The sequence below is a fragment of the Pollicipes pollicipes genome, unplaced genomic scaffold (assembly GCF_011947565.3).
Source record: "Pollicipes pollicipes isolate AB1234 unplaced genomic scaffold, Ppol_2.1 Scaffold_5724;HRSCAF=6776_pilon_pilon_pilon, whole genome shotgun sequence".
Taxonomy (NCBI): domain Eukaryota; kingdom Metazoa; phylum Arthropoda; class Thecostraca; order Pollicipedomorpha; family Pollicipedidae; genus Pollicipes; species Pollicipes pollicipes.
Window position 1 is genome coordinate 45180246 of NW_023596746.1, and position 142969 is coordinate 45323214.

Below are 142969 nucleotides of genomic sequence, written 5' to 3' on the forward strand. Positions count from 1 at the left end.
ATAAAACAGGATGTAGCAGCTACATATGACGTGATTCAGTGACGCATTGTTCAAGCTTCCACCAATGCGCTTCTTGCTAAACGGCGTACGCCGCCTGCTGTGCCAAACACTATCGTTCATTTCTACTGACGTCATTCACACCCATAAAGGATGCATACATTTTGACCATCACACTCCAGGTGTATCGAGGCCCTGATTATTGGTGCTTGCAGGTAGCTCTTCTCTTTATTATGCCGACTTCCATGTCAGTTTTGAAAGAGATGGATGTGAAGTCCCCGCATGCAGTAGCTGAGCTGCGTTGAGTGTCTCGATGAAATAATTTGTGTGCGCCAAGGAGACCCATCCCAGAACTGAGATATTGGGCTACAACAAGTAAAAAGCCCAGTGCTGTGCCGCAACGTCGGCTGCGTAATTAGCACTAAAAATTAATCAAAGTTCATTTGCATATTGCAGCTTGCTGGTGCAACACTGGTACTTACTCCCCGGTGTCGTCTTTGGACATAGCTTCTGCTGGGGATTCAGTTGAGTGTGTTTTTCAGATACGTCCCAGGGTAACGCGCTGCCTTTAATGGAGAAGACAAAGCGCAATAACTGCAATATTTCAGACGTTTGGACTCGTTTGGGTAAAAATTACTGCATGGACAAAATTTTTTGTCCCCTCTAAGACAAAACGAGGACAAGAATTTTCCCTTGGTATTAGTCCCACCCCTCTACATCCGAGTTCACTGATCCATGACGAAGAACTGACTGACATTTGAGGCCCCAGCCCTGCGAGCTAGAGTCCCTTAGTTTGACCTTCGCCCAGCCTTCCGACACTCCGATCGGGCCCATCATCGTCGGTTCCGAGGAACCCTGTCCTTCGGGATCTAAGGGGGCACGTGCCCCTTAGTGCCCCCTGCCTCTTTCCTGCCTGCGCCCCTGGCGGCGGTAGCCTTGAAATTTCGCTCCTCGTGAAAGCAAAGATGTTCAGGCTCAGTTCAGGCTGATGGGCGAAAGCCTCGGAATTTGGCGCCTTATATATAGATAGATATTCCGGGATCCGTCATGAAGATTTTGGCGCCATTCGCCGAAGGGGCAGATCCATGATTTCGTCAAGAGAGAAACAATAAACAGCGTGGTGCCCCTAGAATTTCAAGACTCCTAAAAATGAAGTTGTGGGCCCCTTGGTGGTGCCGGTGGAATTTGGCCTTTTTTGAAATCAGGGTAATAGTGGACGAAATGAAGGTTTTGGTGCACCTTTGCCAAGCGGGCGAGCCAGGATGTCGTCAAAGGAGGGGGAGGGAGGGGGGGGGGGGCACGGACGTGACGGTTCGCATGAGATTTGGCTCCTCTCGAAAATAAAGATTTTGGGTCCCTTTGTGGTTACTCTGGAATTTGCTCCCCATGGAAATCATGGCTGTGGTCTTTGAAATGACGTTTAAGTGCTCATTAGCCGTTACATCTCAGTGCCTCTTCGGAGCTCCAAAACCTCATGGCTGCTCTTGATTTGGCACGCATGAAAAAAATGAAGTCCGACCCGAAAGTAGGGGAGGAAAGTTTCCAATGAGACTCGCCGACGGGCGCCGAATTCTTTATTTTGATCTGCACAAATAAGCAACGCAAATGATTCCCGCGTCACATGAGGGGGAAAGGATTCGCATTTTCGCGGCCACTCCGGCTGTGTCTGTTTTCGTCCCGTGCATTGATCCCAATATTGGTACCCGTGGATCTAACCGATGACGCAGTTGGTGTTCTGGGTCTGCCTCGGCTGCATTACAATGTGCTGGCAACGGCACGCATTTTTTGGTTGTGGAAGAAGGGGAAGGAGTTAGCCATATAAGAGCCAGGTCAGCCGCAGTTCCCAAGCTTTTGTGTGCCTTGTTACACAAGGCATGTCAAGTTTATTGCTCTCTTTATTCGATTATGTGTTTTTTTAGCTGGCAGTGCGAAAGAACACAGTCTTTTATTACATGGGGAAGGAGGGATGTCGGTGGGTGCACTGCGACGAAATGCGACGAAAATACCTTCCTGTGCATCGCCGCGTCGGCAAGCGTCCGGCTGCGCGAACGCATCCAGCCATGGGTGCCAAGTGATTCTTCCATAAAATCCTTCCCAATTTTATATTTTTTATCATTCGGCCTTTGGCTTCATAGAATCAGCCCAGTTACAGGGCGACCGAAAGTCGTACAGTTACACTGCGCGATGAAGGCACTTTCGCTACAGTTGTATAAGGACCCAAAGCACCATGGGTCCATTGAACAGCCATTATAATGCTGGGGTGATGGGTTCAAAGCGCTAACAACCCCTTTCTCAGTATGTAATCGGGTTCAAAATCCGTTCTAGAAAATTTAGTTTTCTACATTATTTCTCCTCATTTTGCAGCCGAACTGGACCCATGATCTTAACTAACGATGCCGCGCCAAAAAAAACGGCAGTTTTTGCCAGATTATTTAATGAGACCTTACAGAGAAATTCGAGTCTCAAACAAAACAATGATAGGTTTGCAATTAATCATGGGTAGCAGATAGAATGTCACTAGGCGTGTCACCAGTGTCACTTGCGAGATCAGTGGTCTACCAAATGGGCCAAACAGGAAGGACTTGATGACATTAGGGCGAGAAGGATCCAAATGTCTCAACTCAGTCCTTCCGTGAAACTATAGTGATTTCACCTCAATTGATTGCGTTGGTATTGAATGTGCGGTGAACAAGGGGGAGGCGAGCCCATGCTATCGTCCCGGGCTCGATCTCACAAAAAAGCCTAGTTTGAACCCCGGTAATCCCAAAGAGAGAATTCTGTTTGTGACACGTACATGGCTGAAAGCCATGAAAGCCATGATCGTTGAGCACATGCTAACGCACTAGACAAGGACGATTGTCAGATAAGTTACTCCAGCGGTGATACCAATGTCTAGTCTCAGTCTTCCGTGAAGCTAAAAGTTGCCGTTCTCTGAGACCAAACTTGAAAATCTAGCCTGCGCCCACCACATCTGGGCGCAATAGCCTGCGCCCACCCACCACATCTGACAGCTCTCGTACGGGACCGGGCTCGCCGGCGGCGGTATGCCATCCACCACATCTGACAGCTCTCGTACGGGACCGGGCTCGCCGGCGGCGGTATGCCATCCACCACATCTGACAGCCCTCGTACGGGACCGGGCTCGCCGGCGGCGGTATGCTGACTGTAGCACCAGTCAGCAGCCTGACACGCTACCCCGTATCGCGGTCAGACCCCTCCCCCTTCCCTCCCCTGCCCAGCTCAGACCGGGCCGGGTCACATACCGAGCTGTTGGCGGAGCGCCACCGCCGCGCCGGCGCCGACCGCGAGACAGGTGCGGTGGGGAGGGGAGGGGGATGCGGCGTATCATCTGTTGTGACGGCCAAGTGTTCTGCCAGGGTTAGTTTGCGCCGTGAGAATGCGATTAGCAGGCGGATAACTAACCCGGAATTTTGGTAGTGTCGGTGGCCTTGGTGCGACGTGCAGACGAAAAGGGTCTATAGGGAACGGTCAGTGAAAGTTGCTACCACGGCTGGCTTGGTGGCGGACGTAAATTGTTTTCCGAACCACTGGGAGTTATCACCGTTTAACTTATGAGCTTTCTGTGCACAGCGCTCGTAAGTCTCATGCTATTATCCAGGAGTGCTGGAGAAGGGCTTGAGCCATTCAAATGTTTGGAAATTCCCATGGATGCCCGATCGTTAGACGAATACGTGGAGCCATCATCACCAGGCACGGCTCATAAACGTGCTCAAACGCTAAGCACCTGTCCTGATAAAGGGATGTTATGGTGAGGCATGCAACTGTCAGCTGTATGAAAGCAAATCGCCAGAGACGGCATCGGCTTGACTTTGCCATTTTTAACCATTTGCAACGCGAAGAAGTGCTGTCAGACGGCACGCCTGTGAATGAGAACATAGCATGCCAAGAGCCTGGCGGTAACCGCCTTTGCAAAATAAGGTGTTCAAGACGTTCACATATGCTGCATGGGCTTTCAATTCCTTAATGTGCCTCACCAGCATGACTACCACACGAAACCTCGGTAAAGTCTCACCAGCATGACTACCACACGAAGCCTCGGTAAAGAAAAAAACTGAGCTTGTCTCGTGCTTTTTTTGTTCGTCTGCCAACCCGACGTCCTTGTCGATCCACGTCAGCCGGATCTGATGTCCCTGCCGACCCAAGCCAGCCGAACCCGACGTCCCTGCCGACCCACGCCAGCCGGACCTGATGTCCCTGCCGATCCTTTCTAGCTGGGCTTGACGTCCCTGCCGACCCACGCCAGTCAGACCCGACGTTCCTGCCGACTTACGTCAGCCAGACCCGATGTATTGACTTTTACCCTTCCGACACACGCCAACCGGACCCGACGTATTGACTTTCCGTTGCGCCATTGCTCCAAAGCATGGAAGCGTGCCAAACGGGGATCGGTGCAGGGGCGCACCCAGCATGGGGCCCGTAGACCAGACAGCTTGTCAAAATATATTTATGAAAGACAGTGCGTATCATGGGTAAGGACATCAACCAGGCATTTTTTTCAGACATGATTGTCATTTACAAAAGAGTAATAAATCGACGTAACACCAAAATGGTTTGAAGGGATCGCGGAAAGTTAACCAGGCCAGGCACCAGGTGCCAAGCTCCAAACCACAGCTGAAGCCTTTCGTGGTGCAAGCGAGGCTCTTGTGGCGACTTGGAGTCGGCACCCTGCACGCCACGTCCACTTGAACAGCCTCTGGTCGCGAGGCGCAAGTAACACCGGGCACAGGGCTGAGCACACCGGTCCGGGCCCCGTCCAGCAGTACGGGACACAAGGCCGAGCCCGCCGGGCATAGGGCTAAGCCCTCCGGTCCGGGCCCCTTCCAGCAGCACCGGGCACAGGGCCGAGCCCTCCGGTCCGGGCCCCTTCCAGCAGCACCAGGCACAGGGCTGAGCCCTCCGGTCCGGGCCCCTTCCAGCAGCACCGGGCACAAGGCCGAGCCCTCCGGTCCGGGCCCCTTCCAGCAGCACCGGGCACAAGGCCGAGCCCTCCGGTCCGGGCCCCTTCCAGCAGCACCAGGCACAGGGCTGAGCCCTCCGGTCCGGGCCCCTTCCAGCAGCACCGGGCATAGGGCTGAGCCCTCCGGTCCGAGCCCCTTCCAGCAGCACCGGGCACAAGGCCGAGCCCTCCGGTCCGGGCCCCTTCCAGCAGCACCGGGCACAAGGCCGAGCCCTCCGGTCCGGGCCCCTTCCAGCAGCACCAAGGAAACGCGCGACGCTTGAGAAGCACGCCATGTGACGCGGCATTAATCACCGAGGCTAAAATGGGGCGTACTAAAAAGACACAGATTGCTTAACCCTGCAACGCCCGGAATATTTCGTCAGTTGTGGCCACTCTGGGGGTGCACTTGTGCCCCCCCCCCCCCAACTGCCCCCCCTCGTCCTGGTATCTCAGGATGTGACCGTTGGTCCGAGATCACGGAAGCTGTGATCAATGGTTTTGGTCATTCCATTAGAAAATGCACTGATTTGCACCCATGACCTGACCGATGACTGCAGATCACAAGGCGCCCCTCACCAATCTTGAAGTAATCGTATGGTTCATGGCACTTTTATGCCCTTGACAACAGCTGGGGAACCTGTTTCCGTTCTGAATACATGCCATAATGGAAACAAAAGGCAATGCCAGACCTTTCTTTGGAAAGGAACGCGACGTGCGGGGTCACGCTCCTGCTATGGAAGGCCCAGCAACTTCGCTCGCCATATTAGTGCTGAGATGCCTTGCGCACCGGGATTTGAGCTGGGCTCCCACGTGGGAGTCCAAAGTGCCAACCACTCGGCCATTACGCTCCACAACACGTGGGAGTCCAAAGTGCCAACCACTCGGCCATTACGCTCCACAACGCCAGATCAAAGACAGGTGAGATCATGGTTCAATTAAGCCACGGGCGCGTCAGCTCAGACCAAGGCCCCAAGGAGGCACCAGGGAAACACTCGGCACTTCTGCTAACTATTGGCTGCTGTCTACTTCAAATTTGTCTCATCCGGTCTAACCGCTGGCAAAACGCTACACTCAAATGTCTATCTTTGGAATGAATTGAGCACGCCAGGAGATAAATGTGCCATAATAGGGTATGCACTATGGGCACCGAAAGTTTTCCCAAGTCGGGGTGGGGGGGGGGGGGGTCCTTATCCAAGTTTTGGTTTTCCTTTCAGTCACCACCCATAGGGCTAATGGTAGTATTTCAGGCCTAGCCCCACTCCCCCTGGCTCATGGGTCCCGAGCCTCTTTCGTCGGTGTGTCTGTTTAAAGCGCAGTATGGCGGCAGTCGGCAGGTTACTTGAGCGGTCTGTTCGAAGCGCAGTGTTTCCGACACAACTCTTACAATGTCGTTAAAAAGGCGAGTCGAGCACACTATGTGCGAATCGCCTCAGCAGAAAGGCAAACCCGTACCGCAAACCCAGAGTACGCGGGCGCCACTCCGGTTATTCAGCACCTTTCTCATTCAAATTACGCCATTCCATAAGCAGTGCGGCGCATAAGGCAAAGAAAAACAAACTTGTCGAGGCGTTCATATCTGACGTTTGTGAACGCGATCTCCGTATATAACGGCCGTCAATGGGCTCTCATTCAGTGTGGCGCAAGGCACGATGATGCGATCATACCATGACGAATTGAGGAGCATATTTAGTAAACAGGGAATTTTGCTCTCTAGAGCAGTCTTTTCCACTTAAAAATCATATTAATAGTTAAACGTGAGCTCGTTTCATCATCTCTGATGCTTGCCTCAGTATCTTCAAATGTGAAGCTATCCCTTTAACGCGTGCGACAATCTTGGTGTCAGATCCTTCTTCAGTTCTGACTTCAGCGGGCTCTTCCCCCGACAGGCTTCTTCTCAGGCGATGGCAGCCACTGGCGAGCGATAGGATTAACGCTGCGCCAACCAGTAACCGTTGGTGGGGTCGCTGGCATGGGCTACCTAAGCAAAGCCATCGGTCCGGTGGCCGACGCGGAGGGCGCAGCCTCGTACGGGGTCGTCGGAGCAGTCCTCTGACATTGGGACCCGAAAAGTCGACATGTGCCTCTGTGTGTCTGTGTGCTTCGGCGAACATCCCAACAGCAAGCGTGCGGTCGAGGCCGTCTCGCACGGGTGCTGAAAATCGAACCTCAGCCTTCTGCAGTGTACAGTGTACTCAGTCGGGGCTGATCATGGTTGATCTGAGCTGTAACCTGGTGCACGAAGAGCCAGGCCGGGGGGTGGGGGGGGGGGGGGGAGGGGGCACAGCAAGGGACAGAGTACCTTTTTTTCCCTCCTTCAAATTTTTGGGACGCCTCTTTTTCCTAACTAAAGGTTTTGAAGCTACATATCAAGTACCAAATTCAGAGGCACCATTCGGAGGCATCATAACTGAGCTAGAGGGTAAATAACTTGGCTCAGAAGACCCTCTGCGACATCAAAGGACCTGTTCCCTGGCTTCTTGGTTCACCTGTAGTAATAAAGGAGCCAATGGTCTAGATCAGGGACACAATGTCGTGTTAAGGAGACCCCCGTTACAAACTAGGAGGCCTCTGTCCCGGCATTGGAAACACCCCTTACAGTCAGGAGGCCCCATTTCTGCACCCGAGGGCCACTTCCATGCTTCAGATGGCTGCGGCTCCGGATCAGCATAGGCTTTCTGAGATAGCGAGGCCACTTGGTTAGATCTAGAGGCCCCCTTGGTAAATCTCTCACGTCCCGTTCTGGATTAGGAGGTCTCTCTTTGTATCAGGGACCTCCTTTCTGGAATCAGGAGACCCTGTTAAAGGTTAGTGAGACGCTATTGATAATGAGAAGTTTTATTTTAGATGTCTTGACTGCTGACATTCATTGACTTGGATATGATACATGCAAGAGCTTGATTAAGTGTGTGTGTGTGGGGGGGGGGGGGGGCATGCCCTCAGTGTCACTCCTGTCTGAATGCGAAGCTGCGTTGGAGACACCCCTGCGAGGAGGCCCGTTTTTGTTCAGGAGGACCCCTAGAAAATCTTGCCTCTCAGTTAAAAACCTGTGGCGCCGCCCCTGAACCCGGGTATCACACGCATCTACTTCATCAGACTTTGAACATTTTTCGCCCACCCAGACTGTATCTGCGCGCACGTTCCACTTACCCATATTTCCACTTTGTCCCCACGTCAGGTTGGAGCCTCAGGAACTAGATTGTTTATGCCTTGCGTATAGTAATGGTCTTTTTAGTTTTCCTTTTCTGCGCGACGCACATAAGCACAGCCGCTGATATGTGTGGAAAATAGACAATAAAATCCGCGAGCGCGTACATGTTCGGGCAAACGTTTTCCCCATTTGTGGTAGCTTGTAGTTGACGTGTTTACGTTCAAGTTTTTGATCGTGTATTACGCGCATCAGCTTTAATCACATTTTGTCGCACTTAAACACACATAATTTGTTAGAGAATGTTGGAGTTATGTGGCCAAATTTCCGTGGGTGGAACCCAACCAGGCCCGTCACTTTTGTTAGCAGCATTTCCTGCCATATGTAGTGACATTCGCGCATACCAACTGAATCGTGCTTTTTGCCTATTGCCTCGTCGCGAGCCACAACCATCGAGCACGAGTGCGAAAGGTTTAAACATTGCTCTGCCACTACCACAACTTGACACTTTCCAGGCTTCATCCTTGTCTACGCAATCCCGCGTGGAAAGGTGAAGACAGCCTTGGATCAGCCGAACAGCTTGCTGAGCGCCCACGGATCGGCCCCGCGTCGGTGGCACACCCTCCGTACAGCGCTCCGCTGCCGGCTCTACGCCCTCCGTACAGCGCTCCGCTGCCGGCTCTACACCCTCCGTACAGCGCTCCGCTGCCGGCTCTACACCCTCCGTACAGCGCTCCGCTGCCGGCTCTACACCCTCCGTACAGCGCTCCGCTGCCGGCTCTACACCCTCCGTACAGCGCTACGCTGCCGGCTCTACGCCCTCCGTACAGCGCTCCGCTGCCGGCTCTACGTCCTCCGTACAGCGCTCCGCTGCCGGCTCTACGCCCTCCGTACAGCGCTCCGCTGCCGGATCTACACCCTCCGTACAGTGTTCCGCTGCCGGCTCGGCGTTACGCGGCCAACGCGGGAGCACTGCGGACCAAACGGCCGGTGGGAATGCTACGGGTGGCGTGACGTGGGCTCCCGACCCCCGCCCTCAGGTTCCGACGTCGCCAGACTCGGCCAGATCTGGCGCTGTCGCCGCCGGTGGCGTCGTTTTTGCGCCTGCGGATGGCGCAGGCACGAGAAAGCGTCGTGGACGCCCGACTTACGCTGCGTGACAGGCAGCGCCACTGCTCCGTCCGTTGTTGAACGGATAGTTCGTCCGGTGGCCGTCCTTGTCAGTCGGCTGCTGTTGCCGGGAGGCGCCGCCAGTGTAACAATGGTTGTGGTAACGAGGGCGCCAGGGGCCGAACCCTCACTTTTTGGAAAAGAGCACTGGTCCTAGCAACGTTGACTGGAAAGAAATAACCAAAAGTGGTTATCAGCTCCCCCCCCCCTAACTTGGGAAAACTTCCGTTGCCTCTGGCTATTACCGTGCTGTCGTGCTGGTTCAATGGTGTGTGAGAGACCACAGGCACCAACTGGCCGATCCTCTGACTCTCAGATGCCACAGGCCAGTCGGATGTGGCAGGTGGAGGTACCTGGGCACCGACTGGCTGGTGATGTGACCCCCAGCCGTCACTAGCTGGTCTGGTGTAGCAGGTGGAGGTACCTGGGCACCGACTGCCTGGTGATGTGACCTCGAGCCGGGTCTGGTGTGGTGGGTGGAGGTACTCGGACACCGACTGGCTGGTGATATGACCCCTAGCCGTCACTAGCTGGTCTGGTGTAGCAGGTGGACGCACCTGGGCACCGACTGGCTGGTGATGTGGCCCCCAGCCGTCACTTGCTGGTCTGGTGTAGTGGGTGGAGGTACCTGGGCACCAACTGGCTGGTTATGTGACCACCATCCGTCACTAGCTGGTCTGGTGTGGTGGGTGGAGGTACTCGGACACCAAATGGTTGGTGAGGCATAACCTGCGAGGCTTTTACCGGATTGCAATGTGTTTCTGTTGAACCATTTCGACGAACTGAACAGCTTTAAAACGGGCCCCATCAACTTTACCATGTAGAGAGCAAAAGAACATGCTGCCACTGAGCTACGGAAGGAGCGCAATGGCTTGATAGCTGCCGCCTTCGGCCTGGGCGTGAGGACGCGGATCCGAACCCGGGTTGCACCAAAGCCCTTGGTGATGGATGTGTTCAATTATCTCTCTGGCTCTCCATGAAGTGGAGTGCTGCGGCTCAAATTACCTTCCTCTTATAAATAAAAAACGAGCTGCTGACAGCTGGTCATTTTGGTCATTTGCCGATTGTTCCCTGAATTATTCCGTAGCCAGGTATTTGGGAACAATTGCTCGTTTCATTACGAGCAAGTCATATTTTAACCGAATCGCCGCCACTTGGGCCCCAGCGCCACACGCCTGCGCCGAATGGTCGGCTGGCTGGGGCGCCGGGGCTGAGCTGGCTGCTGTGCCCCATGTTTGGCATGTGGTGTGTTCGTGTTCCCCGGCCCCGCCACCCCACCTGGGCCACGCCGCTAACATCTGCCTCCGGCCTCCATCCCCTACCTTTGAAAGGCCAGCCACCACTAATCTAAAGCAAACCGGTGACAAACAGCTCGCTCATTAGCCTACCAACTTTGCGCGGCTTGCAGCGGCCCGGGCCCGTTGTGGAAAGCGATGCCTACAGAATCGTCCAACTGCGCCCCTGTTCATCACATGTAACGCATTTCACCGTTTCAAAGCGGTAGCATAAAAGTTTCAAAGTCCGGCAGCAGAAATGCAGCCCCACTCGCTTGCAGCCAACATGTTTCACACATGTTGGCTGCAAGCGAGTGGGGCTGCAAGCACGCAACCGTGTTTACAAAAGTGCTAGCATGGACTATCGACCGAGCTGCTACCGACGAAACTATGGATTTGAACCCCAACCCAGCACACCTGCACCGAACGGGCGTCCGGCTGGGACACCGTTGCCAAGGCGGCTGCTGTCCGCCACGTTTGGCGCGTGGTGTGATCGTGTCCCTGGCCTCCCCAGTCCAGCAGACCGTCTACGCTCAGTGCTGAGCCATCGACCGACAACGCTCCTGCGGTTTCAGCGGCGCGTCCAACTTCAGTTCGTGGCGCTGAACACCCCGCCAGGTCTGCCAGACGAGGCGGCCGGGCCAGCGGCGCATCGTCCATGAACACCAGCCGCGCCGTTTCTCATACGTTCGTCATGAATACAATGTCTCGGCTACCACGGGAAATGTATTATCTAACAAAACGCTGTCAGTACCACTCGAGCACTTGTTACGCATGGTGTCAATGGTCATTAGCCGTTGGCGAGTGGGCTGGACTACGCATAAGACTGGAATACGCCTATACAAAAACACATCAGTCGGACAGAAGGGCGACACGACCCCGCCCACAAAAACAACTATAGAAAGACTGACACTGCGAGAGCCAGACGGACGTCATCGCAGTACAAGGCCGGCCTGGGCTAGCGGCACTGAGCAGAGGCAGAGACCGCTCTTGACCTCCGCACAGGGTCAGACGACCCACCGCGCAGCTAACGACCCTGACCTCAGCGCAGGCGATGGGCGGAGAACGGTCCCGCCTGGCGGTCGGGTGCGCCCGCGCCCCGACCGACCGCAGAGGGGGCAGAAAAATGCCAGAGAGGTGTGCACCTGGCCTGACCCCGCCGCGGGAGGAGGGCGCTCAGCGCGAGGGCAGGCCGCGCCGGTCGGTCTCGGCGGCCAGCTGGTGCAGCAGCGGCGCCAGCTGACTGCCGTACAGCGGGTGGTCGGAGCCGTGTGTGACGCGCAGCACGTCAGCCGCCAGGCCCAGGTAGCGCGCCGCCAGCTCGTGCCTGAACCGATAGAGCGCAATCTTGCCCAGCTTCAGGTAGAACACGCCCGTCAGCGCCCCGTATGGTCCGTAGTACTTCCTGCGGGGGTCGGAAGTATGTCAGCTGAAGCTGGAGCTGGAGCTGCAGCTGGAGCGGGGCACGCTATAGGAGTCACGCCGACAGGCGTCACACTGCCGCGACGCAAAACGGGAGCCTGTCACGTCATGCATTCCAACGGTTCGTGTACACAAACTCCCGGCAAGTGGGATCGACCGCCTCCCTTGGCTGTTCGTAAAAGTGACCGTCTCAGGTCAGCCGTGGTCTAGCAGTCCCGGCCTTCATACCTTGTCACAGGTAACGGCTAGCACGGCCACGTGACCACTGTCCCGCCTTTGGACCTCGTCATAGGCGCCGCCACATGTCACTGACCGGTAGCCCTCCTCCAGCTGCTGGCCCAGCTCCAGGCAGCGCTCCCACATGTCGGTGCTGATGGCCGCCTCCAGCGCCAGGTCCAGCATCTTGACGCGGTACACGTTAAGTGGGTGCAGCAGCGGCTCCTGCCGCCGCAGCACACGCAGGCACAGGTCGTAATCTGCCGTGCAGAAAGGCGATATGATTATGCCCGCCAACACCGCCGCAACACACGCAGCATAACGCAAGAAACGCGGCTTGCGTCAAAACGAGAAGGCGAATTGGACTCAGTGGTTTTGAAAATAATTACTTTAGCGGGTGAGAAGACAGGTTTCACGGTCAAAAATACGAAAAACGAATAATGTTTGAGCCTCAATGTCCGGCAGTTTAGTTTCCTGGCCGTAATCTTGTCGCGCGCGGTTCCCGTTTCAGACTCGGCGCCGCATTCTCTGGCTCTTCGGCGTCCCGCCACCAGCCGCGGTCCACAGCGGGAGCGACGGAAGGGGCACACTCACAGACTGTGTTGTCCTGGGCAGCGGCGCGCGTCGCCTGCCGCAGCTCGTCAAACTCGGCGCGCACGTCCGTCGGGTAGTTGTCGAAGCGGCAGCGCTCACAGCGGGGGAGCTCGTCCGAGTCGTCGGCCGGCAGGATCACCTGCCGCGTGCAGTTGGGCGTGCCTGCCGGCGCAGAGCCGGTGTCACGAGCCGCGCGCGTCGCTGGGTCGCCGGGGCACGGGACTGCACACGGGAGCCGACGGCCGGCCGCACGCACCATCCCGGTACGCTCGGACGGACCCCGCGGTCAGGCCGCGGTCACGCCGGGTCAGGCAGATGTGGCGTTGGCAAATCTTTCTTAGTTATCACACATGAAGATAGATAAAACGGCACATGATTCGGCACCACTAACAAAAGAAAATATAACTAACTAATTAAACTACAATCACGAAAGTGCCAGCTGGTGCCAGGCCGTTGGCACCAGCTGCTCTTATCCCGTGCAATAGCAAATAAGAGAGCGCTGCTTCAACACGCCGCCAATGCGTCCAAAGCCCTGGGACAATGGCCGACGCGGAGCGGAGTCGGTGTCACGGGCCGGCGGCTCACCGCAGCAAAGCGCCCGCTCCAGGTCAGCGAACTCGCCGGCCGAACAGCGCGGGCAGTCGCAGTCGAAGAAGTAGCCGTTGCGCAGCTCACGCAGCCGCGTCTCCGTGTCAGCCATGGTGTCGATGTAGCTGATCCGCACCTGTCGACACGTCCCCGTCGGTCACGGCCGGCCCGCCACAGGTTACTGTCGGCACGCCGCTGTCGGTCACGGCCGGTCCGATACGGGCTACTGTCGGTCACGACCGGTCCGATACAGGCTGCTGTTGGCACGCCACTGTCGGTCACGGCCGGTCCGATACGGGCTACTGTTGGTCACGACCGGTCCGATACAGGCTGCTGTTGGCACGCCACTGTCAGTCACGGCCGGTCCGATACGGGCTACTGTCGGTCACGACAGGTCCGATACAGGCTGCTGTTGGCACGCCACTGTCGGTCACGGCCGGTCCGATACGGGCTAATGTCGGTCACGACCGGTCCGATACAGGCTGCTGTTGGCACGCCACTGTCGGTCACGGCCGGTCCGATACGGGCTACTGTCGGTCACTACCGGTCCGATACAGGCTGCTGTTGGCACGCCACTGTCGGTCACGGCCGGTCCGATACAGGCTACTGTCGGTCACGACCGGTCCGATACAGGCTGCTGTTGGCACGCCACTGTCGGTCACGGCCGGTCCGATACGGGCTACTGTCGGTCACGACCGGTCCGATACAGGCTGCTGTTGGCACGCCACTGTCGGTCACAGCCGGTCCGATACGGGCTACTGTCGGCACGCCGCTGTTGGCCACGCACCGCCACCCACATCACTGCCGGTCACATTATCGTCAGTCGCGTCAATGTTCATGCCACTGTCGGTCGAGCCACAGTCCCTCATACCACTGTTGATGATGTGAGCGTCCATGCCACTGTCGTTCATCCGCGGTGTTAATTATGTTACTATCGGTCATGACACTGCCAGTCAAGCCACTGTCGCTTCCGTTCGATCGGGCAGGCCATTTGATGGCGCCATAGCAACACCAACCCAAACGGGGTCAAGCCACCAGGTGCAACTTTCAGGTGGCCGAACACACGAACCGATGTTGGCGGACTACCTGGCTGGCGTTGCGATCCAAAATGCCATGGCGTCGGTCATGATTTCTGCTGAGCTATTCTGCTTGTAGTTTAATGGATGCAGCATCGGCAGAATGTGAATTTGTTGGCCAAAAGTCCTGTTGGCAGCAGCAGATCTGAACGATAGCGTTGAATTACAGTTAAAGAAAGTCCTCCACATATTTGCGGGGTTTTGAACTGAAACAGCCATTTTGAAGATCGCTCGGTGCAGTTCAAAGTCCTGCTCACCATAAGCCCTAAATAACCCTCTAGTTTCTGAGCTACACGCTGACCAAGAGGTACAGACAATTTCGTGCAGACTGCTTCAATATCACTCAGGCATCCACGACGCCGTAAACAACGTCATTGAAATCCTACCATTCTATTAGCCATGCAGCGATAAAGGCCAATAAAACATGATTGCTGAGTCGTTTATATCTGGCGTTCGTGAGTACGATTTCTACATGTAACGGTCGCCAACTGCTTTCCAATATATGTTGTGCAAAGCACGATGATGCAATGAAACAATAACGTATCAAGGAGCATATTTATCACAACGAGAAATTGTGTGGTCCAGAGCACTTTTTCCACTTGACGTTTTACCACTAACCATAAAAGAGCTTAGTTCATCATATCCGATGTTTGCTTTAATATCTTCACATGTGGAACATTCCCTTCAAGGGACATAAACATAGCACTGACAGGGATGCGACAACACCACCCGTGTTCAGCCGGCGGCCCCGCCTCTTGCATTTATGATAGGGGTAGCTGGCAATTGCACTCCACGCGGTCAGTGAAATGAATTACTGATGATTCCACACAGGCGAATCCCACCCATCAGCCTACAACGGTCCGAGTTCAACCAAAGCCCGGGTAGGTTTCTACAACACGTTTTTATATGTATAAATGTTGATGATTATCGGGGCTTTAGAGGAGTGTTCCATGTTTGTATGGGGTTGTGAGCTGAAATACACAGCTTAAGTATCACTCGGTGCCGCGCACAGCCCTGCCCTTCTTAAGACCTAAATTGCTTGGGTTTCTGAACTACTATATATATATATATATATATATATATATATATATATATATATATATATATATATATATATATATATATATATATGTGCGTGCGTGCGTGCGTGCGTGCGTGCGTGCGTGCGTGCGTGCGTGCGTGCGTGCGTGCGTGCGTGCGTGCGTGCGTGCGTGCGTGCGTGCGTGCGTGCGTGCGTGCGTGCGTGCGTGCGTGCGTGCGTGCGTGCGTGCGTGCGTGTGTGTGTGTGTGTGTGTGTGTGTGTGTGTGTGTGTGTGTGTGTGTGTGTGTGTGTGTGTGTGTGTGTGTGTGTGTGTGTGTGCATATGACTAGACTGTTAGATTTCGCTCCGCCAATCATTGCTTTGCGATAGCACTGTATACAAGTATATCGGGGCTGAAAAGCTGTTTGCATGCAAAACGGAACGGTACACAACATCGCAAGGGTGTGACACATTCCTGGAATGTGAGCAAAACAGCTGAGTTTATCACGCCCTTAGGTGTGTTATTGACCCATGTGTTTGCTAAGAAGGGATGTAAATAACTAAAAAGCAACAAAAAAACGGAATGCGTATCTAGGCTGTGTGTCAATTACTTGATGATATTGACGTCTACACGCGGTACGTAAACGGCGCTGACTGACATCTGTCAGCTGCACAGCCAGTCCACTGCGCCTGCTAGGTCCTGCCGCCATCTGTCACCTCAACAGCCAGTCCTACTGCGCCTGCTAGGTCCTGCCACCATCTGTCACCTCAACAGCCAGTCCACTGCGCCTGCTAGGTCCTGCCGCCATCTGTCACCTCAACAGCCAGTCCACTGCGCCTGCTAGGTCCTGCCGCCATCTGTCACCTCAACAGCCAGTCCACTGCGCCTGCTAGGTCCTGCCGCCATCTGTCTCCTTAACAGCCAGTCCACTGCGCCTGCTAGGTCCTGCCGCCATCTGTCACCTCAACAGCCAGTCCACTGCGCCTGCTAGGTCCTCCCACCAAGCGATCCGACGGTGCCCCGTTCCTCGAGCACACCGCATCGCTTTGCTTGGGGCATGCAACCTCCGTACCTTCTGAGAAATCTGCGCGAAGGGCCTACACGCAGTGCCCATAATCCGTGCGTTACTTGCATGCGTCTTCAGGAGCCCGCTCACCGCCCTTTGGCTAGACGGGATGAAGCACGCCGCTACGTTTTTTTAAGTATCCTCGAGTCGCTTGACGGACCATAAGGCACCCGGACTATTTGAGCAGGAAAAAGCCTGAAGATGAGTTGAGGGCCACATTTTCTAGTCCTTGAGATCATCTAGACACGACCTTGTTTTGAAGGGTCTAACTGGCAAAAACGCGGGAGACTGGTGCGCCGTGACCCATTCTCTGCACTGCATCCACCATCACGTCTAATGGCTATACCAGCAGTTTCTCGCACAGCGTTCTCCGTTGCTTCCGCTCCATTGGTCCCGAAGGAGTGCAGGAGACATGCAACGTGCAACGTTGGTGCAACGGCAGAAAATGTTGCATGCAGCGTGCATGCAAAATTTTCTCCCCCGCCACCAACCTTATCCCAGGAGAAGCTGGGGATGTCTTCGATAGCACGGATGGAGATTGTGCGGCCAGCGAACGTGGCGGCAGCGTTGGGCTGGCACGAGTGGTCAATCACGGACGGAGCGAGATACACGCCCACTGCCACTGGAGACATCTCGCCGTCCAGGATGTTGAAGCCGTTGACGCATACCTGCCGGGAATGGGAGGTCACAAGAGGTCGCAAGAGAGGACGCCCTCGCGAAGAACGGTCGCAGCACAGCTATTCGTCACTCTGGCCAGACATGGCAATACCATGACTAACAGCAGACGCACGATACGGGACTAACGACGGTGGCAGTAACTTTCAACAGTGTGAACGTCAGAATCCGACCAATCAGATACCCCGAAACAAGTCAGTGTCCTTCATCAAACAGAGGTAAAAAATAAATTACATATAGGTAAAATTGCATCAAGGTAAAACGGCACATGTCAGGACAGAGGGTGAGAGGGGCCCATGTGGAGGAGTTCTGCCCCGCTCGTGGTACATACCCGGCCGTACATGCCAGTCAACTCCGACAGATTGGGGAACTCTTCATCGCCCAGGAAACTCTTGAGCACCACGTTCAGCGACATGACGTGCTCCATCCGCTTGGCGGACGCCTTTATGTCCTTGTAGTGCGACATGAGGTCTTTGAAGGAGCGGTGTCGGGTGTCGGTGACGCGCTCCGAGAGGCGGTCTCCACCGCGCTGTCCGGCGGACGGAGATCAGTGATGCCGGCTGCATCCCGGCTGCGCCCCCCCCCCCCCCTCGTCGCTCTCCAGCACCGGGCGCCGAAACGCCACCCAGCATCATGGTGCCCAGGAATCCTCGGATTACGAGACGTGTGCGAGACTGACCGAGGGTCAATAGTTGGAATGCGCTCAATGGGCCGAGGGTACCTTACAACTGTCAACCTGAACGATACAACTGCTGGCTTGGAGTGCTCCAAGTGGGCATTTATAGAACTATTAAGAGAAGACGATTCCGAAGGTTTGAAGTGAGCAAGATCCCACGGGTTTCACGTGATGCTCGATTGTCGCCAAACAGCCCTCCGAGATCAGCAGGCTGCGGACGCGCCCCGCCACCGGGCGCCGGTCGCAGCCGCCCCGTCGCCCCGCTCACACGCAGCTTGCAGATGAGCCGCGCCAGCAGCAGGGCTGTGTCGGGTACGGCGCGCGGCGAGGCCAGCTTCAGGCGGCGACACTCCAGTCTGCCGACAGGGGGCGCGCCGTCTCAACGTCCGGTCCGATCGGCTGGAGCCGGGCCGCGGCGCCCTGCAGGGAGCGGCACGGCGCGCTCGCGCGGCCGCGAGAGGACGTCAGCTCGGCGGCGGCCCGGTCCGGCCTGCAGGGGCCAGGTGATCCAGAACCACACGGCCGGCGATACATGCCATGTGGTAGGGACGGGTCACCGTTCACCAGGTGTTGCTTTGACGAAACTTTGGCTTTGGCTTTGCTCAAGTGGGTGGGGGAACTGGATAAGCATGTTACCATTCATCGATTTAGAGTTTTTTGATCAAATGTAAATTGCGCTTTGATCTAATACTACAGGGGTCATCAGACATCTTGGTAAATGCAGCTTGTCGCAAAAGGCCTGACCATGACACGGCGCGACACACCACACCACACCACACCACACCACCACGTCTCTCTTAGTCTCGCACAACATGACACACCATATGACACCAAAGTGAAAACGCCACACGGCAATTTTGATTCCGTTATTCTGGTACCAAGGGAGTAATACCGCGCGATGTAAGTCCTATATAGCTGCCTAATGCCCCCAGGCGCTCGTTAAGTCCCATTTTCATGTTATAATACTGGTAAGGCGGTTTCTGGGATGGGGTAACAGGGCCATGCCACCTCCCTCCCGCTCCCCCGCCGCCCACCAGATTGCAATCTCAAGCAGAACTAAAATATTTATAGACTATCTGAAACCAGCCGGCCTTTGTTAGCCAACTCCATCTATGTCCCTCAGCCCCTCCCCCATCCCGTACCCCCACCCTACTCCACCCTCGTTAAGCGGGCAGGCCAGGACAGACCCACATGGCTTCCCTCGGATCTACCACGGCATCGGCCGGCTGTAAACCTAAGGCGAATGATGTGCCCAAGATTCGGAATCCGTCCCATAACACCTCCTCGGGCAGAATGTGTTTGGGAATGCAGAATGCCTGGTGACTTTCTCCCAGCATTGCAATATGGACGAAGCATGGTTTACCGCATTCAAGCAACGCTGGAAATGCGGCCGACACCACGTGACGAGGAGTGCACGGACAATCTCAGTGATGAGTGTGGGTCGACACGTGCCGCCGATCACGCACCAGCGGCCGCCAGCCTGTGCAAGCCGTGCATCCGACCGCCCTTGGGTATCAAGATCTTGACAATCAAAGCTGATAAAGATGTGCAACTAGATGCACGGTGCAGGCGAATGCAAACGTGAGTCTTATAAATCACCTCATGATCAATTTACCCACCAGTGTCAGTGACCGCTTGGGGAGATCAATGATCTTTCGAAAACGGTATTTAACACAACACTAAAGCTTAGCTCAAGAGGATGGTGCTGCGAATTGCACAGCTACATGGTCACAATGAATCCAGCTGATTATCCAAATACGCGCATTTTTTAATGCTTCAGCCTCAGTCATAAAAAGTGAACTAAAACAAATTGATTGATTTCTAGAACAAAGCCGTCCGGCCTGGCCAGATTTATAGTGGTTAAGTCAAGTAATATGATTCGTGAATTGATGGGCAATAATAACATCAGCAAGCTGATTTGTTTTACAAACAACAAACGTTTTGTTGTTGCTTTACAATGATGTTTTACAAACAACAAAATGATTTGTCGCTACACTATCGTAAAAAAGCACTCCTCATTGCATTCGCTGACCACTTGCAGGCGTTCTCCAATGCGTCTGGATCCAATGGTCACGGTTTCGGCACTACCTCGGCCGTCTCACGCTACACGACGCACATCATCTCGGCCGTCTCACGCTACGCGACGGACTGCACCTTGGCCGTCTCACGATACACGACGGACTGCACCTGGGCCATCTCACGATACACAACGCACATCGCCTCCGCCGTCTCACGATACATGACGCACTTCACCTCGGCCGTCTCACGATACACGACGCACATCACCTCGGCCGTCCCACGCTACACGACGCACAGCACCTCAGCCGTCTCACGATACACGACGGACATCACCTCGGCCGTCTCACGCTACACGACGCGTATCACCTCGGCCATCTCACGCTACACGACGGACCGCACCTCGGCCGTCTCACGATACACGACGCAATTTAACTCGGACGTCTCACGATACACGACGCACTTCACCTCGGCCGTCTCACGATACTCGACGCACTTCACCTCGGCCGTCTCACGATACACGACGCGCGTTGTTGGCCGACATGTCGCCGGTGGCAATAGCCTGGCCATGGAGTGACGGACGACTGCACGGCACTCTGACCCGTCCGGCCGCTGGGGCGTCAAGAGCCGGGGGTTGTCTTGACCGGGGGGGGGGGGGGGGGGGGGGGGGGAGGGAGGGCGGCGAAGGCCGCGGTCGGCGCCAGATCGCCGGGCGCATCCCGGCCGCCGACGCCTTAAGCACCGCACACGCTCAAACACAGGTAAACAGAATATGGATACAAAATGTGGATACTCGGACAGAAAATAAGAATACGGTATCCACGGGGCGGGGACGTGACTGCACACTGCGCGTCCTTACGCGACTGCACACTGATTCATTTGATGAGTCCAGCCTTTAACGCGAAGGCCCGGGTCTAGCCGTTCAAATTTTTTGTGCTTCAGTGATGGCGTTTCAATAAGCCAAAACACAATTGTAAATGGAATTCGCTGACGGCTTCATGCTTTTGGCGAGCCGGAAACGACACCTAGGCGGTTGCCTTTTGCACAGTGCAACCTTGAACCAGTGCACTGTCGACCACGATCAATATCGGGTGGAGTCGACTGGCACTACGAACACTGGTCACCAGTCCCGGCAGGTGACCGGCCGGGCTTGGGCCGTGCTCACCTGTGAAATTCGCTCCAGGCGTTCTTCTGACAGTGGCGGTTGCAGAAGTACATCACCTGGCAGCCGGAACACCGCTGCAGCTTCTCCGACCTGACGGCGGCGGCTCGTGCTAAGGGTCTGACAACGCTAGGCGGTAAGCATTCCGTCACCGGTCTGTCGGGTAAGCGGCTGGCTCGGTGAGGCGCTCGGGGGCGAGCATTCCGTCACCGGCCAGCCGGGTAAGCGGCTAGCTCGGTGGGGGCGCTCGGGGTACGCATTCCGTCACCGGTCTGCTGGGTAAGCGGCTAGCTCGGTGGGGGCGCTCGGGGGGAGCATTCCGTCACCGGTCTGCTGGGTAAGCGGCTAGCTCGGTGGGGGCGCTCGGGGTAAGCATTCCGTCACCGGTCTGCTGGGTAAGCGGCTAGCTCGGTGGGGGCGCTCGGGGTAAGCATTCCGTCACCGGTCTGCTGGGTAAGCGGCTAGCTCGGTGGGGGCGCTCGGGGTAAGCATTCCGTCACCGGTCTGCTGGGTAAGCGGCTAGCTCGGTGGGGGCGCTCGGGGGGAGCATTCCGTCACCGGTCTGCTGGGTAAGCGGCTAGCTCGGTGGGGGCGCTCGGGGGGAGCATTCCGTCACCGGTCTGCTGGGTAAGCGGCTAGCTCGGTGGGGGCGCTCGGGGGGAGCATTCCGTCACCGGTCTGCTGGGTAAGCGGCTAGCTCGGTGGGGCATCGCTCGTGAGGCGAATGTGGGACATGTTTTGCCGCTCTTCCCGACCATCTTGGCAGGAAGGGCTGGCACCACATAAAACAGCACCCCATGCCTCTGGTTTGCCAGACGCGCTGCTTAAACACTCACTTCTGGAACGCCAAGGGAGTGTAATTAATGACTTCTCTGGCCTATTCAAGACCAGAGGTGCGTTAACAGAAAATTAAATTCAGTTCAGTATCTTCCTTCCAGGTATTATATGCAATGAATCATTATCTTTATGTATAATACATCCATAAGTACTATATATCAATGTATGACAAGTACCATCAACGTATATCACAAAGCCAGTTCTTCAGTGTCTAATTTTCACCCAGTCAGCCTGTTCAAAAAGCGGAATTAGCTGAACTGTATCGTGTGCCGTTCAATCATCGCAGTGCAAGCCCTACAAGCTTTGAGTTTGCGTGCATTTTGCAATGGTGAAGCTGTTTAGAAAGGCTGTAAACTAGAGCTGAGGATTGGCTGCGACTCAGGTTTCGAGTCTAACGGTGGGTGGATTAGGATTCGCATTCGGATTCGAGATTCGAGCTGACTTCGAAGCTCTCCACTGAAGCTTTGAAACATTAATGTTTTAAAATGCCCACTTTAAAACAATTTGATTGGCTTCTGGTTAACTGCGTTAGACGCTTCTGCCAATGGTATGCAGCGTTGCAACGGGTTGCGCACTGCACAACAGTTTGCGCAGGATTTGCTCCTTTTCACTAATTTGCTTTTTAGGGGCTCTCGGGCTTTACGAGAGGAGTGGAGGTGGTCCTGAGGCTCTATGGTACTTCGTTTTACTGTAAACCACTTTTGCAGCATTCTGAAAAGGACCTTTGTAACATTTTCCAAAATCTTATAGGGGCGCTTGCATCTTGAGAGTTCACTGAAGGTAGTTTGCGGGCGCTACCTTCCTTCGTTATCTTCATTCACTCCCTCAGTAATGTGCCACAGCACGTGATCCTTTCATAACTATATACAAATATAAGGCTGGACAATTCCTTGTGAGACACATAGGCACTTCACTGCTCATGATGGAGAATGAGGTTGAGGCTAGAAGCACAATCATATTTGGGAGGAACCGTGGTATGGTTCTTCCCCTGCTACACCCGCCTGACACGACTTGGGTTACAACACGCCCCGCCGGCCATCTCGTCTACTCCCCCCTCCCTCCTGTCCGTCTTCAGCTTCAACATTCCTAACTTTGTTGTAATTATGACTTGACTAAACCTTCCTCGTCCCGCATGCCCCATGCCGAGCTGCCGTTGCTTCTCCTGGTCCTTCAAATTGACTGATCTTCATTCCACTCCACGCATCTGTATCACTGTCATCATACGCTGCATTCATTCGTCGTATCACTAATCAACTCCGGTCCGACAAATTTTCTCCTCTAGTCCCCTCTAGTGGCACAAAAGGGTCGGAGCGAAGTACTTCTGCCTAATCCACTGCCAAAATTGGGGTTCAGGGATCTAGAGCAAACGTTTGCAATGTTAATTCTTCCTCATCCCTACGCGTCAGGCCCGTTCACGAGGCGTTAATAGTTCATTCGGGTGAGGGGTAAAAGCGTCTAACCAAACGTACTTTCCGCCAATACAGGATGGTTCTCTCGTTAGTGTCCACTTCTTTCTGCAGTTGTCACGTAATCCACTTCTTTCTGCAGTTGTAACGTAATCATTGTTTAGCAGCAATGGCCCCATCGCTCAATTATCACGGATGTACGAAGCGAACGGTTGCATGCATGCTGTGACAAGGTGCAAGGAGGCCTGGTCTGCCATCGCTTTCAAAAGCAAAAGGGGTTTGAAAACTGTTCATTTCGTCCGTCTGCTATTGCTGCCTAGAAAATCCTTTTCGACTTCAAGTTAACCGATATTTTTTTCAATTTTATTGCGCCGTACGGGCAGTTCTGGGCACTGAATCTTGAACGGTCGCTGAATGTCACGCGTAATTTATCCTTCGTTCATTATCTGAACTGAAACGCCCTTGAACATAACCCCTTTGCTCAGATGCACTATCGTAATTAACCAACCACGAAGCCTTGGAAACAGTAGAATTCACAAATAAGAGCTTCCTAAAGCAGCTCTCTGGTTCTGACTGATTGATGCGTTTAAACCAATTCCAAAACTTACGCAAAACCGAACCATTGACTCGGAAGGTCATGCTGCATCAGCCACACGCTAAGAATCCGTAAAATTCATGTCGTTGCATTCTTCAGCGTCTGAAGTCCTATCATACGATAGTTCACTGCGTTGCTAAAATAATGCAAAATATTTCCAGGCAAATAATACAGTTTCTACAACGTAGAGCGAAAATATGGCAGGTAACTCTTTCCCGTGAAAGGCGGTCAGAAACAATCAACACGCGCCCGTGCACCCGGTTGGATACCCTTCGCTCGGGTGGGTGCCCATTTGACTCCCTCAGACCTCAGGAACTAAGAGGGCTACAGACACTGAATTCACGGGGCGCGTTGGCCTGTGCGTGAGCTCACTCGGATCAAAGTTTCAGGTTCCTTGGTCATGACCTTCAATTCAAATAAGGTCAAACAAGGTCAAGGTCAAACCCCAAGTTGGCCTCCAAAGTGTCCACAATACCCTGATACCTGTTCTTAGAGAAAGTTCACGTGCTCATTTAACGTCAGTGACCTTGTTTGACCTTTCGAATGTCATGGTGACCATCATCATAGAAGACTGCTTTGAGTTTTGCATCTGAATGGGCGAAAAAATTACGCTAGGCGGTGTGTTCCTAAAAACAAAATCTTGACCCGGATTATCTTAGGTCAGTGACCTATTCTGACGTTTAAAAAGTCAGTGGAAGATGTCTAATGCGGTTTTTGTTTTCAATCAATTCGAAATGAACACCAAAAACTGCCCCATACAGCAAGCCCCAGAGTAATAAAATAGGTTGGTTCTGACCTTGGTCTGATCTTCATACCTGACGCTATGGTCAGGTATGAAGGTCGGACCGAAGTCAAAATCCAAAATTCATTCCCAGCTCAATGGAATTTGGTCATTCAATTGTTGTGTTGCCTAAGAAAGTATCTCCGAGATGTATGGCTTTGTCTAACACTCAGTTGTTGCATGAGACTGAACGACTCCCTAGAAATTGTCGTCACTGAATCCAGGGCCTGACTTTGACGCGCCGTAGGTCAGCGACCTTACAAGACGCATGCAATTGCTTTGACACCATACGATCCGATCCGTTATTCAATCGTCTACAGCTATGCAAAATTTGGCACAGCTACTCCCCGCCGTTCGGAAAACATGGCGGAAAATCCCTTGCGGACCAATCTGACCAAAGCTGTATGCTGGTTATGAGTACTGAATCAGTGATGCTCTAGACCGGTAATCAGAAAACCAATTTGATCGCTGACAATTGCTGCAGAATATTACAGCAATCGTGTTGCGAGTGATTTATTGTTGGCTTACCCAGTTTGAAAGGAAATAACACGATCAATTGCACCGTCCTACTCATGTACTCACCGGACTTTCGAGCAGACTTTCTGACCTCAATGCGGTGCATTAAGTAAAGCCACCAAAATAGAATGAGCCTCAATGCACGCTACTATGCGCGCCACAAGCAAACAGCTACGCATCGAATCCCAATAACAGCCATCCTGATTCAAGTTTTTCGTGAAGACTCGGGCGAGTTCCTAAATTAACTGACCGGTGAAAAAGAATTCGTGGCAACGTTCGTTACCTTCTATCAAATATATACCAAAACAGTGTGCATTGCAAGTGCGCAGCTACGTGTCCAAGCAAAAGTCCATCATTCACAGCTATAACTATATGTAAAGACTCGCGCTACTGCCGAAATCACTAACTAATGATAGAAGCACAATTTTCTTGGACTAGGGCTAGTCACGCAATTGTTTATTAATTGGCAGAGTTACATAAGGAACTGTGCACGTTGCAAATAAATTGTTACGCTTCCAGCTCGCAAGACATTGTTGGGCCACAATTTCACGTAAGATTCGTGCAAAATACAAATTAAACCAACACATGCCATCAGGACATGGATGATTGGATATATTGGATGACAGGATACATGACTTGATAACGGTTCGTTTGAACCACGCCATTCCACAGCCGCCATAATCTATAACATGGATCTAATTGTCTGACTCTCTTCTCAGAAAACCATCTCTAGCATTTGTTGTCCACGGCCACTGCCAAAGCGTTGCCAAACGTTTCACGGTCCCGAACCATATCATTCATTGTTGAGGAGACGCCGGTATCAATGCCTCTTTGCTACTGCTTGTAACTGACTCTTCAGCAACGCCTTCAGATTAGCCTTGCATTTTCCTGGTCCTCTACTCTGATCTGCTCAACAACCTCTCCCGCTTTTTCTTTAAGTTTCAAGTTAGCAGACCTAAACTTTCATTCGTTGTTGCAGCTTGCGAACTCGGGCGCCTCCTCACAGCACAAACATGCACTCACTCAGCGTTTGCTGACCGTCGTAAATATTCGGCGTTCCGACCATTCCAATTGCTCCATGTTCAGTCCGCGATGAGCTGCGATGCTGGCCAATAAAATGCCTATGATATGATGTGATATGATGTGATATGATGTTTGCTTCTGCATCTTTTTTACGTACTTTGGTGTCCTCTGTTTTTGAGTTCGGAGCTATGCGCCAGTCTGGCGATGTCATGTTCACTGGAATAGCCTTTGCCCGATGTTGGGCGCCATGACGTGTGTGTCACGCAAATTACACAGGACATTAAGGCCTGGGCTCCACTAAGCCCGACATATTTATGCAACGACTTGCAACAATGCAACAACCTAATGACAACAATTCGAGATGTGATGGCTCGATGGGGAGCACGTTCAGCAAACGTCACGAATTATGAACGAAAATGTCAAGGTGCATTGGCCATTCCGGCTTTTGAAGAGGTGATGTGGAGGGAAATACTCATTCTATCGATGTTGTCGGGCTATCGGAGATATAGGCCAAGGACACCATTTGAACACATTTATAACAACCTAGCGGGCGCGTAAAATCAAAGACGACTATGTATGCAGGGCTTCCATGCCCAGGTCAGCCGAATCGGTACCTTTGCGGATAAAGGACGTGGGACTTGGACCGTCAGAGCAGAAGTGATCACGTACAAAAGATGCAAAACGTTTGCAAAAGATGTTGATGCAAAGATGCAAAACGTTTGCAAAAGATGTTGTACTCGGCGAAGCCAGCATGAAATCCCAGCCAGGAGGTCTCTGGGTAGTTGACATTGGGAAATGCAGGCTCTCGTTACGGGCAAGGACGCTACCCGAGCGATATTGAGGACGAAGAGCTACTCTGGGTCACAGGGCAATAACGCGTCACCTGTGCGCTGTATTCATGGTCTTCGCCAGCCAGTTGAAGTTGGTATGAACGGTCTGGGTAGCTCTAATCAAAAGGAACGGTGCTTACGCTGTAGAAGGTGCGACTCGACGCGGTCGTCACATGCTCCTCATGAGGATGTTCACCGAACGTGTTGTGCTCGGCGGAGACGGCCTAAGATCCCAGCCAGGAAATCCTTGTGTCAAGGGCAGACCCTGCTTAGCGGCAAGGACGCTGCCTGGGCGACACTGGCGAGAGAGTCATCCTGTTTTGGCGGAAAAGACGTTTGGTTGCATGCTTTTGCCCCTCACCCGAATGAACCCAACCGCCTCGTGTGAAAGAGCCTGACGTGTCGAGATGAGCAGGAATGAACATTGCAAACGTGTGTTCAAGGTTCCTAAAACCCCAATGTTGTCAGTATATTAGGCAGAAGTACTTCGCTCCGACCGTTCGTGCCACTGGAGGGGACTAGCACGACGAAATTTTAAAGCCACTGTTGAGAACGTATGAATACATGTGGAAAGGTGACTGCACCGTGAATGACCGTGAGAAAAGGAAGTAGTGTGATAAACATGATGAAAGAGCTTAGATCGTTAAGACCAGTGAGAGGAATGACACTTCTGTGTGGGGGACGGACGGACGAAGAACAATTTGTCAAATCATAATTACAGCAGTCACCTAATGTTGAAACCAAAAACGGACTGCGAGTAAAGTCTAAGGCAGTAAAGCGAAGCACCAAGAGCTCCAGGACCACCTCCATTCTTCTCCCAAGGCCCGAAAGACCCTAAAAAGTAAATGAATGAAAATTTGCAAACATTGCACAAAACATGGTTGCGCAGCGCGCACCGCGTTGTAAGGCTATAAGCATATTTCTAAATCATCTCAAAGAATAGACGGAGGTAATGGCGTCGGCATGTGTAGGTGCTGAACTTTCGGCTTGTGGTGAGACATCAACCACTCGATAGACTTTGTCATGTCATGCATATCATACCATGCGTGGATAAATTTATGACAAAGTAGTATAGCAAGGTACGAATGGTGCCACATCATTTTCGCCAATATTAGTCTGTACATCTCTGGCCTACCAATACCCTAATGGCTGTGCTGGGCATGCAACCCTTGCAGAGGAAAGCTTTGATACACGAGCACATGCTAAATTCGGCAGTGACTGGTCCCATTGGCCATCTTACACTCGCTAGCACCGAGCTTAAAAGCGCTCGCACTGGAGAGCCTCGGTAAATGGCACGTGCTAAAGAGAGGACGGGCGCGTCAAATCAGCCCCCTTCACTACCTGAGAGACCGCTAGCGCTAGTGACACTGGATAAATTAAAAACCGATTTGTGAATAAGCTTATCATAGACTTGGTTCAGTTAGTGAAAGGAAGATTTTCGTAGCAAAGATATGCATACAAAACCTTGGACATATACCAAAGGCTACATGTACCGAACCAGAAAAATGCCGTCCCCATGATGAGGTGCTGGGTGACGCACAAACATCTGGGCAGCTGGCTCACACCGCAGGCACGGTCGTCTCCCCGCGACTACTGACATCCGACCCTGAATCCCGGCCGGCGGCGGTCCCGGGGCGCAGCCAGCGGGCGCTCACTTGTCCAGGCAGAACGCGCAACGGACGCGCGCGGCTTCCGCCTTCAGCACGTAGACGAACGGGTCGGCAGAGACCAGCAGCTGACCACGGCGCACGTGCGGCTTGTTGGCCACGCGCAGTACGCCCTTGACGGCCAGCGGCGGCGGCGGCGCGGTGGCGTGCCAAGGATCCGCCATGGCCCGGTCACGGTGGTGGCATGGGCCGGGCTGCGGGGCGGCGCGGGCGGCGTGTCTGAGGCGCGCGGGGGCAGGCGACGACAGGTACTGAACGGCCGACAACACGAGCCCTTGGCACTGAGCGACACCAAGCCTTCTCCATTTAATGTCGCTTGGTCGATAACCTATCTTTTTCAGACGATAGTGCCCTGGAGTCAGGTCAAAGGTCGCCAAAAATGCCAAAAACCGGAGTACATTTGGCACACAACCCCATGCTCCCAGCCTGCAACACAGACCGCCACAAGCCTTCACCAGTGGATGCACGATGGTCGATAAATATGCTTTCCAAAACGTGGTGATCCTGGGTCACGTCAAAGATCACAAAAAACGCCAAAACCCATCAAAATTTGGTGCAGACGATCCGATGTTGCGAGGCTACGGGACGGATGGGTACAAAATATTTACCAATCGATGCGCTATGGCCGATAACCTATTATTACGAGACCACGGTGACTCCGGGTCAAGTCAAAGGTTTCCACAAAGCACCCGAAGCCAGAAATTTATGTGCAAACAACCCATGCTCCGAGCTTATGGGACTGATCGGCACAGACTTTCACCAATCGAGACATCATGGTTGATAACCTAACCTCTGCAGAACATGGTGACCTGATGTTGGGTCAAAGGCCACAAAAACGCCTGAAACCGGCAAAAATCATAGGCTCGGTGACAGGCTGGTTTGCGTCTTGTGGTACGCAAAAGAAGAAAAGGAACGTGTTGCTGTCATTCATGTCCCTAAACCGTCTCCCACACCCCCGCCTGCAAAATATCCTTACATCACCGGGTGGCTTGTCAAATCCAGTTCTTGCGAGATCCCAGATTTTGACCCTTGGGATGAGAGTATTGCACAAGTTATCAGTAACGAGACGCCGTTCCGCGGATGCCATAAGCAATCCATTGTGGAAATACAGCAGCACGGCAGCATGCTGTTCATGTTTAAAGACAAAAACGTGCAAAAACAGCCATGTGAGCCCGAGTGCTGTTATAGAAATGTCTCGAGGGCGGATGAAGGGCATTCGGACGACAACTATCAATTCGGCACAAAGCTCGTTTGCTTCGAAGGGGAGCACATGCTCAGAGTAAAGGAAGAGTTCATTCATATCAGATGTTTTTGTACCCACAATAATGCTACAGTTCATGGAGATTTTCGTGCATTCATCATTCCAAAAAAAGTGTCAGGGAGTTCAATACCTTCCAACAAAACCAGACAAAACGAAAATGATGAGGTGCTCAACGTCTATCTCATCGGCCTTGACTCCGTTTCGAGGCTTAACTTTCGACGTTTCTTGCCCAACATTGAAAAGCCTTTGATCGACAAATTTCACGGAATTCCGATGATGGGTCTTAACAAAATAGGCGTCAACACTTTCCCAAACATGCTGGCCTTCCTTAGTGGCCACGTGGGACCGCTGACCTATGTCAGCGGTCCCACGTGACTGAGAGCACTGCTGAATAACAGCGCAAACTGAGGAGTGGTGGCCTCGTTCATGAAGTCTTGTAGCAACTGCAGTTGGAAATCGATTTGCGGTCTTTTGTTGATGCATAAAGTTTTCCGGCTTTTCACGTACGAAGAATGTTCGATGGCTTGGTAGAGAGATCTCAAGTAATAGTCTGTGGGGGTTCTGTAGAAGCCTTGCTTCTTGTAGTTGAATGTTGCGATCTCAGGGGTGTCTTCATTGAACATGGTGATGTAGCCCAATCTGGAGAATTCTTTCCAAATGAATGGAAGGTCATCGAATGGCTCTTTTCTCGGGGATTGGTTCAACTGATCCATCTGTAGGCCACTAAGGAAGGCCAGCATGTTTGGGAAAGTGTTGACGCCTATTTTGTTAAGACCCATCATCGGAATTCCGTGAAATTTGTCGATCAAAAGCTTTTCAATGTTGGGCAAGAAACGTCGAAAGTTAAGCCTCGAAACGGAGTCAAGGCCGATGAGAGAGACGTTGAGCACATCATTTTCGTTTTGTCTGGTTTTGTTGGAAGGTATTGAACTCCCTGACACTTTTTTTGGAATGATGAATGCACGAAAATCTTCATGAACAGTAGCATTATTGTGGGTACAAAAACATCTGATATGAATGAACTCTTCCTTTACTCTGAGCATGTGCTCCCCTTCGAAGCAAACGAGCTTTGTGCCGAATTGATAGTTGTCGTCCGAATGCCCTTCATCCGCCCTCGAGACATTTCTATAACAGCACTCGGGCTCACATGGCTGTTTTTGCACGTTTTTGTCTTTAAACATGAACAGCATGCTGCCGTGCTGCTGTATTTCCACAATGGATTGCTTATGGCATCCGCGGAACGGCGTCTCGTTACCGATAACTTGTGCAATACTCTCATCCCAAGGGTCATAATCTGGGATCTCGCAAGAACTGGATTTGACAAGCCACCCGGTGATGTAAGGATATTTTGCAGGCGGGGGTGTGGGAGACGGTTTAGGGACATGAATGACAGCAACACGTTCCTTTTCTTCTTTTGCGTACCACAAGACGCAAACCAGCATGAAACACACCAAACCGATCGTGATTTTCAACATCTGGGTTTGCCTGTTCACATGATGAGTCCTTGAACATGCCATCCTCTTCCCCATGACACATAGTTTTAAAGCCTTGTGAGCCATGGATTTTCTATTCCAGAATCCTTAGCCTGAGAGGTGTAAAAGACTGGCTCGTTGAATCCCCGCGCGTTTGTTTTGCGCACCGGCAGACGCTCCGCCAATGTTGACACCGTCGGTGTTATCGCTGGGAGTTCGTGTTGATCGATGGGCCAACCGATCACCGCCGTATCTTGCCGAAATTTGGCTACTGCTTCGCAGGGGTTTGGCGCTAATCTTTCTTCACTCCGATCATTCGACTCACGAGGAAAGCGACCTGAAATAAGAACGGCACCGTGAAAGAAAAAGAAGCGAATGCAGTACGCAGTTTTCATTCAACCTTGAACGCAACTAATAGCTCGTGCACCACTTGCGGGCACCTCCGCTTCTAAGTTCTTGTAAATGATTTCTAATTTGTGAGCAGAGAGCTCTTATTCTTATTCTGCTACTAACTCACATTCAGTATACTACACGAGTTGCTGGGTGAACGACGTTATGAACAAAGTATTGGCTATATTGGCAAAACTAGACGTCGCGAGCTGTGCTCGGAGTCACGACTACCTGCCAATGCCGGGAACCTCGTGACCATGAACGGGTTGCGGACAAAGACACGTATAGAACAACGTCGCTGGACACTTTTTTCTTGGGATAAAATCGGAATGCTGAAGGTTCGTTTGGATAAGGCCGTATTGGGTGAAGTAAGTGAGGTCAAAAGGTCAGATACAATTAGGCTCGCATTGCATAAGGTTCGTCGGGGAAAAAGTTCGCGACGAAATCTTCGTGCTCGCCAAAGTCCACGCGGAAAAAAATTAAAAGGGTCATACCCAACAGTTCGCAAATGCAGGTCAAAGGTAAAATTCCTTTGGAAAAAGTGCGTTGGCAGCAGTTCGTATGCAGATGCCCAATGTAAGTTCGAATGCAGATCCCATTCTTGGGCCGGGCCTCGGATGAAATGTGACCGCGGAGCCACCACCACATCACGCCGACGACGCAGGGCGGGCAGCGGGGAAGGGAGGGGGGGGGGGGGGGCAGGAGATGACATTAGACAGCGGCAGTTGCACAGGCCAGGTCAGACTAGCCTAGCTCGTCGTGACATGAAGTTAAATGCCACCGGCGGCGAGGACATGAATCTGAATCAATGAATGTGAGCAGCTTAAACTTGTCCCGGGTTGGATGCGACAGTAGGTTGAAAAAAGCACGTCAACTGCAGATTAACCGCCGTGTTTGCTGTGTTTAGCCTTTATCTTCCACCCTGATGCCGCTTCTGTTGGCGCCATCAGCCTGGCCATGGGCGTAGTTTCGCGAAATGAGTTTGGGCCGAACAGTGAAAAATGACTGAACATACCCAAAATACGTCAGCAAACGGGTTTCACCCGGTTTTGGTCTTCGCAAAGCGTGGTTGGAAGAAGGGTGGAGCTGGAGTCCATGACAGGGGAGAGGAGGGGAGGGGAGAGCTGAAGCTCGAAATTGAATTGGAAACTACACGCCTGCACCTGACGCCCTTTGAGCGCGCCACTGACTCAAGCCGACGGTCGCACGGGAAGTCAGCTGCACTATTGGAGGATGGTGGGCAGACGCGCGCTTGATGTTTGGTCTTTGTCAAGTAGCTTTGATTGCGTAAAAAAGTAACCCGTTACATGGAGAGAAAGACGTACCTGCTGTACCCTCTTGGCTGCATCTTGGCTCGTAAGGGTGCCGATAACGTAGTGGTTAACGCGCCTGCGCTGACGTGTGACGCCGCGAATATCGCATATTAGCGACACCTGCGCGCTGCCGGTGCATGGTTTGGTACCCGGGGATCGAACTGTCCTGGAACGCTGGCCATTCAAACACTCCGTGCAAACTTAGTTCTAAGTAAGCGATGATTACGAACGTTTGCGTGCGTATTTTTGTCACACGAACTTTATATGTTACGGGCGGTCGCGTAGACATGATTTCCTACAGCGATTTTGTATGCACTTAATACATACGAATTTTTCCTGCCGATTTTTTTGTCAAGACGAATATTTTTACACGCGTACTTGACACCATTTGAACATTCGCCTGTGGACTGGTGCCGACGAACTTTTACGTACGCACTTTCCCATATGATCTATACCTTGCGCACATTTCCTACGAACTTTATGTATCTGACCTTTTTTCGCAATAAGCTTTTGTCCTAAACCCACCAAGAGGTATTGGTTAAACTTTGTTATCAAACAGTGTTTTCATTTTCAGTCGTGTAGGGATTTCAGCTCCACCAGCTCGGGAAGAAGGTGGGCCAAGTTTGGTGAGAGATACGTTTGTCACTACTTTGGGCAGACTTAGCCACTTTTCCCGCTCAGCCCTCCTTCTATTCTTTGTCAACTTACTTTGCGAAATTGCGCCCCTTGGTATCCATTAAGCATTTGGCGATATGACAAAATTCGAGGTGCTGCGCCTTCGAAAAATCAAGAGCGTATGGCGTTATTTGATTATGTCAAACAAGCCTGCTTGAGGCTAAACAACACTGCTGCTGCTGAGCGCTCTCAACATTGGGCTCAGGGCTCCCATGTGCTCATCTTTTCACTGTTTATTCTATCTATCGTAAATCACGACAGATTTTGATGGCTCACAGGTAAATATGGCGTTCAGAAGAGGCACTTGGCAACTGTAGCTGATACACAGATCTTCCTGCCAGGCACATCAGCCAACCGTTCTTTAAAGCCACGAGACAACATTTAACTTGTGATTCATTATGTCGCAGTCGCAAATGAAGGTTGATAGGCATGCTATTTCAAGCAGAAAGGTCTTTTGATTGAGAAATTCCGCGTTGCAAGTGACTCACATGCAATGCTGTGTTGATGGGAGAGCACTGGTTTGATTCATTCTTGACTTCTGGATGCAAATTGCTACATTCTGGACCTTTAATTTCAAATGAAGATAGTCGCGTGATACTAGGTGTGACGCACTGATATCCTTATTAGAAAAAATCCGACGCGACGCACACCGTGACGCCAGAAGCTGGACTTCCAGGGAGACAAGGTCAGAGACGTTCATAGTGCAAAACACAGAAGAGGTTAATGCACAAGTTCGAGCTTCTGAAAGTGGTAAGATTGAGACTCAGAAGGCTAATGTTTTTAGCGACGAGCTCAAAAGGTCAAAATTTCTAAGGCTCAAGGCTTGGAAAGCTTTAGTATAGGAAGTCAGATACACGTTTCAGAGGTTCAAAGCTTAGAAGGTCAAGGTTCTTAAGGTCAAGATCGCATTCTGCTGACGGATAACTGGACATCATTGATGAAGGTCACTCGATGTTGGATACCGGCCAGCCCAGACTGCGATCAACCGATGGCTAATGACTAATGCGCGCCCGTGGAAATGGTCTAAAGGTACGCAGCTAAAATCTTTCTTCGAGAAGGATGAGGGGAGGGAGTAATGAGCCAAACATTTCCAGGTTCTTGCGAATCGGACAGAACTTGTTGGAAATCGCTCAGTATGAGAGCAAACATTTCATTCATGGTGGAGGGGGGCGGGGGGGGGGGCACTTCCATGGCTCCACAAGACCTCCGTGACTCCCCCTGGTTATATCCCTGCGAGTGTGGAGTAAAACATGTTCCTCATTTTCTTGGGTGTCATCAAATTAAATTAGATTAATCCCAAGACCTTAAGCAACAAGTGCATTCCCGTACTTTTTTGTAAATGATCCAAACAAGCGTGAATTCCACGTCGTCGACATTTTCGTCGCAGCAAAGATGACGTCAAGGCGCATATCGTCTGATGCCAGCGCTGCACGAGCGCCTCCTCCGTTGGCCGCCATGATGGGGTAACGTCACGATCGCCGAACGGACGGACCGATAGCGTCTTCGGCCCTGTCATCGTCAGCAGACGTCCCTGGTAATTCTGTGGATGATCATGTCACACAACGCGATACATCAGGAATCGAACAGTTAATCGTGGGGTGCTGATCCCATCACAGACAGGTGCCAAATGTGTCAGGATTCCAAGTGGCCTTAATATGGAGCGTGCTGGTTGGACTTCAGGTAAACGGCATCAGATACAGCAGAAATTCTGAATCAGCGCCCTGAACTACCCTGAACAGGACATGAACTCAAAAAGGCAGCCGAGATCCACGAGGATCAACAGTGGTCTGCGGCTTCAGTGGATTTGAAGAGGCCTCGTCATTGTAGAAGAATAATGCTTTTAGCCCGTTATCGTTATTTTTATCATCATTCTAAGTGGCATTATCTGTCGTGGATCGAGGGTCATTGATGCTTGCCTATGCATACATGCACGTCAGAAATTGGAGAAAAAGAAGTATTTCGTGTGCGACACCTTTTATGCCTTAAGTTATCTTGAGCCCTACCACGGTGAAATTGTTGGTGAATGCACGAATCAGCCTTGTGTGAAATCTTAAAGGGCCAGCACGCATGATGGGCTATGTTTTCGTGAGAGGTTCACAAGTTGCAAACAATTCACTTATACCTCGATTTTAAAGACGTGAACTCGGAATAATTAATTCTCTGCAAATCCGCATGCATTTCGAAAGCCTCCCTCGTTCATCGCATCGACCAACGCCTAATGTCTTTTTTACGATGATGGAAGGCTCACTCGTCGGTGCCACAGATCGAAGGTGGCTCACAAACCCTCACTTAGCTCGGTCGATCGTCCACTTAGCATAACAGGGCTGCGCGCGGGTGGGCAGAGCGGGTGCCGGGTGGTCGGGCCGGGGTGGCGGTGAGGCCAGCGGGCGGGTGGGGGGTGGGCAGAGCGGGTGCCGGGTGGTCGGGCCGGGGTGGCGGTGAGGCCAGCGGGCGGGTGGGGGGTGGGCAGAGCGGGTGCCGGGTGGTCGGGCCGGGGTGGCGGTGAGGCCAGCGGGCGGGGTGAGGGGGGGGGGGGGGCAGAGCGGGTGCCGGGTGGTCGGGCCGGGGTGGCGGTGAGGCCACAGCGGGCGGGTGAGGGGGGGGGGCAGAGCGGGTGCCGGGTGGTCGGGCCGGGGTGGCGGTGAGGCCAGCGGGCGGGTGGGCAGAGCGGGTGCTGGCTGCTCTTTACATCTCTTGTCTTTTACGGAGCCAAACAAGCTTAACCCGCGCCCGGCCGGGGTCTGGAACAAACGCTCGCAACCGGGGGGGGGGGGGGGGGGGGGGAGTTAACTGCCACCTGGGATCTAAAACTTCCAGATGTGGCACTAGAAAAACTAAGACACCGTTATGAAAACCTCATCAAATTGTGGACAATGCACACTAAATTTCTGACCTTAGGTCAAACGGAGGTTCACAAGGGGTCACGGAAGAAAAAAGTCGTTCTGATTGTCACCAGAACGACAGTGATACAAACGACAGTGATACGAACGACAGTGATCTATCAGTGATAGATGCTGTCAAATTATGTGTTAATACGTCAAGACGGATATTAAGGGCACAGAAGTAAGCAGTAAGACCGTGGGGAGTCTATTCCAAACACTTTTCTTCCCATACAAGGATAAGGTCACCGTTCAAAACTGGTCTACCAGAAGCCTACAAGAATACTTTTTTGTTTTCTTTCACCAGGTGCTTTTGACTTAGGTCATTTTATCATGTGCAGCTGTGGGAAAAGTGTCCAGACACAAAAATATAATTCGGGCTGACCTAGAGGTCAGCTGAGGTCAGCTTAGGTTAAATTCATAAGCCACTCAAATGATAAATATATTTAAGTGCTTGCCGAGTCTAAGTGAGCAGTGCTATGCTTTCATGGCCAGAAATAGTGCGTTGAGCATGTACAGGCATTCAGGATCGCATAGCTCTCGTGCACATTATACACAGTCCGTCCGACGCGCTTGGCCATGCACTTGTAACAAACTGAAAACAGGTACGTCGGTACATGAAATTATGCGGCATCACCTTTACAAACACGGTGTAGAGGTGGTTACTCGCGCCACACTCGTTCATCTAACCTCTCCGCTACTGATAGCACAGGTTATTGATCTTGGATGAACGTATATGATCTTGTATGTCCTTACGTGACCTATTGTTACCTCACTGGGTTATCTAAGGTCACTGACCTTGGGTGAACTTATATGATCTTGTAGGCAGGCCCTCACGTGACCTTTTGTTACCACATCATACACTAGAACGATATCACAACAAGTTGTCAGTGGAAAAGTGAATTCCGCGTCTATAAGCACCTGCAAAAACTACCCATTTTGAACTAATCATGTGTTTTACGGAAGGCACCCATAGACTACAATTTATTACGAGTTAGGCCACGACCTAGGTCAATGTCAGGTACTCTGTGGCCATATCATGGTTGTGCATGTGAGTTAGTACTTTTTTCCCATATACTTACACCAAAACTGTACAAAAATCCGTGCAACTATGCATTTTTACGAAAAATCAGCAAAAAGTGACCGCACCTCCGGTCGCTGACCTCGCCTGTTTCCAAAAATCTGAAAAATACAAACGGTAGGTACTATCATGTTCTATCACTATAGCAAGTTTTGGGGAATAGCAATTGACGCACAAAAATGTTATGCGTGGTCAAACTTTTTTAGAACTCAGTCTTTTAGAACCCTAGAACCTTAAAACCCTTCTAGAAGAAGTTTTTTAGAACCCTTACCTAGGTCACTGGTCTTGACGGATGAAAACGTTAAATAGGCACTAAAGATTCCAAACTATTAGGTGAACGGGAACTGCAAATTTGGTGTTGCTGCGAGCGTTGTCATTTTTGAGCTGTGCTTAAAAAGTAGTGGTGAGAGTCGTCTTCCCTCCGACGGGGCGCGGGTTAAAGGCGCAGCGGCGTTACTGCATTGGAGTTTGGGCATCTAGGTTTGGAGCTTTCATCTACATGGGAAGTTCTTTTTTTACCAACTTGCCCATTTACTCCTCATCTCTAAGCTTCTCCACTACCCTGCTCTATCCTAAGGTACCCATCTGTGGTACTCCCGATTACTCTACCTTCTTTAGCATCGTGACATTTAGCATTTACCTTGTTACGGGGGAACTCTCCAGATACCGTGTATTTGTTAGCGATGCTCCACTGCAAGGGTCTGTTCGATTTACATTTGTTAATACAGTTGTGGAAATCCCCAGCAAAGAACAATGCAAGTTCTCACGGTTTAGAGTGTCATTCAATTAGGCCTTGGCTTGTAGCTACTTCCTCTGGTCGCCTGTGTGCCTTTCCGCGGGGGCCGCCTTCTATCATGACCCGGGGCTTCGTCTCCCTAAGTCTCGAAGCGCCCCTTTCCGTCCAGCGGTCGAGTCTGGCCTTGACTTAAACCGCCACTGCGAAGCGTCGCTGTGTTTGCGTTGGGTGAGGCCCTGTGCATGGTCTTGGATTACCTTCTATATAAGGGCCAGGTACGCCGAGGTAGCTGGGTAAGCCTAGTGGTGTGCCCGTCCGCCTGGCCTTTTAAGCACCTCTCTACCTAGGGTGGGAACTCCCTACCACGTGCGCCTGGGGTGTCTCTCTTCACACACTTTTCAGTGTTTGTTCACTTGGTTGGGGTACATTTTTGTGCCAATGCTTGAGGCGCTTCTCTGCCTACCGTTATGGGTGTCACTCCACCCGAGCCCAGTTCTTCAGCGACTTACGACCCGAGCTCCGCCCACTAAGGTGACGTCAGAGATTCACGTCAGTGGGCCACGCCTTTATTTCAAATAGGAGCACAGGGAGAATGAGCTGATGTAGGCCCGTATGGAGATATATAGTGCAGTCTCTATTACGGGCCCGAGTGGGCCCTTAATAGAGACGTATGGCGTGTAGGAATAAAGCACTCAGATGGTATTCGAAAAAAAACATTGGCAAGTAATCTGTAGCTAACTACATCATTATCGATCCTACTTTCCATACCAGATCAAGACCTGCCTGTGTGCCGGACATAGAAGGCAGTCAACAGCGCATCGACCTTTGTTAAGCGTTGCAGAGTCAGCACTGACATGGGTATGGAGTGGGCTTACCCCGATGTAAGGAACGGGCTTGCATGGTCTCATGAGGAACGAGGCTCTGGGTTTAGAGGCGGTCCTTTGTCGAGGCTTGGGGCCATCTGCGATCGAGCTTGACGTTTCTATCTGCCCGTGGACCTGATGCACTACTCCACTTCGGCACAGGACGCCCCATGCACTTGCGTTCATGTACGCAGTGGACGTACGCTCTGTGCCTAGATTTGGGAGCTCCGTCAAGGCTTTGGGCACATATTTTCTTAGGATTGAGGACGCCATCGTACGTGGACCCCAGACACCTTTCATCTCAGTTAACGGCGACCCCGTCTCTACACTGCATTACACAGGCCTTGTGGATCCCGCCGTGGTAGTTTTGCTACGCTTATCCTATTTCTGCCTGTAACAGAAGCCCATTAATGGTACGCAAAGCTGGACAACTTTCCCAGGTGCTTAGGGGGGTGGGGGGGGGGGGAAGGGTGTGCCCTAGCCCCTCCTCGGGTGCTCGACAGCGGCTGTGCCCTCCCCCCCCCCCCCCTTCCACTTCGGCTTGGGGTTCTCGTCTACCTGTGTTTTTTTGAAACGCCTCTTTATTACGGAAGCGCTTCGTTACTGAGGCTCATGGAGCACCTTCACTTGGGCTCGGGCACTTTCACTAGGGAGTCCCGTCCACCTGTCCAGGATGCCTAACAGGTCGCAGGGGGGATGGGCGCTCCTCGATTTCGGTCGTGGGCGCACTTCTGATAAGATATTGGGACAAGTCTCTACGAAAGCTAATGACACTTTCAGGGCACTAAAGCACTTGTGTTTGTGTCGCGACCCCCTCTGCCGGATTGGAGCCTCTCTTTGTGACCTCTCGTTCTGCCTAGACGCCGTGTGACGCCTCTTTTGGCTTCCTGTAGCAGGGTCGGTTTAATCGGGCTAAAGAGTGCCGCAATTTTCGGGTGCTTAGCTGGGTATCGTAGCCTATTCCTTCGCGTGTATCGCGTGTGGATATCGGGCCCCCTTCGCGTGCTCCACTTATGATGATGCCGGTCATAAATGACATTGCGCCAGTATTGTTATTATTATTAGTATCATTGTTATTATCATTATTGTTGTTGTTATCGTGTTGCGGCACTGCTGATATTCATCTAATCATCACGAGTAATGGCCCATGGCCTAACGAGAATTTGCAGCGTAGGCGGGCGGGGGCCACCGTTATTTGCGACGGGTGGGGGAAGGGTGCTAATTTTTACGAGCGAGTCCCATCCCCGCTGACAGTACCTATGCCATGCGGACAGGCTCACATGCCTCAAAACGCTAACAGGTACAGCGCGTACCCTATCACTGGCGATCGTTCATTTGCCCGGGTGGCTTAAAGCATTGTTTCAGTGCAAACAATACATATTCTCTCGGCTTTTCGCTGGTCTTGTTACTAAATTACGGTTGTTGAGATCTATGTGTTGCTGCGCATGGTAGTGTCTGTGATCACTAGATTCCAGAATTGCATTTAGTAGTGTCGTAGCGCAAAACCGCGCTCGAACTTGACGGGATAAGAGGGCGGCTAAAGCCTATGAGCCCCCACCCCCACCGGGTCCCCAGGCTACGCCACTGAATTTGGTCCTTATTCAGTTTTCGCTTACACCATATCTTGCCCGACTTTGATAGACTTACCTACATGGCTTGGACAAGAATGGACATCAATATGCCAACTAGAAAAGATCTCGCCAATGTAAAGATACGGGCATTTGTAGCCAAACGCACAATGCATATATGCACGGACAAACATCCCAGCTGAAAACCTTATTTTAGCTTAGGAGAACGTCTCGACAAGTGCTTGAACAAACTGTTTCAATATAATACAATTTGATAATTATGCGTAATTATTAATTTTTGAACTGGTTTTCGTGCAGCCCCGTAGAGTTAAAGAAGGACGAAAGGTATGGATTCGTGCCTATTTCCCGTCGCGCGCGCCTACATCTGGGCTGTTAATACATTTTCTTCGTTTCAACGGGTCATTTGTGTAGCTGTTTTTAGTTCCGTCCTACGCGACATTGTCTGATGCTGGATCGACGAGGAGCTCACCAGTCGTGTCATACCCTGTGTGACGGGCCGTATGGCGGTGACAGTGCGGGAAGTGCTGCGGCCGGTACTGCGCCGCGCCGCGCCGCGCCTCGCTCGCCGGGCAGAGACTCAACGGTCGACAAAACCTGTTGACGACTCCATGCTCCGAGCCCATGGGACCCATCCGATTGGTCGGTCCGGTCGGTCCTATGGGAGAGATCGACACTAATCCCTCAGCATTTGGTGCTGCCTGGTCGATAACCGATCTTTGCCGAAAATGGTGGCCTGTGGTCAGGTCAAGGGTCCCGAGTGGTTCAGTTGGTTAGATCAGCTGCCTTTCGACTCACCTATCCGTGGTGGGGTGAGCTCTAGTCACTTTAGGCGGTCGCTATTTGCCCTTGATAGGTATGGCCCGTGACAGGTGGTAGCGGCCGCGATGAAGGCCAGATGACGCCAGAGGGCAAGGAGGAACGTGCTGAGCACAGCGGCCGGTTAAGCTTTCGCCACCTTATTCTGCCATGAACCAGGAGTTCCACGATCTCATGGCAGGGTTCAGTACGCACACAACAAGCTTTGCTTAGCGTGAGGCCTGATTCCAGAAATTCATCCATTCAAAAGGCTTGGATTAAATCTTAAAAATATCACCAAAAATGCAAAGCAAAAAAAAACAGTTGGAAATTCCATGCTCTCAGCCTATTGGAGTGACCAATATAAAGGTGAACCTGGCCTTTATAAATTTAAAGGTAACTCCTGCCTCTCACCCTGGTAGGAAGGGCGGTGCCCGCCGCTTCTGCCAGGGTGAGAGGCTGGCGACGCCCTATAGCCTCAGCAGCTGAGCGTGTCGTAAAGCCCCAGTGACGTGACATGATGCGCTATGGCCGACGATCTATCCTTTTCAGAGCATGATGGCCTTTGATCCGGTCAAAGGTCATTAGAAAAGCCCAAACCACCGGAAATAAGTTTGACAGCCATGTCTCCAGCCTCCGGGACCAATCGGCACGAAATCTTCACCAGTCGGCACACCAAAGCCGAGTGATTTTTGCCGGTTTCAGGCGTTTTTGTGGCCTTTGACCCAACATCAGGTCACCATGTTCTGCAGAGGTTAGGTTATCAACCATGATGTCTCGATTGGTGAAAGTCCGTGCCGATCAGTCCCATAAGCTCGGAGCATGGGTTGTTTGCACATTAATTTCTGGCTTCGGGTGCTTTGTGGAAACCTTTGACTTGACCCGGAGTCACCGTGGTCTCGTATTAATAGGTTATCGGCCATAGCGCATCGATTGGTAAATATTTTGTACCCATCCGTCCCGTAGCCTCGCAACATCGGATCGTCTGCACCCAATTTTGATGGGTTTTGGCGTTTTTTGTGATCTTTGACGTGACCCAGGATCACCACGTTTTGGAAAGCATATTTATCGACCATCGTGCATCCACTGGTGAAGGCTTGTGGCGGTCTGTGTTGCAGGCTGGGAGCATGGGGTTGTGTGCCAAATGTACTCCGGTTTTTGGCATTTTTGGCGACCTTTGACCTGGCTCCAGGGCACTATCGTCTGAAAAAGATAGGTTATCGACCAAGCGACATTAAATGGAGAAGGCTTGGTGTCGCTCGGTGCCAAGGGCTCGTGTTGTCGGCCGTTCAGTGCCTGTCGTCGCCTGCCCCCGCGCGCCTCTGACACGCCGCCCGCGCCGCCCCGCAACCCGGCCCATGCCACCACCGTGACCAGGCCATGGCGGATCCTTGGCACGCCACCGCGCCGCCGCCGCCGCTGGCCGTCAAGGGCGTACTGCGCGCGGCCAACAAGCCGCACGTGCGCCGTGATCAGCTGCTGGTCTCTGCCGGCCCGTTCGTCTACGTGCTGAAGGCGGAAGCCGCGCGCGTCCGTTGCGCGTTCTGCCTGGACAAGTGAGCGCCCGCTGGCTGCGCCCCGGGACCGCCGCCGGCCGGGATTCAGGGTCGGATGTCAGTAGTCGCGGGGAGACGACCGTGCCTGCGGTGTGAGCCAGCTGCACAGATGTTTGTGCGTCACCCAGCACCTCATCATGGGGACGGCATTTGTCTGGTTCGGTACATGTAGCCTTTGGTATATATCCAAGGTTTTGTATGCAAATCTTTGCTACGAAAATCTTCCTTTCACTAACTGAACCAAGTCTATGATAAGCTTATTCACAAATCGGTTTTTAATTTATCCAGTGTCACTAGCGCTAGCGGTCTCTCAGGTGGTGAAGGGGGCTGGTTTGACGCGCCCGTCCTCTCTTCAGCACGTGCCATGTACCGAGGCTCTCCAGTGCGAGCGCTTTTAAGCTCGGTGCTAGCGAGTGTAAGATGGCCAATGGGACCAGTCACTGCCGAATTTAGCATGTGCTCGTGTCTCAAAGCTTTCCTCTGCAAGGGTTGCATGCCCAGCACAGCCATTAGGGTATTGATAGGCCAGAGATGTACAGACTAATATTGGCGAAAATGATGTGGCACCATTCGTACCTTGCTATACTACTTTGTCATAAATTTATCCACGCATGGTATGATATGCATGACATGACAAAGTCTATCGAGTGGTTGATGTCTCACCACAAGCCGAAAGTTCAGCACCTACACAGGCCGACGCCATTACCTCCGTCTATTCTTTGAGATGATTTAGAAATATACTTATAGCTTTACAACGCGGTGCGCGCTGCGCAGCCATGCTTTGTGCAATGTTTGCAAATTTTCAGTCATTTACTTTTTAGGGTCTTTCGGGCCTTGGGAGAAGAATGGAGGTGGTCCGGGAGCTCTTGGTGCTTCGCTTTACTGCCTTAGACTTTACTCGTAGTCCGTCTTTGGTTTCAACATTAGGTGACTGCTGTAATTATGATTTGACAAATTGTTCTTCGTCCGTCAGTCCCCCACACAGAAGTGTCATTCCTCTCACTGGTCTTAACGATCTAAGCTCTTTCATCATGTTTATCACACTACTTCCTTTTCTCACGGTCATTCACGGTGCAGTCACCTTTCCACATATATTCATACGTTCTCAACAGCGGCTTTAAAATTTCGTCGTGCTAGTCCCCTCCACTGGCACGGGCGTCATTCGTCATTCGCGGCGTCACACGTCAGCGCAGGCGCGTTAACCACTACGTTATCGGCACCCTTACGAGCCAAGATGCAGCCAAGAGGGTACAGCAGGTACGTCTTTCTCTCCACGTAACGGGTTACTTTTTTACGCAATCAAAGCTACTTGACAAAGACCAAACATCAAGCGCGCGTCTGCCCACCATCCTCCAATAGTGCAGCTGACTTCCCGTGCGACCGTCGGCTTGAGTCAGTGGCGCGCTCAAAGGGCGTCAGGTGCAGGCGTGTAGTTTCCAATTCAATTTCGAGCTTCAGCTCTCCCCTCCCCTCCTCTCCCCTGTCATGGACTCCAGCTCCACCCTTCTTCCAACCACGCTTTGAGAAGACCAAAACCGGGTGAAACCCGTTTGCTGACGTATTTTGGGGTATGTTCAGTCATTTTTCACTGTTCGGCCCAAACTCATTTCGCGAAACTACGCCCATGGCCAGGCTGATGGCGCCACAGAGGCGGCATCAGGGTGGAAGATAAAGGCTAAACACAGCAAACACGGCGGTTAATCTGCAGTTGACGTGCTTTTTTCAACCTACAGTCGCATCCAACCCGGGACAAGTTTAAGCTGCTCACATGCATTGATTCATATTAATGTCCTCGCCGCCGGTGGCATTTAACTTCATGTCACGACGAGCTAGGCTAGTCTGACCTGACCTGTGCAACTGCCTCTGTCTAATGCCATCTCCTGCCCCCCCCCCCCCCCCTCCCTCCCCCGCTGCCCGCCCTGCGTCGTCGGTGTGATGTGGTGGTGGCTCCGCGGCCACATTTCATCCGAGGCCCGGCCCAAGAATGGGATCTGCATTCGAACTTACATTGGGCATCTGCATACGAACTGCTGCCAACGCACTTTTTCCAAAGGAATTTTACCTTTGACCTGCATTTGCGAACTGTTGGGTATGACCCTTTTAATTTTTTCCGCGTGGACTTTGGCGAGCACGAAGATTTCGTCGCGAACTTTTTCCCGACGAACCTTATGCAATGCGAGCCTAATTGTATCTGACCTTTTGACCTCACTTACTTCACCCAATACGTCCTTATCCAAACGAACCTTCAGCATTCCGATTTTATCCCAAGAAAAAAGTGTCCAGCGACGTTGTTCTATACGTGTCTTTGTCCGCAACCCGTTCTTGGTCACGAGGTTCCCGGCATTGGCAGGTAGTCGTGACTCCGAGCACAGCTCGCGACGTCTAGTTTTGCCAATATAGCCAATACTTTGTTCATAACGTCGTTCACCCAGCAACTCGTGTAGTATACTGAATGTGAGTTAGTAGCAGAATAAGAATAAGAGCTCTCGCTCACAAATTAGAAATCATTTACAAGAACTTAGAAGCGGAGGTGCCCGCAAGTGGTGCACGAGCTATTAGTTGCGTTCAAGGTTGAATGAAAACTGCGTACTGCATTCGCTTCTTTTTCTTTCACGGTGCCGTTCTTATTTCAGGTCGCTTTCCTCGTGAGTCGAATGATCGGAGTGAAGAAAGATTAGCGCCAAACCCCTGCGAAGCAGTAGCCAAATTTCGGCAAGATACGGCGGTGATCGGTCGGCCCATCGATCAACACGGACTCCCAGTGATAACACCGACGGTGTCAACATTGGCGGAGCGTCTGCCGGTGCGCAAAACAAACGCGCGGGGATTCAACGAGCCAGTCTTTTACACCTCTCAGGCTAAGGATTCTGGTATAGAAAATCCATGGCTCACAAGGCTTTAAAACTATGTGTCATGGGGAAGAGGATGGCATGTTCAAGGACTCATCATGTGAACAGGCAAACCCAGATGTTGAAAATCACGATCGGTTTGGTGTGTTTCATGCTGATTTGCGTCTTGTGGTACGCAAAAGAAGAAAAGGAACGTGTTGCTGTCATTCATGTCCCTAAACCGTCTCCCACACCCCCGCCTGCAAAATATCCTTACATCACCGGGTGGCTTGTCAAATCCAGTTCTTGCGAGATCCCAGATTTTGACCCTTGGGATGAGAGTATTGCACAAGTTATCAGTAACGAGACGCCGTTCCGCGGATGCCATAAGCAATCCATTGTGGAAATACAGCAGCACGGCAGCATGCTGTTCATGTTTAAAGACAAAAACGTGCAAAAACAGCCATGTGAGCCCGAGTGCTGTTATAGAAATGTCTCGAGGGCGGATGAAGGGCATTCGGACGACAACTATCAATTCGGCACAAAGCTCGTTTGCTTCGAAGGGGAGCACATGCTCAGAGTAAAGGAAGAGTTCATTCATATCAGATGTTTTTGTACCCACAATAATGCTACTGTTCATGAAGATTTTCGTGCATTCATCATCCCAAAAAAAGTGTCAGGGAGTTCAATACCTTCCAACAAAACCAGACAAAACGAAAATGATGAGGTGCTCAACGTCTATCTCATCGGCCTTGACTCCGTTTCAAGGCTTAACTTTCGACGTTTCTTGCCCAACATTGAAAAGCTTTTGATCGACAAATTTCACGGAATTCCGATGATGGGTCTTAACAAAATAGGCGTCAACACTTTCCCAAACATGCTGGCCTTCCTTAGTGGCCTACAGATGGATCAGTTGAACCAATCCCTGAGAAAAGAGCCATTCGATGACCTTCCATTCATTTGGAAAGAATTCTCCCGATTGGGCTACATCACCATGTTCAATGAAGACACCCCTGAGATCGCAACATTCAACTACAAGAAGCAAGGCTTCTACAGAACCCCCACAGACTATTACTTGAGACCTCTCTACCAAGCCATCGAACATTCTTCGTACGTGAAAAGCCGGAAAACTTTATGCATCAACAAAAGACCGCAAATCGATTTCCAACTGCAGTTGCTACAAGACTTCATGAACGAGGCCACCACTCCTCAGTTTGCGCTGTTATTCAGCAGTGCTCTCAGTCACGAAGGACCGCTGACCTATGTCAAGGACATGCAGGACCGCCTCCACCAGTTTCTGATTTGGTACAAGGACACAGAACGATACAACTCGTCCATCATGCTCTTCTTCAGCGACCATGGCATGCGCTTCGGACCGGTGATGCGCACCGAGCTGGGCGGCTACGAGTCACGCATGCCGTTCTTCTACGTGCTGCTGCCGCCGTGGTACGCGGTGCGGTACCCGCAGCGCGTGCGGCACCTGCGCGCCAACGCCCGCCGTCTGACCACCTTCTTCGACGCGCACGCGACGCTGCGCCACCTGCTGGCCGACATGGGCGCCGCGCCGCGGCCGGCCGCCAACAGCGGCGTCAGCCTGCTGCGGGCCGTGCCGAGCGAGCGGTCGTGCGAGGCGGCCGGCATCAGCACGCACTGGTGCGTGTGCCGCAGCCGGCGGCCTCTGCCGGTGCACGCGGCTGTGGTGCAGCGGGCCGCCACCGCCGCCGTCCAACACATCAACACGGTGAAGCTGGAGGCGGTGCGTTCTCAGTGCGCCCAGCTCAGCCTGCTGAGCGTCACCAGCGCCTTCCACCGGCTGTCGCAGCCGCAGGGCGTCGTCAAGGACACGGCCTACCAGGTGCAGGCGTTCGAGGAGTACGTGGTGCAGTTTGTCACCACGCCCGGCCTGGGAGAGTTCGAGGCCACCGTGCGCAGCCGGGGCGGGTCTGCACCACCCGAGGAGTTGCTCTCGGTGGTGGACGTGTCCCGGCTGGACGTCTACCGCGGCCAGAGCGACTGCCTGAAGCAGCGCTTTGACGAGATGAGATTTTGCTATTGTCAGAGCTTGGTGCAGTGAAATGTGGTCCTTTGGTCTCAGACTGAGTGTCGAAGCGTAGTAAAGATAGAGTATTCACTCGTGATGCAGCACGGACTGCCGCCTTTCCATGTCTATGCAGCTTTGTGCCATCATTGTTCGTTCACTCTCCCTCACTTCATTGTTTGACGGCCATCGCTAATGATACATTTGTTTGATCGAAGCAAGTTTTTTTCGCTACATATGTTAAGTGTACGTGCACTGATGTACAATGCCATACTGCAATTCAAATACACTCATGTATTTATGACCGTCCCTTTCGACACAAACAACCACGCCAACTCGCCGCTCGTATCATGTCATGTAAACATGTGTATCATGTAAATAATTTCATGTATTCAAAAAGAAAACGAATGTGGCTTCCAAGCGACAAGCGGAGTGGAAAATAAATGGAAAGGTCAACGAACAAAAATAGCACAGCCAACAAAAATGAAGAGGCTTAAGGTACGTCAGAATAGACAGAAAGTGGACAAAAGCTTTCAAGGGGTACCGGGGGATTTGTGGGGTGCCCCATTCAAGCCCTGTTTGAACTTAGCAGCGGGATGGGGAGAGGGAGGGGGGAGGGGCGTTGCCATAGCAGGCCAGACGTCGAGCTTTGTCTCAGAATGTAATGCTGTTTGCCAGAACTGTGTACTGGACAGAGTTCCTTCCTGAAATTGTAGACGGAAACTCGCACAGTTTACGAAAACATTAAGTTTCAATTTGCAATCGTGCGTCACGATTAAAAAGAAGCGCATACGAACGGGAAGCCACTGAGTGATCTAGGCGTGTGGTTTAGTCATGGGATCAGTACGGTGAAAGTGCAACTTTGGGACACCGAAACGAAGGCTCGCCGTTATTGGGGACATGATGACCCTTAATATTGAGCTATGAGCTGTAAAGGGCTCTCCGATATGACGACAACGTGGGCCGTCTGATGTCTGTCTAGTGAAAATGCTTGCATTTGAGGCGGGAATCTAAAACTTTGCACCTCAAACATACCTCATTCGGAATGAGATTTGTCATCACCAGAGCTTCGCAGCTTGCGTACGTCCCAGCAATGACACGTACGTCCAGTCAATGACACGAGATGTGCCCAAACCCGTGCTTGGGGCCAGGGCAACCCTATAACTTGGCTCGAGGCGCATCCTGCGGTTTCGTTTTGCTGCTTCCTTTGTCGGTTCCCTTCACCCAGGGCTGTTCATGCCTCTATCAGGGGGACGGCTAGTGCAGTGATGAACGACTGTTTGCGTGTCTACAAACAGATAGTAAATAAGGCAGCGATTAACCATGCGGACCACGATCGCGGCCCGCCCGGGTTTAGTGTCCGGCTAAAGCTTTCTGGCCTCTAGCCGCCAAAATGACAACTCCAGCTCCTGGCATTCAACAAAAGAGTGTGCCACCTCATGCATTGCATGCACAGTGCCTCGATTTCTTCACATGGGCTGGATCGCAAGAGCTAGGGGTCTCGGGAAGCTGAGTCACAAATTCTGACAATTTAACAGCAGCCCTCACGGCAATGACCACACGGATTGCACCCCCCCCCCCCCCCGCCCCACCCAACTTGGGAGGACTGACATTGTCACATACGTGGGGAACTGTTATCACAGTCAATGCATTCCTTGCCATGCACGAAAATCATTAGTGTCCTGTCATTTTGTCCATTTTAAAATGCAATGCTTAAACCCTCAGCAAGGGTGTCATAATTTGTGACCATATTTTACCCTTCTGAAACAGTACTCATCCCATAGTAGATAAGCAGTCTTTTTAGATTTAGATAGCAGCAGATTAGCAGTCAGTCAGTCAGAATCAGTCTTTTCAGGCATAAATCATAACTGGATACATATTTCTATGTAAAGGCAGACACTCCATGCTTACCATGACTTCTATCTTGCTGCTGAAGTTGTTTGTTCTGCTGGGGTTTTTACTGAGGCCACATTTAACAGAGAATTTTCACTTTTCCATTTTGAGCAGCTGACAAATCTGAAAAGAAAAATCAGCTTGTGTGTGGTGGGTTTTGATTGGATATGCATGCTGATACAAAATGTATTATCATGTTTTAGTTACAACATTACCATTTGTTTAGGATGGACAGAATAGAATCTGTCACATCACACATTAATCATAACATGCTATCTCTGACCTTTTGAGTATATTTGGTTGTCTCATACAAACTTGCCACAATTTTTTCAAAGCCTTATGGGTGAACAAAATGTGACATTGCTGTTCTGATGCAAACTTGACACAAAACTTTGAATCCTTATAGGCAAAACCTAATGTCACATTGTAAAAAAGGACAGATGATATCATCTTGCTAGTTTTGTATCTTTCATGCCTTGCTAGTCTCCATCCCATCTGCCAGAAAAATTGGACCAGCCTGGCAGCCCTAAATCAACTTTATTCCAAAGAATAAAAACCTTGACTTTAAATGGCAAACAGTACAATAAATGGTGACCACATTATGTGAGGCAGTAATGCAGAAAAATGCATGCTAGATAAAATAACCATTTCAGATCATGCACACCAAAAATATGAGCTCTCAGGAGCTTGGATCATAGCCATCACTAGTTTCAGTGCATGGTGAGCCAATGCTTCCAAGAATCATGATTTTGCATGGGTAATGTCTGGGAAAAACATCTACTCCAAAATATTAGCTCAAACAAAATGAAAACTGAAAATTAATTGTGTTTTGGCCTGGCTTCACATCATCAAACTCATGCCCTGGGTTCAGTGGACTGATTTTGATTAGGAGCCTGGCACAATGGATGAATTTTGCAGAGTGGCCAGTAATTAAATGTTTATCAGCCACATTATGACATAGGACTTATTTCAGTGCCATTGTGCCAGCAAGCTATCATTTGCAGATGCAGCAGCAGCTTTCAGCACATATGCCGCCAATCAGAACACTTAAGTTCACACAGAGTGAGTGCCAATCTCCATACAGAGTGTGGTCAGTGCTAATTTCAGAACACAGAGTCAATATTTCCCAAACTGGTATGATGCAAAGGTAATCTAAGTCAAAAATACTGAAAACATCTTATCCACAAAGTAATGCTGTGAGTGTGCATATGTATCACTGGAGCTTTATGACACATTCAGCTACTGGGGCTATATGGTGTTGCCGGTTTCTTACCCTGGCAGTAAGGGCTGGCAACAAAGGGAATCAAACCCTGTACCTCTGGTTTCCCGCATGTGTAGTGGTTAATGCAGGTGCATTAACCACTGCACTACTCACACCCCAAATCACGTGAAAATTCAGCTCGCTTTGATCCAGCCCAAGTTTGGCACATAAGAGTGGTACCTTCAGCACACTGACATCACATAGGCATCTGGCAGTGTATTAGTTTTTTCCAGACTGGTGTCTAGGTATGTACTAAAGGAAGGCACTAACTCATGTCAGCTCAATCCTATTCTTGCTCCTGAACAAGAGCTGAGTGCTGGGAGATGAATGATGAAGTGGGATAAATATTATATTTTATGTTCCAGGTTTAAACATATTAAAGCAAGTACCAGATCACAACATGGGCTGAGAGCCCAGCCAATTGATGGCTGCTATGTTTGCAAATTGTCTAACAAATGCCAGATGAATATCTGAACAATTACACTGCTCTTGGCCTTGATGACCACATGGCTACTGGAATGACAGGATTTGAATGGAAATGTTATGGTGTCATGGATGTCTGAGTGACCTAGAAGTAGTCACCTTGAAAAAGACTGCACATCATTGTGGGCATGTAGCTGAGAAACTTAGAAGGTTTCAGTCTAATGATGGGGAGGGCTGTGAACTGCACCAAATGATCTTCACGATGGTTGCTTTAGTTTAAAACTCCCTACAAATATGGAGTATTTCCGTGAAGCGATGTCACAGGATCTGGACAGTTGCCATTTTATATTTACCCGTTGATAGGATCGAAGCAATGTCACACAACGTACACAATTTGATGCCAACCACTGTCCACAGCTGAACACTTAAATAAAGGCGAAAAATAGGGCCAACAGGACAAGAGATCACCACCACCAGATTCGTAAAGATATTTGTGGAATATCCCAGGCCCTAGGACTGCAAAATGTGTTTGCGAGGCACCCCCTCAATGGAACAGAATTTTCACTCGAATGTCTCACACCCGTGATAAATGTATTCACAAATTATTTTCAAGGGTATTATTTCTTGGTAAAAACAACTTAAGAAAGACGACATTGTTGTCATTGTTATTACATAAATTTATTTTTGTAGAGTCAATGAGGCTCTAATTAACTGTTTTTTAAGCTGTAGTGTCATATTACAGTGACTTACGGGATGTATTTTATAGAGTGCTAGATAAATGGATGGAATGTTGTTTCCATGGCTACAGTCAGCAGACAACAAAACCCGCTTCGCCTGCTGTATTTGTGTCCAAGAGCGTACGGATTTTGGTGAGTAGGGCCGGTGGGAGCTTGCACGAGTTTTGCAGTTTAGATGGATTTGCTTGTGGTACGTTGCGCGATAAAATATGTGTCGTAGCCTTTCCTCAGGGCTGTAACTTGAAGCAGGCAGGGTGCCAGGTGGGTGCCACTGGTGTTTTGAATCCGAAGCGTGATCGGGCATCCCGGAAGTCGAGTCAACCGACAGTCAAGCTAACATTTGGTAAGTTTGCCGTAGAGGATTGGTGGGGGAGGATAGCCGTGGTGAGGTAGGGACGGGGAACTCCCGTAACTTTCAGCTAGGCTCCAATTTGCACATTGCACAACTCCAGGTCTCGCATAGCGAACAAGGTTTGCTATGTCAGTGCAGGATCGTAGTGCAGGCGTTCTCGTGCAAGGCAGCTGAAGCAATATAGTTTGAAACAGCATTAAAATGAGTTAGTTGTCAATAATCATTTCATGCTGCCCGCGTACCCTCTGGCACATACCTTAATCCCAGCCTTCAAATAGAAATTGTACTTGAGACAAGTAAGCTGAATGTCATGATGTTTGCATTATGTGATTTAAAGTTTTTATTTCAGTCCGGCTCAGGCCTGTGAAGCGTAGCACTTCGGGTAATTTTTTACTTTGGGTACCTGTATGGCCGACGGAGGGAAGAGCTACGCTAGCTGCAGGGTTTCGAGTATTGTCGTGCGGGGAAAAGCTGTGAGGCATCGGCTGACATTTTGACGTCACTGAAAATGGTTTTGCATCGATCGGGATGGGGGTTCTTCCGGGCCGACTGAAGGCCATAAGGCTTTTGATTGTGATATGATGTCACTGGTATTCGGCTGGGTATGTGACGTCACGGGTCGTGAGTTTGTAAGGCTCTTTTGGGTCCACTGAATGCCGTAATGCATCAGCTGGCCATGTGTCCTCACTGGTATTCGATTAATCATCACTTCATACGGGTGCACTTAGGTCCCACGACCACGGTGTGTCATGGTCTGCGAAGTATCACCGGATAGCGTGACGTCACTGGTATTCGAATAATACTGAGCGCAACAGGCCGTGCTTTATTTTTACCTTTGTATCTGTCTACTGCAAGCGTTGGCGTGCTGGATGAAGCTGCCGAACCACCTGAGTGTGTGGCGTCACTGGTCACGAGTTCCACCGGTGCTTTTCGGCCAACTGAAGACCACAAGGTGTCAGCTAACGACGTCACTGCTATACGACCGATTGTAAGACGTCAATGGTCGTGGGTTTCCACGTGTCCTCTAGGACCGACGAAATGCCGTAAGGCATCAGCTGGCGATATGACGTCACTGGTATTTGGCTGAACATCAGCCAACAGGTCATGCTCCATTTATACCTTTCGTACATGTCTGCTGCAAGTATTGGCGGATTTTTTTGCGGCCAACTGAAGGCCATAAAGCATCAGCTAGCGATGTGACGTCACTGGCATTCGACCATGCGTGTCGCTGGTCATGAGATTTTACGGCCTCTTTTGGGCCGACGAAAGGTCATACGGCACTGACTGACGATGTGACGTCACTGGTATTCGAATGAACTTCGGGCGCGACAGGCCATGTTCCACCTTTATCTTTGGTACCTGTCCATTGCAAGCATTGCCGTGGAAGGCTCTGCCAAATTACCTGAGTGTATACGTCACTGACCATAAATTTGTATACTCTTTTGAACCTAGTATAGGCCACAAGGCATCAGCTGACGATATGATGTCACTGGGTTTCGACTAGGCATCATGCGCAACAGGCCATGCTCTATCTAAGCCATGTTTCGTCTGCACCTTTCGCACCTATCTACTGCAAGTATTCACGCGACACATAGGGGCTCTGCCGAATTACCTGAGCGTGTGGTGTAACTAGTTATGAGTTTACGCGGGTTTACTCGGGCTGACCGAAGGACATCGAGCATCAGCTGACGATATGACGTCACTGGTATTCGACTAATCTCCAGGCGCGACAGGCCATGTTCCATCTTTACCTTTCGTACCTGTCTCTTGGAAGTATTGGCGTGCTGAATGAAGGCTCTGTCGAGTCTCCTGAGTAAGTAACGTCATTGGTCAAGAGCTTTTACGGGACCTTTCGTACCCCCAAACGGTATAATGCATCAGCTGACGATATGACGTCACTGATGTCCGACTTAACATCAGGCGCGACAGGCCATGTTCTATCTTTACCTTTCGTACCCGTCTATTACAAGCATTGACGTGCTGAATGAAGGCTCTGTCGAGTCTCCTGGGTGTGTAGCGTTACTGGTCATAAGTTTTTTTCTGGCTCCTTGGAACCCTCTATAGGGAAAAATGCATCAGTTGACGACGTGATGCCAATGGTGTTTGACTTAACATGAGGCGTAACAGGTCATGTTCCATCTTTGCCTTTCGTACCTGTTAAGTATTGGTGCGTTAAATGATGGCTCTGCCGAGTCACCTGAGTGTGCGACGTCACTGGTCATGAATTTTTACGACTATTTTGGCTGAGCGAAAGCCATAAGGCATCAGCTAACGAAATGACGTCACTGGTAGTCCACTGAGTGTGTGACGTCACTGGTCATGAGCTTTTACGGGCCTTTTTTGGCCGAGTTCAGGCCATTAGGCATCAGATAACGTTATGGCGTCACTTGTATTCGAATTAACATCAATTGCAATAAGCCATGTTTCATCTTTACCTTTCGCATCTGCCTTCTGCAGGTATTCGTGCGCTACAAAAAGGCTCTGTCGATTCGCCTGAGCGTGTGGTATAACTGGTCGCGAGTTTGTGCAGGTTTACTCGGGCTGACTGAAGGACATCAAGCATCAGCTGACGATATGACGTCACTGGTAATCGACTAAATTCCAGACGAATCATCTGAGTGGGTGACGTCGCTGGTCATGAGTTTATACGGATTCACTTGGGCCGCCCAAAGCCACAAAGCAACATCTCCCGTAAATCATCACAGGATGATATGTCGTCCCTGTTATTCGACTTAACATCAGGTCCAACATGCCACGTACTTTCTTTACCTTTCGTACCTGTCTATTAAAGGTATTGACGTGCTGAATGAAGGCTCCGTCGAATCTCCTGAGTGTGTGACGTCACTGGTCACGAGTTTTTATGGGCTCTTTTGAACCCATTATAGGTTGTAATGCATCGGCTGACGGCATGACGTTACTGGTGCTCGACTAAACATCAGGCGCAACAGGTCATGTTCCATATTTGCCTTTCGTACCTGGCTGCTGCAAATATTCGCGTGCTATATGAAGGCTCCGCCGAATCACCTGAGTACGTGACGTCACTGATCATCGGTTGGTAGGAGGTCACTTGGCCACCTATGGCTACGAAATTCCGCAGCAGAGGTGGGAGATGCACCATAGTTAAGCACACTAATTTTATTGTGCGCACCAGTAAGTAGCAGCTTCAAACGCAACGGGCTGTTTCAACGACTAAAATTTTGAACAAACGTAAACACAAACAGAGGTGATCCCAGCCCACAAACCGACGTATATGCAAAGCTATTCCGCCCGACATCACAGGATGCGCCCCTGAGCAGCTACGGTCCGGAATGCCCTGCTGGCTAGATAATAATCAAGGGCGCCGCTTAGCGGTCATAAGTCTGGGCCACAGCCCGAATATCAGTGACGTCATATGGTCAGGTGATGCTTGATGTCCTTCAGTCAGCCCGAGTAAGCCCGCGTAAACTCATGACCAGTTACACCACATGCTCAGGTGATTCGGCAGAGCCTTTATATAGCGCGCGAATACTTGCAGGATAGAGGTGCGAAAGGCAAAGAAGGAACATGGTCTGTTGCGCCTGAGATTAAGTCAAACACCAGTGACGTCATATCGTCAACTGATGTCTTGTACCCTACAGGTACAAAAAAGCAGCCCATAAAGAACTCATGACCAGTGACATCACACACTCAGGAGATTTCACAGAGCTTTCCTTAAGCATGTCAATGATTACAATAGACAGGTACGAAAGATAAAGACGAACATGGCCTGTCGCGCCTGGTGTTAAGTTGAATACCAGTGACGTCACATCGCCAGATGATGCTTGATGTCCTTCAGTCAGCCCGAGTAAACCCGCGTAAACTCATAACCAGTCACACCACACGCTCAGGTGATTGGGCAGAGCCTTTATGTCGCGCGCGAATACTTGCAGTAGATAGGTGCGGAAGGTAAAGATGAAACTTGACATATTGTACCTGATGCTTAAATGAATACCAATGACGCCATATCGTTACCTGATGCCCAATGGCCTTAAGTCGGCCGAAAAAGGCCCGGGAAAAGTCATGACCAATGGCGTCACACACTTAGTGGATTACCAGTGACGACATATCGTTAGATGATGCCTTATGGCTTTCACTCGGCCAACAATAGCCTGTAAAAACTCATGACGACGCACTCAGGTGATTCGACAGAGCCATCATTAGGCTCGCCAATACTTTAACAGGTGCGAAAGGCAAAGATGGAACATGACATGTTGTGCCTGATGTTAAAGTCGAACACCAGTGACATCATATCGTCAGCTGAAGCATTATATCATATAGGGGGTTGAAAAGAGCCCGTAAGAGCTCTTAACCATTGACGTCATATAACACGCGAATGCTTGCAGTAGGCAGGTACGAAAGGTAAATACGGAACGTGGCCTGTTGCGCTTGATTTTTGCTCGAACACCAGTAATGTCATACCATCCCGCGATGCTTCACGGGATATGATGCTTTGTTGCATCGGGCGGCTCAAGTGAACCTGTCTAAACTCATGACCGGTGACGTCACACACTCAGATGGTCCAGCATCGCCTTGATATAGCACGCGAATGCCTGCAGTAGACAGATACGAAAGGCAAAGATAGAGCATGGCCCGCTGCGCATGACATCTAGACGAAAACCGGTGACGTTCATATGGTCAGCTGATGTGGTGTGGCTTACGGTGGGTTCAAAGCAGTCTATATAAATTAATGGTTAGTGACGTCACACACTCAGGTAATTCGGCAGAGCCTTCCTTCAGCATTCCAATGCTTGCAATGAACAGGTACCAAAAGTAAAGGTGGAGCACGGCCTCTCGCGCCTGAATTGTATTTGAATACCAGTGGTGTCACATCTTCAGTTAATGTCGTATGACCTTTCGTCGTCCCAAAAGAGGCCGTAAAATCTGATCACCAGTGACATCACACACAGTCGAATGCCAGTGACGTCACACCGTTGAATTATGTTTTACGGCCTTCATTTGGCCCCGAAGATCCATAAAAACTCATGACCAGTGACGTCACACACTCAGGTAATTTTGTAGCTTTCACTCATCACGCCAATGCTTGTAGTAGACAGGTACGAAAGTAAAAATGAAGCATGGCCTGTTGCGACCAATATTTAGTCGAATATCAGTGACGTCACGTTACTTCCACGGAACATGATGCACCGCGGCCGTGGGGCCTAAGTGCACTCGTATCAAGTGATGATTAGTGACGTCACACATTCAGGCGATTCGGTCAAGCTTTTATTCGGCGCGCAAATGCTTGCAGCAGACAGGTACGAAAGGTAAAGATGGAATAAGGCCTGTTGCGCCTGATGTTTCATCGAATACCAGTGACGACATATCGTCAGGTGATGCTTTACGGCATTCATGGCACCCAAAAGAGCCCTAAAACCTCACAACCAGTGACGTCACATGTCCAGTCGAATACCAGTGACATCATATCGCTAGCAAATGCCTTGTGGCCTTCAGTCGGCCCAAAAGGACACTGATCGATGCAAACCCATTTTCAGTGACGTCACTACGTCGGCTGATGCCTGACAGCATATCTCGACCACGACAGTACAGGAACCCTGCAACGAGCGTAGCTCTCTCCCCACCGTCGGCAATACAGGTACCCAAGTAAAAAAAAGCCGCACTTCCTGCACCTCCTGACCGGGTTTTGAATTGTCGAGAACCTGTCCACTATTTGCTTATATTTTCCAGGATGCGTTCATAGCTCACTCCGCTCACTAATGTAGAATGCCGAAAAGAATTGGTGCGCCCGCCCAAGCGGAGGAGCATATCTTAATCTCAAAAGACAAACGCTAAAGTGGTGTTTATGTAGAGGATATTGCGGCTGTCGTCATACATTTCCTGCTGCGTTATCACACCATGGTTGTGCCAGGCCATCTACATGCCTTCCTACCAATTATCCATTGCTCCTGGAGTGCCACACTGCATCTCATGCGATTGCAGTTTTATCTGCCTGATTCCTTCAATTGAAGTGGTACGTATTCCATGCCTGAGGCCAATAGCTGGTGCCCATAATTTCAGTGGCGCCGCCACAGGCAGTTTGCAAAGGTGCCTCCCCTCTCATCAAGCACCTGATGGGCTGTGGTTGGTTTCTCTGATCGATGTTGCGTTAGGCCAGCAGCACCTGGAAGACGAGGCTGGCGAAATCCGGAGAGGCATTCAAATCTGGGATGCAAATAGGATGGGACACAAAAATTTTGTTCGCGCCCATCTTGTGTCTCGTGGGTGTTGTGCCAGCTGTTACATGAAACAGTAGTCCGTCTCGGTGGCTCAGTTGGTTAGAGCGCCTGCCTCCCGATTCACCCACCCGTGGCAGGATGGGTTCGAGTCGCTTTAGGCGCTCGCTATTTGTCCTAGACAGGTGTGGCCTGCGGCCGGTGGCAGCGGTCGCATTAAAGGTCAGTTGACGTCAGAGGGCAGGACGGACCGTGCCGAGCATTGCGGCACATTAAGCTTTCGCCACTAAATTCTGCCGTTGCCTGGAATTGCGCGATCGGATGGTAGTGGTAAGGGTTCACACAACAAGCACTGCTTAGCGTGAGCGCTGATCCCAGAAATCCATCCATTCGAAGGGTTCGGATCAAATTTCTTAAAATAAAATAAAAATCCGTGTTGGGGGCTGAGGACATGCCCATGATCCAGCATCTTGTACCTCTTTCCAGGACACATATCGTAGATTTGGAGGTACCGCACCATGCTGGATCCGGATGATCTGTATTCTGGATACAACTACAATGCGGCCCTGGACACGTCGGCGATGGATAACGACATCCATTTTCAGCAAGCCATCAAGACGTCTATGGGCAAACGTCCCACGGTACGATGCGCCTTGTTCAGGTTAAACAACTAAACAATAATCTGTTATCCGGCTGAGGAGCCTAAAGCAGCATTACATTGCTTTATGGCCGACTTGTGTAAGCTTGCGTGACATACATTTTCATCAAAGGCTTAACTCTTATCGGTTTGCCCCGTTCCGTCGTATTGGGCGTCGCAGAGAGGGACGCAAAAGTATTTGGAGGTGAAATGAAATTGGAAAATTGTGTAGATTTCAAACCCGATAAACTATGTGCCCCATCCGCTAAACAAACGCATAGGCGTTAAAGTCAAAGCGAACCACGTTCGATGCCTTGACTGGTCGTTAACACGGCCCCGAACTATCCTCACGTCGCCTTTGATGTATGCCAGCCGTCCTGGCTGAGATATGTAAGTCGCGAGACCTAATCTAACGTCACCGGCAGAAAGCCACTGCTGTGATGTTGACCTCGAATGACACTTGTCCAGGCTAGAGGTACTGCTAGCCTTTAATGCGTGATCACATGCCGTCTTAAGGACTATGAAAAGCTTCTCGGCATGCAGTGCTAAGATTCCGTGGTAGACCACCCATCTCAGATGTTTTCACCATTCCGACTTCCGAAAGGAAGGTCATCTCTCAGTGAAATGCGCTTAGCAGGAACCAGGAGGTGTAGACAGCAAGTACACACCCAGTTCAATTTGCTAAGCATCTTCAAGCTCATGTAATGAAAACGCCAGCATCACCCTTCAAAGCCTTTGCGCGATGCGAAAAAGGGTGCATCTGCACCACGCGCTGTCCTGGCGAGCGCTAAAGCAGGCGGGTTGAGCGCATTCTCCGTCGAACACAAGCCTGATCGCATTTCCGTGGCCGGCCTGTGTCCGTGTTGTATGGTGACTTCACCTCTGTTACGCCTCGGCTCATGTGCACCGCCTGCCTGGTGGCCGCGGGAGGAAGAGCAGGGGGAGGGGAGGGGACGGCGTCCACCGGCCGCCGTGACCCGGTGACCTGCTGCGCTCAGACCCAGAGCCGGCTGATGAGCGGCGTGGTCGGCTCGCGACCGGCCACGCAGGGAACGCGGGGCCTCCTGCGCAGCGCCGCGCCGGCCACCGGCTCCGTAAGTCGTCCCGCCCCGGCGGCGGCCCGAGATGCCGCCGCTGCCCGCACGCCGGGGCTGGCGGGCCCCACGTGCGTGTGCGTGGCCCTGCGTCAGTATGCCCATTGGTTGGTCGCATTAGTTAAGCGTGGTTGGGGGACCCCGCGCAGATTATCTTGATGATGATTGTTTTGCTATGCATGTGATAGTGGCAGAACTTGGCGTAGCTCGGCGAGTAGGGCTCGTCTTGAACGGGAAGATATTGGCTTCTATGCGTTACACTGTGTGGGAGGCTGGTTGCCCAGTCGGCGCGCTGGCGCTAGACGCATGCGCTGCATCATGCTGAGGACCTCCGCTCGCCCAGGCACGGCCAACTGCATGATGCCCGCCGCTTGTGACAGCTTCCTTACAGCGATGTCGCACATTGCCGTCACACGCACACTTGCGCAGTGTCTCTTTTACAGGGTATTGAAAATACGTGTGTGCAATCCGTTGCTCACCTGTGCAGGTCGAACCGGTTGTAATGCAGAGGTAATCTTCAGACACGATGCTTGCGTGTACTGAGCGAGGTGTGGGCAAGCAACGCGTGACACGTGTTTCCCTGTGTCATTGGTGAGCGCGCAACACGTCTCACCTAAAGTAATTTCTGAGCCCTTGGATTTAATCATGCACGTCTCGGCAGCCAAAGGAGATGAAGACGTGGAGCCAACGCCAGGGTGTGTTGGAGTGCTATGCAAACATGGAGGCCTACGGATAGGAGCCGAGAGAAGTTCTCAAAGCGCGGCTCATAATCAGTCCTAGTAGCCTTAGCGATGGTTTAGGGCCACGCAAAGCCATTTAGTCATTTAGCCTGGAAATTAATCGGTCAGGTGTACGAAACCGTATTTTCCCGTGCCACCTACTTATGTTAATGATAAGTGTGCGGTTTCTTAGGGCGTTAAGCGTTTTATGTCTTATAATGGCAGCCAGAGTAGGCGAAGACCTAAAGTAAATCCAGCCATTGAACTACTGAAGTGATCTGAAGTAGGTGAATCCAACACCACAGTACGTGTGAATGCCTCGCCTTCAGATCGCGTGCCCAGCTCAGCTCTTCTACCACGGTTGCGCCGATAACTGAAAAACGGCACTTACTTTAAGTCTCAGTCCGTTCTTGAATGCAGTTACTGCGGCCCAGGCGGGGGCAATTTTGGCGCCGGAAGTGGTAGCATCACAAGCCCGCTTCAGGCATACGAAATCCACCCCTTTCGTCTGCGCTTTGTTTCGCTTTTGCTCCGCATTCGCTTTAGATGAAACGTTACTAACGGAATATTACCCAATAAGAATTGAGCTCCGAGGCTGCTGCTGTAAGCAAGCCTGGTTGATTCGCTCGCCACCAGCAGCCGACAGATGCAGTTTCAGAGTATTCAAAATTATGAAATGGTGTAGGGAATAAGCGACTCAGGGTAACCACAAGAAGGTCTTTGATTGATCCAGACGAAATGAAAAGCCGTTGGACGCAAGTGAACGAATCTTAGCCTGTCAGTGAGACAGACAGACAAGGGTAGGTCGGCCAAAGGCTGTCAGGTCTCGCCCGGTACATATCATCATTATCCCGTGCGCGATGTATTCTTGAGTTTTCAACGCCCTGCGTCATCGGGTGCGTAGTGAGCCTGTGTCGGGCCACAGAGACCATCGAGCACCTGGCCCTAGCCGTGACACGTCACCTCTGTCGCCCACCAGGGCCTCTGTCAAGCACGCCATCTGAGGCCGATCCGACTCTGCCTGTCTAGTCCCATGTACTGGCTGTGACGGCCCTGTGTTGGGCTGTGACACTGTACCGAGCGTTCCGACAGCCCCGTGTGCCAGTGGTGGCGGCCCTTGTCTGGTCTGGCAGGCCCGCCTGTCTGGCTGTATCAGCCCCGCGCGCTGCTGGTGACTGTCGCGTGCCGTGGCGACAGTGCCGCGGCCCGCGCGCTGTTGATGACTGGCGTGCCGTGGCGACAGTACCGCGGCATGACGGCGATGACGGGCCGCCCGCTCACCGGGATGGCGTCCGGCGACGAGAACAGGCCGATGACGGCCGTCAAGGGCGTCGGCTACTCGTCCGGCGGCGGCGCGCCCGGCTTCGACGGCACCCGCCACGGCCTCGAGTCGCACGGCGCCAGCACGTGAGTCGGCCCGGACGGGGCGCCGGCCGCCCCTCCCAGCGGGCGGGTGGCGCCGATGGACGCTGGGGGCGAGCTCCTATTGAGCCCGGCGCTGCGGCTTGGGCAGCGGATGTGTGGGCTGTGAAGCGTGGCTCATTGACTTTGTCGGCGTCCGTGCGGTGCTGCTCCCGATGAGCCAACAGTTGTGCAGGTTGTGTGCTGGGAGCGCGGCCGATCGTTGGCGTCGGCTCGACTTGGACGCGACGGTCGTAGGTGGGCGTGCCGAGCGGCGTCGTTGCATGCATCACATCCACGTCCATTGTAGGGGGCCAGCACCCGCCGGCCATTGATCAGAGGATGGGAGCAGTGAGTGCCGTGCCGCCATGTCTTCTGTGGGGCGGGCTGTGCCGCACACGAGAACGTGACCTGCAGTCGGAAGCGGCTGGACGAGCCGACCCTCCGACGCGGCCAATGTTCCTCACGTAGGTCATGCCTTGCCGCGCGGGGGCTCGCTCAACTCCAGCCACCAACGCAGGGCGTCCCACAGATAGCGGTCGAGCGCGGGGTGTCCCACTGACAGCAGTCCAGCGCGGGGTGTCCCACGGATAGCGGTCCAGTGCAGCGCGTCCCACGGATGGCGGTCCAGCGCGGGGTGTCCCACGGACAACGGTCCAGCGCGGGGTGCCCCACGGACGACGGTCCAGCGCGGGGTGCCCCACGGACGACGGTCCGGTCCAGTCTCCAGCCGCACCAGCGTGGGCGGCGGCGGCGCTGGCGGTGCCGTCAGTGCCAGCAGTGCCAGCCGTGGCCCGGCGCGACTAGCCGCCGCCGCCAACTCCGTTGGGTGGGATGCGGCTCTCTGGTGGCTGCAGCAGCGGCCGCCACCCGGGCAGTGACCCGGCGCTGTGTTTCAGATTGGAGGATATGTCGAACCAGTGAGGCGGCGGCGGTCGGCGCCGCGCGGGCATGTGCGCATGAGCGGACGAGGGCTACCGCTTGTGGGGTGGCTGCTGCTCTGCTGTGTCTTGGCATGCCGGAGAAGGCTAGCTGAGGAGGGAAGGGGGGGGGGGGGAGTGTTGGAGAAGCACACTACGCACCCGGCCCGCTAGCCGTGCAGACGAGATCAGACTGCAGCAGCCCCTGCAGGAAGTCCAGTCATCCTGCCGATGCTGAACGGTCTTGGGCCACTACGCTGTTTGTGGGTGGAGGCTGAACCTCTGGAGCTGCAGCTCTGCTGCCTGGCTGGCTCGTGAATAAAGCAGGCATCTAGGGTGGGGGAAACACGGGGTGGCCGGGCGCAGGTCGTGTCCGCTCTGGTCATTGCATGACATCCCCACCTACTAATGCACCAGTTGGCGTGGCCTTACGGCATCGGGTGATGACCCTCTACAGTAACCCCCTGATTCCACACATACCTCGCCTGGCCCGCTCTCACTGGACGGGCGGTGACCTGCAACTCGGCATGGCGGCTGCCTGGCTCTCGTCTTTTGGCGAGTTATTTGCTTTGGTCTCCACGGACTGTGCTTTTAGTGTGCGGATTGTGCGTGGGTGCGCCCGCAAGCGTGCGCGCGCGCGTTGTTTTCCTGGTGTGTTCAGCTTTCGCATATGTTTGCGGCGTTAATGCGGCAAGGCCACATACGAAACCGACGGAGTTGGCATGGGCTCCTTACCTGTCGTGACGAGTGAGCAGCTTGAAATGCTCAATCGCTCCGCACCTATGCACTTTCTTTCCTGGGCGGATACTGGGACGTCCCAGCACACAACTGCGGGGGTGGGCTGTCTCCACGCTTTGGACGGCCATGATGCTGCTGCCATCTCCCCATAAACTTTCACATTATCTTGTAATCTGCTAGGGAGGTCGATATGGTGGGTTACTAAATTCAAATTGCCCTTGCATATGCTTTCCAAGTTTACGGTCTGAAATCAATCCCGGTCTGTTGCGTCAGTTTGGTAATCCGCGCTTGTCACGCGCGTGCCGATGACCGTGCGCCGATGACCGTGCGCCGATGACCGTGCGCCGATGACCGTGCGCCGCGGACGTCAAGCAGCGCCGCGGCGGCTGCGCCCCTCTGGCTGTGTGACAGCGCGCGCGGTGCGGCGGCAGGCCGGAGGAGAAGGTGCGTCAGCTGGAGGCGCGCGTCATGGCCCTGGTGGAGGAGTCTTGCCTGGCCAGCTGCCGCAACGATGACAAGCTGGCGCTCGACAAGGCCAAGGAGGCGTCGGCGAAGGAGCGCACGCTGATCCGGCACCGCGAGCAGGCCGGCCTCATTGACTCGCACAACCTGGAGCTGACGTTCGTGGTGAGTGGGCGGCCGGCTGAGCTGGCGGGCCGCGAACACGCCGGGCCGGGACACGGTCCGGCCGGCCGAGCTGGTGGGCCGCGAGCACGCCGGGCCGGGACACGGTCTGGGCGGCCGAGCTGGTGGGGCCGCGAGCACACCGGGCCGGGACACGGTCCGGGGCACGGCGGGACAGACGTCAAGCGTACACGCTGTCCCGTACTGTCAGGGCTTTGTTGGTGCGATGTGTGATTGCGGCGTGGTAAACGCAAACGGATCCATCTTCACCAGGTGCTGACAAATCTGGCGCATCAGTACGCCAAAAACGAGCTGTATACGGAGGCGCTCAACACATACCAGGTCATCACCAAGAACAAGAACTTCAACAACGCCGGCCGCCTTAAGGTCAACATGGGCAACATCTACTACAAGATGGGTCAGTTTCCCAAGGCGCTCAAGTTCTACCGGATGGCGCTGGACCAGATTCCTAGCGGACAAAACTCCACCAGGTAGGACAGCAGAGGTGCAGCCGGCACTGTCATGTGCACAGGCCATGACGTTGTGTGACTGCCAGCGGAGATGTATGGTAACACTGGGACGGGACTATCTTTGTAGCGACCCTTCGACCCCTGTTGTTTTCTTGACACTGTTGGGGACGGCAACTGCAGGTATTTAGTGAGAAGAGGAGCGCAGCGCGTGCCGTCAGCGGCGGCTCCCAGCCGACACGTGTGCCGGGTAACGTGTGCGCCCCGTGTGTGCACCCGCATCACGACCCCGCCTGCCTGCAGGATCAAGATCATGCACAACATCGGCATCCTGTTCGTCAAGATGGGACACTTTCCGGACGCCGTCACCAGCTTCGAGTTCTGCATGCATGAGAAGCCCTCCTTCAGGATCGGTAGGTTTCGCTCGCCCCGTTGTTCGGTCGCACAGACCGCCGTCCAAAGTCAAAAACACGTAACTAACATTTTTATCGAAATGGAGTTATTGGTATCATTGAATTCGTCCCGACGAGGCGCACATTTTGATCAAGTAAAAAGTGTATGTTCATTGTTTTAAAAAGAATTAAAAAGGGATATAAGGTTGATAGATTCGCGTATGAGTAGTGCCTGTAAGGTTTTCCAAAGATAGAAACGAGTAACTGACACGTATCTGTGAAACGCTAGCCTCAATGGTTTCCACGCGCTCCGTTTTCCGGGTCAAAAACACGTATCCGTTTACATACGCGGTTTTGTCACCTACGATCAGCGACATCACTGTGTCAAAAGCGCGTATCTGTGAAGTTACGCCTTTTTGCCATTGGGGGCCGTTGTAAATTGAGCAGTTACGCGTTTTTGCCGTAGGAAAATGTTTGTTTCTTTAAACTGTTTCCAAATCCTGCAAATACGCGCATCTTCACAGCGGAGGTGCTGCGGCCATACACGTGCGTTGCAGTCTTTTTCGTTCAAAATGCTGCTTGCTGGTCATTTTATTTCGGCTTTGTGCGGGATAACATTCGATAAGGTTGAGCAACCGTGCTTGTTACAATTATTTGCTGGAAATTCAGTCAGCACAGGGTGTCGGCGTTACGTACCTGTAACGCGTGCCTGACGATTAGTGCCTCGTTTTTTACTCTGTAAAGACATGGATTCAAGAAAGATACGGGGAATTTGTCACGTGCGAGTGAATTGGGATGATGCTTCCCAAGGACAATGGCACTATGTCTCACTGGGAAAATTAAGTGGGCCGAAGCCCATAGAGACAGGAAGCAGAGTGAGTATGAAGTACCGCGGCGGAAGATGGACTGGAACCGTTGCTGGAAAGCAACCAAGCCTGGAACCGCATGATCTTGTGGAAGGTGAGCACTCGTCTTCCGTGCTTGTTCTTTTGTCGGGCACTGTAGTATCTACTCGTCAGATTGTCTTCCACGTGAATGAAAAGGCTACGAGCGTTACCACGCGCTGGTGGAAATGTAGCAAATCAATTGTGGCGTAAAATGAACTGTGGACAAATGCACACAAATCGCTTTATCCTTTGGGTCATATATCTTGGCTCAGGCTTGGAATACTATGGCACAAAGCTCTGACACAATTTTTGCCGCACGTCACAAGCATCAAGCAACCGCACAGCTTGCATGGGTCGGAAAAGTAGGTGTGCAACGTTCCAGTACAGGCTTGCTCACGTTCGGCATGGCGTGGCATGCATGACATCGGTAGATTATATCCAGGTTTTTCTGGTGATCGAAATCGCCCCAGTACATATAACAGACGCAGGCACACCACAATGCCACGAAATGCAGCATTGCTTCTGACGTGATGAATCCGGCCGTGATGACCTAAGCCAGCCATCCATAATACGACTATTTAAAGGGAGTGGCTCGACTCGGAGTGGTATTATTAACGCTAAACACGCTGACCTCTTCTCCAACTCATGCAATGCGAAAACGTTGGCGATGCTAAACTCAACACGCCACGATCCGGACCCTAACGCACAGTCTTTAACTTGTCCCATTCGCATTTGTGACCTTCACATTCAATGGCCTATCACGCATACTAATACATTAACACACACACACGCGCATGCATGCATGCTGCGCCCCCCCCCCCTCCCCCCCACACACACCACCACCACCACCACCACCACCACCACCACAACACACACTCATTGTCCCACGTGGACCCACACAGGTGAGCGCATGTACACGACTAACGGCACAATGCACGTGCATGCCGACTTATGTATCCATATGCCATGGCAGTCACCCACAAGGATATTCTCTACTTCGTTGTATCCTGGCCATCCAAGTCAAAGCCGACGATCGTTGGATTTGCAGCTCAGAAATATCTTAGATTGCTGGGGTAACTTGGATTGGTGTTGTTTGTCTGCTTTTTCCCAAGGAATACGCATCTCACATTTTATAAGGGTAGTTTGGTGAATTATTTTCTGCCTCGTTTGTCTCGGTATGAGTGTTAAAAATGGCACGCATTGTTTCAGATGTGTCAGACGATGATCTGCCAATCGCAAGACTATGGCACAAAGAGCATCCAGCTGGTTCCAGAAGATGTGAGATGGAGCATGCATATCCTGCTCTGATAGGGTCTGATGACTTCGCTGTTGTGGATGAGACTTCAGTGATAGGTCAGGTAACTCCCGCTAAAACACAAGGAGGTGAATTTGTTGTCTGTGGAGGAGAAAGTCCAGCAAAATTCATGGAAGGATGCTCATTTGGTGCTGGTTGCTTTGAGGCCGCAAGGCTGCTGTCGTTGCCACCCTACCCGAGTGAAGCCCAGGGTCTCATCCCGACCCAAACGCAAGGGACGGCGAGTGGTGTGAGTGAACAAGCGCTAACTCCCAGTTGAACAAGCGTGCGTTCGACGGACACCCAAGGTGCCGAGCCAGCAGTGCCATATATCATTGCTGCTCTACCAGCAAACACGTCCGCGAAGCGACCCCCTTCTTCACCACCTGGCCATCAGAAACAGAAGCATTCCCGTGTAACCCTTGCCGACGACTTGCGGGTTACTGATGCGGACCAGCCTGAACACGTGGTGGGTTTGCACGATTGCTCGGTGGCGTTTCTCGTCACGAGTACTCCAAACGGCACACCACAGCGCTGCTCACCTCCCGTTGTGTGTGAATCGGACACTCTGTCGGGCCTACAACTCACAGATATGGCTGCGGCGGCTACGAGCGAGTCCCTGTCCGCTTTAGGAGACATCATTCGACTCTTGGATTCCGACGCGCCGTTACCAGACGAGGTTTTGAGAGGCGGAAGAGAATCAGATCATGATGACCATACCGCTCTGTCAGCAACAGACAAGCAACCTGAGCAGCATGCAGAGCACGAGCAAGCTCAGCCAGCACTTGCGAGCAACAGAGAAAGTGTTGGTGACCAAGAACCAAACGGCTCTCACGAGCAGCAGTTCACGGCGTTGCGGCCGCAGGAGGTTACTTAGGAGACGACGAAAAGCGTGCTCGCAGCTCGGTGGATAAGATAACAAATTATACAAAAAAGCATCCCGTCCTCCCAGTTCCCACGGGATGCGTTGACGGCTGCAGCAACGTTTGCGCGCAAAACTTCAATGATGTGCAGAGGCGTAGCATAAACGTTTCGGTGAATGGCTTAACAGACGCTGCTCGAAGGGAGTGGTATCGTGCCCAGGTGGAGGTAAAGAACGGGGACAGACCGAAATGCAAACCAACCGGGGAGCAATCTCGCAGACAGCGAACTTTGGAATGGTTTTTACCAGTCGAGGACGGGAACAGGAAAAAAGTGTGCAAGACTTTCTTCCTCGCCACTTTGGGGATGAAACCCAAATATGACGCCCCTATGCGGTTCGCTCTACTCGGGAGCCAGGAAGTGAGAGGAGCAGTTGCGCCAGCGGACAGAAGAGGTCGCCACACGCCTGCGCACAAGCTGGATAAGCAGAATATCCAGGAGCATGTGCTGTCCTACGAACCTGCAGCTCCACATTATAGGTATCTCCATGCCCCAAACCGGCGTTACCTTCCGCAAGACCTCACCATATCCAAAATGCATAATCAGTACCTGGAGGACAACCCGTTGGCGACTTGCTCCCTCGAAAGCTACCGATCAGTTGTAAAGGGATCGAACATCGGCTTTACCAGACTAAGCCAGGAAGAGTGCGAAAGCTGCTCGAAGCATGAAATCCACAAAAAGGAGCATGGGTCCCAAGATGATCTGGATGGCTGCGAGGCATGTGCGGACCAAGTGCATCATCTGGAGCAAGTCCGTATTGCAAGAGAAGAGTACCGGAGCGACGCAGAGCGCGACTGGGAAGATGATGAACTCGTCGTCAGCGCGGACATGATGCGAGTTTTTATGCTCCCCGTGATGCCCCACAAGGTGTGTTTTTTTACCCCCCGACTCGTCGCTTTCAATGAGACTTTCAGCCCACTGCAGCCCAGGGAAAAGGGCCGAAAACGCCACTCGCCGCAGGCATTAGCTGTGCTGTGGCACGAGGGCCTGGCGGGAGGAGATGCAGTGGATGTGTCTTCCGCCTTCAGGAAGTTCTTTCACGCTAACAGGGACAAGCGACGGATTACCATTTTTGCTGATAACTGTTGTTCACGAAACAAGTGCTGGGTCGTGCTTTCAACGCTGATGCAAGCCGTGCAGAGTGATACTCTGGCCCTCGAGAAGGTGACGATGAAGTATCTTGAAAAGGGACATACAGCAATGAGTGCCGACGCCCACCACCAGGTCATAAACAAAAAACTGAATTCCAAAAAGGCGGTGGAAGACTTCAAAGACTGGGTGGACCTGGTGGACAGCTGCACAGGCGTCCAGACAGCTCCCCTGAGGGCAGAAGACTTCATCTGCGCAAGCGATATCTTCAGCGCTGCTAAGATAAAGGCTCTGCAAGGGGTTGGAAAACGGCCGTATCTGCGAAAGCTGAAGGTCATTGAAGTGCGGAGAGGCTCGAAGAAGCTGTGGACAAAGGTGGACTTGAAGCAAACGTCGTGGAAAGTCTATGATCTGGTGAAAAACAAAGTCCAGCTGGACACCAGGATGGATCACAGGGAGCGCCCTCGTGGCGTCAACAAAGAGAAAATTGACCGCTTGTACGGCAACCTGCTTCCACTCATGACTGCGCACAAATTGACGTTCTGGAGAGAACTACAAAACGGTGCCCACCACAACATACGAGACCTGAATTCTATCTGAGGGTTTACACTCATGGCGCGACGCTCCCGACAGACAGCCCTCGAGGAACGGCGATGTTAGTGTGTTGCGCTGTGTGTTTGGTGCAGTACCCCTTTCGTTGGCGGCATCGGAATTCTGATCTGAATCATTGATTGAGCGGCTTTGAAGCTGAAGAGTTCGTTGTCATGCTCAGACAAACTTTGGAAGAAGACATAGATCGGATGCAAGGTGCTCCACCAACGTGCATTAATGCCACCAACTGTTTTCGATTGGATGCTGACACCCTTTAGCTTTACGGTGTTGAACTGTATGGGATTTTGTGACTTCAGATGCCATTTTGATGACCACATGGATCGAGTCGTGTGTTACGTCATCAAGAAGCAGCTATGTCCAAATGTGTTTACATATGCGTTCTAATCCTCCATCATCCGCTGGTTTTGTGAAGGCGCAGTTCACAAATGGATAGAATGGGAATTAGCGATGCTCTCTAGGATCGTTTTTTAATAAAGACTGTGAACCGAGCTTTGGTATGTTTATACCATGGGTCCTAACCGTGGTTATTTATCACTAAGAACCTACCGCCATTCTGTCAAGCACAACGGGTACGCCTGACACCATGTCTGACGCTCTACACTCAGCAAATGCTTCATTTTTACAGAGACGTTCCCCGCCCCTGAATTGCTTATGAATGAGACTTGGAGACACCGTTCTCTGGTACCGTGGAGCTGTTCAATCGTCCATACGATGCTTAGCAAGTGCATAGGAAAAGAACGATTCACTCCGCAAATACTTGTTTTTGCCGAGATAAGAGACGTTGCTGTGCCCTTTTTACAATGGACAGAAACGCGTATATTATCAGATACGCGTTTTCGCCCAGATACGCCTTTTTGACTTTGACAACCGTTAGGTTTCAATACCGTCTTCCCATGTCAAAAAACATCCTCAGCAGTTAAGACTTAAGCTATTTCCAGTTGTTTTCATTTTTACATTGCTAGATAGAGAATTGCTCTCGCTTCCGATTGGTGTGCAATTTCTACTCATTGGTTCTCGTTCACGGCCATGACACCGAAATAACACAAAAAACGTTCTCCTGAACAATTATGAAATTGCTAGTTACGCGTTTTTGACTTTTGACGGCAGCAGAGCCTCGTGGATGTTCCCGACCATTTCCTTATCGCTTAAGCCACCCAGATCATGGGCGAAGGGGAGAATGGCCAAGGTCCAGTCTGTACCGCAGCAGTGCTGAGGGCTCCGCTGGTGCGGCTGACTCAGCTCAGCTCGGCTCAGCAATGCCCCGACACGTCTCGCCGGTAGGGCTACACCTGGTGGTCTGCTACCACGCCATGGGCGACCGGGCCAAACAGAAGGAGTCCTTCCAGAAGCTGCTGCAGGTGCCGTTCGACATGGAGAATGACGACAAGTACAAGGATCTGGAGGTATGTCCGTGCACACTCCCGCTGGCGATGTGAGACGGGTCGTTTGAGCAGCCGTTACCGTATCTTTCTCGGTGTTGGGATGCGAGTTATATGGTCTCGCCGTTCGGGTCCCGTCGAATTCACACAGCTGAGCCACATAGATATTACCTGCGGCACGCCGTTAATCAGAAACGACTACCGCACGCGTGTCTAGGAAAGATGGCGTTTAAGAATGTCACGCCTCGGTGGTTCGACTCGTTTGCATGAGCCTAGCACCTATCCTAAACATTTAGATGCGAGCCTAGCGTCTATCCTGACGTCTGGATGCGAGCCTAGCGCCCATTCTCACGTCTAGATGCGAGCCTAGCGTCAATCCTAACGGTCTGGATGTGAGCCTAGGGCCTATCGTAACGTCTAGTTACGAGCCTAGCGCCCATTCTAACGTCTAGATGTGGACGTGTCCCCGCTGTCCGTCTCCACCCCCTTCCGCCACAATCCTGCACAGTCCTGTTGTTCCACGGCAGCCCCCCCCCCCCCTTCCCGAATGGGGAGTTCGCGAAGCCTGATGTCCAGCGGCATACGGCCCTGAGTGCGAGTGGCGGGCGGCGACTCAGAACCAGGTCCATTTAGCGATATCTCGCGGTAAGTGGGGATTTTCGCACAGTTGGGCTTCAGTGAACGCTTCGGTGTGACAGACATCCGTCGTCTGACCGGCGTCGTGACCGTTACTCAAGGGACGACCACCACGTACCTGCGGCACTCTGTCTCTGCCGCCCGAGGCGGGATCTAAACCAGCCTGCAGCGCCTCTTCCTGGCTCCCCGCTAACGATCAGCATAAGCAGAGAGTCGTTTCCATCGGGTCTGCCTCGGAATGGGTGCCGCGCGTGTGCCCGGGCGCTGTGGCTCTCGGCTAACCGCGGCGCTGCGGCGGTCCCGCCCGGCCGGCCGACAGGAGGAGGCGGAGAAGGACCCGCAGACCTCACTGGTACTGGAGGTCATCAAGAACGACCCGATGCGCAAGCTGGAGCGCCGGCTACGCAACGAGGCCGAGCAGTGCATCCTGACGGCAGCCAAGCTTATCTCGTCGGGCGGCGAGGACAGCGCCCAGATCACCGAGTCTTACAACTGGTCAGTCATCAGTGCTGCCTGCGAACGGGCAGGCTGGGGGACGCTCGGCATGGATGGGAGTAATCCACGTATTACGGAATAATGGCTGAATTTAACTAAATTATATCTCAAGGTTGAAGACCCGAAAGGCAGTTTATGACGTAGGAAATCTGCTCAGGTAAGCCATGCGTACAACCTTGATTTAACTGGCATTAAAGTATCGCGATACTTTCCGGAGAAGTCGGATCGAGCAGGACTTTGTTTGGGTTGTGTGAAATAAGCAGATTCGCAAACGAGGTGGATGTAAAAAAGCGTAATGTCATTGGGTGGTTAGAATGGGATTCAATACGAGCCCAAGAAGGCCGCGCCACAAGTTGCCAGTCCGTGCCCTGCCGTCCGGTCTATCTCCAGTCCGTGACCTGCCGCCCTGCCTATCTCCAGTCCGTGCCCTGCCGCCCGGCCCGTCTCCAGTCCGTGACCTGCCGCCCGGCCCATCTCCAGTCCGTGACCTGCCGCCCGGCCCATCTCCAGTCCGTGACCTGCCGCCCGGCCCATCTCCAGTCCGTGACCTGCCGCAATCCAGGTCCGGGGTCATAACGCTGAAGGGACACCGCTTGCGGTGGCTCACATCTTATGGCTTCATATAGTGTGACGTCAACACAGGCAGTTGTTTTCGGTAATGTCTGAGCCGCCTGGAGCAGTGACATGACACTGGCTGGTGATCATGCCCTGGGGGTGTCCACCGTGGTGTGGGGTCTGCCGCTCCGTCTGGAGCAGTGACATGACACTGGCTGGTGATCATGCCCTGGGGGTGTCCACCGTGGTGTGGGGTCTGCCGCTCCGTCTGGAGCAGTGACATGACACTGGCTGGTGATCATGCCCTGGGGGTGTCCACCGTGGTGTGGGGTCTGCCGCTCCGTCTGGAGCAGTGGCATGACACTGGCTGGTGGCCATGCCCTGGGGGTGTCCACCGTGGTGTGGGGTCTGCCGCTCCGTCTGGAGCAGTGACATGACACTGGCTGGTGATCATGCCCTGGGGGTGTCCACCGTGGTGTGGGGTCTGCCGCTCCGCCTGGAGCAGTGACATGACACTGGCTGGTGGCCATGCCCTGGGGGTGTCCACCGTGGTGTGGGGTCTGCCGCTCCGTCTGGAGCAGTGGCATGACACTGGCTGGTGGCCATGCCCTGGGGGTGTCCACCGTGGTGTGGGGTCTGCCGCTCCGTCTGGAGCAGTGACATGACACTGGCTGGTGATCATGCCCTGGGGGTGTCCACCGTGGTGTGGGGTCTGCCGCTCCGTCTGGAGCAGTGGCATGACACTGGCTGGTGGCCATGCCCTGGGGGTGTCCACCGTGGTGTGGGGTCTGCCGCTCCGTCTGGAGCAGTGGCATGACACTGGCTGGTGGCCATGCCCTGGGGGTGTCCACCGTGGTGTGGGGTCTGCCGCTCCGTCTGGAGCAGTGGCATGACACTGGCTGGTGGCCATGCCCTGGGGGTGTCCACCGTGGTGTGGGGTCTGCCGCTCCGTCTGGAGCAGTGACATGACACTGGCTGGTGGCCATGCCCTGGGGGTGTCCACCGTGGTGTGGGGTCTGCCGCTCCGTCTGGAGCAGTGGCATGACACTGGCTGGTGGCCATGCCCTGGGGGTGTCCACCGTGGTGTGGGGTCTGCCGCTCCGTCTGGAGCAGTGGCATGACACTGGCTGGTGGCCATGCCCTGGGGGTGTCCACCGTGGTGTGGGGTCTGCCGCTCCGTCTGGAGCAGTGACATGACACTGGCTGGTGATCATGCCCTGGGGGTGTCCACCGTGGTGTGGGGTCTGCCGCTCCGTCTGGAGCAGTGGCATGACACTGGCTGGTGATCATGCCCTGGGGGTGTCCACCGTGGTGTGGGGTCTGTCGCTCTGACCGGACGTCCCCCGGCCAGGTGTGTGGAGACGCTTAAGAACTCGCAGCACTCGGACCTGGCCAACGACCTCGAGATCAACAAGGCCGTCATGTTCCTGCGGCAGCGCGACTTCAAGGCCGCCATCGATACACTCAAGGTGTTTGACAAGGTGGACACAAAGGTGGCGTCTCATGCCTCCACGAACCTGGCCTTCCTCTTCTTCCTGGTGAGTGCCGGTCTCGGTGGCAGTGCAGTCATCACGGGGACACTCCAGCGGCACGTATGGCCGTGGAATATGCGTGTGCGTGTGCGTGCAGCCCCTGTCGCCCTGGTTGGCCTCCGCGGGCATCGTCAGGTAGCCTGATCGGATGAGCGTGAGCCCACCTTCCAACGCCTGACCTAGCCTGACCTGACTTGACCTGACCTCTGACGGTCGTGCCGGCAGCGCAAGGAGTACGAGGAGGCGGAGAAGCACGCTGAGCGAGCGCGCGACGCCGACGGCTACAACGCCTCGGCGCTAGTCAACCTGGGCAACTGCTGCTTCCAGCGCGGCGACCTCGAGAAGGCCAAGGAGTACTACATCTGCGCGCTCGACAACGACGCCTCCTGTGTACAGGCGCTTTACAATCTGGGTAGGTGGGCGGCCCGGAGCCGGTGGCGCTGGACAGTGGCAGACGAAATGGGAGGTGAAGGACTACCTTACGTTAGAATACCAAGGCGTGTGTGACTGCGTGTGAGGATTTTTGTAGACGTTCGGTGACACAGTGAACAGGCGAATCGGTGCGGCGCAGTTCCCCCACCTGCCGTCAGTGGGACCGCTGTGTCAGCCACGCCACCTGGCTTATACCGCGTGTGGTCCGCGCCGAACGGTCGAACTGCTGAACGTAATCGGTGCCTGAACATTGTACACTGCGCGAGCCGCTTGGTGCCTGATGTGTCTCGGTTCACTTTGGCGGGTACGCTGCGCACCTGCCACACGGGCTCTTGGTGCGCACATGGCGGCTGCCACTGACCCGTACTCGCCCAACCCTCACCACCCGGCTCTGAACAAGAAAAGGCGGCTGAATAGGTCGTGTTCACTGGTCTCCCTCCCGCCTCAGGTCTCACCAACAAGAACATGCGGCTGTACGCTGACGCCAAGGACTCGTTCGTCAAGCTGCACACGATCGTGCGCTCGCACCCGCAGATCATCTACCAGATCGCCAACTGCTCGGAGCTGATGGGCGACATTGACCAGGCTACTGAGTGGTGAGGTCGCGGCACGGCGCTGACTGGCCTCGGTTACTCCAGTGACGGTTGGTCGGCGGTGCTGGCGCCGGCCACCTCTCCGCAGCTGACGGTGCGCCGCTGGCACTGGGCAGGCTGTCCACTGGCGGAGCGCCAACCGGGCGCCGTCACCGTCGGCTGTCCACCCGCCTGTGCGTCGGCCGTCCACTGTCCAAACACCTTCTGTCCACCGCCACTGTACGCACTCACTTCGGCTGCTGCCGCAGCTGTCCGCCAGTTTTGTCGACCGTCCGGTGCTCTGACATCTCACCGGTTCATGGGTGTCCAGCGTGAAGCAAACCCCGAGAAGGAAACTACGGTTAGCGGCAGTTGAGAAGTAGCCATTTTGCATTCGCTCATGTCTACCGGACGGCGGAGAACAGCTAGAGACTACGAGAACGCACAATATCCACGCAATCCGCTAAAAAGCCCCAACTCTGTGTTCGCCGCAGCGGAATGGAGCATAGGTGCAATGGAGAGACGAGTACAAGCTGTATCCTCAGTCACCTGAATGTGTTGCATACTACCTCTCCCAAAACCGCGCGCATCCCATTCTTAGTCATTCTGTACTCCATACTTCCGTATTCTCCATCAAAATATGCAACTGAGCTTGGTCTCGAGGCTTGCCAATCCCTGGCAATCCTTAGTTCTCCCGCGTGATTTTTAAAAATACGTTGCTCAAACTCGGACTAACGTGTGCTTAGCATTTACCGACTGATCATTTCAGTTGTTTAGCGTTGGAGCAAGCTAATTTCCGCGCGTGATCGTGATCTGTTTGGAGCCCTGCGAACTCAGGCGTGCTGCATTGACGTCACCCACTCGTGGCAGGCAAAATCCGTTGCGTTTTGGCCGCGCTGAACGCAGTCGAATCGGACACCAGGCCTGGAGGCAGGACCTCTTCGCCATTGCCTTTTTGTCCATCAAGTGAAGGTGGCCGCGGTAAATGCGGTGGATGTAGCTCCACCCGCTCCGGCGCGCGTGGTCACCGGCTGTCGGCGGCGGTGCTGGCGCGCTGGCCTCGTCCCTCGATCGGTGACGCGGCCTGTCCGTGCGCCGGCGGCAGGTACGTGCAGATGCTGAGCCTGGTACCCAGCGACCCGGACACGCTCTTCCACCTGGGCGGCCTGCTGGACAAGGACGGCGACAAGCAGGGCGCCTACCAGTACTACTTCGACGTGAGTCGATGCGGTGCTCGCGCGTCGCCCCACCGCCCGCGGCCAGGGGCGTACTTCACCGGCTCAGGCCAGCAGCAGTAACGGCGCCGTCCAGGCTAAGCCGGCGCCGGCATCGCTTGTAGGGAAAGAAGAGCTCATTGTGGACAAACTGTGGCAGCCATGCATTTGGTGGTCAGGATTTCTGGCAGTTGATAACAGCCCATTTCACGTAAGCATTACTAGTCAGGGGCTAATTGTCACCAGATCTGAAATGCCCGAAGACGGGATAAGCAGTAGCAGAACCTGTGGTTAAACCACAGGTTCTGCTACTGCTTACTGTTACTTCTGCTACTGCCGCTACAGCAACTGATAACAAGCTTTGTTGTCGGTGCTATCAAAACGGCCGTACATTTTCACTTAAGAGACGTATTTGTTTTATCATCCTGTGCACATTCGTGCTTTCTCGTTTGCTGTGCTTTATAGGTCCCATGAGACCAAATACGCTAACATAGGATGATAAATTGGTGCACGATGATGACACAAAAGCAATTCTTGAGAAAAATTCCTGAATTTTTTGTTAGGTTCGACAACAAACGACGGGTTTCGCTCCCAGCTTATCCTATTTGCCGTGCGCTTCAGAATAAAATATCTGTGGAAGGCGGTGGGACCAGGTAAGATATCAGACGTATAAACGCTACCGTGAAATGGGCTATTATGTACCGGTCGTTGTTTCCTTATAGCCGATTTTGTGTTTGGATTTATGTTGGGGGTGATCATTTGGTTAATGTGCTAGCCTGTCTAGAGCTCATGTGGGCAAGGCCTTTGTCACCTGAAGTGCACTGGGTGTGATCCCAGTATCCAATTTCTGAAAGAGAAGCTACTTCTCACTTCTGGCTGGCCAAAGTAATTTCGGCGCAACTCTCTTCTTCCCGCGCTAGTTTCATAAGCCTGGCAGTACTCTTCAGAAGCAAACCGTAAAAGGTCGAGGCTGAAGTAATTCCATTCGCAATATATGCATTCGCTGTCATGGCGACGATATAGTCGTTTTCGGCTCGGGCTTTTTGGACCCCTTACATTAACACAGAAATATTGCTAAAGTGGCATAAACGGTGCCGCCATTTATGGGTTAAGCCAGGTTTAAATGTGTGCCGTGTGTGTGTGTGTGTGTGTCTGTGCACGTTTAATGCATACAATAATGACGATCACTTTTATGTCCCTGAAATGCAGACACCTTTTAACTTTTGGCATCGTCCCGCTACCCGCGGAAAATAAAACAAAACTGATGTTTTTGTTTATTCTCTGAGCTTCCGTGTACTATGCGTACAGCCAATACGCACGTAAACGACGAAAGTTCGTTGAAATAACTTACTATCCTTACCTTATATTGAGGATTTTGAAAATATTATATCATGTCTGTCCGATCCACACAAGAAAGTCAAAAATGATCCCGTGAAGTAGGCGAGATGTGGAAAATATGTATGTTTTCACACTGGCTTGCCAGCTTTATCCGCGCATTTTTGGGGCGTACATTCGTGATTCCTACAAATTTACGTGAGTTGCAGTTGTACGTGTTGTTTTTTTTACTTGTACGTACACCGCCCGGCCCTGATATGTTGGCATCGCTGCAATATCCCACTGCATATTGATGCCCGGCCTAAGTGTTTCACCCTTGCGCTCTTGGCCACGCACGGGCTCCTCTGCCGCCACCACCGCCGATTTTACGGCAAAGCAGAGCATCGCTTTGTTTAAGCTCGGTTTCGAAGTGGATTTTCTACTCCGTGGTCAAATCAGATACGTTGATGACACTAGGCAGATGCTTGTTAAGAACGGGATAATTCGTTGCTTCAAATTTTCCCGTAATTTGTAGAATTGGCGTAAGAATGCATGGTTACTCCTTACTTTATGCAACTAGATTCGAAGTGAGGTTTGGAAAGTCACTCCCCACGTCAACATAGTACGTCCTGCTCTCTTCATGAAGCTGGTCACAGTACGTGCACGTGATTGAGGAGCGACTAGTAGACTGTGCGGCGATATCCGTGCTGCCCCCACAGATGTCAGCGTTGTCTGGCGCCTGGTCGTCACAGCAGGCCGACCAGTCAAACCGCAGCAGTCTTCGTTCACCTCAGGGTGACGGCGCGGTCCGCCGCCGCCGCCGCCGCCGCCGCCTGCATGTCTGACCCTGCTGCCGGTTGCAGTCGTCCCGCTTCTACCCGGCCAATCTGGAGGTGATCGACTGGCTGGGCTCGTACTTCATCGAGCACCAGGTGTCGGAGAAGGCCATCCTGTACTTCGAGCGGGCCACGCTCATCCAGCCGGCCGAGGTCAAGTGGCACCTGATCATCGCCTCCTGCTACCGACGCTCTGGCAACTACCAGCGCGCGCTGGCCAAGTACAAGGAGATCCACATCAAGTTCCCAGACAACATCGAGTGTGAGCGGCGCGGCTGCTGCCGCTGCAGCGCCGGTGTGCCGTCTGGTGCTGACGTGTGCTCGACGTGCGGGTGCCACAGGCTGTCTTATCGCCTGGGCCAGGTCGCTGCGACTGGCTTCCGCAGCCAACCTTACCAGCGTTACGTCACAACCAGTGCCGATATCCGGGCTAACGTCAAACTATTCAAGAGTGCCACTTAGGCATTCTGGGTGGCTGCAGATGCAAGGCCCGGTTTTGTTGGGTGGTGATGCCCGTGTGGAGGTGTTTTGCTTTGTTATGATCTTTTTAGATGTAAATTGTAATTTCCAATGTGAGGCACATGATTGTGACGAAGTCGTAGTGTGATAAATCTAGTCCACCAGTTGTCTAGAATTCGTTGCAAATCAACCAACCAGATTACATTGTTTGTGGCTTTCTTGGTACGTATCGTAACGCGCCGTGTTCTTCCTGCTCGAGTTCCGCCTCCGCGTTAGCAGCGGCGGACGCGCGGCGCGGCTCGGCAGCGGCCGCCGCTCGTGCGCGGCCGGCCGGCTGCTGGCGTGACGCCAGTGTCTGGCTCCGGCAGGCCTCAAGTTCCTGGTGCGCATCTGCACCGACCTGGGCCTAAAGGAGGCGGCCGATTACGCCGTCGAACTGAAGCGTGCCGAGAAGTACAAGGAGATGCGCGACGAGCGGCTCAAGTCCGGCCGGCCCGGCAGTGAGTGGCGGCGCCCGGCGCGGCCGGCCCCGGCTGACCCAGAGGTCGCTGTGTCATTCATCGGTGACGTGCCGCAGCTGTTGGTGTGTTGTCTTGAGACTCAGGCGCGGTGGCGGATGACGACAGTGAGTGCGTCACGATCTGCTACGCTTGTGCAGCTGCTCTATTGAACTGTTCTGGAGAGGGTTAGTCGTCTCTCTGTCCCAGGGTTGTGAAATGGTGAGCTGTTGTGAACTGGAACTGAAGAGGTTCGACCCTTTACTCACATGAACTATGATAAGAAGTCCCGACTTGTTGACGGAAAACATGTGGGGCTGGGTTAAAGTTATATGTACTGGAGCCGGCTACTTTACCATGTCAGTTTGGTACATATTCATAGGCATGTGACCGATAATATGAACCCTGCGATGCATCGAGAGTTGTAGTTCTAACGTCAGGTGCTGCTGCCCGCTCGCGGTCTGCCGTGCAGCGAGACGCGTCTCGTGGGCACAGATCTCACGGTTATCACAGGCCAGCGCCGGCTGTGCCCGCCTGTGGTAACCTTCCGTGTCGTGCTGCCGTGTCCGTGTGAGGCCGGCCCGCGCCTGCCGTGTCCGTGTGAGTGCGCCCCGCGCCTGCCGTGTCCGTGTGAGTGCGCCCCGCGCCTGCCGTGTTCGTGTGAGCGCGCCTCTCGCATGCCGTGTCCCTGTGAGCGCGCCCCGCGCCTGCCGTGTCCGTGTGAGTGCGCCCCGCGCCTGTTGTGTTCGTGTGAGTGCGCCCCGCGCCTGCCGTGTCCATGTCAGTGCGCCCGCGCCTGCCGTGTCCGTGTGAGTGCGCCCCGCGCCTGCTGTGTCCGTGTGAGTGCGCCTCTCGCATGCCGTGTCCCTGTGAGTGCGCCCCGCGCCTGCTGTGTCCGTGTGAGCGGAATCCTCGCCTGCCGCGTCCGTATGACCGGACCCCTCGCCTGCCGTGTCCGTGTGACCGGACCCCTCGCCTGCCGTGTCCGTGTGACCGGACTCCTCGCCTGCCGTGTCGGTGCCGGCGCTGCTGACCGTGCGGTGTGTTCGGCTGGTGCGCGCAGCGTCGTACCGTTCCGGTCTGCACGGCTCGCGGGACGGCTCGGCCGTCAGCCGGGACGAGCGGCTGACCGACTCGCGGCCGGGCTCGCTGGCCAAGCCGCTCACAGCCGAGCGCGCCAGCCTCTCGCCTGCCTCGCCGCAGCCCAAGGAGATCGGTGAGTCGCGCCTCACAGCCGGCCGGTGTCACGGAGGAGCTGATGTGGCTGTGTCCAGCCGGACCGATGGAGAGCGGCCTGGATTCACACGGGGGAACTAGTAATTCACCGGGGAAGGCTGGTGTGATCGACCCGGAGAGATCGGTCCGTTACGGGGAGAAGTCATGGTAACGTTCTCGGACACAAGTGCATCGTGGCGCCTCCCCGAGAGATGGGCGGGAGTAATGAGGAGCCATACGTCAGCTCGCGTCGATTGCGGATGTCGCGGAGCAGCCGTTTTCGGATGCTGGCGAGTCGGGGGGGACGGACGCAGTCTTGCAGAAGCCTCCACGCCTCTGGCCTGGTGAGCCTTGCTTAGGTGTGCCCGGCCAGGTGGCTGTGTGGCCTCGCAGACAGCCGGAGCGTGTGCTCCGAGCCGCGGTCACCGCTCATTCTGCCGCAGCGGCTGTACCCAGTGACGTCACCCTGCAGCCGTCGGGCGGTGCCCTGTGTGACGCCGCTGGCCGCTTCGCGCCGGCAGACGCTAGCTACGCCGACCCGATCGGCGATCCGATGGCGCAACGGCCGCGCACCGCCGCCTTCCGACAGACGGACGAGGACATGTTCGACGACGAGCTGGGCGACGATCTGCTGCCGGAGTAGCCGGTGCCGCGGTCACGTCCTGTTTACCTCCCACCCACCTGGCTCCTCCCCCTGCTGCCTGCCAGGCTGTTGCCGCGGCCGCCTCCCAGGTCCGGATGAGCCGTTCAGTGGCTCGCTGGCGGCCGCCTTACGAGGGTCGTCGCTCCCCGTCACCAGTCCACGCCACGCGCCCTGTCCTCTGCGGGGGTCGGTTGGGCCGTGCGGTCTGTCCACTCAGGGCCTGGGTGCCGTCAGACCGCCACAGGCTGCATGCTGACACGGCACCGCCCGCCACGCCGTAACGACGCGAGCCTGGCATTAGCGTGACGCACCGCGCGCCGTGCTCGGTCGGCTCGGCGACCTCGGTCCGGCTTGTGGGCCGCTGCACCGGCGTGTGTTTGTTTACCGATCAGTCTGAGTGCGGCCAGTGTGTGGGTGCGTCGGTTGGCTGGGTTGACCTCACCCCAGGAGGCGCTCCACTGTTAGCACCGGACGCCGCAGTCACGGCCCGTGTCGTCGGCCACGTCTGCACCACCGACTGCCGGTCGCCCCACAATCGCCCCGTGCCTGGCTGTGTGCTGGTGTGGTGCACGTCACAGCTGTGTGTGTGTGTGTGTGTGTCGCGCACGGCCTGGCGCCGGCTGTCCTGGACGGTCCGGGACGGTGGCCGGGTGGTGTGTGCGTGAGAGCACGGCCGGCCTGTCAGTCAGCAGCACGCTGCGTCGCCTGGCCTGTCTGCCCGCACCTGGACGCGGTGGGGGGGGGGGGGGGGGGGGGGGGGAGCCGACGCTCAGCCGGGTACAGACGGGTAGAAAATCACCAGACGAGTCGGATATTTCTATTCACGGGCAGTTATTGAAGTCAAACGCTCTCTTCTGGAGTCGATGAATATTTTGGTGTAACAGGAGGCCGTTTGTGCAAGCATGTGGAAGTTGTGTGCTTGCATGCATGCTGACGCACCTTCGTTCATTGACTCAGCTCCTTCCAAGAGCCCACCCCACCGTCACGGATACCAAAGAGGCTCGGCGATGGTACGTGCTGGCGCCTCGTCGGCTCCGCCCCCGCGCTTTGTTCACCGGGGTGCCACTGCGTGCCGCTCCGCCTGACCGCCGCCTCCGTCTCTGACCCGTTACCACCCGACCGGCACCCCAGACGCCCGCTACGAGGACCCGCTGGGCCCGTTGGAGCAGCGCATCACCCGCCACACCCGTTGCGACGACGACGACTGGGACGAGGAGCTAGGCGACGATCTGCTGCCGGAGTGAGTCGGCTGACCGGGCTGACATCTAGCGAACACGAGCCGAACGGCTAGTTACGTGGACTGGGGAAAGAGTTGATGGTCTCGGTGGTGGCGCCATCTAACACAAGTTGGAAACGCTCAGAACGTCTAGTCTGTCTGTCATTAGGCTTATTACCTGTTGTTAGTAGTCGGCTTTGTCACCTATGCTTGCACGCTCGTTTGCTTTTTAAGTTAGTCTTATTGATTATGTGTGGCTGATTTCATTTCAATCTGCCGTTTACCTTGGGAAGTACTTTGTGATGCACTCACACAATGCATTGGTGCAAACCAAGCATGTGTGCTTCATGCTCTCTAGTTATGCCCATCGCTGCCATAAGGTTACTTTATGTTTATTGTGTATTTTGCTGAAGGTATTCGTTTGGTTTTGGGCAGCTTGTAGGGTGTATAGTTGTGATAAGGCACTTGTAAATGCCGGAGACATCACCGCGGTGGCAATGGTGTGACACGGGACTGGATTTTTGCCAGCCCCTGATGGCGAATGTGCTGATAGTCACCAGTGTAGCTCTATCTTCACTGGTGACCACTAAGTGACGCATAGCATTGGAACTGAGCTGAAGGTGTGCCCAGTAAGCGTTTTGTTGCCGGAACGTGCGGACGTACATGACAGAAGATGATCGATCCTCTTTTGAGCACGTCTGTGAGAGGATGATGGTTCATGTAACCAACCACCCGGACTTGCGTATTAATACACTTTGCACGTCGGCCGTTGGCGCATGTTTTTATACTGCGTCCACATGAGCGTACATCAGTATGGACCACGTCGCCGCCGCGACCTGAGGCCCGGCTCGTCTGTGGCAGCCACGGGGACACTGAGCCTGAATATTTATCGGGGCCGAATTGCCTCTTTGGGCAGGATAAGGTATCGATGCTTAGGGCTTACAAGCCAAGGAGTTTATGGAAGTCTGCGGGAAACATGCAGGGATGTCAGGAACAATGTCATATATATATATATATATATATATATATATATATATATATATATACGAAAAGATCCGCATGAGCTCTCTGTGAAAGCACGCCTTTCCTTCAATTTAGGGGTGCACACCCGCCTTGCAAAAGCACACACGTATAAAGCGGGCGTGGCCTGTTGGGACGGCTGCAGGCCCCGCACGCGCTGCTGCCTCAGCCCTTCCCGGTGCTGGTAGCGGTACCTTTGATCCTGCCGTCACCGGGCCGGCCCGGCGGAGAGGGCCCTCAGCTGGGCGTAATTGGTCGGAAGTTGCCCGGAACTAAGGCCGCTCGAGGACGAAGGTGTGCCGTTGCCATGGCGACGGTCGTCGCGCGGCCCATGTTGCAAATTACGACTTTGTGTTTGGAACGGGCCGGATTGAAGAAGTCAAACTAGGACATCCGCGGGAGATCTGACGGTTGGAAGTGTGTCGGTCTGTCTGGGAACCGCTCCCCGCGGATGTCGAGCACGCCTCGGGCGAAAGATCTAACTGTTGGAAGTGGACTCCCTATTAACCAGTCAGCACAAATTAATTCAGAATGACCAAAATGGACACTTCTACCAGATGGGATGAATCACAACCAGGATGAACATTCCACTACTGATTGGGTTATCGTTACCGATACGCACTTTTTGGCCACCGGTTAACCAATTCGGTTACCGGAATGCCTAGCTAAGTCACGAAGGACACGAAGGAAATGCCCACTAAGAATAATATCCACCAGACTGGCTGAGGTCCTACCAAATAGACGAAACAACTCACCAATACGAAGATCGAGAATTTGTATCATGATCTAAAATATGCAGCCCATCAACAAAAAACTGCATATTTTAAGCCAAACTGGCATCAGCTTGCGAATGTTTTGGGACCCAGACACCTTAAGTCACGTTGGAGTTGCGTATTGAGAGCGATTCGCAGACTAGCATGGAGTTTCATACAAACCTACGCATCCAGGGGTGCAGCCAGACGCGGGGCAGGGAACATATCCTCCCGCTATACCCCGAGTGGCTTTCGGGACCCTCGGCACAGACTATCAGGGGCCTGACTGGAGAGCCCGAGGGGCTAGCCGGTGGACGATCCCGGGGCGTAGACATGGCCCTCAAAGGTCAGCCAAAGGAGCTCGTCGCGCCTGTCGTCGGCCACAGACCATCCAAGTCAGAAATCAAATACCGAGCGCTCATAGACGCAGCCAAGATCAAGAATGCAGGGGACCACCCCCTCCCCCCTCACGTGATGAGTTTTCACGGGGATGCCCTCCCCCTCCCGTGTTTGATAATCTTGGATGTGTTCTTGTGAGCGCGTACATAGCGACTTGAATCCCCATACCGCTACGTGCAGGTTGGGATCGCCAGTAGCTTATACCAATTAAGCTACAGAGGGCGACGAGCCGTGCTCTTGGCTACGATTGAATTTCTTTTAGTAATTGCTCATGCCCCTCCACCTGTAATCGGAGGCTTTAGAGTTCCAACCCAACAAAGAGTAACAACCTAACAACCAACTAACCTAACCTAACGTAAATTAACCTAGCCCAGCCTAACCTAGCCCAAACTAACCTGACCTAACCTAGTTAATTTAGGCTAACCTAATTTGATCTAACCTAACCAAACCTAGCCTACCCTAACCACTCTGACCAGCCTCTTAAGCCAATGCCCTGCGTCCCATCGCCCTGTTGGCGTCCGATATCAAATTCCATGTCACATTCCTACCATATTAAGACGGTTTATTTAGCAGCCATAGCGACCAACCGACAAGCAGTGTGCAAGAAAAACTCCACCTTTAAAAAGTAAATGTCGTCGGTATGTCGGTATGGCCTTGATGAACCATGGCCGATGAGTCAGTATCGCGCCTGCAGTGTGACGGGATTATGATGATGATGAGGTGTCCCTAATATATATTATTTATGGTGCTTGATGTCTTCAAGTGATTTTGTCTCATAACTTGTTCGAAGCTCAGTGAAGAAACAATTGAATTACTGCTCTATCCTGATCATCTGTGACCACTTGCTTGTGACTACTACGATAGGAAAACGATGAGATAAATTAGCAGTAATGTAAAGCCTTGTCAATCACTACAAGGATGCCTGTGTGTATCGCTTTCGATGAGTCATTGCAGAACATGCCATCTAGAAGAGTACGTGATGTAAAGTAAGATCGAGTTATCCTGGATGCTGTAGGACATAAGCCAATTTGAGCACATGTTAGTGAAAAATGTTTGCATATGAGGACTGATTTTAGGTGAGAACAGGTCAAAGGTGAAGTCACCAGTTATAAATGTTACTTTCTTCATTTTTAAAGCCAAATTAGGCATTGCGCGAGTTATTAACTTAAGTGGTGTTCACTAGTGTTTGTGGATTTATATTTTTGTGAACAGCAGTATCCACGTTATCATGTTGTAGTTAAGCACAAACCACTTCAGCTGTCGAGTCGATTGCAAAGGTGTTTAGGATAAAGATTGTCAACAACGCACATTGCTGACTTCCCCGCCCTCCTTTACCTAACCCTTTTTAATCTGCTGCAGTAGAAAGCTTGACATCCAGGTACGTTAAAAAAGAATGTCAGAGCTTTAGACAGCCATGTTTCGGGTATGGAAAGTGTATGTCAGTTTAGATCAGTCTGGGCAAGGGAAATACTTGAGTCATGCTGTCTTTTCAGAATTGAATGAGTAGTTACATGCAAAACTTTGAGTTTCCTGGTGATGTGTTGTGTAACCTTTGCTATGTCCTGAGTAAATGGAATGTGTATGCTTTCGTAGTTTTTCGCGGTTATAATATGAGCGCGAAGGATCACTACCATCAGTGTTTGAAGGAAACGGATTAAACACATCATTTTGAGATTGGCGTCATCAAATAAAATCATAAATTCTGATAGACGAGGACGTGGGCGTCGATTTGTATCCATTTGTGACGGCAATGCTCCCCCCCCCCAACGTTAAGTTGCTCTCTCCCCAATGTTGGTTTGCCCCCCCCCGGCAATATTCTGGGTTGGAATGTCACAAACACATAGGAAAGAGTTAGAAATAACACACAGACGACCTTGTTATCCTTCGTCGTAGTGGCGTCACCATGGGGGATGCAGCTGGGTAACTTAAGTCACAACCTCAACATGATGTCCTCATTTAAGAGGTAACTTAAACATTATAGTAAAGCATGCTTCTTTGTCCGTCAAATGCAAGCCCAGACTCCTGTCCTGAAACTTAACATGATACTGACGTCATTGATTCTTGTTTACAATATATCATAAGGCCACAAAACTGGGCAACCTTTTCTATTTTAGCGCGTCATCGATAAAACTGATCATGGGTTCAACTCAGTTACAAAATGAGAAATCCCACAGAAAACGACAATTGTAATGTTGAGGAGAGCGTTTTTTTAACCTAATTCCATGGCGTACATACTTCATTGTCTTGAACCACCTGTCAGTTATTGCAATGCATCTTCAACAGATCCACTTTGCCTCGGTTTCTTATTAAAATAGCGTGAAAAGACCTTTACCGTGTCATGCGACTGTACGACTGTCGGCTGCCCTGTACCAAACTGGTACTATCAACCCGGCTTCCACCATGATGATTGGTGTCTTTGTGCGGCAATATGCTTTCCTTTTGTGATCATTTTATACATTGCAGCTAACTGGCTCGTAGGCAGGCGATGTCTGCGACTTACTTTTTCACGAACTATTTTCGCCAAAAGATATTACTTGCGACATAAAACGTAGCCACGCTCAGTTGCACTCGGATAGGTACATGACATCATTACTTGGAACAGTGGTATTAATTTTGACTGCCTTACACTTTTCAGGCAATATTAACAGAAAGTTTAAGTTTCGTCTGGAATCGTGTGGCCAATGTGATCTGGAATAAGTACGTAGCTACATTCTTCTACCATATGAGGGGATTCAACGATTCGGGATTAACTCAGACTTTGAAGTTGCAAAGGTTTCAGGTTTCAGGTGTACTGCTGTGTGCAGCAGATCATGATATCATTAAGTGATGCGCAGTGTTACTCATTTACATAAAACTTATTTTGCATTCTGGCCGTCACTAATCATCGTCTTTATGATATATAATAATGATCATCACTTTGTTATCCCGATAAAAAATCAGCCCAGATGAAGTCAACACGGCTAGCATAGTATAACATGAATTTATCCAACGAAAATTTACGCGCACCTTGGGCAGCGAAACAACAATTAAAACAAAATGCATATGGCGGTCCTAATCATAGCACATGCATTGTCTACACCTCTGTAACAAGAAACTAATCCTCACCATTTTGCGTACAGGGCAATTTTATGCATACAATATAAACGGTTTGCTTTCAGGCTCAATCCCACACAGCTATCGGTCAATGTTAATTGTTCATTATGAGTTGTTCAAACGCATAGGAGTGTTATTGAATATTGTTGACCATGATCATGTTGTTGATTACAATTGTTCGTGTCATGACATAGTGCAACTGAAAAATGTGATGTGACGCCAAATTCAAACCAAAATTTTCGCGCACCGCTCGCGATTTACGTAAAAACAACGACCTAAATAGGACAACATTTTGCACGGGATGCGCTGCGACCTAAGTCCAGGGACAAACAATAAAATTGGAGTAGATCGTGTAATTTGGCCAAATGGCTTACCCTACAACCCCGTGACTGGATCTGTTAATACAGCCGGATGTTCACCGCTCCATAGAAACGAAACATATGTTTGCCGCATAGAGCAGTGCACATACCAACGCCATAACACCCCTTATCCCCGTCATATACAGTCGTGTTTGCTCTAACCGCCAGAAACACGCAACAGCTGAGCGGATAAGGGACGAGATACATTTTATACGGATGGGGCCATAAGACACATAAAGATCCAAGAGGTTAAACTGAAAAACTCCGGAGTACGGGAATGACCGAAGTCCTTCATAACTTTCCCTTCCTCTGTTCCCGACAACCAAACATACGTGCCGCCGCCAACAGCCGCCATAAAAATGTGCCTTCGGCATCCTAAGGCGGGAGGGGCAAGTGTCTCTAGTACCTGCCCCCCCCCCCCCCCCGCCTCGGGATCCGTTCCTGCTGAACTGCTATGAAGTTAGATTAAATAATTTGGTAAGTAAGACAAATAATTACAATAGAAATTGCCTCTCACCAAGGCAAAGTGGGCTAAATTCATTTACAAAAAATGGAACGGGGTTAGGCCGTTTGGTCCCGGGTTCGGCCCAAGGGGTCTAAAGCTGCTAACTTGGTGGATAAAGTCGGCAAGAAACGGTATATTTCCACGTGGGGCTTGGTGCCAAAAATGTTTTTGACAGAAAACTTTGGTGACGGCCACTACAAAATAATACAGCGTGCACTCAGCAACCTAACATGAGGCATCCATACATAGATATCATGCCTTCGTGGTAATGCATTTCATCACACAACACAAGCAAACCTTTCCGTACGGATCCTTTACCGCACCAGACGGCACCATGGCATGTTTTTTAGGCTTCATCCCGACCCAGTGATAGCAATATCCCATGAGTTGTAGTTGGTCGCCCGACTGGGTAACAGATCGGAGACAAATCAGTGTATTCCCCATAGTCTGGCCGGTCGGCGGGTTCGTTGTTGTTAACAGCCGACCCTCAGTGCCCTGAACTAGACAGCATAAAATACTAGAAAAAATCTAGATGTGGGGATTTATCTGGTCGCAAGGGTATGTTTCAATCGCTGCGATGCGACTGATATGAGGTGGGCGGTGACTTTCAATGCACTGCAATTTTGCAAGTGGCATCTGCACCGCAGTGTCATGAGTACCTGCCTGGGGTTTAATTTTTTACCTTCCTTGCTTCGTTGGCGGCGTCTCGATTCAGCACCCTGTGCTCAGCGACATGAGGCATTGACATTTCAAGAAGGTAAGCCGGCGGAATGACCCAATCGAGGTAAAAACTTAACTATGATTATCCAAACCGCCTTTTCAAGACACAGAGAAGGCTGTTGACTCCCTGAAGCAGTCACAAGCGACCAGCCTCCTTCTCTTTGAAAGGAACCGTGCGTTTGATGTGGAAGTCTGATGGCACTCCTCATGAAGGGAAATAACAGGTGATGATAGTTTTGAAGTGCCAATTCATGCCACTTTTGTTCTTGTTCTGACTGCGAATGGTTACCAGTCACATAGATCTCCAAATCAGGGGTGCTCCTACTTTTTATTCAGTTCAGAGCTCCAACCCTCCTCCTAAGTTTGTGAAGACGTATGCTAATCTGGGAGACATCCACATTTTGGGGTACATTGCATAAATTTTCGCTGCTCCCAAACCTGTCTTCAAAAACTATGCCCATTCTTGAAATGCAATTATTCCTTCAGTGTTTTGATAGCACTTAAACAATTATTCATAGTTCAACCTTTTGCTAAGAGACTTAGAGGCTTCAGACCTCAGAGGACCTCATTTACATTCCTCTTTATCAAGACGTTTACTTCAAATAGCAAGAGGTTTTATGGTGTTGCGGTCCAACTGTCACAGAAGTTCAGTGAATGATTGACATTTGGCCCTCTCTGAGGAGAGTGTTGGCTATTTGCTGATGATAGCATCCCTTCTGTAAGAGAAAAGTTCTGGAAGTGAGGTATTCCGCTGTACTATACTCAATCATAAGCATTTTTGCTTTGCACTTGTGAACATGACATTTGCATGGATGGAAATGTGATGTGTCGTTTTGGCTGTTATTGAAATAGAAGAACGTTCTGATAGAACTATTAACATAATCACTGGTGTAGGTTCTGAAGGTAGGCAGCCTACCTTATATGCAGCCTACATTGGCAGCGGAAATCGATATAGTTTGTCTAGGGTGGCTTAATGACAGCAGCGTCAATTATGCAGGATTAGGGAGGGCAACAGCCCATGGGCGTCACAACGTCTCCTCCCCTAAGTGTGGTTGTCAATAGACTTACTGCTTTGATTTGCACGCAGTTTATATTTTGAATTTGTTCCTTTCGTTTTAAAATAAATTATTTGAACAGCATAAAGGTCGTGGTCAACGAATAAAGCCCAGATGATCAGAGAAGGGAGGTTTTGTGTCATAATGCGCTCTTCGTCATATCTTGTTGGTATTCTTCCACCTAGAGGTCTTGTGTGGGGGATCCGCATTAAGGGGGTCCCACTCAACATGGAAGTTGGGTAGGGCCCAGAAATCAGTTTTTTTTCATTGACACTCTTGCATTATGCATGGCAGGCATCACAAGTGAACTTATATTTGCAAGCTACTTGCATGCAAAGGGCATTTTTGGCCTGCCGATTGCATTTCTACCAATGCATGGATGCAGTTTGCGAAATGTGTCGTTCCACTTTACCAGCTCGTTTCTTTCACATTCTGAAATACAGATTGCTACACCAGCTTATAGAGAATAAATAAAAACGAGTGGTGGCCATCAATTTGGTTTTCATAATGTAGACTGATAGGAGGGATGGAGGGACCGCCACGGTTACAAACTATGAAAGCTCGAGACCTGCGAGAAAAAAACAGGAAATTGTTTTGAACGAGATCTCGCGATTGGTGAGAAGTCTCGTGTTGTTGGTTGACCCTACTAGACCAAGCCTAAGGCCATTTTCTTCGGAAAATCATACTTTTCAGATTTGCATGATCATGTGTACGGAACCATGTGGCGCAGAGACAGGAACATCAAGAGACGTGTTCCTTGATTAATGGTAAGTACAATGGTATGTAGTTTTATCTGTTTTAGGCCCATAGTTATTTGGATGTAACAGTGCCAGAGCCCCTTGCGCGCGGTCCGCGGAAACGTTGGTTGCCGCCGGCCGCCCCAACGGCCGTGGATCATTTTGTAGCGCTCGCAACAAACCGTCGCTACCCCGAAGCCGGTAAAGCTTAGGACACGTTTTCGGTGTCAACACACGCGGATTGAATGTCCCAAACACTACCAACGATTTGAGCGCGACCACACAATATGCCGGACTGGCATCCCCAGAAATCCTTGGGGGGGGGGGGGGGCGTCGCATCGCCCCACTTACCCTGCTTTCAGAGCTGCGTTGATGAAGAGGCTTTCTGTGATGGGCTGGCTCCTGATAGTGCTATCGGGCATGAGCTTCATCACCATTTTATGCCACGTGCTATCGCGTTGCGCTGCTGGCAACAGTTTTGCCAGCAAAAATCGGTCGGTGACAAAAAGTATACCTTGACTGCCCCTGCTCGGCTCATCAGTCATTTCCCAATTTGACACCCCTGGACGAGGAGGCAAAACGATAAAGATGAGCCAACAAAAACAAAAAAGCAAAAACAATACGAAACAGTGAGGTGGAGAAGAAGGCCAAGAGTGGAGTTCAAAGAAGGGCATGATTTTCGGCATATAAGTAAGAGAGTTATTGAATATGATGCTCAAAACTGGCCAGCAAGGAAGCATGTGTTAAAGGACAGATGTCCAAAACAAGTCAACAGAAGAGAGAGAGAGAGAGAGAGAGAGAGAGAGAGAGAGAGAGAGAGAGAGAGAGAGAGAGAGAGAGATAGAGGAGAGGAGAGAAAGAGAGAGAAGAGAGAGAGCGAGAGAGAGAGAGTAGAGAAGAGAGAGAGATAGATAGACGGGAATCGCGATATAGAACTAGGAAGGGGGAGAAGAGAGACGCGAGAGCGAGAGAGATAGAGGGGGAGAGAGAGAGATGACGAGAGGTGGGTGGGGGCCGGGCGTCGTTCCCAGGCCGGCGGCACGCAGGAAGTGGCGTATCATCGGCCGTGTCGGCTGATTGACCCGCCGACCCGGCCGCTAACCTTTGTGTGCAGATTAGCCGGAACGGCGACACCTGAGCCCCGCCTACCGTGAAGGCGGCCCGGCCCCGCCGCCGCGCGCCGTCCCACGCTGGCGCCGCGCAGGGGCCGCCGCCGCGGCGCGGGCGCGCCCGGCCACCGCTCGACCTGCCCAGCACTGCATAGTCCCTGCTGGTGTCGACTTCCGTCGGCTTGGTTCGACGCGGCGAATGCCGCCTCGATCTTGCCCGCGCCTCGGGGAATGGGAGGGACTAGGCTGACGCTGAGCCTCCTGTTCCGCAGCTCACCGCTATGACCGCCTAGGCGCAGTCCGCGCTTGTTACCGTTCAGCTTGTCGCTGCTGTCGAGCGTGACTCCTGACGGCTACTGGCGGGAGAGACTTACTAAGGTGCGCCATGACGCCTGTTATGCATACACCCCCAGCATGGGTGTCCGCCTAGGGGTGGCCCGGTGGTGCTTAATGCCAAGCAGCGGCAGCCGCGCTCTCTGTAACCAGTTTCATGAAGAGGGAACGGCATACAACGCTGGGTTAGGGAGTAACTTCCCAAGTTTTTACTTCGAATCCGGTTGTGTAGAGTGAAAGCAACTATTTACTTCAACAACCGTAAAATTCTTCTTATTACGGGGCATTGGAAGAAAGGAGTTACTCCGTACTTCACCAAGCATCCATCGGGTTTCATAAACGTAGCTGATTTGACCATGGAGTCGACATTCACTCCAATACTGACGTAAAATAAAAAGATGCTTCGGTCTGTCGCAAAATCGGCGATGACGATCATCCAGCGGCCGGCCCATGGTCTTGCAGGAGTAGAGGAACAGGCCATCTAGACCGAGAATCAATCTGCAGTGAGAAATTGTTGCGCTATGAAACGATGTCAAACGATGTCAACATATCAGGGGTGGACGTGTACGTATATGTGAGAAACTGAATACAACTGCAATTCGTATCGTAACTTTTTAGACATCACATTACATATGCCAAGATCTGTGGTAAATAAAGGTGGCAGTCTGAAATGAAAACCATCCTCTTTTGCACGTGACGTGGATTTCACGAGATTATGTTTTTCTGTCTTGCTGTGACACGGACAGACATGACATGAAGCTCACAAAATGCACAAGCAAGGGTTAGGATAAAGTGAGCTGTTTCATGGAAATCGTGTCATTCAAGTGCAACTTGCTTTCAAAAGAAGTACAGGGAAACTCAGAGCACGAACACACGAGCCAAACAACTTTGTTTGCTTCCGTTAGTAGCGGAAAAAATATCGAGATTTATAGGATGTGTGCATTCCAGCCAGTTACAAAAGTGATCATAATTTGTTTCTGAATCAAACGCCACACAGATCACAAATTTAGTACAACAGACTAAATCGATAAGTGACCACAGCTTGTTCGTAACTTAAGCAATATTTCTGGATGGATTATGAGCGTCCAAACATCTCGGGTCTAAACCAGTGACACCGTTGTCATGGCAACGACCGCTGGTATTGCCATTGATATTACTTCAGTCCCGGCATTTTACAGTTTACTTCGGAGGGGTCCTGCCATGTTTATGGAACCGGCGTGGGAAGCAGGGAGTTATGCAGAAATGACTTAAGCCCGCCAGGAGTAAATGGCAACTTCCCTTTATAAAACTGGTTACACAATGTGCGCACGGGCCCGACCGAGCGTATTAACGAAGGTTCGCGACGCATAAGGCTCATTAACCAAGCAGGAAAGGTTCGTATCGGGCAGCATTGTAGCGGAATGAGAAAAGGTTCCTGGAAATATTTAGACAAAGCTCGCAATGAGAAAGGTTCACACAATAATGCTCTGGCTGTGATTGCAGTCGAACCTTCACCGAAACAAACCTTTTTGGATGCATACTAACTGTATTCGTTACGGATCTCAGACACCGCAGGCATGTCCGCGGCAGGCGAAGCATTCCGGATTCCCACATTTGCAAACCGATTTCTTCTCTCGCGCTTGTTTTCAACGCGGCTATTGCTTTCCGACCATGGTCCTATACAGACTGCCGCATAGCGGCAGAATCTGTCATCTTTAAAGGTGTGATGCTCTGGTTGCGATGGGTTTTGCGCTGTTCCGCTACGCACCTAAAGATATCATGACGATTATTTTGTCAACCTCGTTAAGGCATCCGCGCTTTAAAACTGCTCTCACCTGTCACGACAAACTGATGCGCTGATCTACCGACGCCTCTCGACATCTGGCCTCACGGTCTCCAACCTCTGACCTCTGAATGGCATGCAGCGCACCAGACGGTGCGGCGTTCCGTTCAGTCCCTCGAACCAGCACCCTGCCAACTGCACGGCCAGCATGAGGCGCTGCCTCCGAATCGCCCCAAGCTTGCACCCGCCGTCTGTTGTGGCAGACTGCTCCTCCGAACTCACCCTCCCCCCCCCCGAGCTTGCCCACCCCTGTCGGCTGGAGGCCCCCCCGTCCCCCCTGGCGGTGCGGCGCCGCTGTGACGTGCCCTATCGTCAGCTGTTTTTGCCGGGAGACGCGGCGGCAGAACGCATTTGATACGGGCGTGACATTTTGCCCGCTCCCGACGGCGGGCTTATCGCCAGCTACCGAACACCGGCAGCGGACGTCGGGAAGGCGGGCGGGGTTCGGCTGGCTGAGCTGGCCAGTGCTCCCTCACCGCGCTCTCTGAGGCGCGCGGAGAGCCAGAATGTACCACAGCTGATGAAAATGCTACGTGGAGTAAATGACATGCTAGACAGGTGAATACTATCCAGTCCTCAACGTACGTGCATGTGCGTATTTAAATATAAATATGACTGAATACATATATACATATATATATATATATATATAATGTATTTATTTATACATACATAACGCATAATTCGCATCATTAAGGCGATGAAACAAATTTTGCGTTGCCTGGGATTTCGGAGATCACCTGTTGACTTGGGCACAGAGCACTGTTCCGAACGTAACCGTACACCCACCCACAAGGCCCGACGTGGGCTCGGTTCCGGGCGTGGTGGCAATGGCGTCGTTTCCTGTAGTTCAGTTGAAGGGAAGTGGGACTCCAGCCGCCCCACTTCGAGAAGAATGTGAATCAAAGAAGGACAAACCTGATGTTGGCAGTGTTGAGGTGGACTAGCCATTTTTACCTCCCCAGCCCCTCAACTTATTCGGCAAAACTACGCTTCTGTATCAGTTAGTTATTGAGTTTTGAGGGCTCGTCAACACCATTGGTTGTTAACGCTCATGTATTATTGTTAAGAAAGTAGGCCTCCGAAGAACCTAACCTAACCTATTATTGTTAAGAACCTACGCTTCCCCACGCTTCTGCATCTATGTTATACGTGCTAGTGTATAATTTTAACGTGTCTGGTAAGTGTACACGGTCAACTTGATATAATTACCCACCCTTCGCGTATTACATTGCCCTTACTCGTATTTTGCTGTTGTTTTGAATGTTGTTTATATAAGAACTTAGCTTGTTCAACGTTTAGTTGTCAGTCTACTGGTTCAAGGTTTTTCAGTATGACTGACCGTACGCACGTGCGGAGGCCAAAGAATGTAGGTATGTGACGTCAAGTGTTGTACCTGCGCTTTAGCAGGCATGCGTGTGTGTTTTTCTTCTCCGGGCGCACCTGAGTATCTGGCGGAAAGCGCAAGAGTTAGTTTCAAAAAAGGAACTAAAACCCGCATCATTTTGAAATTGCGGCGTGTCAGCAAATGGACCTAGGACTACGCAATTTCTTCAATTCGTCCTTCTCACAAGTGACTTCAAAATCGCAATGTGCAAGAGCTTTTTGTGGTTTTGGACTTGCATGCTTACGCGTTTTGCATAGAAGTGTAACTTACAGTTTGTCCTCACCGCCCGGGCTCGGGACCGGTCTCAGTTGAGTGTCCTGTGTGCTGCGCACCTTGCCGCGATTGGCGTCACTCAGATCACCCTGCCAGGGGGCAGCGGACAGAGACGGCCGTGTTTGGCGGAAACAGATGAAGGCTCAGATCACCCTGCCAGGGGGCAGCGGACAGAGACGGTCGTGTTTGGCGGAAACAGATGAAGGCCGGCCCCGAGTAGAAGCGGGCGGGAGATCGAAACGCGGAACGGACGAAGTTTGTGCATTTCCGTCGATAGTGGTGTGCTGCAGCTTCCAGAGTCCTGAGACCAGTGTTGGTCTGCTGCAGCTGCCGGGGACCAGTGTTGGTCTGCTGCAGCTGCCGGAGACCAGTGTTGGTCTGCTGCAGCTTCCGGAGACCAGTGTTGGTCTGCTGCAGCTTCCGGAGACCAGTGTTGGTCTGATGCAGCTTCCGGAAACCAGTGATGGTCTGCTGCAGCTTCCGGAAACCAGTGTTGGTCTGCTGCAGCTTTCGGAGACCAGTGTTGGTCTGATGCAGCTTCCAGAAACCAGTGTTGGTCTGCTGCAGCTTCTGAAGACCAGCGTTGTTGTGCTGCAGCTACCGGAGACCAGTGTTGGTTTGCTGCAGCTTTTGAAGACCAGTGTTGTTGTGCTGCAGCTTCCGGAGACCAGTGTTGGTTTTCTGCAGCTTCTGAAGACCAGTGTTGTTGTGCTGCAGCTTCCGGAGACCAGTGTTGGTCTGCTGCAGCTTCTGAAGACCAGTGTTGTTGTGCTGCAGCTTCCGGAGACCAGTGTTCCCAAAGAGCACGCCTACCACGATTTGATTTATGTATCATCAACGGTAGCCTCTCAATGGTGCGCGATACGGGCCGTGGCCCGAGACGGTGCTCTCCCAGCCTGGCAGCACGTCCACATCACACTGTACACACCGCACGGACACAAACCGCGCCACACCTCGCCACAGTCATCACATTCAGCGATACCGGCCGGCGCGCAGCTCGCGCGGCAATGCCCGTCAGCTGGCGTCCGGCGGCAGCAGCCGACGACGGCCACAGGCGGCGGCGTCGCGGCGTCTCGGAACAAGCAGCACTGAGCGTCTAACAGGCACTTGGTGGCGGCCGGCGGGACGCGGGACTAGAAAGGGGCCGAGCTCGCCTCGCGGGACCGGCGGGCGGCCAGCGCGGGGAGGGCGATCAGCTGGCGGCGCTGAGTCGGACGGTCCGGCCCAAGGACGGCCGCTGCGCATGTGGCGTCTGCCCTGCGGCGATCACGGCGGGTCTGGTCGCCCCGGCGGCGCTCGCCATGGTCGCCGCCGACTCGGCGGCACACGCCATGGCCGTGGCCGACTCGGCGCCGGCGGTGCGGACGCGCCCCACACGCGGCCCAAACGCGCCCGGTCAGTGCACGTACTGGTTCTGGGCGGCGTAATGCTGCGCATCCACGATCACGCTGGTGTAGGCGGCCGGCTGCGAGTAGGGGCAGTAGTCCTTAGGCGCGTTGTTGTTGAGCGCCTCCACGTCGGCCAGGTGCGGCAGTTCTCCGGCCGCCTTCGCGTACCCGTACACGTCGGCGGCGCGCTCGTACACATCAGCGCCGCGGTCGTACCCGTCCGGCGCGCGCTCGTATAGCTCTGGGTGACGCTCGAAGGCCGGCGGCGCACGCTGCTCGGCGGCGCGCGCCGCGTACCCGTACGGGTCGGCGGCCGGCGAGACGGGCAGGTACGCAGGGAACGGCTCGTAACCAGCGAAGCCGTGTGTCGGCGGCGGCAGCTGGGCGCAGCGCTCCAGCTCCAGCGCGTCGGAGGCGGCGCTGCCGGCGCTGGCGGCCGAGCCGGCGCTGACGGGGCGCGCGCCGCCAGCATCCGGCTCCGGCCGCGGGCAGATCACCGGCGCCGGCTGGAAGAAGGCCGCCAGCTCGCCGGTGCCGCGCCGCCGCGCCGGCGCCGCCTCGTTACAAGCGCCGTACGCGTAATTGGCCAAATCGGGTCGCAGCACGAAGCGCTGGTCGACCGCCTTCTTGTCGGCGCCGAAGCCGCCGGCGCCGTAGCCGCTCGGATCTGCGTAAAGGGCGCCGTACTGGGCGGCGGGCTCGGCGGCGAAGCCGACCGGCGGGCAGTAGGCGCCGCCCGGCGAGCGGTACGGCGGGCTGAGGCCGCGGCCGGGCGGCGCCGCCTCGGCGCAGCTCTCGGCGCCCGCCGGCCGGCCGCCGTCCGCCTGCCCGATGTCTAGCTGCTGCTTTGGCCGCTGCGGGTCACTGCCGGCGCCGAGACACGCATTAGGTCAGGTGGCAGCCCGACCCTCCCCCCCAAGACACGCAGCAGGTCAGGTGGCAGCCCCCATCCTACCCCCAAGACACGTAGCAGGTCAGGTGGCAGCCCCTGTCCCCCAAGACACGCAGTAGGTCAGGTGGCAGCCCCGATCCCCCTCCCCAAGACACGCAGTGGGTCAGGTGGCAGCCTCAACCCCCCCCCCCCCCAAGCACGCAGCAGGTCAGGCGGCAGCCCGGGTCCCCGAGACGCGCAGTAGGTCAGGTGGCAGCCCTGACCTCCGAGACACATAGTAGGTCAGGTGGTAGCTCGACTCGCCGGTAGTTGTGAGGACCAATGAGAAGCCAGCAAAAACGCACGGGGTTTGTAGAAAATTTGCGAGTAGAAGTCCTACCAAATCCGGATGTGGTAGAGGGAGACAGTCGAAGAACAAGGAGGAGCGAACGGGAGACTGAGAATGGGGTAGTCAAGGACAACAAAGAACAACAAGTAAACAATAATAACAACAGCGTTTAAAGGACTAGTGCAGGAGCCACAAAAGTTGTCTAAGTCTCCGCTACCACTTCTTCCCATTTTTATGCTCCCAATGTGCCACGTTAAGAGTACCCGCTTAAGTACTCGCTTCGTACCCACAACCGTGCCCACGAATCCACCTCGGCCGCGGCAGCCCTGTCTGTCTATGGCAGCAGCTGTCTCTTGTGAACATGCTGCCTCTTTGCGGGTGACTGTCTATGTTTTGTTAGTCCACTTGTACCAACTCTATTGAATGTTGAAGTTAGCCCCCGCTGTCATATTACGCACAGACTCTGATCCTAGTGACAAACCCTGTTCCTTTATGGCAGATGTTGTCCTGTGACGTACCGCCCTCCGCAGCAGAGCCTGCCGCGTGACAAGCCTTGTCCCTGTAGTATACCGGCCCTCTGGCACACCACGCTCTCGGTGCTGCACCTTCCCCTCTGCAGCAGAGCCTGCCCTGCGCCCCACTGCGATATATTCTGGGTGGCGTGTCACGTGACGTCTTGTGACGTGAGAAGCCTTACCCCTCTCCGACAGAACCGGCCTATTTTTGGTGGACTCCATCCCATGTAACAGACCTAGCTTCGCCATGCCAGACCAGCCTACTCCGTGGCAGCCGGGGGTGGACGGCGCGGCGTGGCTGGAGCTGGCTGGCGCGTGCCAGCGAAAGTCGTCCTTTATCACCGATCGGCTGCGGTGGAAATGTCACCGGGGCTGGGATCGGCAGGTGGTCTCTCCAGATACGATCACACTGAACCAGCCCCGGGGGCGCGCGGGCCGAGGCGTGTCCCAACATCGAATACCGGACGTGGCGTAGGTCGGGTCGGAGGGGGGGGGGGCGGTGTCGGCTCCAAACAGCTCCGGCTGATGGAGACATGAGCCGTGGTCGCGGGATTACAATGTAGATGGCAAGTGTCGGGGGTAAACAAAGGTAGCCGGTCTGTGGGGCCATTCGATGACTGCTTGTGGCTGGACTGTGACAGCGATGGTGTTTGCACGTCGGTTCTTCTGACGTTGGCAGCGACTGAGTTTTAATGACGATCCTTGGCGTTTGATTTGGAACGCCTCTCCAAGCAGGAGCTTGACTGGTGAGCTGGATGTCGGATGAGGAGGCAAAAAGAAGTTCAATACTTATAAAACGTTCGTTCGTTTTATCGATCTATCGCTGCGTACTGACAGCAGGCAGCAAGTGATCCGTTGTATAAATGTATTAAGTTACACGAAGAAGGGAAAAGGTGGTGCGGACCAAATGCCTCTTGTGCCGCAAAGCAAGCCCCAAGTCGGAACAGCCGCGCCGGCCGTCACGCCCGCCCCCGATCACGGCACGGGCACGGCACGGGCACGGCACGGGCACGGGCACCGCGGAACGGGGTCACGGTCACGTATCTGTAGGTCACGACCGGAGGTTTCAGTGCGGACACGGTCGGGGTGCTGCCAGAACGCATCAGCTCCTGTTTTGAAAGGCCTGTACCGTCCCCATCACTCCGCGCACGCCGTCACTGCGGTGGGCTGTGCCGTCTCGCTGCGAGGCCTTGCGACGGTTGACCTCGGAGTTGACCCTGACCTGAGCACGTAGTTGACGCTGACGATGCAGTGCGGCCGAGATGATCGGCTGTTGTGCACGATCGTGATGTAGCTCTGCAGCCACACCCAGCCGCCATCTTTGGTCAGAAATCGGTAGTATTTGGTCGTCACCTGTCCTTTGTACAGTACTGAAAACAAAGAAATTGGGAGTGCTGAATCACGGTGATCTAAATGGGTAGCTGCTACCGCCATCAGCGTCCTTGAACTAACGGTAAATTCTGACATATTATTAGCCACTCATTAGAGTTTCCTGCGGTTATCACGGACATGTTAAATTGGTGAGAAATCATGCTTTAATACCTTTCCTCATTTGATGGCACATCTAGCCTTGAATAACTAACCCACATGTTTTAAATGGTGGTGCATCATCCAAATCTATAAATTCAAAACCACCGTATAAGATTGCACAACATGTCTCGGGACACAGTTAGGCCGAATCTAAAGAGAGTTGTGTTTCATGCCTCCATATCACCTCCATCTCGCCATCAAATTGTGACGGTATACCCTTTGACAAGTGTGTGCGGGGGGGGGGGGGGGTAAGAAGGCGTTTTCTGTGTTTCATTCTGTGCAAGACCACGCGTTTAACTTACGTTCTACCCCACGTGTCTAACATAAATTGTGCTAGACGTGTGGGAGTGGTGAATGCCCCTAACACCTAAAGTTATGCCGTTTTTTTTTAAGCTTCAGGCCATCCCACTTTTCCCGCGCCCCCAGCTCCTTGCTTCACTTGCCACGCTGTGAAGCTATCTATATGCACCCCCGTAGTGACCGGCTCCGGTGAAAGTGTGAATTCTACACAGATCCGCACAGGTGGCTGGCCAGAGCTTCTCCAAGGGAGTGCACCTAGTGGGTGGTCTCTCTGATCCCTTGAGCATAAGGAGACGGCTCCAGCAACCTGAGGGATCGCAATGTCTTCGCTTGTGACCCGAACTCCAATTTTGTGTCGTATTTAGGCACCATTGTGTCGTCCTATTTTTACATAGGGGTCCCACTTCAGAACAGTCACCTCAGAGCCCATCCAAGAGCTCTGGGCACCACTGTTAGCTTTGTTAAAGACGCAATTATCGCTAGCGTGTTTCAAGTTATTGATAGAATTACCCACATCACATAAACTTGGCGCCCTTCGGACACCTGGCGGGCACCCTTGGGGTCCAGCTGCTCAGGGGAGTGGGGCGGGGCGAGCGCTCTTCCGCCCTTGTCAGTTGGCAACGTCCCATACGTCAATGAGTGCAGATAAGAACAAATGCCAGAAGGGTTCTAAAGCTGTTGAGCAGTGTTGAGTTGACACAACCAGTTATCAATGAACTACAATGAACTAATTTGCCCAGAAGTGTTGCATAACAGCCGTTCGTCTGCTACGTGGATTGTAACTCACGTGTTCGGTGTGCTCGCGCCAAGTTATGTACATCATGCGCGTGAACATAATGATAGATGGTCTTTTCTATGAGATCTTGCGGTTCATAGCCGGTTAACGCCAACACCCTGCGAAAACAGCCCGCATGAATTAGCAGCTGTCCACTGCTTACCATCTCGAGAGAGCGTATAGTCTCCAAACCCGGGAGTCCTCGAACTCGGGGACTCCCAAGAGCACAGCGACTCAAGTGAACACAGAAAGCGGGGCCGCGCCGGCCTGCGAGCGCCAGGCAGTGGCGACCAGCGGCCCGGACTCCCACCTTCCCACCAGTCTGGCATTCCAGCGGGGCGGTGCCGTGCGATCAGCACCGGTGCCGCTGAGCCAGCAGCCCAGATCAGCACATCAGCAGCGCCCGGCCCGCCGCCCCTCCGACGGGCCGGCCGCCGCCGCCCGGGAACGAATTAATCCACGCTGACACAGGCGGCGTACACACGTGTAATTGCCGGGTGCGCAGACCCGTTTCAATAACGCACGGGCTGTTTGCGTTGAATTAAAGACTGGCCGGCGAGCGCGATTCGCTGCCACACTACAAACACGCGTAATCAGTGTAACAACTGGTTCTGCGGCCGGCCTAATGCACAAGGAGCCGCAATCGGGGCCAGATAGGCCGGGGCGGAGGCCAAACAGGCCGACCGTGCTCTGTTGCCAAACACGGTCAATCGCTACACGCTGAACGCGACAACACAATTAATGACACTGAGGCAAGACGCTGCTGTGCAGTGCACGCTGCACGATGTGCATTGTTAGCGTTCGCTCCCACGACTCTGTGTCGGTTCGAATACGATCTGGCCCCGTGCCTAACGCCCTCCTCCCCTACCGTGCGAATTTGCCTCACATTAAGTCTAGCACTTTTCAACGGCGTCCCCTGGCCTTCTGAGGGCTGCCGATCGTCATGAGCAGCCGGTGATAACATCCGTGTACCCTCCCCCCCCCCCACCCTCCCAGCCGCCGGGTGATCTCCTGGAGCCCCCGACCCTTCAGCCGGTCCCAGCACCCCACCTGGCGTCGAGGAAGATGAGTTTCATGTCCAGGCTGGCGCGGAACATGAATGTGTTGGTGTACATCTTGATCTCGGTGATGGCAGAGGAGGGCAGCGAGTGTCCCACCGCCACCAGGCCATACACCTGGTAGCAGCTGCTGTACAGCGCGCTGTCCAGGCTCATCAGCTTTACCTTGGCGTAGCCGTTACAGTGGATCGCCTGAAGAGACAGAGCGCTTGATACAGTGGATCGCCTGCAGGGACAGGCCAGGTGGTACAGTGGAGCAGGAGGAGCAGGAGCAGGCAGCTGATGCAGTGGATCACGTGGGGATAGTGCTACTACATCGACCGAGGGCGGGGCACGCGCCACAGTCCGTCGTGTGGGGCCAGCGCACGTCCGCGGTGGATCGGTTGGGTACAGTGCACGTCCGCGGCGGATCGGCTGGGTACAGTGGACGTCCGCGGTGGATCGGCTGGGTACAGTGCATGTCCGTGGTGGGTCGGCTGGGTACAGTGCACGTCCGCGGTGGGTCGGCTGGGCACATCCGCGGATCGGCTGGGTACAGTGCATGTCCGCGGTAGATCGGTTGGGTACAGTGCACAATGAACGTGCTGCAGTAGATTGCCGAAGTACAGTACGCTGAGAGACATTGCACGTGCTAGTGGGACAGTGCCGGTGGTGCATTAGATCACCTGGGGTCAGAGCAGTGCATCATCTGATGGCGGGCCGCGTGATACAGTGATTCGCCTGGCGGCAGTGCGTGTAATGCAATGGACCTCTTGGTATCGGTGCACGTCACATGGTGGATCTTCCGAGAACGGTGTATGTGCTCCGGTGGATGACATGGGGACTTGTGTGTTTATAGGTGCTGTTCATCACCTGGTGTATGGGAAGAACACACTGCACACTTCTCGGAGGGTCAGACAGTAGGCTGCATTGGGACAGCGCGCGTGCTGAAGCCTCGGCCTAGAAATGCAGCGCAGGGGCATGCATACATGGTAGCCCCCGGGGGCACGTACCCCCCCCCCCCCCCCCACTCACCCCTACCAAATTTATGGCATACGTGTACATGTACGTGACGAAACGTGTGCCGTTGAGAATTCTGCGTAAACACCTAAATATAATAAGATAGATAACATGCAATATGATTTCACAACAAACGAAATTGCGGGCACCTGTGACGCGATAAACTCGGTTTTAAGTGATCCTCTTTTAGTTTCACCTCCTCTCCACATGCACGGTGAAATTCTGTGTATGCCCCTGGCACAACACATGCTGGAGGGGATCGCCAAGGACATAACGCTTGCAGGGGTGGATCACCTGGCGTCATGACATGTGCCCCACCGAATGGTCTGCCGACAGGTACACGCTATAATCTATCATTTGAAAACAGACCGCAGGCCACCCCTGATGCTCGGCCAGCTCAGCCCGCTGCCTGCCGCCCGGGCTGCTCATCCTGCTGTCCACTGCTCGGCCCACTCACACCCCTGTTCGCTACTCGACCAGCTCAGCCCGTTGCCTGCTGCTCGGTCCGCTCAGCCCGCTGCCCGCTGTTCGGCCCGCCCAGCCTGCTGCCCGCTGCTCGGCCCGCTCAGCCTGCTGCCCGCTGCTCGGCCCGCTCAGCCTGGTACCCGCTGCTCGGCCCGCTCACCTTGTAACCCGACGTGGTGAGACCGGCGTTTCGCTTTGCTAGCACGCATTTCATACGGATGATGAAGCTGCGCTCCAGCTCAAAATCTGACGGACAGATCGCACCAAGAAGTTACACACAGGCCGAGCCTACTACCAGCAATCACCCGCTTCTCATACAAGCCGTGGGACTGGAGTGCGAAGACGTACTGCGTGGGCTCGTGACGAGCAGTTGCTCGCATGTCTACACATGACTCAATGCCAGAAGTGGCCAAGGACGATCATTCCCTCACCACGGCATCTCGTTATTTCTTGCAGCGATCGAATGAAATACAGGGGGCGAGCGCCGTACCTGCGCCGCCGGCCTGGCTGGCAGGCACGCCCGGCTGCATGTTCAGCACGGCCGCCATCTCGGCGTGGTCGTCCGGGTGGATGTACTCGTAGATGATGTTGCCGGTGAGCTCCACCTGCGGTGGACGCGCCGGATCAGGCTGCGGCAGCTCAGGTGCACACAGACACGCGGCTCCTCCAGCTGTCCATGGGATACTGACGGTGGGGTCATCTGCACTGCGCCAGACCATTGGTACATTCCAGCTGGATTTCTCAATGACTCAAACAAAGGTAATGTGTTGAATCCTTCGGTTTATATCCTCGCCGGATGCATGACACACGCCATGCTTAATATCGCCACGGCATCTCACCCAAGTAGTCACCTTTAGGCAAGGTGTTAACCAATCTCCTTGGCAATTTGTCAGTGGCTCAACCTGACAGGACATTTACTACTGACGGTTGACGGTAATAAAGCAAACAGTCAAATGCCAAGAAGTCCATGTACCAGCGGTAAGATGCAAAAGGTCGAGTGGAAAAAATAAAAGGACATAAGGCAAATGGCGAAAAGTCGAAAGGAATAAAAACCAAATAAGCAAAAATTTGAAAGGGATAAAAGTCAAATGCGTAAGTGCAAAAAGTCAATAAGTCGAACAGAATGGTGTACCAAGTCACGGCATCCTGAAGTAGTCGGTCACGCAGACCCCTCCTGGAGCATATCCGAGGCACGTGACGCCACTTCCCTACCACGAGGTTTGTTTGCCCGCTGCTCGCAGGCAGGGAGCAACAATATGTATTTGCTGCCCCCAGTTTCCTTTCCTTTCCTTTCTTTCCTTTCCTTTCCTTCCCTTTTAATCTAAACTAATTCTATTCCATCCATCTTTCCATCTAAACTAAAAGTTTTGCGGTCATATATACTGTAAACAATCAGATCGAGGGGACACCATGGTTGAGATAGGTCTTTAATTGAGTTAAGGAAAACCTTTCCTTTGTTAAGAGGCCACTTTTCTGGAGCACGAAGCCAACTTTATGACTAAGTCAGCCCTTCTTCGAACCAGGAGGCCTCATCTTGTGTTAGGGAGTGTGCTCGCTCGCGAGGTCACCTTTGTGAATCAGGAGACCCCTGATCTGGATCAGGAGGCACCTTCCGTGGATCAAGAGGCCTTTGTTATGGAGCAGGAGGTTCCCCTATCCCGTGACCTCCTGTTCCAGGAAGTTTTTGTTACGGATCAGGAGGGCCTGACTGGGATGAAGAAATCCTTCATCGGGTTGGGGACCCCTAATTCACAGCGCGGATCGGGATCATTCCACCGTCGGTGAAATATATAGGCGCGGCAGATCATTTTGGACCTGCACTCCCATGCGCCAGTTTTCCCTCAAATTCATTAAGCCGACACAATGATCACATCGCATACACTCGAAGCGGGTACCAACACTCGGGCTTGTGTCGAAGGATAACGACTGTCCGACTGGCATGTGCTGTACTGAAAATCTAGTTTGTTTTTTTGATGCACGCAAAAAGCAGCCATGCCGTGTTTTTCGTTAATAAATTATTTAGTTCTGTGTAAAGCACGGCAGACGGACTAGAGCCAGCAGATAAATGGACTCATTTCCTTTAAAGAGAGAGAACCAATGTGGAACAGGCAGCCCGAACGTTCGGGTCTCTGCCTGCACAGAAAGGTGGCCTCTGCATCGTCTTCTTACAAAGCCCATCAAACACCACGCAATTGATTTTAAATCAGCACTTATACGTTCTTATTAGAAGTCTGACTGATCAGCAGCAAATAAAAAACGCACCAAATCTAAGATAAATTCAACCGCTTTTTACGACTTTGCCCTGTTTGTTAAAGAAATGTCTGCATAGCAAGATAACGTGTAAAGAACGTGAGCGCAAAAAATTGTTCTAAAAGTGGTACTCGTGATGTACTCCCATTGTCCTCCATTACCTGTATGAAGGGGGTCTCCTTTTCCTCCCCAGGACCCAAAATTAATGGAAGACAGACGGACTTCAATTTCTCCAAACTGGGGAACAACGCTTAAGATACAGTTTGGAGGCGTACTAATAGACTGCTTTCGGGGTTTCTTTGCACTCCACCCGCCCAAATTCAGGAGGCCCTTTGGAAAACCACGCCCAGAAGCCCCACCCATCTGAGAGGAGGCTCCATTTTGCCTTGGAGACCGCCGTATAAACTAATCCCTCAGCTCAAAATACGGGATCGTCAACATGTGTGGACATAATATAATTTTTGTATGACCATGACCTTCTGAGTTTGAAGGGGCACAAAGCACATAAGTTAAAAGGCATCGCATAGCCTGAAATCATGACGTATCACTGCACCTAACATGGTGCGGAAGGCCCTTTATGTCCAAAGCCGGGAGCCCTCCGCAATGTCCCCCTCCCTAAGACTAAGATCAGTTGCTCTGAACGAGCAACTGATCAAGAGCCTTTAACATATTGCAAATCCTGTGGAAGCTACGGATTCTGTTAAGGATATGTGCGTTTTGATTGACACCCTGTTCCGCTTTATTATCAATTTGATTTTTGCTTCTTTTGAATTTTTTCTTTGTTTCCTTTTCGCATTGGAATTTTGTCCCTTTCACATTTTTAAAAACTTTTATTCATTTGCTTTGATTGCTTCCGAATTTTTGTTTGCTTGCCTCTTTGCAGTAAACTTTGACTTCTTGCCGTTCGACTCGTTGCCATTTTTCTTTTGTCCTTTGAATTTGTTCATGACTTTTTGTCTTTTGACTTCTTGCCATGGAACCACCAGTGATCTGCACTTTTGGGCGCTGTAGGGCCACGTAGTGGTAACGCCCGAATGTCTTGATAACCAAATTACACTCTATCCTCATTTCCATGAGATAGCCCCATCGCATCAATTCACTGGGGCATGTTGACTTCTGGGTTTACTTTGGTGGCCAAATTTTCCACACTATCAATGCCTAACGTTTTGAAACTTCATCGAAATTACTGAGCACTAGCTTCGCAACACCTGTCGAGGTGTGTACTTACAACACTATCCAATTTTAATCCCAGAACGGGTTTAGTAGACAAGTTGGACCAAATTATAAGCTGTTTTTGGATGAATGTGCCGTCCGCTGTCATCTTATTATACTCGATATATGTTTGATTGGATGCTTATATTGTGACCATTCGCAGCCACAGCTTTACATGTCAGCCAAAAAGGCATACAAAACTGGCGACCACTGCAATGCTCAGCATGTGTAGGGGTAAGTAAAAACTATTTGTGCAATCATAATTTTACCATCGTCGACGCAAACATAGCCTTGGAAACATTTTGGTTAGGTTTTATCTCCTGTTGGTGCTGTTAGTGACCGATAATGTGCTCATGTTTTGCTCTCCTAGTGCGTCTACTTGGCTGTAGTATCAGTAGGGATGGGGAACACTTGTTACCAGGCACGTATGGTGTTCAAACATTCACTTCCTTTTTACTGAGGGCGGAAGATCATTTTCATATGCTGCTAATTAGAAGGCGTTTCACATGTCGTCATTTGACCTTGGACGCAATTTTTCATGTTTTCGTTACTTTCCCGTCTCATGCCTAGCTAGCCCGTGTCCCACAAATTGGCCTAGACAGTCTCTTGCGGCTCCGACGTAAGCCCCGTGGAACATATTCCAGTGTGGTCATCGCGTGTTTACAGCGGGGACGGCCGGGGTTTGGAATACGGTACGGAACAAAGACGAATTGCCGGAAAACTGTCCTAATGGTACAAAGTAGCTTCCCTTAGAGGGCACCAATTACACAGCCGTGCTGGAAGCCTTGCCCTCTTTTGTTTACAAGCGTGCATCAAATATGCACGCATATATTTTGTCCGGGACCTTGTCAGGAGGTGACAAAATGACAATATTCTCTTCAATTGACTGCTCAAAGTATCTTTGAAATGTCCTTAAGTTAAGACCTAAAAATACACCTACGCGACCCACAATGTCACCAACCACACCTTGGGCATTGAGGTCAGAAGGACACAGCCCACAGATTACAGCAGCCAAACACTACAAAATGTCCGTCAAACTGCCGGCCGACTTTGCCGACATGGTTTCTCAGTCGGGCCCCAGCGCTCCCCAGAAATCTGCAGACTCACTGTTGTTTCCGAGACAAAGAGACGGCCGCCATTCGGTCTCGGCGGTGGCACTGCGGAGTCGGCGCTTTTTGCCCGTCCCCCGCCTCTCGGCAGACCATCTCACCGAATCTATCGATCTCAACCGGGGTGTTCGATTCCCATCGCGCTGCTCGCTCGGTCCGCCGCCGGTCTGCGGCGAGGGACACCCATCCAACTCCGTATTGGACATCAGAGAATGTCTGTTGGTCGCCTTCAAATCGGGTCCCATCGGGGAGAATGTGCTAGGCATCCGTATCATAATTTTTCGTCTGGATTTACATGATATGGCGGCAGAGGTCGCGCGCCGCTGCAGGACGTTGCGAGGTTACCAGCGCCACGGCTGCTGACGACGCTTGACGGATATGATTCGTGGGGTATGCAACACTGTACATGAAACCAGCCCTTCTCAGAAAAGGCATGACATCGCCGTTTGCCTTTTACGGTCTGGAATTATTATCACATACGGTGGCATGCTGCTTTCGACAAGCTCTCTTCGTTCTAAATCAGCCATTTCCTTAATATAAATTTCAGGTTTCTGCAGCAATCACAATCGAAAGGTGAAATTGAAAGGACCTTGGAACTTTGAGTGTGGCTGGGAATCGCAAATGTCTCTGATCAACATCCTACATTCTATATTTATCGCATATATCCAACGCATATCCTTTTATATCCATCAGTTCTGTACCTATCACGTCATGAATGAAGAGCTCCCATTCATACCAACAGGTAAACGAATATGTGTCAAAATTTGATGAAGTGACTTAACCCAGTTTTCCTGCAGTGAACCCGACCCCACCGTCTCATTTGCAACTACGCTACAGGGGGCTAAGCATAATGTTCTGAAATCTTCCAGTTTTTCCCAAGTATCGATTTCACGCCAACCACCAAAACCTGAGCCAGTTCCAACCATACAGTCCCAACCAACGGTGAAGGCACCAGTATTTGCCTACCACAGCGAGCGAGTGAAACATGTGCTGAGGCCCGGACGCGTCGCCACCCGCGGTGTGAACAGGCGACATGACAGACAAGGGCCGCTCTATCTCACCGCCCGGGCACCGACCCATTCTAATTCGGTGATAAATCGCCAACTAATGGCGCCATTGTGCGCGCCGGACGCCTCTCAGCACAATTGTGTTTACCATCTCCCGCCGTGCCGCGTTCGCCACCGCGTGCAGCCTTTTTCCGGGGCCTTTTAATCGGCGCTGCGAATCGGCGCCGCCCGCGCCGAGAGCGGCGGTGTCGATGATAATCGGGCGCGACAAATGTGACGCGGCGGCGGCGTGGGACGGCGCCGGCGCCGCCTAATTGACCGGCGGGCCGCGTTTTTACGGCCGGTGAGTCTGATTGATGGCAGCGGAGCCGCCGGGTCACTGGCGCACTCGCATTCCCGGCCCGCTAAGCCGGGCCAGGCGTGGCCCGTCACGGCCAGGCCGCCGTCACCTCGGCGCGCAACGGACGGCTGTCAGCGCACGAGGCTGTCATCCCGGCCGAGCATGGACCAATGAAGCCTCAACGGAGGACGGGCCGGTGTCATTCCGGCAGAAGACCCGTGGGTGCAGGAACATAGGGGCGGGCTGGGGCCTGTCAGGCCATGGCACAACTTTGTGAGAATGTTCAGCACGAATGTCATGGCAATGAGAGAACAGAATAAACTTCAAAACTAGCGTTGGTGCCCACCACTTAATGGGACGCTCCTATGCCTACGACAAAGGCCCATGGTTGCCATATCAGCACAGGATAGATCCCTGCCACAGCGGTAGGAGATGGACCACTGTCATGACACCGTAGGATGAACGGCCGTCGTGACAGCAGACGACGGGCCGCCGTCATATGGCTAGATGCAGCGTTTCGTGGACCCAACAAGGCCCTCGCCCATACTGAAAAACAACCATCGTAGGAAGAGCCACGACACGGCACGAATGGATGACGGTGTGCAGACCGACACTGGACCAGTGTGCCGTACGCCATCGCCACATCAACACCCACCTTATCAAAACATTCATCTCGCGATTGATCGTATTAAGCGGCCGCCATCATCCGATGCGTCGCAATCGCTGGACATTGATGACGTCATCGTTCGCAGACAGCTGATAAGCCTGCGGCGCGTCGGCCATCTTTGACATCGTCGGCTAGGCGCCGTGCTCCACCATTAGCCAAGCACAATTCCAAGTGGATTCCTGTTTTTTTTTTGCGCCGGGGGGAGCTGAGGATGAAAGCGGATCTGGCGGGAGGAAGCCGACAAATGACGGCCATATTTCACATCAAACAGGGCGGCGCCGGCGGCCGGTGGCGCGGCCTGTTACGTCATAAATCGGCGCGCCGTCGTCGGCGTATTATTGTAGCCGGCGGCCCGCCGACGCCGACGACTGCCTGCAGCCCCCCCCCCCCTCCCCCCTCACTCCCGGTGGCCGGAAACGCTCCCTAAGCGGCGGCGACACGCCGTCTGGGAGGCCGCCGGCGCGCCGGTAACCCGAGGCGGGCCGGCAAACAGACCGCAGAACCCGCGGACAAACAGCGGCAGTCCACGCGCCGCGCCGGGTCGCGCCGGGCCGCGGGCCGCCGCCGGCGCTGCGGCCGCCGCCTAATCCGGTGAGGGATGACCGGCGCTGAATGACCGGTCCGGTCATGACAGCCCGGACAGGGGAGGATATTGCGGCACTGGCGGGGGGGGGGGGGGGGTAGTACAGGGCCAGCGGGTGGTAGGGTGGGCGGGGGGGGGGGGAGGGGGCAACTCGCGCTAGCGCTACAGTGGATCCCGGACGGCAGGAGAGGGGCAAAGCAGTGTCCTAGAATTGCCGACTCTAGGTGTAAAACAACACCCTATGAGGATGAATTTTTCACTCCTTTTCCCCATATTTTATGTGAATTTTTCACTCCTGCCTGACATTGTCTAATCGCACATGCCAAACCCTTATTTCCCTTTCTGAGGTTTTCAGATGTCATCCAAAACCAAGCTCACTTGAAACCACCAAGCATAAATGAGGCTCCGCAGAACCTGGACACCAATGGCTATGTCCTGCCTCACCTACATCTGAATCAGTGTCTATGTATGCACAGAGCAAGGGCGCCATTTACCTCCAAGCCCAAGAATCCCAGCGACCGCAGCCGCTTGCACGCATTAAGTTTGGTTTCTTTACAAAATGCATCACAATTTGCAGCTGTGCGCCAAATGCAAGGTTTTCACGCATCCCCTATATTTTGGTCTCATCACCGCACCACGAAAGCAGACCCTGGTGCAACCACCAGCAAGGCCTGGTAGAGGATTTTACTCCACGTATTTCTTTTTTCCCGAGGAAGCTTGACCGCTAAATTACATCACTCCCGAAATGCATGAGTGAAAGTTCAAGAAATGTCTTCTAAATGAAACTTACAAGATGAATATCGCCATCTGAGCACCTATAGTAACAGATTTTAAGACAAATCAGCTGATTAAAAAAGTTTGCGGGAAAAGTACCAGCCTTTATATTTATTTAACTACTTTTGTTTTTCTTGGTATCATACCAGTGCGATACCACTTTATTTTTCCTTCCTTTTCAATTGTCTTTAGAGGAACCATATGCTGCTTACAATGTTCACCAATTTCTCTGCAAGATGCTCCAACTGCAAGCTTGTACGTATTTCATACATAAATTGGATTAATTCGCCAGCCGCCCAAGCATGTTTGATATGCACCCAAGCGTGGACAATTCACAGGGAATGAAGGAGACAATTTGAAGCACGGAACTTCTTTTTACCGCCATTTTTGCCCTCTTAAACCTTCGGTTAACCGTTCTCTTGGTTCATGGCGGTGCTCAATAATGATAAATGCAAGCCTTTCGAGTGCCTGATTCACTAGGCTACCTGGCAAGGCTATTAAGGCGAGGCAAGGCTGCCACATACAGCCTTGGGACAGACCTGACGCAGCTAATACAGAAGCGTTTGATGGCGAAATTCTGCCCTCTGGAGATGTTTATCATGCACACCTCTTACTTGTTCCGCATTTTAATCTCGAGGGTTGGTGGACATGAGTGGTATTTATATTTGGGGATTGAGTCGGATGACTCTGTCTGCCATCAGACCATGCACAATGTACTGAATTTTTGTTTTTGGGGAGCAAGAAGCCAGTAAGTCTCCTGTGGACCAAGTAATTGCTTATCTTACCTACTTTCAACACATGATTGGCAACCAGAATTAGCCATTTTCTGTTTTAATGCATCGGGTTTTGACAAATTACGGTGCCGCAAGGCATGCAAGAGGCTAATTTTGCTCCATAGGATTGATCATTTGCCGCCAATTTTTTGAAGTGGTCCCTCATGGCTGCTTTAGCCGGATGTTTTCTATAGTTGTGGTTTGCTGACTGGCAAATGACTGTACTGTATATATGCACTATATTTTTAACACAGTGCTACACTAAGCTGCATAGCAATTATACTATGAGTTAAATATTGGTATGTAACAAATAGTCAGACCACCCCATTTAAGATGTGAAGCCAACACCTCAAACTTTGCCATTAAATATGAATAAACAAGCCCAAATGGATGCATTTGCTGCAGCTGAAAAGGCAAGCAGCAATACTGAAATGGGCATCAAAGTTACTTTATTTTTGAAGAACAGAAATTGTTTTGTGGAGCACACCCATTATTGCCCTTGACATAGGTTAACCATGACAATTGAAATAAGTTGTTCAAAGTGATTTAAAGTGTTTTGATTTGTGTGTTGTCACCTTTGTCTGATGTCAACAAGCATACACAAATGAACTGAATTAAAAATGCAAGTTGAAACCAGCCAAAAACTACCTTTAAATATTCTGTCTTTATCACAAGTGCTGCTGTCAACAGATAGGTGAGTTGAGATGATGTTCATCGTATGGGCTACTCTACGTTAGGTTAAGTTGGTCAAGTGCATGGCGAGTGGGAATAGGAATGATGCAAGAATCAGTAACTCGCAACGGCTGCTGTGATAAAAAAAAGGTTATACAGGATGAGATGATGTAAGGCCTCTTTAGGTTAGGCATAGGCTACTTTCATGGAAATAAACATTGGTATTTTGTAAGAAACAGTGACAAAATGCTTGTTTTCCCTGACCCCATCTTAACAGAACCTAGCAGTATGTTTATTGTTTTTGAGTTGGTGATGGGCTGATGTGTAGAAGTCCAAGGTTTGTTTGTTTGAGCGTTTTATGCTTGTTGAATTTTCTGTTGTTATTTTGCTGTTGAATTCCTTTGCTTTGTTTTGTTTTAAAAGCGCTGTGGAAGGGAATTGAAAAGTGCAGCATCAAATTATTGGTGTCAATAATTTGTTATGCTCATAATACTGTCATGAAATTACTATGCTTTAACACGCGCCCGGTTGGCCGGCTAGATAACCTTCGCTCGAAGGGGAGAGGGGGTCAATTTGATCCCCCCCCCTGAGATCTCGGGAACAAAGAAAGCTAGGGACACCAAATTTACAGGGTGTCTTGACCTATACGTGAACTCACTTAGATTAAGGTTTCAGCTTCCTAGGTCATGACCTTCAGGTCGAACAAGGTCAAACAAGGTCAAATTCCAGGTTGGGCTCCAAAGCGTCCCCAGAACCTAGGCAATTGTCTCTAAGCAAAAAATCACAAGCCCATTTGAGGTCATTGACCTTGTTTGACTCTTTGTAGGTCATGGTGACCAAAATGATGCAAGACTGCTCTGCGTTTTGCGTTTGAATAAGCCACAAAGATTAAGCTAGGCAGTATGTTCCTAAGACAAAACGTTCGACCCGGGTCTTCTTAGGTCAATGGCCTGTTCTGACCTCTAAGAAGTCAACTGAAAATGTATAATGCGGTTCCTGCCGTCATTAAATTCGAAATGAGCACCAGAAACTATCCCATACAGCAACCCCTAGAGTAAGAAACCAGGTTGGTTTTGACATTGGTCTAACCATCATACCTGACCTTAGGTCAACGTAATTTGCCCATTCAATATTTCTGGTGCCTAAGAAAGCATCTCAGAGATGTATGGATTCGTCAAACACTCCGTTGTTTTATCAGATTGAAGGTTTCCCTAGAAATTGCCTTCGCTGAAACCATGGGCTGATTTTGACCTGCCATAGGTCAGCGACCCTACAAGATAAATCTAAAATTTGTATGTCAAACGGTCCGCTATGCGATTTTCTACAGCTATGCAAAATTTGGCGCGGCTACACCGCGCCGTTCAGAAGCCATTCGGGAAAGCCCTCGGGGGTGTGTGTCGATTTACCCCCTCCCCCCACCCGAGCGCGTGTTAATGTATTCTGTTTCACTTAAATGGCCTAAGATGTTTAAAAACGAAATAGTTTTGTCAGGTTCCTGATATCACGTCCATGCCAACCTGAAATAGATGTCTTTGTTTGCTGAAGCATCAGTCACGAGCTCATAAGTTCCATCTTTTGTGAATTGATTTTTTCACTCCCGCACGCCCTAGTTCAAAAGCGATTCTAGCTCCCTGGTGCAAAGGCAGGTTTCTCAGATTTTGTGCCGATGATGTGCCGATTTCTCAGATTTTGATACCGCACATTAGGCTGCCCGGTATCCAGGTCCTTTGCATCCCTGATGTAGATCTTGGAATATCGATATGCGACAAACCTCAGCAGAAACAAGAAGTCGTACTTTAATAGTGCGTGTAAAACGCGGCTACTTAAGTCCTCTCAAACCCGACTCCAGGTCGGCATGGTGTTATGTCATTCCAGATCGGCAATGAGTCATTTCGGGGCGACCCGGAGTTATGTCATTCCAGGTCGACCAGGAGTTATGTTATTCCACTTCAACACGGAGTAGAGTTACGAAGTGATCGGAGTGATGCACCTTGCTTCTTCTAGTAATACAACTGGAAGCAATACTGACGCAAAGTGTAACAAGAGGATTGTCAATAAGGCATACCTGTGCCTCAACCCGATGAAAAACGCACAGATATTCCCCTCTCCAGGATTTGTTTTCGGGGAACTGGCCAGCATTCGGGGGTGCGGTCCCAGTCCCGAGGATGTGATGCTGTGTTCGCACTTGTAAAGCTTGTTAGTGTGGCCTTCTAGTTATTTGTTGCTTGCCGCAAACACAATTTGCGCCTGTGTGAACGTCTTAATTATTATTCGCACGTCCTGCTGTACGAACAGCGCAATAACTCATTTCCAAAGGTTATTTACGACTTGAAGCCCATTTCTCAAAGCAAAAGTGTAGTCTTTCGCCAATAACTAATGTGTAAATTCAATTTTACAGGCTACACATGAAGCCTGTTTCCCAGAGTCATCACGTGACCTTTGTCATAGTTTGTAAATTTGGCTGTGACGTAGATTTGTGCGTCTCGCTGCCCTGACACCGAACATCAAACTAGAGATAGCACCTAGGCCTTAAAACATGCGTCCTACGTTATGAATCAGTTTTGAGTATGTGATACCTTAACCTGACTTGCCATCAATCAAGATAAAATGTTATGCAGGTTTTCGGTTGAAATCAAAAAAGCAGGCACAGAAGGTTACGATTTGGGAGACAATTATCTTTACAATTACGACACTTTGCTTGAAAACCAGCGCCGATAAGGATATGCTATCAAAGAGAAAGACACCAACAGTGCCGCGGTTAACGTGTCTGAGTACGGAGTTCGATCCCTCGCGGTGCCCGCTCCTCCTGTTAGGGTGAGAGGCAGGTGACGCTATATCGTCTCAACAGCTCAGTGCGTTGTAAAGTCCCAATGACCACGGTAAACAATGGCAGAGCACGGTCGGAAATGCTCAAGAAAACTAGAGAGAATGGAGATAGCTCGCTGTCCGTAAGTAATTAGTGTCATACCATTGTCCATAGGCACGCCTATGGGCATTGGCTACCACAGACCAAATGACGACTATGGTGGTGTCAACACACGGTTCAGCAGCACCTTTTAGTTGCGTCGACCGCTGCCCGTTCTTCCCATCGACGCGCTGCATTTGTACGTCTGCGTGCTGCGTGACAGAGCAACACGTGTTGTAGATGTGTGTGACTTTGTGCAGGCTTGTGCAGAACTAGGGGCTGAACTGGCAGCAATGTTGTCCATAATTTATGTTTGGCGAGGGCAGCTATCTCTATTCATGGGCTTTTTCAGTGCTTAGTCTCATCTTAACATTCTTCCTACATAGAGGCACTTATTTTGCACAGCCTTTGTGTACAAGGCAACGTAAACAGTAAGTACATAATGTCTGTGCTTACTAGGCATATGTTGGGCATTCAAGGGGGATGGTCAAAACTCAGCTTTCAGAGCCTAGAAGAAAACGTGAAATAAATATGAGTCGCCACTGAGTACTGAGAAATAAGGCACGCACTGATTCAATCATAAACATTCTGATGTCCTGGTCATTGGGAACAGGTTCCTTCTATATGGCTGATGATTGGAAATGGGTCTCTTTTATTTAATTTTTGTGTGGGCTTGCTGCCGCGTTCCGGTGCAGTAATGGACGAGGTGTGCAGTTGTGCCATCAAAATAAAGTCAATTTTATAATAAAACCCTCGTGTCACGCTAAGCTATTTGATTAACAGTTATTGCACACCATTCAATAGTCAGTCAGGATAGCATTGCAGGCAATGACGTTGCCCATATCTCACTTCGAAAATGTCTGGTATGCAACTTATTATGTTTATGACAATTGCTGTGATAGTCACTCGAAGACCACTCAAGTAACATACATTTTGATGTGTTTTTTTTTTTGCAACGAAAGCTTCTTGACCAGCAGTTTTGCCTTGTCTTTTGGTCTTGGCATGCCCCACCCAAGGATTCTTGCCTGAGTGACTGGACCAGTCAATGTGTCTTGCTCATGCTCTACTTACATACTCTTTTGGCCTTTTGCAACTGTTGCACGTTGCTCGGCCTTGCCACTTCAACAGTTTGGCTTCTAATAAGTATCAATCCTGAGGTCAGTATTATAATCTCGACATCAATGCTTGCGTTGATTGCAGTGCCAGCTTCATTAAGGGCTTATCAAAATTAAGCTTTGTTGTATACTGGTTCTTGGCATTTTTAAACTTATACAAGATTGTTTGCGTGTATTTGTGTCGTAAATTGTACATTTTCTATGCATTTTTTAAAATGGTATAATTTTGCTTTGAGAGACCGGATAATACCATTATACACCAAAATGTACGATTTACGCTGAAAATCTAAAATTTTCGGTCTGCAGAAACTCCCCACTGGTGCTCCTAGAGTGGCTAGGTTATATGACACCAGTTTAGTAATAACATATCGTGAGGATTGTACACATCTTTGTACACATTTTCTCCGAAGCGAGGCATTTGTGATCTGTCTTTTTGTAATGATTGTCTGACATAAGGTCCAGCAAGCAGTTGTTTCACAGATCGGCCCACATTGCTTCTCTGCCAAAGACAATCTGTAGCCTTTCTCACAAACAATTGTTACAAATAGCTTGTGTTTGTAAGTTGTAATTTAGAATTTACAAACTACAGCATACAACCGTTTCACAAAACTAACGCGGGCTGTAGAATCGTAGATGTAAAACTCTGCGCCGTGTGTAATTTGTTGCCGCCAATCACCGGCCTTGCCAAGGACTTATAAGAAGTACGCCTGACCGGCTTTTTAGCACCTATTACGCCCAACGTTGACGTGACTTCACTGGAGTCTTGACACAGCGAGAGCAGCGCGCAGCCCCGCAAGATGCATATTACGATCTGGATATTTGCGTTTCCGTTGGTTACAGCTGCATTGCATGCAAAATGTGCTGGGAAAAGCCACCCTTTCTTCCTTCCGTCCCTAAAAATACGTTGCGTTATCAAACGATTAGTTAGGTTAAATTCGGCACATCTAACCTAAATTATATCGCCCATACCGGGCGAGACGTTGCTGCCGATGCACGCGGTCAGGCTCACGCAGTCGGGCTCGCCTTTCTCACTGTCCCCGCTCCTTCCAGCGCCGGTTTCTGTATCACCCATGTGCACGTGCCCAGGGTCGCACCCAGAATCCTGGTGGACCAGGAATGACACAGGGCTTTATGGAAGGCCCCTGATGAAAGTTCCCAAGGTTTGAGCGCGCCCAAAAGCTTCCTTCTTTCGTTTCTGTTTTTATCCACTTGTCCCGACGGGCGTGTTCATGAAGGGGCCATGGAATGGACAATGAGACCACACACTTGTTTCGTTCAGACGGCGTCGTCGGCGAAACACTGGGGGCCACAGAATATTTATGGTGCGACATTTTGGTGACACGGGCACCGGGCCTCATGATCGATTCAGAGGCCCTCTGTGGAAACATTGGTCTCCTTTATGACGCCGGCTGTCCTCTGGCGGGAACAATTAGTGCGACTCGGAGGCTTTCAGTGACACACAATAATTTCTTGCAGGTACAGGGGATCTACTAAATGACACAGAGATCACTTTTAACAAGAGCAGGCCCCTGGGCAAAACGGAGAAAGGTCGTTTGTTGGTTATTGGGCCCACTGTCCGACACATAACCATTCCATTGTGTCAATCAGTGCGGGCCCTATTATTGCCCTATTTCCTATCACCTTTTTTGTCCGGGGCCCGAACAATGCAAGACGCCCGCTGACATTCCAGGTCCCGTCACTGTCCCTTTCTAGCAAACAGGCCTGCTGCCGGCTCGGATTCCCTTGCTGACACAGGATCCCCTGTCAGGCACTGTGGCCCCATGATAAGACAAAATGGCTCTTTTTCATCTGTGCTTAGTTGGCCTCGGCGCCCACTTGCCATTAGTTCGTACCAACAGCAGTGGCGCAATCAAGATTTTCTTAAGAGGTTGGGAGCATACCTCGGCGAGAACGCCTCACGCCAATTTTTTTTTTTTAAGAGCGCTGTGGTAAATATGAAGACCTGTGGGCAGAATGCAAAGCCCCTTGACTGTGCTCCTCCAAAACGATCAAACAGCAGCGACAGCAGGGTTTGAAGACTACGATCTTGTAAGCGGGAGTCGGTTTGTTTTCTTTGTGAGTTTGTGAGGGCCCTCGTTTGACACCCGTCTACCATATTTGGTTACCGCCACCCTTCACAAATCTTTTGAATCTAGTGCTACAAAATCTCAGGAAAATATAAATATCACAGGGACCTTCTTCAGACATGGCCTGCGGTTGATGACCGCTCTACTAAAATAAAGGACTATTCCGTGCCAACAACAACCAGGAGGGCGGAAAATGGCTCACCCCATCACAAAATATGCATTTCACCTGGGTCCTTGGCTTATCCCCAATCACTTAGAAAAGGTGACGCCCGTGCTTGCATGATAATAGAAACACTAGCCGAACCAGTACGACTTTGCTTGATACTTTTAATCAAAGCTTGAAGGGCTGTTAATTGCCTTGCCTTCAATCGCTTTGAATGCTGCATCTACCCTACGTTTCCGCTACGCCACGGCGATGGAGACAGCAGCGGGGGGGGGGGGGGGCAATGACACACGGCACCAGTGACGTCATTGCCCTGTGCTGAGTCGCACGGGATTCCACCAGTAGGAAATCCAATGATGCCCCCCTCCCCTCCCCGCCAGTGTTTCACACCCCCCCCCCCCCCCCTCAGCTGACATTGCCAATACCCGACGAGCACAGAAAAAAAACAAATAATGCTATGGATCATCATAAATACCACGGTTTGTAAACAAAAACAAAAGAAATGCATCGGAAGTGTCACGGAACAGAACGTTAGGTTCCCCAATATCAGCAATCAAGTACATTTGTCATTGTATTGACCGTGCGTCTTACAGTTTTAAACAAAGCAAACAAACAATATTTGCACTGTCTTGGCAACCAGCGAAACAGTGACTCATTGACCCAGCACAATGCTAGTGTCCTGTTACCATAATGAATACCTATATTCTACTCATAGACATGAAATTCCTGCATCGTTCACACCCGGCGATAGCTGTCCCTGTTTGGCGTCAAGGTGCATGTCGTCGCACACCCGCAGTTTGATAGGATGGCATACCTGTTTTCGCTTGCATGTGTAGAAACTACACTCGAGATTAAAACATTTCATAATCTATTTGTACAGCGATTTCATCCCGGCAGTGACTTGGATGCCAGTAGGCCTGCTCAGGGAAAATGGTCACCTTCTTATCAGTACCCTCCCACTCCCTCGACGCGCGATTACAAGGCAACGCAGGATTTCGATCGGGTGGGTGCGGCTGCCAAGGTCATATATAGTGATGGGCAATAGTGCAAAGGAATAAATTTGCTGCACGCTTGGTTGCACGGGCCATACGCGGAGTTAGAGATAATTAACTCCATCAAGACCATCACTGGGTTGCTTCATCTGAGCGTTGTGGTCTACGAGCTTGTTTGTCCTTCCACTTCCTCTGAGTACTTGTTTATTTTGTTCCGGGGGATTCTTGCAAGCCTCCTTCTTCTGCGAGCTTTGCGTCCACAATTCATTTTTGCTACTGGCATTGCCTTAAGCTTACGATCACCTGTTCTACAAGGGGGTAGGCCATTGTTGATTTATGGTTGTAATTTCTACTTTTAATCTTACAAATGCACCGCGTCTGGAAAATCAGCTGGTCTTTATGAAACATATCAAGGTACGGTTGTAGAAATTCTCGAGAGGTTTGTCCATGTTTGTGTGTGGTTTTGTGGGTTTGTAATTTGTAGTTGTTGTTTGTAGGTTTCTGCTTTATGAAACACATGTTTACAACTACGCATACAAATTTACAAACTACAATACAAATGCACAAAAAACTGCTTTTGTGAGAAAGGCTACTGGTCACAAATATCTTGAAATCCGAAACATCGACGAATAAGTACCAGCGCGACAAACACGGATTAAAATGACTGAGTGGTAAGATATTGACGAAGACCGACAGAGCTGTGCATCGAAATGGAAAACAATCTTTAAAAAAATATGGAAGGAGGAAAGGTCAACAACGAAGAGGCTTAAAGAAAATCAAAATGTCTAATAACAAAAGTGTGACGAAAGGATGTTTGAAGGAAATAATAACGAAACTGAAGACGTACGCTTAGTGGAAAGCTTAGATGTCCTTCAGCTCATGACCGAAAATGGTACATGACGAAGTAAAGGACGATATCTTGCCAGTTTGACCCTGTTAGGATAAAGGGAGAAATGCCAAACTTTTTATGATTCTTGCTAACAGCCCGCACGGTTTGGATGAAAACCTACAATTAATTCATCCTTAGTCATTGGCAGGTCTAGGGACAGCAGAGCCAGGTCTGTCAGATGGAAAAAGGTCAGAGCTGGCTTCTCCTTACATCTGGTTTTATTGTACTTGACGGACGCAACATTTTGAACAGCTCTTCCGATTAGCTGTTTGGATGTGTGCATGAACTGCGTGTACCTGATTTGTCCTAGTTAATTCAATGCAACGTAAGAAAAATCAATGCGATGTAAACTTACCAAATCCAATCCGATGAAACTTCATCAGGTCCTTTTACCTTACATACCCTAACGTAGCCGATGGCCATGGAATCAATAACACATCACGGATTTGCTTTAAATTCGGTCTTTTTTCGACTGACACTCCTGGCAAAGATCATACCATCAATATTCCGCCATTCTTCAAGAAAACTGTTTGCCCTCTATGTGTGTCATTCTTCAGCACGACTGGACTCGGTTCTTGTTTCGATGCTCATTCCTGTCTATATTAATCCTCAAAATACTTTACAATCCAGTTATTTCTACCCTGACAATCATCTTGCAAATGACGACAATTCTATCGCGTGACTTATCACCCAGTATTCACTCACTCAAAATTCACCCCTGTCTGTATTTTGCCTCCGACTATTTGCGCTCGATATTATGGCTATTGGACACTCTGCAATTAATATATAATTCCGTAGCCCCTTGAAAAAACAAAACCCATGGAAGAGTATCCAGCTGTCCAATATCGTTTCAAAAATCTAAACCTTTTGACCAAAAAGTTCAAAATCCAAACCAAAATCTAAACCTTTTGCATGCGTATCCATTTTGACTAGTAAAAAAGCTAACAATTTAAGGTACTTAGACCCGTATCAGAACTGTCCCATGGCTTCCCAGAGCCCTCCACCATCCTGTCGTGATCTCCGCCCTGGGCGCTCCTCTCAGGGCGCTGGCAGGTGACTGTGTGAGTACGAACCTGCGACAGGCCGAGGTGTGCTGAAGCTGTGAGTACGAACCTGCGACAGGCCGAGTGTGCTGAAGCTGTGAGTACCGACCTGCGACAGGCCGAGATGCACTGAAGCTGTGAGTTCCGACCTGCGACAGATCGAGATGTGCTGAAGCTGTGAGTACCGACCTGCGACAGGCCGAGATGCACTGAAGCTGTCTCCGAGATGTAGATCACCTTGCCGTCCGATGCCACGATGAAGATGAACCCCTCCAGCGTCTGCGAAAGGCGGTCTTGGACATGGTGGTGGAGCTTCATAGCATGCAATGGATCAACCGATGCCCGTATCTTTGAAAACTGCACCCTCTTTTTATTTTTGTGATAATTTTCTTGGGTAAGCGCCGCCATACTGAAACCATAAGTTTCCACATATCTTGCAGCGTTAAGTGTAACAACCTGCGGCGTGACACCGTGTTCAGCAGGAGGCACTACTGTTCTGCACATGTCTGATAACACGCAATATTTCGTCGGAACCTTTGACACTGAGACTTGTCCCGGTTGACCGAAAGTATATGCTATACCGAAACTCACTGTTTTCTGGAGAGCAAGAGACCCACTCACCTGCAGAAGGAGAGAGCCCAGCTCTTTGATTCTGCTTTCCGACTCCAGCGAGCCCCAGGCGACACCCAGACCTGTCAATGGAACCAGACAGAACCTCAGCCGTCTATGGCCAGATACGTCCAGATACGACACCCAGTCCAACATTTGCTTTCGAAGTGGGGGGACAGCAGTCCACATGGTCTACACCGACGTTCTCTGGTGCTCCCGTCTTCCTTGTTTTTACAGACTTACCTGTGGTTCACGACTGCATCAGAGCATATATTCGCCAACACGGCTGTACATTTATGGGGCAGGACGTGCCAGCTATAAGCTTCCTCGTGACGACTATCATGACGCATCGGCCACTCGGCCTAGTGAAAGGGAGCACCCAAGACGCTTGTGACAAGGCCAAATGATTATTTAAAGTGCCTGCCACGTCTGTCCAACAGAGTGTTGATCTCAATGCGTTCCAGCTGTACTGTCTTTGTTTGGTGATCGTTGTCAGCCATCGGCCGCGCCGACCTGTCGGGAAATGTTCCTTGGGCGCGCCGGTCATCCATCTACCTCAAATTACCGGAGTTAAAGGACCAGTTCAAATACTTCCGTAACGCTGGAACGCGGGCGAGAAAATCGAATTGGTCAGGGGGCTCCAGCAACGGAGGGAGGCCCAGTCCGGGCATTATGATACTCCAACACCCTTGATGGTTGACAGATGATAGATCATTGGTATCAAAACATAAAAAATACAAATAATCAAATATGCTAAGTACAAATCAAAATGTCTCGCAGAAAGCAGTGAAGACACATTAGAAGCTAGGTCTGCGCACGAGGATCACAGGGATATCGATGGTCCCATGTCAAGAATGTTCATCTGGGACGGTCAAAGAATAACGGAACCACAAGGACTAACCAAACCAACGACCCATGTAAGCACCTGACTCATATCACACACACAAAAAAACAACACATCACTACAAAAAACGCCATTGGAGAGGCCGGTCCACGACCGTGGCTCGGACCAGGCGCGCGAGAGCACGTGCCGTTAATGACGAGTCCGTCCGAGACCCGTCCCTGGGGCGGCGCACGTGCCGAGCCGGGCCCCGATCGCGCAGATAAACGTCGATCGACGACGGAAGAATGACACTAATAAGCAATGTTGGATGGCGGAATAATGAGACCAAGGATGTCCGGCGGAGACACCCTGGCGCGCGGCTCCTGTTGGGCTGCGCGCCAGCGTGCGCCGCGGCTGCGCTTCCAGGGGTGGCATTCAGGACCGCATAGCGATGCGCGTGTCACAACTGAAAGAGACGTGCTCGACACGAAAGCGGCTCTGACGAACACATGGTGGGCCGCAGGTGACCCCCAGTGATGTCAGCTGGCAATGTTCAATTCCTCGAGAGAGTGAATGAGTCAATACATCACCACGAATCATAATGTGCGATGACGAAGCCAATGCACTGGAGGGAGCAGTTGCTGGGAGGAGCATCCTGAGAAGAACCAGCTTATGTTTGGCGCGTAGTCATCCTGTTACAACATTTTCACATCGCAAAGCTGACGACAGCGTGAGAAATAGTTGGTCAAAACTTCGCATTAAAAAGCAACATCATTGGTTGGGACAGTAACCGAAATAATAATCTCGTCTCTCTCGTCTGGGCCATTCTACAGAAATTAACAATAACGATAAAACTACCACAAAAATATACGAGGACCTCTGCTCACGTCGCCGCGTCATGGAGGCGGCGCCCAGGCTGAGGCCGCGGCACCAAAGCGGCGCCCTGGCCGAGCTATTATGCTACTGAGCCGGTACCAGGATGCGTAAAGCCCCAGCACCAGTGAGGGCACCACCCCAAAATCGCCGACTGTAGGCTGGTGCGTAAGCCGTCCGTGCGCGTAAGCAAGTGACCGCACCGTCACCATCGCCAACTATGAAAACACAATATTGCCCGCCTGGTGCTGACTGAATGAGCAGTTGACTGAGATGTGTCAAGGGAGAGGACCGCAACCATGCAGCCAGCACGAATCCACGCCGATGATGAGCAACGGCCCCGGCACGGTCCGCGCTGCGCCCCAGGCCGAGAGAGAGAGAGAGAGAGAGAGAGAGAGAGAGAGAGAGAGAGAGAGAGAGAGAGGAGAGAGAGAGAGAGAGAGAGAGAGAGAGAGAGAGAGAGAGAGAGAGAGAGAGAGAGAGAGAGAGAGAGAGAGAGAGAGAGAGAGAGAGAGAGAGAGAGAGAGAGAGAGAGAGAGAGAGAGATAGAGAGAGAGAGAGAGAGAGAGAGAGAGAGAAGAGAGAGAGAGAGAGAGAAGAGAGAGAGAGAGAAGAGGAGAGAGAGAGAGAGGAGAGAGAGAGAGGAGAGAGAGAGAGAGAGAGAGAGAGGAAGAGGAGAGAGAGAGAGAAGAGAGGACGGAGAGAGAGAGAGAGAGAGAGAGAGAGAGAGAGAGAGAGAGAGAGAGAGAGAGAGAGAGAGAGAGAGAGAGAGAGAGAGATGTGGGAACGCAACCTGATCCCGTAACGGGTCGCCCGGTAGACCGGCAAGCCCCGGCATAATTCGAGGTAGCGGTCACGCTGCGAACAGGGCAGTCACGCAGCGCCAGCGCGTCTACGCCGCGGTAATGCAGCCACCAGTGAGCTAGCATCGCTTTTGAACTAGGGTGGGAGTGAAAAATTTCATCGCAAAAAGACCGTCCGGGAGTGAAAAATTCAATTTACAAAAGATGGAACTTGTGAGCTAGTGACTGATGCTTCAGCAAACAAAGACATCTATTTCAAGTTGGCGTGGACGTAACATCATAAACCTGACAAACCGTTTTGTTTTTAACATCTTAGGCCACTAAAGTGAAACAGAATACATTAAAGCATAGCAACTTCATGACAGTGTAATGAGCATAGAAGATTCAGTAACACTAATAATGTGATGCTGCACTTTGCACTTCCCTTCCGCAACATTTCTAGCACACAACAAAGCAAAGGAATTCAACAACAAAATAACAACAGAAAATTTAACAAGCATAAAACACTCAAACAAAAACAAAGCAAAAAACCTTGGACTCCTTCACATCAGCCCATCACCAAGTCAGACACAACACACATACCTCTGGCTCCTATTAAGAAGGGGGCAGGGAAAGCAAAAAATTTGTCACTGTTTCTTACAAAATACCAATGCTTATTTCCGTGAAAGTAACCTAACTATGCCTAACCTAAAGAGGCCTTGCTTCATCTCATCCTGTCTAACCTGTTGATATCACGGCAGCAGCTGTGAGTGACCGATTCCTGCACAATTCCTATTGTCACTTACCATGCACTTCACCAACTTAACATAACTTAGAGTAGCCCATATGTTGAACATCATCGCAACTCACCCATCTGTTGACAGCAGGACGTATCACAAAACATGATAAAGCTGATTGTTTGGCTGGTTTCAACTTGCATTCTTATTCAGTTCATTTGTGTATGCTTGCTGACATCAGACAAACTTGACAACACACAAATGAAAACACTTTCAATCACTTTGACCAACTTATTCTGATTGCCATGGTTAACCTCTGTCAAGGACAATAATGGGCATGCTCCACAAAACAATCGCTCTTCTCCAAAAGTAACATAACTTTTTGATGACCGTGCCAGTTTTGCTGCTTGCCTTTTCAGCTGCAGCCAAGGCATCTATTTATGGTTGTTTATTCATATTTAATGACATATTTTGAATGAGCGCAATATGACCACAGTGGTCGACGCGCCCTAAAACTCCAATCAACAACAACATATTTTGAAATGTTGGCCTCACATTTTCAATGGTATGGTCTGACTATTTGCTTAATGCTGTTATTTACCCCATACTATGACTGCTATGCGGCTTAGAGTATCCCAGTATTGAAAGCATAGTGCATATATACAGTACAGCCATTTGCCAGCAACCAAACCATGACAACTATGGAAAACATCTGGTTCAAGCAGCCATAAGGGACCACTTCAAGAAATTTGGGTCAAATAATCAAGAATATGGAACAAATAAGCCCATTGCATGCCTTGTGACATCATAATTTGTCTTATGATAAATCTCGATGGATTAAAACAGAAAATGGCTAACTCTGGTTACAAATCGTGTGTTGAAAGCAGGCAAGGTAAGCAATTACTTGGTCCACAGGAGACTTACTGGCTTTTTCAGGACACACTTCTTCCTGGTCCTCCAAAACAAAAAGTCAGTACCACAGTTTTCACAGTTTGCTGACAGACAGTCATCCCACTCACCCCCCAAATATAAATATCAATCACGTCCAACAACGTGGGAGATTAAAATGCGAAACAAGTAAAGTGTGAATGATGGAACATTTCCGGAGGGCAGAATTTCGCCATCAAACACTTCTGTATTAGCTGCGTCAGGTCTGTCCCAGAGCTCTATATGGCAGCATAAGGATAGCGTTGTCAGGAATCCTGGCGAGTTTAACACTCGAAAGACTTAGATTTATCATTATCAAGCATCGCCATGAACCAAAAAATGGCTAACCAAGGGTTAAACAGGGCAAAAATGGCGGTAAAAATAAGTTCCGTGCTTCAAATTGTCTCCTTCATTCCCTTTGAATTGTTCACTCTTGGGTGCATATCAAACATGTTTGCGCGGCTGGCGAATTAATCCGATTTATGTGTGAAATACGTGCAAGCTTGCAACTGGAGCATCTTGCAGAGAAATTGGTGAACATTGTAAGCAACAGATAGTAAATATAAAGGCAATTGAAAAGGAAGGAAGATTTAAGTGGTATCACGCTGGTATCATGCCAAGAAAAACACAAGTAGTTAAATAGATATAATGACTGATACTATTTAGGGAAATTTTTGTTATCAGCTAATTTCACTCAGCATCTGTTAAAAGAAGTGTTCAAATGGTAATATTCATCTTGTAGATGTTATTTAGAAGACATTTCTTGAGTTTTTTTCTCCTGCATTTCGGGAGTGATGCAATTTAATGGTCAGGTTTCTTTGGGTAAAAAATATGTGGAGCAAAACTCTCTACCAGGCCTTGTGGTGTTTGCACCAGGCCCTGCTTTCGTGGTGTGGTGGTAAGACAAACAAATTGGGGATGCACGAAAACCTTGCGCTTGGCACATTGCTGCCGATTGAGATGCATTTTGTGAACAAACCAAACTTGTTGCGTGCAAGCGGCTGGAGTCGCTGGGGGGGGGGGGGGGGGGTCTTGGGCTTGAAGGTGCCTGGCGCCCTTGCTCTGTGCATACATAGACATGATTCAGATGTACGTGAGGCAGGACATTCCCATGGGTGCCCAAGTTTTGTGGAGCCTTGTTTATGTTTGGTGGTTTCAAGTGAGCTCGGTTTTGAATGACACCTGAAAACCTCAGAAAGGGAGATATGGGTTTGGCATGTGTGATTAGACAATGTCAGGCAGGAGTGAAAATTTCACATAAAATATGGGGAAAAGGAGTGAAAAATTCATCCTCATAGGGTGCTTCCTTATACCCAAAGTCGGCAATTCTAGGACACTGGCAGCCACCATAGTGCGTGTACACGTCAAGCGACGGTGTAGCCAAGGAGCGCAGCAGTCCAGTAGCTGAGACAGTGGCGTAGCAGTTGAGGCACGCCATTTTTCGTCCCCTAGCCTTTGATTTTTGGCCTGCTGCTCTTGCAGTTCCAATGTCGCTATGTTTACGGTAGAAGTTACTAACTCCGGTGAGGACATATCAGCTTCGGCAGTCTCAGGCTTAATGGCCGTTGCTTGAGTGTCGCTGAGCTGTGAATATTGTACCGCATACTAGCCAATAAATACATTCTAACATTATTTACTGCAAACTTTTACCCGACAGAACTGACAGATTTGTGTGCAGGCTAAGCAAAAATCGTATAATGCATACAATATAAAAACTGATACTTTGTGAGTTTTGATTACCGAAACGCTTCCAAACCCAAAGGTTTGCAGGAGATGCACGCTAACAATACTTCATGGGTCCTGCAATACATCCATACATCATATATAAGTGATGTGGCTGTGTGTATGCGTGTATGTGTGCAAATATGGTTTTACCCATGCATGCGAAATATTTTTCAATGACAGGAAAACCCTAGCCCATTTTTTCGCAGTAGCGCACCCTCGAAAAAATGTTAAGCGTTTGCGACGCTTGAAGAGTATACGGATGAAGGCGCGTTTGAAGAAGCTTGTGGAAGCCTGCCAGCCGATTGAGCAGGTGCTCACGAGCAGTCGCCGTGACCGTGGCCCCTCTCCGGCTCTCACCGCTCACACCAGCCCACTTTGTCGGCCTCCAATGGGCCGCGACGCCAGAGTTTAACACCCGCCGGCTACAGCCGTCACCTTCAAAGGTGCCGCCGTCGCCCCCCCCCCCCACACACCCCCCTGCCCGGTCGCGGCGTCTGCAGAATCCGACCCCTGTCGCCGCCCGCGGCTGCCCCTCCGTAACGGGACAGCGCCCCACCGCCTGGCTGTGACTGTGCTGTGAACTGAATGACTCGGTCTGACAGGTAACTGCTGGGCATGACTGGCGCGAGGCGTGCTGGGTACGTGACGGTGAGAGGACGGGGTGTGTGGCGTGGGATGGTGAGATTCACTCATCTGAGTGTCTGTGAGAGTACTCCTCTGGGTGCCCTGTGATAATACTCATGTAGGCGCCCTGTGAGAGCTCTGGGCAAACTGTGAGAGTGCTCATCTGGGCGCCCTGTGAAAACACTCATGTGGGCGTCCTGTGAGAGTGCTCACGTGAGGCGTCCTGTAACTGGAGACTTCTCGATGCGAGGGGGCGGGGAGGATAATGCAGCGTGAAATCCAAGCAAAAAGGAAGAGGGCTGCAGGCTCGTAAATCAAAGCCGACGCGAACTGTTGATGCAGCTGAGCTGAAAGCTTCAGCGCTTAAAGACAGGGACAGGCGCTCACCCAATTCGTCTACCGGCTCTAGGAGAAAAAAATGCGCATTATTCATGTTTACAACTCTCCCAAGTGCCAAGAACTCATCGTTAAACGCCCCACCCCCACCCCAGTCTTTCGGTCTACCAGGTGCACTCCCGTCACCCCGACCCATTCATGACTAACCACCTTCGCGACGGACCATGCAGGAAACGCCCGTAGTGTAATTTGCATTTTACCGCCATCAGCGTGGCCATTACAGTGTTTGTACCCGCTGCCCCCCGTCGCGTCGCGTTTCGCGCCAATATTGCCACCGCGCCGCGTTCGGATGTGGTTTACAAATGAGCCGCTGTTGACTTTATGGCCGTGCAAACACGCCGCTGGGTCGGCGCTGCTCCCCCCCTCAGCCGTAATCAGATGATGAGATCGATACTCGCCGTGTGGTGACGGACCTGAGGCTGGGTCAGGGTCCAGACCTGAGGTTGGGTCAGGGTCCAGACCTGGGGCTGGGTCATGGATCCAGACCTGGGGCTGGGTCAGGGTCCAGACCTGAGGCTGGGTCAGGGTCCAGACCTGAGGCTGGGTCATGGATCCAGACCTGGGGCTGGGTCATGGATCCAGACCTGGGGCTGGGTCAGGGATCCAGGCCTGGGGCTTAGTCGGGAATCCAGACCTTGGGCTGAGTCGGTGGCACAGACCTTGGGCTGGGTCAGGGTGACAGACCTCGGGCTGGGTCATGAATCCAGACCTGGGGCTGGGTCAGGGCCCAGACCTGGGGTTGGGTCATGGATCCAGACCTGGGGCTGGGTCAGGGTCCAGACCTGGGGCTGGGTCAGGGACCCAGGCCTGGGGCTTAGTCAGGAATCCAGACCTTGGGCTGAGTCAGTGGCACAGACCTTGGGCTGGGTCAGGGGGACAGACCTTGGGCTGGGTCAGGGGGACAGACCTCGGGCTGGAGCAGGGAGGCGGGCTTACTTCACGTTCATAAGACTCTACTTCAGTTGCTCAGTCTGCAGAAACTGCCAGACTGTTCCGTTGAAATAGGCGGCGCTTAGCGGCGTCCAAGCCCTCTCAGTCAAACCGCTGCCGCCACAGAGGTGCCGAGCCCGTCACCTGCCCGTGGCGCAACCTTGCTGCTCGTCCCTTCCCTGACGTGAACCACATGGCCCGCTACCGTCGCTCACCGCACTTCTCGCGAGTTACGGCGCCCCAGCGCGGATGCCACGGAATCCGGCGCGCACCTGCGCACTGTTTGCCGCCGGCTGACGCAGCGCTGTTTGTTTGTCCGCTCGGTTCGCGCGGCCGAGCCGCCCGGCCGCCATTGTGATCAGCCTCCTCCGCCTCCTCCCGCTCCTCGGCGGCCACTCCGGCCGCCCGCGACGGCGGCGGCGGGCGGCGCGCACGCGTGCACCGCCCGCCCGGCTTGCGGCCCTGTTTGTTGGCGCAGTCCGGCGGCCTCTCGGGTATTTAGCGGGCAGCCCGGCCGTCACCTGTATCAACAGATCGCGCGGCCAGCATAAAACAGAGGCGATCGAGGACCGCGGCGGAAATCGCTGTCGCCCCGGGTCAACAGCGCCCACTGATCCTCGGACCACGGCGGCACGTGACGCCGGTGGGGGCGACACCCGCCCGGCCCAGAGGCGCTCTGTTTGGACAGCAGCCGGCAGCGCGCCGGGCAAATGAGGCCGGCGACAGGCTGCCGCGGAAAAAGCCGAGTCGGCGGAGACGCAGGACGCACGGCGACATGCCGCCTCTTCTGTTTGGCTTGACACGGACACGCAGCATTGCGGAGCGGAGGAAGCGAGCCCGTTGCTTTAATGTAGGGAGCTCGCATAATTCCAGTCGAGGCTCTCGATTACGTGGTGCGTCCTGGCGTCTACTAATGCTACATACAGGCCGTTTCTACATCGTGCGGATGGGCAGCTCCCTTCCACCTACACCTGCTTCCAAAACGTCTTTGCAATGTTCCCGACCCAGTTATCGGACAGCGAGGTCTCGTCTTTCTCGGCATCTAGAGCACCTATGCTCAACCTTAACAAAGAAGACGGAGAACTTTGCTTTTGACTATGCAGCATTGGCATAAAAGGCTTGGATTTGCTTTTGAACCCTTCGCTCGTGTTCGCTGTTTTTATCACAATAGCCGTGGCACATCTCTGGTTTGAAACGTAGAATAGGATTGACAGATCAAGGTGAACTGACCAAAGCATGAAATGATGAAAATGCTATTGCGCTCAAGATGAAAATATCAAGGCCAAAATAATATTGCCCCTTCAGTGATATTCAAACCCAAAGCTGCTTGCCGGGTACAACCGGATAAACGTGGCGTCACATTTTTTAAGCTATATGACATTTATGATGTTTTGTGCCTTGTTATTACCAGTTACTAATCAATTAGTTTTGTGGCGTATTGTCCTTCTCAGGTCGTCAAATTTTCTCTGATCTGTCATCCGTAGGCAGAGTATGCAACACTTGGTACAATTGATGAGGTGTGAATAGCAATAACTTCCGAAACTGTCGGCTGATGTTTTAACAGAGCTTTTAGCACGTTACAGGACTTTCCCGTGCACGTGTGACCCGTTGCTGACATATATCCATCGGCGGACATCTGGCGGCCGGCGAGCGTCTGACGCCCGGGGCGCCCCCTGAAGAGACAGCGCGCGATGGCGAGCCTGATAGCACCTGATCCGCCGGCGCGGGCGCCATGTGCTGCTCCCATTCAGCCATTCTGTCGCTCCGGTCGGACGGCACCGCACCTGCGGCGGGTGCCGGCGGATGCGGGCGGCCCGCCGGCGCCGGCCTCCAGCAGACAGCCGATACAGCGGCCGGTCGGCGCCGTACAAAGCGCGTCCGTGCCCCCATGAGATCCGAGCCGACTGTTGTGGCACGCGTGCGTACAGTGCGCGAGACGAGCGCGCCGCGCCGCGCACTGCTGCGGGCCAGGTGAGCCGGCGCCGGCTTGGGCGCTGGCAGCCTTCCGGAACGGGCCGGCCAGCCGCCTCCGTGAAGCGTGCTCCGTCTCAGTCACTCGTGGTTTATCTCCTCTGGCAAAGTATGTGGTTGCGTTTCATGGTTTGCCCCATCGTTCCCGATCTGCCCCCTCGGTGCACCGTGTGTTTCGACGGCCATGGTCCGTCCGCGCGGTGGTTGGTCCGCCTCTTCGTATGGTCGCTGGTTTGCCTGCAACGCCAGGAGACCCATGCGCCGCACCCCGACTGAATGCTGGCCCCAGCCGTCGGGAGCCGCAGCGCCGGTCATGTCTCGATTGTTTTGTGACGCATGTCACAACTGTGCTCACTAGCGTCCCAGTCTACCGCGGTCGCGGCGGGAGAGCTGATTCACAGCCGGCGGCGCGGATCGCGCCCACTATCATCCACACAGGAGACACGCTGGCCGCGGCGGCGCTCGACGCGGCTGGAGGCGAGTGGATCGTACCCTCCGCTCGGCGGGGACCGTATGCTAAGGCCGCGAAATCCGCCGCTGGCATCAAGAGCACCGGTACCCCAGCACTAGAAAAACTGCTGCCAAAAGCGTCACCGTGCCTATCGATCCCACCAAATCCCTGAGCCAACACAGTCGGAGAACCTCATCTCCGGCTAGTGCCAGTGCACACAGCGCCGACAGCCCCTCTGTTACGATAATTGCTCACCTCTCTCTTTGAGTGCCGCGCCGTAATTGTCTATAATGCAGCGGGATTACGCGCGCTCGTTATTCCTCGCGGCCGCGCGGCGCGGCGCCTGTTTGTCCGTCGGTTCGTCGGCTCGTCGGCAGGCCGTCGTCGCCACCGACGCAGCCCATTGTCGGACGCTCGTTAGCGCCGCCGGCCGCTGATCGGCGCGCCGCCGCCGGCGCGCCACAATGGCCGCTGTTTGGGCCGCTTGTCGCGCTTTGTCGCGGCGGCCGGTGCGCCACGCGCCGTAGTTGGGATGCGCCGGCGGCGGCGCAGCGGGGGTCAGCCGGTCCCGGCCGGCCGAGAGGACACGACCGTTGGACCGTTGGACCGGACACGACCGCGAGTCCGAGGACCGTTGCAGCTGCTAGGACCTCGGGGAGAACGCATCTCGGCACCCAGGTCTAGCTTGAGCCAGTTTGTGGACGGATGTGGACGAGGTGTTGGCTTGCGGCCATGGGATGGGCTGGAGACAGGAGGCTGACGTGACAATGGAACGTCGTCGCGTTCGGGCGGATCACACTGGATCACACCTCAGAAGCCTGGATCAATGGTGATTGGTGGATGCACGTATGCAGTACCACAATTCGGTGGGCGAACCTGTTGGTTGTGTGTGAACGGGTCCACTTGGGTCCGGTCCACAGCGCGTTGTGGCGTTCTTATCACTCGCTTACATATCTGGCCATCTACTGGCAAGCGTGTCTGCATGCACCCCCAGGTAAGTGATGATGCGCCTCTCCACTCTTGCAACTAGGTAGCCATTGTTCCTTGATATGATTCCTCAGATCACCATCGGCAGCCATTAATGCCCAATGCATGGGAACTTACAGTTACATATATGTATACGGCACATAGTACGGCATAGTTCGTACAACATAGTGTATGTACGTACGTGTACGTACGGCACAGTATGTATACGGCACATAGTACGGCATGTATACACATAGTACGGCACTGAAAGCAGCTGACAGCGGATTGGGACAAAGCCTGGCAGAGAGACAGCTGCTCGTAGATTTGGGAAAATTTGACTTAACTCTCGTGGCTTTGCATGGAAATAAACGGTTTAAAACCGGCCTCCTCTTCTCAAACTCCAAAGAGGTGCCACGACCACTATTCAGTGTCCACTGCTCGGGCACGGCAGCATAGCCCTTACTCACTGCTGGGATACATCGGTGCTGGGTACTCACCGCTGGGGTACATCTTGTGCAGCTTCAGGTAGCTGATGGTCTGCCGAATGATGCTGGCCTTGTCCAGCTGGCTGCTAATGGCCGAGCTCAGCGGCAGCAGCTTTCCCAGCTGCTCGAACTCGTAGTTCTCCTTCTCCCGTCGGCTGCGCGCCGCGTTCTTGCTCTTCTCCTTCATGACTCACCGCGCCGCCGACGCTGCTCGGGCGCCACCGAGGGCGCTGCTGGGGTGCCGCTGGGGCGCCGCTGGGGGGCCGCTGGGTCGCCGTTGGGGGCGCCTCTGGGGGGCCACTGGGGCGCTGCTGAGGGTCCGCTGGGGGTCGCTGGGGCGCCGCTGGGGGCGCCGCTGGGGGGCCGCTGGGGCGCCGCTGGGGCGCCGGTCGTCTGGAGCACGCTCGGCGGACGTCCGACGGGCCCCGCCGGTGGGCACGGCCAGACGACGCCGTCGCGCCTCTGAAATGAGTCAGGCGTGAGCGCCGCGCCATAACGCGCTAATGAGTCGACTGCGGGACACAATGGGGCGAGCACGGGCATCATTCATGCGCACGGCCGAGCGGGCTGGGCCGGTCTTGCTCGCCGTACAGGTCACCCACGCCGAGGGCCAAGAGTGCGCCGCACGGCTCTGGCAGGGCGTCCAGGTCGGCACGTGATTAGCGAAGAGGCCGAAGCTGTGGCTTAAAGCTTAGCGGCAAACAAAAAGTTCCTGTTCCTAAACATGGCGGCCTTACACAGCCACGTCATGCGACTTTATAGCGAGGCTGAGTAATTGCTATTTCTCATGGCGGGAGCCGTACCTGAGGATATTCCTGGCGGTGTGATGTTTTACCAATACCAACAAATAGCATGTGTTTTTCAAGAAGGGGTTTGTGGGAAGCTTGCCTGCTCTGCGGGCCTCCTACTGGGTGGCCCTCCCCACCCCACTCCATCCACCCTCGCCGCCTCTGCCGGGCGTGCTTGTCCTCCGTGCAGCGCGAGCAGCTTGCTACCAGCCGACTAAAGGTCGGGTCGGGTCACCGCGGGTCACCGGGGCAAGGACGGCAGCATGGCGAGGCACGGCAGCCGAGACAAGCATTTACGGTAGCCAGGTACAGGGTAGCAGGTGTCTGTATTTTCGTGTCTCTTATCGCACCTCCTGCTTTAAACGGCGCTGCGGAGACACGGTAAAGAACCGATAACTCTCCTTCAAGGTAACGAACACTACAATTTCCGCCAAACTCTTGGCGTTTAGGAGACTTTTGGCTTGAGACCACATCGCACGCAGCACTTATTTGCAATGTAAACAGGGCCAACGATTGTGCCCACCCTAAGATAAGGGTAGATGAACAGACAAGGGGCAGGATACGAGAGCAACGGGCATGACCGAGAGGGGGGGGGGGCGGGGGGGGGGGGCACTTGGCATCTTTCATTGCCGGTCTGGGTGGTGACATTGATAAAAAGCTGCTCAAGGGTAGACGAACACCCCCCCCCCCACCCCAAGGGGGGGGGGGGGTCTGGCACCAGGCGATGCAGCCATCCATGTGGCTCGGAGCCTGTTATGCCAAGAGTCAAAGGTTTGGCAGAAAGTGGTCTATCAAAAGCAATGTTTTGTGACTTTACATTATGCCGCATTCTGTTCCATTACCATGGCTTAAGTCTAAAGAGGGATAAAGGAAGCAAAGGTATTTACCGTCTTGCGCTCTCCATTATGCTTTCGCAAATACCAGCCGCGGCTACTCTGCCTCAACAGAGACTTGCCATTGCGGCTGACGTCGGCCTGACCCCGTCTGTTGCAGACTTTTCGTGCGCACAGTTGCAGCAGAACACACAAGCGCAACCAACGGAAGCGGTCTGCGGCGCACACAGTTCTTTAGTGAAGCCTCGCATTTGTAATTGTTGGTGAGCATCGTGCTGCCAAGCGTACCCTTTAAGCATCTGAGCTTGCTATGCATAAAAGGGGAATAATTTGTCTGCCTTCCTGCAACCAGTGCCGGGCGCCAAGCTCAAACCCACGGCTGGAGCCTCGTTCTTGCGGTGTGAACGATGTTAACAAGCCTGAATTTAGCAGAAAGGTGGACAACGCAAGCACTACATCTTCACTCAGCTTCCACCACGAATTGTGGAAATCACTGCACAGAAACTGTCGCTCTGGTGATGCTCGCGGTGTCGCAGAGCGAGTCCTCCAGCAGTCGGACGGGGCGCTAGAGTGTCGAGAGAAAGGCCGTTCGAGACCCAGCAGGTATACACTGATGCAAGACCGGACAGGAGCGCCCTGGGAGTCCGGCGACGAGCGCCGCCGCCGCCACCTCCCCGACAGAGCGAGGCTCCTCGGCGGCGGAGGATCCCACTCGACCCCGGCGACGCTTCACCTCGCCTCGCTATGACAAACGACCGGCGCCTCGGTGGAGATCGACTCCATCATCGGCGTCCTCAATTAGTCGAGCGGCGCTGATTCGCCTGTTTGGCTTGGCTCCGCGGCGCCCGTCGGCCATTTGTCAGCCGGGCAGCGTACACACGGCGGCGCCGCCGTGTGTACGCTGCCCGGCTGAGGAGGACGGCACCCGGCGGAACAGGGGGGGGGGGGGGGGGGGGGGCTGGCGGGTCAGGGGACTGCAGTGCACCTAGGCGCCTTTGTCTCAATGTTTTTTACGCGCTGTTAAAAATATTCAAGTGCATTTTACACCTCTTTCTTGTCAGGTCTTATGAGAACGAAACGAAAAGTTGACTATGATATATTGATACACTGAAACAACAACGTGCTCACAATTTGATGACAACTTGAATTTTGGATGTACGTTGGGTTTCCCCGTCAGACTTCGGGTTCCTAACCTCAATATGTTTCCTACGCACACACCGTCCCCGTCGCCGAACCCGAGCGCCTGGCGGCGCGCGCCGAGCCGCCTGCGACGGAGACGCGCGGCTGCGCCACATCGGCCGCGGGCGCGCCGGCCGGTGCGCAGCGGCGAAAGACAGCGACCGTCGCATGACTCGTGATGCGTGACAGCTAGTGAGGCCTGTCGCGTGTCGGCCACCTGACCTCCATCGAGGGTATGTCAGTGATTGGTTAATGGCATTGGGACGGGCTGTCGAGACGGACGGCTGGCGGGCGCTGGACGTGGGCTCAAGTTTGCTTCTCGTCGGGATCAAGCCCGGAGGCGACAGAATCTAACCTGATTGGGCGCTGAATGAATTCTATTAAGACTAAACTGCGCAGCGGAGCCGATTCCCGATAGAAATGCGAACCACGACACAGCATCCGTTATTCTGACAGTGCACATGTGTGGCAATATCAACAGCTGTGAAATGTTTGCAAGTAGCCGCGAGACACCTGCAGCAAATGCGATTTGTTAGCCATGTGTAACAATAGTGGCATCGTGGCGGAATAAAGGATAGTTCTCACACACGAGACCACGGGCATCATGCTTATTCTGCAAATCATATCATGAGTTTTGCAATTGAAATCAACCGATTGCAATTGATTAGACAGGCTTTTACTTTTACGCTGTATCAAATTGGGAACGGACAATGCATGCAGTGAGTAAGAGCCTGAATTTATGCCGTAAATTTTCAATGGGCGAGCACGATTGTAGCAGGAATCTATGGATTCTCCGGTGGTCTGGCACCGTGAGCAGCGAGGGACTCCCCGTGGGTCTTGAGGACGATGGGAACTGACGGCGCGGTGAGCAGCGAGGGACTCCCCGTAGGTCCTGAGGACGACAGGAACTGACGGCGAGCTGCGTCAGTAACAAGATTGTGACCGCACCACGACCATCAGGTAGCCAGTTTCAGAGGGCAAAATCACAATTTATGCCGGTTTTAAACCGCTCTTTGAAAGAATGTGTGCCGGAAACGGGTCTGAATTAAGACCCTTATTTTGGGGGTCATCAATGCTAAGGTCAAAACGGCGAAGTTCATTATTCCGTACCTCTCTCACAATCTGGGCAAAATTGATCGAAACTCTTAAGTGTATCAAACAATAAGGATAATGAATGTGTGTAAATCGCCTGCAAGCCTTCAGGGTGCCCAATACTTGAGTAATACAAAATATCACGCGAAAAGACCGACTTTACCATGGAGACTGCGCCAAAGGTCCGTTTCATCATGCATAAGGTGCGTAAACACATTCGTATCCAACATGCTCTCGAGCTGTTTTACACTATCAAAACACAGATCAGTCCAGACTGTTTAAAAGTTAAGGAGCCCGAACCACAACGACCTTACAGGTAGTTACGCCCATTTGGAATGGCTAAAATTGAAAGGCTCTTGTAAGCTAAGTGTAAAATTCTTCGAAAACTACGGTGAGTTACTATGGAATATAAATTCCTTCCTATTGAAGGAATGGTGAGAACCATCCATTTTTCTGCAGCAGCAAAGAGGACACATAGCATATCATTCAAACAGAAACCATCTATGGAAACTGATTAGATGTAAAGGGACTAACAGACAGGCCGGACTGGCGTAGTACAACAAAGAGAGCCATGTGTTAGGCCGCTGATCCACACATAGTGCCTGAATAGTCATATACGTCACCAGGGATGCTTGCAAGGGTTGTGGTGATGATTGACACCTGGGAAGATGGACCCCTTTGCCATTATCACAGCGGTATGGCCTCCTGCACAGCGGTGGTACTCTCTTAAATTGATTAAAGGGAGAAGAGGCTGACCTAGCTTATGAAGAAGACCTAACCTACCCCAAAATCTTGATTTCTCCCGGATTGCGGGCTCTTTTATTTGCGTCCCCGATCTCAAAATGGAGGTAAAAAGGTTTGGTAAGCTCTGAATTATTTAACTGTTGAAGAATGACTTCCCATTTTAAGCCAATGACATGGTGATAATGATAGCATATGATGATGTCATTCATAGTAATGGGCTTAGATGCCTAGCGCACCAGCAGTTCAGAGACTTGCTATATTTCATTGACCGAGTATTCTCTGTTTTGCTCATATGCATTGAGGTGCTCAGAAGCGCATTAAGGGAGTTCAAGTCAGCATTGGAGAGGGGGAGGGGGGGGGGGGGCTCTCATGCCTTCCGAAGGTATCTAACGTGACACCCCTGGTGTTGTACCTTTCGACAGGATACATGTCATGTCAGGACAGGTGACATCCCTGGTGTTGTATATTTTGACAGGATACATGTCATGCCAGGACAGGTGACGACCTTGCAATCATCACCCGGATGCGGCTAATTGTCGGTATGGGGCATCGCGAAGCAGACATGCCCCATGCCCGGGCAGTTCGACATCCTCGACAGAACAACGGCTTCTCGTCAGGATGCGCATGAGCAAGCAGAGTGGCCGCAGAGCTCGCGCGCTGGCCGTCGGCCCACGCGTGCGCTAACCTACGTGCCGTCTGTCAAAATATTCTAAACGCTCAAAGTAGCGAAAGCTCAATTACCCGAAATGCCCATCAGTAATGTTGGGAAAAACACCAATAGAGCGTCCTATGACGATGCTGCTGCATTTTGATCGCACTGCCTAGAATGCGACGCCACATGAGGCGCGAGACCGACCGGGTAGCTACTGGTGAGGCGTTGGCGTTCACCCATATCAGATATCGCATGTCTTCTAAGGCAGGCTGCAAACTTATACACCTGAGACGACTGCAGAAATGCATAAAATTCGGCGCTCCTATTGTCAAGGGTTTAAGATACTGTGATAGAGTGAATGAGACGTTGACCGAACTGAAATGGTGCAGGGTGGAAGAGCGTGACGCACAAACCATACGCAAATAAGTGCAAGCCCGCAGCGCCGCGAAACTGCTGCATGAACTCATCACCAGCCACTCCGGTGCATCCCGCCGGTTCACGAAGGCGCGTCCCGTAATACGTCAGCTCGAGTGCCGTGTATGCGCGCAGAGTTTCGGTCGGCGCTCATTACCGAGTCATGAGACGCGGGCGTGGAGTCGGCTGCCCAAACACGCCAGCCGTTCGCCGAACTTCGCCGTTTTTAAGACCGGACTGACTGAAGACCGGTAATAGTCGTGGCATGACGACAACGTGTCTTGACTAGCCTCTATTTTTAGGGTGTGTTGCATATATATGCGTCGCATACTTTTACATATGCCATTGGCGTGGAACACAGAAAGCCATGCTAAGGACGTTTCCGAAATATGCCATTTATTGATTGATTAGACGCCAAAATGTGGGCGCGATGACAGAAATAAAGTGTGTAAAAATTGTCTTAAGAGTATGGAAAATGTCACCATTTGTTCTGCAACAAAACAGGGCCTCGCAATTTTAAATTGTTCTGGTAATTGGTAGCCATAGGTTCAGACCCACATTTATTCACAGACTGATTGAAACACGACGGATGTGTCCTTCGCTTAATGTTCCTGGTTAAAGCGCGTGCAGGTGAGCAGAAGCAATAAGCCGTTGACAGCGGCACTGCCGCTTTGTTTATATTGCCCACCGATTTCCTGCGATATGCCACGTTTCGCGTCACTTATCGGCTATCAGCTCC

General features: G+C 52.2%; 4 protein-coding genes across 8 annotated transcripts; 2 read left to right on the forward strand and 2 right to left on the reverse strand.

Moving 5' to 3' along the window:
* Positions 1 to 11254: 11254 nt before the first annotated feature.
* On the reverse strand, positions 11255 to 52315 carry Smyd3 (SET and MYND domain containing, class 3). Of its 2 annotated transcripts, none has more exons than XM_037226080.1 (12): positions 52157 to 52315; positions 50102 to 50206; positions 31615 to 31784; positions 28703 to 28908; positions 21063 to 21152; positions 18150 to 18237; positions 17537 to 17734; positions 17022 to 17198; positions 13364 to 13502; positions 12779 to 12940; positions 12282 to 12444; positions 11255 to 11951 (listed from the first exon to the last, which is right to left on the reverse strand). In XM_037226080.1, exons 4-12 carry the CDS (start codon positions 28876 to 28878, stop codon positions 11723 to 11725), a joined length of 1422 nt encoding a protein of 473 aa, XP_037081975.1. In that variant the 5' UTR covers positions 28879 to 28908; positions 31615 to 31784; positions 50102 to 50206; positions 52157 to 52315; the 3' UTR covers positions 11255 to 11722. The 2 variants fall into 2 exon arrangements, with proteins under 2 accessions (XP_037081975.1, XP_037081973.1); XM_037226078.1 differs by having other exon boundaries at positions 52121 to 52315.
* Positions 46526 to 48625, forward strand: LOC119103104 (uncharacterized). Its single transcript, XM_037226555.1, has 2 exons — positions 46526 to 47698; positions 47900 to 48625. The coding sequence occupies exons 1-2, from the start codon at positions 46577 to 46579 to the stop codon at positions 48224 to 48226; spliced, it is 1449 nt and encodes a 482-aa protein (XP_037082450.1). The 5' UTR covers positions 46526 to 46576; the 3' UTR covers positions 48227 to 48625.
* Positions 52316 to 52583: 268 nt separating the features above from the next.
* Positions 52584 to 84619, forward strand: LOC119103459 (intraflagellar transport protein 88 homolog). Of its 4 annotated transcripts, none has more exons than XM_037227006.1 (18): positions 52584 to 52636; positions 59531 to 59685; positions 60680 to 60775; positions 62738 to 62901; positions 63795 to 63815; positions 64985 to 65180; positions 65451 to 65668; positions 65948 to 66057; positions 72121 to 72242; positions 73174 to 73349; positions 75256 to 75442; positions 75662 to 75848; positions 76317 to 76464; positions 77546 to 77657; positions 79832 to 80066; positions 80632 to 80763; positions 81824 to 81976; positions 82497 to 83345. In XM_037227006.1, the coding sequence occupies exons 2-18, from the start codon at positions 59563 to 59565 to the stop codon at positions 82616 to 82618; spliced, it is 2502 nt and encodes an 833-aa protein (XP_037082901.1). In that variant the 5' UTR covers positions 52584 to 52636; positions 59531 to 59562; the 3' UTR covers positions 82619 to 83345. The 4 variants fall into 4 exon arrangements, with proteins under 4 accessions (XP_037082901.1, XP_037082903.1, XP_037082900.1 ...); XM_037227008.1 differs by lacking the exons at positions 52584 to 52636; positions 82497 to 83345 and adding exons at positions 52656 to 52847; positions 83750 to 84619; XM_037227005.1 differs by lacking the exon at positions 52584 to 52636 and adding an exon at positions 52656 to 52847.
* Positions 84620 to 98744: 14125 nt separating this feature from the next.
* On the reverse strand, positions 98745 to 136727 carry LOC119103105 (single-minded homolog 2). The gene is made up of 11 exons (XM_037226556.1): positions 136541 to 136727; positions 124851 to 124921; positions 124419 to 124508; positions 106139 to 106253; positions 105809 to 105894; positions 104177 to 104376; positions 103139 to 103245; positions 101744 to 101891; positions 99575 to 99650; positions 99335 to 99472; positions 98745 to 99070 (listed from the first exon to the last, which is right to left on the reverse strand). The coding sequence occupies exons 1-11, from the start codon at positions 136713 to 136715 to the stop codon at positions 98795 to 98797; spliced, it is 1482 nt and encodes a 493-aa protein (XP_037082451.1). The 5' UTR covers positions 136716 to 136727; the 3' UTR covers positions 98745 to 98794.
* Between the last annotated feature and the right edge of the window lie 6242 nt (positions 136728 to 142969).

Bases quoted from the DNA above. Each gene is read 5' to 3' on its own strand.
- LOC119103459 (XM_037227006.1), top strand. From the start codon at position 59,563: ATGCTGGATCCGGATGATCTGTATTCTGGATACAACTACAATGCGGCC. The intron at 63,816-64,984 runs GTGAGGCGGCGG...GTGCGGCGGCAG, and splicing joins TTGGAGGATATGTCGAACCA to GCCGGAGGAGAAGGTGCGTC. The intron at 77,658-79,831 runs GTGAGTCGATGC...TGCCGGTTGCAG, and splicing joins CCTACCAGTACTACTTCGAC to TCGTCCCGCTTCTACCCGGC.
- Smyd3 (XM_037226080.1), bottom strand. From the start codon at position 28,878: ATGGCGGATCCTTGGCACGCCACCGCGCCGCCGCCGCCGCTGGCCGTC. The intron at 17,735-18,149 runs GTGAGCGGGGCG...TCCGCCGGACAG, and splicing joins GGCTCATCTGCAAGCTGCGT to CGCGGTGGAGACCGCCTCTC. The intron at 12,445-12,778 runs GTGAGTGTGCCC...TCTGCACGGCAG, and splicing joins TGCCCAGGACAACACAGTCT to ATTACGACCTGTGCCTGCGT.
- LOC119103104 (XM_037226555.1), top strand. From the start codon at position 46,577: ATGCTGTTCATGTTTAAAGACAAAAACGTGCAAAAACAGCCATGTGAG. The intron at 47,699-47,899 runs GCCGACATGGGC...AACACGGTGAAG, and splicing joins CGACGCTGCGCCACCTGCTG to CTGGAGGCGGTGCGTTCTCA.
- LOC119103105 (XM_037226556.1), bottom strand. From the start codon at position 136,715: ATGAAGGAGAAGAGCAAGAACGCGGCGCGCAGCCGACGGGAGAAGGAG. The intron at 124,922-136,540 runs GTGAGTACCCAG...TTCCATTGACAG, and splicing joins GCACAAGATGTACCCCAGCG to GTCTGGGTGTCGCCTGGGGC. The intron at 124,509-124,850 runs GTGAGTGGGTCT...CGCCTTTCGCAG, and splicing joins TGGGCTCTCTCCTTCTGCAG to ACGCTGGAGGGGTTCATCTT.